Below are 128,962 nucleotides of genomic sequence, written 5' to 3' on the forward strand. Positions count from 1 at the left end.
ACGCAGCAACACAGCTCCAGAAGGTCAGAATAGATGTCTAGGCAGGAAGTTCTATCTCTGGCAACCAGAGAAGTGTGAGAGAGGAATATAAGGAGGTCTGGGAGTGCTGGACAAGGAACAGCTGAGGAGAAGGAGCTACAGATCCCTGAGTGAGCCAAAAGGGTTTGCAAAGCAAACCCAGAAAGCTACCATAAGGAAAACAGCCCTATCTTAAATAGAGCGTGCAGCCAACCGCTGCGACTTCCTGACCCCGGGTATAACGGAGTCAGGCGTGGTTCTTGATACCCTCGTGACAGATATTATGGATATTTGGTATTACGTCAGGGGGGGGCTAGCCCCCCCACATGCAATTTTCAGGTAAAATTTGATTCAGACTAATAGATCTGCATTAGATCCGCTAAGATCAATTACAGAGATATTTCACATGAAAACAGATATTAGGTAGTATTAAATAGGGGGGCTAGCCCCCCCACATGCAATTTTCTGGTAAAATTTCATTCAGGCTAATAGGACTTTGTTAGATCCGGTAAGATCAAGTGGTTTTAATGTTAGATCTCATATAATAACAGAGATATTATGGATATTTGGTATTACATAAGGGGGAGCTAGCCCCTCTATTTAATACTTTCTAATATCTGTGTTTTCATGTGAAAAATCTCTAATTATATGAGATCTAACGTTGAAACCACTTGATCTTACCGGATCTAACGAAAGCCTATTAGCCTGAATGAATTTTTTCCCGAGAATTATATGTGGGGGGCTAGCCCCCCTTATGTAATTCCAAATATCCATAATATCTCTGTAATTATATGAGATCTAATGTTGAAACCACTTCATCTTAGCGGATCTAATGCAGATCTATTAGCCTGAATGAAATTTTACCAGAAAATTGTATGTGGGGGGCTAGCTCCCCCTTATGTAATACCAAATATTTATAATATCTCTGGAATTATATGAGTTCTAATGTTGAAACCACTTCATCTTACCGGATCTAATGCAAATCTATTACTCTGAATCTAATTTTACCACAAAATTGCATGGGGGGGGGGGGGGGCTAGCCCAACCCTTATATAATACCAAATATCCATAATATCTCTGTAATTATATGAGATCTAATGTTAAAACCACTTGATCTTACCGGATCTAACGAAGGCCAATTAGTCTGAATCTAATTTTACCAGAAAATTGCATGTGGGGGGCTAGCCCCCCTTATGTACTACCAAAATCTATAATATCTCTGTAATTATATCAGATCTAACGTTGAAACCACTTGATCTTACCGGATGTAACGAAGGCCTATTAGTCTGAATCAAATTTTACCAGAAAATTGCATGTGGGCGGGGGGCTAGCCCCCCTATTTAATACTACCTAATATCTGTGTTTTCATGTGAAATATCTCTGTAATTATATGAGATCTAACATTGAAACCACTTGATCTTACCGGATCAAATGCAGATCTATTAGTCTGAATCAAATTTTACCTGAAAATTGCATGTGGGGGGCTAGCCCCCCCTTATGTAATACCAAATATTCATAATATCTCTGTAAATATATGAGATCTAACGTTGAAACCACTTGATCTTACCGGATCTAATGCAGATCTATTAGTCTGAATCAAATTTTACCAGAAAATTGCATGTGGGCGGGCTAGCACCTCTATTTAATACTACCTAATATCTGTGTTTTTATGTGAAATATCTCTGTAATTAAATTAGATCTAACGTTGAAACCACTTGATCTTACCGGATCTAACAAAGGCCTATTAGCCTGAATCAAATTTTACCTGAAAATTGCATTATGGGGGGCTAGCCCCCCTAACGTAATACCAAATATCCATAATATCTCTGTAATTATATGAGATCTAACGTTGAGACCACTTTATCTTACCGGATCTAACGAAGGCCTATTAGCCTGAATCAAATTTTACCAGAAAATTGCATGTGGGGGGGCTAGCACCCCTATTTAATACTACCTAATATCTGTGTTTTTATGTGAAATATCTCTGTAATTAAATGAGATCTAACGTTGAAACCACTTGATCTTACCGGATCTAACGAAGGCCTATTAGTCTGCATCAAAATTTACCTGAAAATTGCATGTGGGGGGGCTAGCCCGCCCTGACGTAACACCAAATATCCATAATATCTCTGTAATTATATGAGATCTAACGTTGAAACCACTTGATCTTACCGGATCTAACGAAGGCCTATTAGCCTGAATCAAATTTTACCAGAAAATTGCATGTGGGTCGGCTAGCCCCCCTATTTAATACTACCTCATATCTGTGTTTTTATGTGAAATATCTCTGTAATTAAATGAGATCTAACGTTGAAACCACTTGATCTTACCGGATCTAACGAAGGCCTATTAGTCTGCATCAAATTTTACCAGAAAATTGCATGTGGGGGGGCTAGCCCCCCTGACGTAATACCAAATATCCATAATATCTCTGTAATTAAATGAGATCTAACATTGAAACCACTTGATTTTACCGGATCTAACGAAGGCCTATTACTCTGCTTTAAATTTTACCTGAAAATTGCATGTGGGGGGGCTTAAGTCTGTAATTATGTGAGATCTAACAAAACAACTAGTTGATCATACCTGATCTAACAAATATCTTCCAAAATAGCTAATTGTTTGGTCAATTTTTTGATAAGGGGGGGCTGATGAAGGGTTAGCCCCCCTGCAAATAACAGTTAATATCTCTACTTCTGTGTGAGATCTAACGCAAACAACAATTGATCTAACCTGATCTAACAAAGATCTAACCAACTGCATATGTTTTGTTCAAAAATTTTGATATGGGGGGGCTAACACGGCTGAGGTTTTACAGGCTTGTAAACGACCTTTATCAGAGCAGGGAGAGAAGCTGACATCACAGGTCATGTGACCCTCAGTGAAATCTGAGAAACCAGGCACTGCAGATAAAGTGAGTTAATTGGAAAGCTGTTACATTTGCCCAGTTAGGAACATAGAAAGAACAAAAAAAAAAACTCGGACAACCCCTTTAATGACATATATTAGGAAATGTACTTTTTCCCTGCCTCCCACACAGTGGGACACAGAGAGTGGCCAACCGCTTTAAGGCCGGATGGTTGAATGGACTGTAGTTTATAAATCCAGAATGCCTTGCGCTTTCTAAGGGCCTCAAAACTATGATATGTGTCTATAGGTATGTAGTCGATGGACATAATCCTGAGACGATCAATCTTCCCATCATGCTGTAGGGTGCAGTGCTTGGATAGGCCCTGGTTGAGATATTTCTTTCTGATACTATATCTGTGTTGGTTCAGTCTCTCATGTAGGGCCTGTGTAGTGTCCCCTATATACTGTAGACCACATATACACTCTATTAAATAAACTATATTTTCTGACTCACAGGTTAGATGGTATTTAACTGGAAGGGTGTTTTTGTTGATATTGTATCTGGCAGCTCCACATCTATAGCTTCCTAGTATGATCTTTGCACATTTCTGACTATTGTGCCCATGCTGTTTCAGGTGACTTGGTGCCAGCCCGGCATATTTTTGATGCTTGGGGCACTGTGATATGTGATGGTGATGGTAGATATTGTGAGGAGATCCCTTTGTAAAAATGGATCACTCTTCAATAGCGGCCAATACTTACACAGGACCTTTCTGATTTCTGAGATAAGGATTAGGTGGTGAAGGTGATTAAACTGAATTTTATCACCTTCACCACCTAATCCTTATCTCAGAAATCAAAAAGATCCTGTGTAAGTATTGGCCGCTATTGAAGAGTGATCGTTTTTGTTTTGAATATCTTGGGCCTTAGGTACTCCTTTTGATTGAGAGCTTTCGCTCTCTGATAGGCGCTATCTATTAACTTGGGTTAATACCTCTTCTTCAGTGTTTGTGTCTGTTTACAAAACACAGCAATTCCAAGCAATTGTTCCTTAGGGTACTTTTACACTAGCATTAAATTTTTCCGGTATTGAGTTCCATCATAGGGGTTCAATACCGGATAAAAACGGTTCAGTTTTATCCTAATGCATTCTAAATGGAGAGCATTCCATTCAGTATGCATCAAGATGTCTTCAGTTCAGTCCCTCTTGCGGTATTTGGCCGGAAAAAATACTGCAGCATGCTGTGGTATTTTTTCCGGCCAAAATTCCGGAACACTTTCCGGAATGCCTGATCCGGCATTAATTTCCATTGAAATGTTTTAATGCCGGATCCGGTACCAAGTGTTCCGGAAAAACTGATCCTTCCCAATCTGCGCATGCACAGACCTTTAAAAATGTGGAAAAAAAAAATACCGGATCTGTTTTTCCGGATGACACCGGAGAGACGGATTCGGTATTTCAATGCATTTGTCAAATGGATCGGCAACAGAACTGCCTGCCGGATTCCTCTAATGCTAGTGTGAAAGTACCCTTAGGCCTCTTGGGGAATGTAAGCACGGATCGGAACCCCACGGAAGCACTACAGAGTGCTTCCGTGGTGTTTCTGTCTGTGCCTCCACACTGCAAAAAAAATAGAACTTGTTCTATTTTTTTGCGGTGCGGACGGATCACGCACCTATTCAAATTGAATGGGTCTCGATCCATCCCGGCCACCGCACGGACGTTGCCCATGCATTGGGGACCGCAAGTTGAGGTCCCCAATGCACGGAACGGATGCACAACGTTTGTGTGCAAGAGGCCTTATTCTCTGAAATTGGCTGTAGGGGAAATTTAATACCCATTACTTGTAATGAAGGCTAGAGAAATCGAAATCACTATTACTATCTACTGTTTTAAAGTAGGTAAAGGTGATGAACCGGTCAACTGATGATAGATCTTATTCCCATAAGAAAAAAGTTATGTGTCAGTAAGAACTCCAAGCCATTCAGTATGAAGGTCTTTTGTTCATGTGGCATATGGGAATCAGCTATGATAAAGTCATCCACACACTGAATACCCAACGTACAGTATATCTAATGTGATGTCACATCCATTGCTACTAACCTAAAGTCTCCTTCCCAGGTGATGTGGTGCAAATTGTGGATAAGCTGGCTGGAGTCTGGTATGTAACTAAGAAGGTTGTGTACATATTGTTGTAGTATTAGATCTACCTTGTTCATTGGAAAAGGTATGGTCCAGAGGAAAGGTGTTGGGTGTCTGCCAAAGACACCCTGTGTGATATGAGAAGGTCTTAACTCTAGGCATAAGGAAACAGACGCAGACATAACTTAAAGGCGTTGTGCAGTGAGTTATTAAAACAGAGTACTGAAAGTGTCCTCATAACACAAAGAATTACACATAACTTTCTATTTTGGCTGCGATCCACACTCTGCCCTGCGATCTCGCAACCTCAAGATTCCTGTGTTTGATGATGGGGCATGACATCCGGTCTGCCGATCATACAATGTTACCTAATCAGAAATCATGATTTTTTTTTATTTTTATATCCAATATAGTAAGCTCGCTTGGCTATTTCAATACCATAGCAGTGAATAGGAAGCAAGCTGCACATGGGTAGTGTGCTCTCCTTCACTTTGGGGGCCCTGTTCTGGGGAGATAGGATCAGGTTCCATTAATGGCATATCCTAGAGATGTTCCAGGTTTAACAAACCCCTTAAAAAACATGACATATCTGTATATGTTCTCATTGCCCTATTACTGTCACTCTCATATTGTTGTTTGACCGTGACGCGGGTGCCGGTGGCAACGTGTTGTTGTCGGTTTGCACGTGCATTTCCCCTTTAAGGTGTGTCTCCCTGCTGTTTGGTGAATGAGGGGTTAATCTTCTAGCTTGTGGGGATTTAGGTGTGTCCTGGGTGTGGCCACTATGTGGATATTACCTGTGACTTCCTGGCTGGAGTCATTGGTACTCCAGCCTTGTTTGGTGTTGGAGCTCTGCTCCTTTCCTGGGTGATTCTGCCCAGTCCTTGAGGGCCACCTTGTTGGACATAAATTGTCTTCCTTTTACCTTAACTCACTTGTATGTTAGGTGTGGGTTTATGTTCAGGGTGTGTTGTACGTCTTGATTGTTGTTACATGTCTGGGCTGTTGTTGGTGTTTGTCCCTACATGTATGTAAGACGTTTTCCCTGTGTGTTGTGTCCTTCGGAAGCGGGTTGGTTTCCTGGAGGGGTGAACCACTAGCCTTTATGCAGCGCTGCCATGCACCTTGCGGCATGGGGGTCCTGGCGGAGTCTGGTGTGCTGGATACCTGTGTGAGTTGCTGGTACAGCGTCCTGTTTGGTGTTAGGGCTCCTGTACGTATGCACAGGTTCCAGTCGTGGATACTTCGGCAGGTAAGTGTGTTGTCTTGTGTTCTTACCTGCCGATCCTCTTGCTGTGTATGGTCTCTCCTTTTCCCTGCTACTAGGTCTTTAGAGACTCCTGTCTTGGATGAACAGGACGTCTCTCCCCTGCTCCTATGTGAGGGATTATCAGGGCGACTAAGGGTCCCAGGTTTCCAGGGTATGAGCCATCCTACCATCAGGGTCTGCTCATACGGTGAGTAGTTAGGGAGAGGATTAGGGACGCTATAGGAGGTGACCTGCTTCCCCTTTCCTGGCTTCTTGGCCTAGCAGCTATCCTTTTACAATGTACGGTGGGGGGTTTCCCCCATTCCCCACCGTGACAATTACAATTAGTGCAAGCCAACAAGACACATATGTATATATGAGTATATGTGCACCTGGGATGTGCTGACTAACCCCACAATTTGTAGCTGACTCCATTGGTCGTGCACTCCTGATTAACCTGTCGTCCCATAGGGTGATTTTAATTAGTGCAAGTATAAAGCTGTAGCCTGCTCTCCCTGCATTTATTGGAGGCCATTTGGCACAAGGAGAGGTTGAATACAGAGTGGGCTCAGTATACATGTGGAACCTGTATTCCTTTAACATAATGGAGGCCAGTGTGGCACCAAAGAGGTATAATATAGTGTGGGGTCAGCATGCATGTGGAACCTGCATTCCCTGAATTCAAGGGAGGCTGGTATGGCACCAGTGGAGGCAGTATTTAGTGTAGGTTCCTGTCTTAAAGAGATTGCTTTGACGCTGGCCGACAGGCACAAATTATTTTGTACAGGTTGCATTATTAGGGAACGGCTGCTAGAAACTGGGGTACCTCAAATGGAGTGGCCTGCACTCTCTCCAGACCTTAATCCCATTGAAAAATGTGGGATCAGCTGAGGCGTCGTGTAGAGGCTCGTAACTCTGAACCCCAGAACCTCAATGACCTGAGGGCTGCTCTTCAAGAAGAGTGGGATGCCACGCCTCAGCAGACAATAAGTCGACTTGTGAACAGTATGCGACATCGTTGTCAAGCTGTAATTGATGCTCAAGGCCACATGACAAGTTATTGAGACACTGACATTTTTGTCGGGGTATACCCAGCACTGGTGTTGGCTTTGTTTGAGATGAGTAAATCACCATTGCATGCTTCTACTTAAATGCCCTTTTTTCATGATATAATATCACTAGAGCGTGAAATTTGTAAATTTTTCATAAATATATATATAGTCCAGACCTTAAGGCCTATTGCACACGACCGTATGGCTTTTTCAGTGTTTTGCGGTCCGTTTTTCACTGATTCGTTTTTTGTTTCCGTTGTGTTTCCGTTTCTGTTCTGTTTTTCCGTTCCATTTTTCCGTATGGCATATACAGTATACAGTAATTACATAGATAAAATTGGGCTGAGCATAACATTTTCAATAGATGGTTCAGCAAAGAACGGAAACGGAAGACATACGGATGCATTTCCGTATGTGTTCCGTTTTTTTTGCGGACCCATTGACTTGAACGGAGCCACGGAACGTGATTTGCGGGCAATAATAGAACATGTTCTATGTTATAACGGAAATACGGAAACGGAATGCAAAAGGAGTACATTCCGTTTTTTTCGCGGAACCATTGAAATGAATGGTACTGTATACAGAACGCAAAAAACGGCCAGTAAACGGGGAAAAAAAAACGGCCGTGTGCAAGAGGCCTAACCTTGCCAACCGCCCTAATGTAAATTTACATTGGCGGCTGGGCATTTAGAAATGCCGCCTGCTGGCGCGGACGCTATAGCTACTGGGTGTCTGCTGTTTTAAATAGTAGAGAACCGGCACTAATGTCCATGATCGGCAGTAATGCTGGTCACGGACATTTAACCCTTCAGATGCTGTGATCAAATGTGACGACCACGGCATCTGCATACCCTAAAACCTAGAAGCACGTGCACTCCAAAAAGTCGTACACGCCCTAAAATGGTATCATAGAAAAGTGCAAAATGAGCCCCCACACAGCTCTGTACGCAAAATTACAAAAAGATTTGAGAGGTCAGAATATGACAATACATTTTTTTTTTTTTTCAGTATTAAAACAAGAAAGAAAAACCATACATATGTGGCATTGCCATAATCGTACTGACCTGGAGAATAAAAGTAACAGGTCAGTTTTACCACATAGGAAATGGTTTTAAAAAAAAAACTATAAAACTGTGGCAGAATTGTGTTTTTTTTGTTTTTTTTTATAATTCCACCCCATTTGGAATTTCTTTCCCACTTCCCACCACATTTTATGCAACCATATATGGTGCATTTAGAAAGTGCATCTTGTCCCATAACAAGCCCTCATACGGCTATTTGAATGAAAAAAAAAAATGTTGGAAATAAATAACGAAAACAAAAAAATGAAAAAATTTCCCACTCGTTAAAGAGTTAAATAGCCTGTAACACCCAGTTCACACCTGAGCGTTTTACAGCGCGTTCGAACGCGCTGTAAAACGCATATCCGATGCAAACCAATGCTTCCCTATGGGACTGGTTCACATTTTTGCGTTTTACAGCGCGTTCGAATGCGCTGCAAAACGCCAGACGCATAAACAAGTTCTTGAGCGTTTTTTTGGGCGTTTGTCGCGCGTTTTGGCCCATAGACTTCAATGGGAACGCGCAACGCTTGATTTTTGCGCGTTTTTGACACAGAAAACGCGCGTTCGAACGCGCGTTTAGGATTTTGCAACATGCTGGAAAAGGCACAACACCAGGTGCAAAGCACAGTTTTGGAGAGAAGCCAGCATGGAGGAGTCTGTGTGTGACACCGAGACCCTGATCAGGCTGGTGCAAGCCAAACGCTGCCTGTATGACACGCAGGATGCCAACTATAAAAATAGGAAGAGCAGGCAGCAGGCCTGGGAGGATATTGCTAAAAGAATCTGGCCAGATTGGCCAACTTTCACAAAGACAGTGAAACAGGGAAAAGGTATTTCCATGTGTGTTCTAATGTGAAAAGTAAACTCCTTGTGTGCAGTGGTGTACCAACTATATGTAATAGCCCTGGCCAGCTCTACCTGCAGCCCTCCAGCTGTTGTCAAACGCCACCTCCACAAATGCTGGGCTGTATTTTACTTGCAGGCATGCATGTAGTTGGATTTTAGCAACAGCTAGAGGGATGCAGCATCACCATCCCTGTTCTTGTATATGGGCACTCAGTGGCCTTAGTTTACAAAGAATGATGTGCACATTACATGTTGTATAGTGTCCCCTCAGCCCTTTAGTTTTTATTACTGTCCTGGTTCACCCTCCCCCACATTCTGGTACAATGCAATGGCCCAGTATGTTCAATTTGCAGTGGTTCCACTGTCTTGTGCCCGACTGCGCTCTCTCAATCCGCAAATGTAGTGGCATTGTGAAATGTAGGCCTAATTTTGGGTTGAGGGATTTGAATCCTAAGTTGTTATTGATATTGTGTACTTTTTAAAATTACACTGCTTGTGGGCTATGGGTGGGCTGGCATATTTTAGGTGCTTCTGTTTCTAACGTGCCAGTATTGGGCACCTTGATGGGATCCGTTATTTCACCCACATTGGCTTATATTCTACTGGCCGAGTATGGGGCACTTAAATGGGACACATGATTTCGGCCACATTTTTTAACAGTGTTAACGGGCGACTATTGATGGCCACTATAGGGGCATCCACAAGGGGCACTATATAGGTGAAAAAACTGAAATGGCCAAAAGTTCTTTTCAAATTTTGTCATTTAGGCATAGTAATAAGCAACCAAAATGGAAAATTAAATAAAATTGAAACACTCTTTTCAGACGAAAAATATAAATTAACGTAAACTTAGATGGCTTCCAATTGCCAGGGTAACGCCCCATGTGGTGATAAAAAATATGCGGTGAAGTGGTCCCGGACAGCCGCACTGTGTCTGCTCCCACGCACACCGCTCGGATTAGGACTCTCCAAGGAATGGCTGAGGGAATCTTCAAAATTAAAGCCACCCCGTACACGTACAAAATTATGCAGAGCACACGCTGCCTTCACGGCCGAGATGGCGGTCTCCAACTTTAAATGAATCGGAGAATGGAGAAAGCGCCATTTGTTTACTAAAATGCCGAAGGCACACTCCACCACCCTGCGTGCCCTTGTCAGCCGGTAATTAAATACCCGCCTGGCAATGGAGAGTCCCCGGCTGGAGTACGGCCTCATCACATGCTCCCCCAGCGCAAAGGCCTCGTCCCCCACAAAAACAAAGGGCATAGCCGGATAAGTGGTCCCAGGCAGTGTGGTGTTCCCCGAGAGGTCAAGCTCATTATTATTGAGCATTTGGCCAAAGGCAGAATGCCCGAAAACAGCAGAGTCTGAGCTGCTGCCGTAGGACCCCACGTCAATGTACCTGAAGCAATAGTTTGCGTCACACACCGCAAAAAGAACAAACGAGAAATATTTTTTATAATTAAAAAATTGACTCCCGCTCCTGATGGGCTTCTGAACGCGGATGTGCTTGCCGTCTATTGCGCCGACACAGTTTGGGAAATTGCTGGATTCTAAAAAATGATCCGCAATTTGCAGCCAGTCCTCCTTCTGTGGTTGGCCCATCACAGCAGGATGAAGGACGTCCCAAATTGCCACGCAGGTTTCCCGGACGACCATACTGGCTGTGGACTTCCCGATGAGAAAGGCGAAGTGTAGACTGGTCAATGACTGTCCGGTAGCTAAATACCTTAAACAAATGTAAGAAAATAAAGAGACATTAACTTATGTTTTTTTTTTTTTTTCCGAAGTCAACACTATCAAAGGCAAATGGAAAAGCCTGAAAGACGCCTTTATCCGCCATAGGCGCAAACAAAGGGAGCAGAGGAGCGGATCGTCCCCAAGCGCACGCTCCAGTTACGTGCATGCCCAACAGATGTCTTTTTTGATTCCATGCACGGAAATGCGGAGGTGAGTCAAGGGCATACACATTGAGGAGAGGCTGTGGTATGACATGACATACATTCAATTTCATATGGGGAACATACTTACCTAGATTTTCCACTTCACAGCACCGATAGTAGCTGGGAACCCAGCCAGGCACGAGATGACGAAGAAGAGGACGAGGGCACAACCATGGACAGTGAGCCCGGACCATCTATGGGGCCAATGAGTCCTCCAGGCCCCCCACACACTCCGAGTTTGGTGAGCCCCATGCAGACTGTCCCAGCCGTACCAGAAGCAAGTCGGCAGCCCCGACATAAAAGGAGGAGAACAGAGAGGCATGAAGACAGGCTAATAGGCTGCCTGGATGCCCTAAGGAGGAGAACAGAGAGGCATGAAGACAGGCTAATAGGCTGCTTGGATGCCCTGGCACATCCTGTGCCAAAACTTTCTTCGGATGCCTATTTTCTCCTCAGTCTAGAGGAGAAAATGCTACGTGTGCCCAGAAATATGGTCACAAAAGTAAGGGAGGAGTTGACGAAAACCATTGATAAATATTGCATCCCGTATGAGATACCAACATCTATCAGTGCCCCACTGCAGGCCCCACTGCAGGCCCCACAGCAGGCCCCACAGCAGGCCCCACTGCAGGCCCCACAGCAGGCCAGCACAATATGGGCAACAATATGGCCCACAATATTGCCCCCAATATGGGCCACAATATGGGCCACAATATGGGCCACTACATCCCCAACATGCACAACAACACCCTCACACATACCCAGCACACACATACACACAAAGTAACATACAACACCCTCTTGACACATGGCAGACACAACACACATCATACCCATATCCCTCTCCAAGCACGGGCCCAAGCACCTCCACCACCACCACCACTGAAATGCCACCCGCCAATCAGTCTCGCGGAGCCAGAGAGACACGGCGGGATCCCGAGGCGGAGTTTTCAGGGCCGCAATATGAAACCCTTTGAGAATTTTAAGAGGGAAATTCTCTGGCTCAAGGCTTTTGGTGACAAAAAAGGTCACATATATCGAAAATGGTTTCTAATATTTTTATGTTGTTTCCAAAAAATTGCTCCTTTGTTTAATTTGGATAAAAATTTGAAGCAAATGTTTGGACTATTTTTTGAAAGTGAGGGGTAAAACATGGGAAAATGTGGATACATGATGCATGTATGGGATATCTATGCAACACATTGACAACATACACATCACATACCCCCCGCACAAACACTCATACGTCCCAAACAACAAGAGAAACACGGCAAAACTCTGATCCTGGCACAACACACTGCAAATGGTTAAAATGGCCACAATAATACGCTACTTACCGCAAAGTAATGACCAGTCTTTCCACTGGTGGGATGCAGTCCCGCATGAAGGTGTCCTGACGCTGCAAATGAGGGGACAACAGCACCAGGAGCTCGTCAAAGCTGGGAAACAATAAAATGTTCAGGGTTAACAATACCAAAAGCACAAAACACTTAGGGCTCTTTCACACTTGCGTTATTGTCTTCCGGCATAGAGTTCCGTTGTCGCGCCCCGGGAGCCGCACGGACTGTAAGTATACCGCTCCCCCGCTCCCCGCTCCTACTATGGCAACCAGGACTTTAATAGCGTCCTGGGTGCCATAGTAACACTGAAAGCATTTGGAAGACGGTTCCGTCTTCAAATGCTTTCAGTACACTTGCGTTTTTCCGGATCAGGCAGGCACCTCCGGCAACGGAAGTGCATGCCGGATCCCAACAACGCAAGTGTGAAAGAGGCCTTAGCTTAACCATTGAAAATACATTGCAACAACGTATACGTACTAACCTGTGGATGTACATCCTGGTGTAGTCAAAAAACTTGTCCTCATGGCCACGGAGTTTCGCATACAGTGCCCAGAACTGGCCCCTCTCCTGTCTATTGGCAATGACAGGATGGACCCAGAAACGTCGCCCGCTGTCCCGCCTTCTCCTCAAGCGTTCCAGGGCGATAGCTGCAACAAGTGCCGCAACACGTCGCCGTCTATAGCATTCCATGACTCCAAACCACACACTCTACCAACACACATGGAATTTCACACCTACAATGCCCTATAATTGGCCAAACTTCATATAGACAGGGATATTTGCTCATTGGACAACACTGCAGTCAATCACACAAATGCACGTCAAACACGCGTTTACTATTGCAAAAAACGCGCATAAAAATGCGCGTAAAACGCGCGACAAATATGAGCGTAAAACGCGTGTTTCAGAAACGCTCAAGTGTGAACCCAGCCTTAGGCTTAAGGCTTGTATCAAAGCTTTATAAATACCCAGACTCCTCTAACCTTGTCTGAAAAAACAGCAGCCATGGGTTTTTCTGTTTCATTAGTTCTTTATTGGTATTTTTATTAACAATAAAGTATGACATATCCACAAAAAATTGTTTGCATAGTTTTACACTTCATAAAAAAGAAAAAAGAAAACAGTGTTATAAACAGGTATTCAAGTGACCTTAGTCACAAATCGACAATCTTACAGTCTGTATTCTATGGATATAAAGAGACATATCCATTTACAGTATTGATTGAACCTTGTAATGTCTATGTGATAAAAAAATATTAAAAAGAAAACTATAAAGAGATTGGGACGAGGACAGAAATTCCACTGAGGTCATTGGTATGAAAGTATATGTGTGAGGCTAATGGCTCTTTCACTTGCGTTGTTTTGTTCCGGCATAGAGTTCCGTCGTCGGGGCTCTATGCCGGAAGAATCCTGATCAGGATTATCCCCATGCATTCTGAATGGAGAGAAATCCATTCAGGATGCATCAGGATGTCTTCAGTTCCGGACCGGAACTTTTTTTGGCCGGAGAAAATACCACAGCATGCTGCGCTTTTTGCTCCGGACAAAAATCCTGAACACTTGCCGCAAGGCCGGATCCAGAATTAATGCCCATTGAAAGGCATTAATCCGGATCCGGCCTTAAGCTAAACGTCGTTTCGGCGCATTACCGGATCCGACGTTTAGCTTTTTCTGAATGGTTACTATGGCTGCCAGGACGCTAAAGTCCTGTTTGCCATGGTAAAGTGTAGTGGGGAGCGGGGGAGCAGTATACTTACTGTCCGTGCGGCTCCCGGGGCGCTTCAGAGTGACGTCAGGGCGCCCCACGCGCATGGATGACGTGATCGCATGGATCACGTCATCCATGCGCATGGGGAGCTCTGACGTCATTCTGGAGCGCCCCGGGAGCCGCACGGACGGTAAGTATACTGCTCCCCTGCTCCCCACTACTACTATGGCAACCAGGACTTTAATAGCGTCCTGGCTGCCATAGTAACACTGAACGTATTTTGAAGACGGATCCGTCTTCAAATGCTTTCAGTTCACTTGCGGTGTTACGGATCCAGCGGGCACTTCCGGCAAATGGAGTACACGACGGATCCGGACAACGCAAGTGTGAAAGAGGCCTAAGTATCTAATAGTTTAGCGTAGGGTGAGGACCACCATAGCGCCCATGTTTTTTTGATGCTTAGGTGCTCTATTGTTACTATTTGCAATCATCCTTTCATACCTACAATTAATGTTAATTTTCCTGAATATTTGAGATAAATTATATGATGTTGTTTTCCTATTTTGTGCAATACCTTGGAGGGAAGCTTTAAGTATGTGGCAGATGATTGTTTTCTGGGGTAATGAGAGAAAGTCTATATTTAATCTTAAAAGAAATATCTCCGGTGTAAAAGGAAGTTTCGACCATGTTACAGAATGGACTAGGTTGTTGATTTCTAGGGCTGCAACGATTAATCGACAATATTCGACAACGGGATTCGTTGTCGACGATTCCCGTTATCGAATAATCGGCCGATTTGTTGCTATGCGGGTAGCAGCATGTAAAACTTACTAGTACACTTCGTAGCAGACAGGAGGCCGGGTAGGAGGCCGGGTAGGAGGCCGGGTGACGGCTGCGCAACTCACTACGTCACGCGCCTGCTCCTCCCACTTTATGAATGAAGGTGCAGGCGCATGACGTAGTGAGTTACGCTGCTGCCGCCGTCCGTCCAACTGCCGGGCCTCCTGCGATAGTTTAATACTAGTAAAGTTAGGGTCTGGAGTGATTTTGCACTATAAGTAGTTTAACATCCCCTACTTGATATGATTAGGTGAGTGGGGCCCGGTGTAATAAAATACAGTGACTGCATTGGGTCCCGCTGCTATTACAAAACTGAAATGCCAGCCCCCACCCCTGTATTGGGGGTCATTCACAATCACTACACAGGGACAGTCATCCACAGATCCCCCTCATAACAGTGCCATCCACAGATGCCCCCATAACAGTGCCTGCCATCCACAGATGCCCCATAACAGTGCCATGATTGCCATCCACAGATCCCCCCCATAACAGTGCCATCTACAGATGCCCTCATAACAGTGCTATCCACAGATGCCCCCATACCATTGCCATCTACAGATGCCCCCATAACAGTGCCTTCCATCCACAGATGCCCCCATAACAGTGCCATCCACAAATCCCCCCCCCCCCCCCATAACTCAGACAGGTAATCAGGATAATAGTAGTAGGGAGGAGTACGAGTCTTGGATATTGAATGTGCAATAAATTATAAGCTGTACATCCACACCGTCGGAACGTCTCTTCTCTGCAACAGGTAACATAGCGTGTAAGAAGAGAGCTAGCCTAAGCCCTGACCATGTGGACATGTTGTCTTTTTTTTACATTGTAATGCAAAATTTTTATAATTATGTAAGTCCTAAAATTGTTTTAATATGGCCTTTGAACATACTTTTTCAAGTAAAATCATATAAACCCCTTTTTTTGTCATTTTGGTGTTTTTTCCCGATTAATCGATGAAATTATCGACAACTAATCGATTATTCAAATAATCGTTAGCTGCAGCCCTATTGATTTCTTTCCATAGGTCAATTATATATGGGCATTCCCAAAATATATGGATAAGAGTGCCTATTTGGCCGCAACCTCTCCAACAATTGGACGCGTTTTCAAATATCTTAGATAATCTATATGGTGTGTAGTACCATCTATATATTAGTTTAGAAAACTCCTCATGATGTTCAGTACATGCTGAGCTGCTTATAGATGTTACATATGCTTTTTTCCATTTAAAGAGCGAAATGTCTAGATTTAGGTCTTTTTCCCATTTTTTTTTTTTTTTTGTGGGATATAGGGGAGTCCATATAGGGTTTGGAGAGCTGAAGATAAAACATTTGTATCCCTTTCCAGGTAGTACCAATTTGATTTGTCAGAATGGTATATGATTGGGGTGGGACAGTAGGTGAAGTAAAAGAATTGTTATTCAGAAAAGTGCTAACTTGTAGGTAATTATACAGGTATGATTTATCGAAGTGATATTTATTTTGTAAGAATAAAAAATTATGCATTGTTTCCCTGTTATATAGGTTTTGGATAGAGCATAGTCCTGCTTGGACCCAGATCGATAATGTTAAGTCTGGAATATGTAGTTCTAGAGTTGGAATTGGGATATCCAATGTTTTTTGGATTGGGAGGTGGGAACACATTATGATATAGGATTTCCAGGCTTGTATGGTGGCTTTCATTGTGGGGAAGATTATTGGGAGGTTTTTTATTTTGTCTATTAAAGAGGCCAGGAGTACAGAACATAAATCTTTAGGTTTAATTATGTTATTTTCTATATCTACCCATAATTTGTATTTTGTGGGATACCACCATGCCCTAGATTGGTCCAGTATGGTTGCCATGTGGTATAGTCTTATATCAGGTAGTCCCATTCCTCCATGTTTATTCTGTCTGGTTTGGATGCCTGTTGCTATTCTTGGATGTTTGTTAGACCATATGAATCTACTAAGTTGGGATTGGAGTTTTTGCAATAGGTATCTTGGAATGTTTAAAGGAATAGTACGAAAAAGATATAAAATCTTGGGCAGGATTATCACAAACATGGGTTTTTCTAAGCAGCTGCTTAATACTCTGAAAATTAAAATGGTTGAGGCCCACAAAGCAAGTGAAGGCTATAAGAAGAAAGCAAAGTATGTTTAGGTTGCCATTTCCTCAGTTCGAAATGTAATTGAGAAATGGCAGTTAATAGGAACAGGGTAGGTCAAAGGTAGGTCTGGAATACCAAGAGAAATTTCAAGACATCTGCTTGCAGACTTATTAGAAAGGCAATTCAGAACCTCTGCTTGACTGCAAAAGATCTTCAGGAAGATTTAGCTCTGGAGTTGCGGTACATTGTTCTACTGTTCAATGACACCTGCACAAATATGACCTTCAGGGAAGAGTCATCAGAAAAAAGCCTCTCCTGCATCCTCACCACAAAATTCAGCGTTCAAAACAGTAAATAAACATTAGTGATGTTAGACTGCTATTATTTTGCACATAACTGTATGTATTAGTCCATGCAGACAGAGAACATGGCACACAACCAACCCTCCTCCCCCAGACATTGGAGCACAGTGTGTGAGTGAGTGGTCACAGGACAAGCTGAGACAGGAGAAGCTGAGTCAGGTCAGCTGGTGTGCAAGCTGGAACCTCCATTGGAATTTGTGGAAAGGTTGCAGAACCTAGAAAAATGACTGCTGTCTGCCTTGACAGTCTAGGTAAATCCACCAGTGACCATGCCCCTCACTTATTTTGGCTAAAAAAATATTGTAGTGACCAGTTCAGAAGTCTCGTAGGTCTGCGCAGGCCAGGCCCCCCTACCACCTGAATTGGTCATTAAAGGGGTTGTGTGGTTTGATGATATTTATGACCTATGTTCAGAATAGGTCGTCAATATCAGATTCAGATCTGTGGTGGTCCAACACCCGGCACCCCTGCCAATCGCCTGTTTTCAGTGCTGTGTCCCCTTCATTATTTACCTTCCTGCATGCCATCAAGGTTGTAATGCCACTGCAGTGTCATTACAGCTGTTCGTCTCATTCAAGACACTGCGCAGGTAAACACAGCCCCCCAGCCCCTTAAAGGATATGTACACCTTTTGGAGGCAATTTTGGTGTATGCATTTTACAAATTTTTAGCTAAAAATCATATTTTCAATTGGCCTTTATTAAAAATATTGAACTGTTCTATCTCAAAGGGTTAACTGTTGGCAGGGGCAGATTAAGTGTATAATAGGCCCGGGGCTGTCTCCCCAGCTTGGGCCCCTCCTTCCATTTTAGTTAAAAATAATTTCTGTATGAAGAGGGTGTGGTGCTTCGTGAGTGCCACAGTCTCTTCCTAGGCCATATGACATCACATTCATCGTTCACATGGTCTAGGTGCAGATCTGTCCGATCTGAGTGATTGGGGCTGAGCTGCAATACCAAGCACAGTGCTATCAAATGGACAGAGCTGTGCTTGGTAAGGAGCAAAGAGGCTACAGTGCCCACTGGGACATTGCAGTCTCCTGAAACAGCGGATTGGAGGGGGTGTCAGGAGTTGGACCCACACCATCTCATAACTCTCTAAATACAGATGTCATAGATGTTACCTGCAGTCCTATGTAACACCCCACATAGCACAGTTAATTATTGTGTTATGTGGGGTGCTACATACCTGTAGGACTGCAGGGAACATCTACTACATTGTTTGTACACAGAAAGTTATCACTGTTATCTGGGCTGTTACAAATTTAAAAAATTTCAACTACATATGATTATAATAAAAAAGACTTGGAGGAGAATACACATACCTCTTACAATCAGGGACATCGCCTGTCATGTAGACCTTCTATTTCCTCTTCTCCTGCGTCTGACCCTGACCACCATGACAAATTCTTTCAGCCGCATCTCGTTTCTACAGAATTTGTTACACAGACATGTTAAATTTCAAAAATTTTTGATCAACCTCCGCATCCTGGTGTCCCAACAATGTCATCCTGATGCCACTCCCAATACTGTGCCCACTGTGCTCCCCAATGTCCCAGGTACTATACTGCTGAAAAAATAGTGACCCCTGTAGACATAATGGGGTCATTTATCAAACTGGTGTAAAGTAAAACTGGCTAAGTTACCCATAGCAGCCAATCAGATTCCACCTTTCATTTTCCAAAGGAGCTGTCAAAAATGAAAGGTGAGATCTAATTGGTTGCTAAGCGCAACTAAGCCAGTTCTTACACCAGTTTGATAAACTATCCCAAAGATCCCTATAGTGTCTACAGCAATTATAATGTCCCCTAGAGTGCCCCCCGTAATAATAACATCCCATATTGTGCTCCAGGTAACAATGCCTGAATAGTGTCCCCAAAAATAATGTCCCCTAATATGTCTTGTAATAGAAAGGCCCCTACAGTGCCTCCCCAATAGCAACGTCCCCCACACCACATAGCAATTTCCCCCAAGCTGCCCCGTATAGCAATTTCCCCCACGCTGCCCCGTATAGCAATTTCCCCCACGCTGCCCCGTATAGCAATTTCCCCCACGCTGCCCCGTATAGCAATTTCCCCCACGCTGCCCCATATAGCAATTTCCCCCACGCTGCCCCGTATAGCAATTTCCCCCACGCTGCCCCGTATATCAATTTCCTCCACGCTGCCCCCATGTATTAGTTTGCCACACAAAGTAATTTGCCTCCCAGAGTGCCCCATGAAGTAATTAGTCCCCATAAAGTAATTTGCCCCCACACTGTCCCCATAAAGTAATTTTCCCCAACACTGCCCCATTAAATTTGCCCCCACACTGATCCATTAAGTATTTTGCCCCCACACTGCCCCTCATTAAGTAATTTGTCCCCATGTAATCATTTTCCCCCACTGTCCCTGCAGTAATATGACCTCCTCTGCCTCCCAAAGTTGGCACACACCCAAAAAAAAAAAAGGCTAATTCTTACCTGTGTCCATGATGGTGAGGCAGGCGTGCGTAGATCAAAGCCCTGCGCCCCGACACAGGCGCGCAATAACGTCATTGCACGTAATGACGTCAACACGCGCGCCTGCGCTGGGCTTTTACTACCACATAGGCATCAGGCCTACTAGGCCTGAAGCCTATGGTGGTGATAGGCGGCGGGGCAGGGAACTATGTGCTCCTGCAGCGTCCCACCAGCTTATGTGGGCACTGCAAAAGCTTGTTTCTGTCATCTGTAAATATCATGCTGTATTGTATTATTATGTGAAATCCCTTTTACCAGGCTGTCAGGTGCACTACGTGCATTCCACCACTAGATGCGGGTAGCACCAAAGTATATATAGTGCAGTTCAGGCCTAGTTAAGTAGTTGGCAGTTGGAGAGAGAAGCAGAAGGAGATGGAGTGAGGAGCTAGGGGGAAGGAGAGGTTCCCTCTCCCCTCAGCTTTTTCTTGGGCTCCACAGCCCAGAGGAGCCATCGTGGATCTCAGTATCAAGCCAGGAAGATAGGCAGAGGGAAAGTCTGTATTCTACCATTCACTCTTCTGGAGTAGCAAGTGAATTTTGGTCAAGTTTATTGTTTGATAAAGACAAAGTAAGGACAAAGCCATTATTCTAGGCTCTAGGAGCCTTTGTATCTAGGTGAAGGACTTATTAGCTTCTGGCAGCCTCACCGTTATTCTAAGTACAGATAAGGGTTCTGTTGCATCACTTGTGTGTAGAAGAAAAAGACTGGAACTACCTCAACTGAGACTGAAGCAAGGCAAAGAGCTGAATATCAGTGAGTAGATAACTAACTACCCTAGCCTGACATATTACCACCAGCACAGCCTGTTACTGGGATTAATCTCATCCAACTTTCATGTGTATCAGAGACTGCTTTATTACTGGATGTAAACTGTTATCTAGAACCTGGTTATAGTAAAGTTCACAGTTGGATTTAAACCTGCCTCATTTTTCTAACTTCCTACTACTACCACTCAACATTTTGCACCATCAAGGTGCTGGCCTCACGACAATACTTAAATCAGGGGCCCAGCAGCACAAGGACTCAGAAACCCAATCACCATCAAGGGCACCTCAATCACCCCCTGGCCGGTGTCCCCTGGTACCGAGTGTGCCCCGGAGAATCCAGTGCTGTTCTCCCTTTCACTGCACTGCTGGCCCAGGGAGGCATCTGCTAAAACGTGAGTAACCGATGAACTGTATGTACATTCCGGCCCACAGTGAATCTCATGTGTTCTACCCCTGTGGACTGGCACGTTGCACTCTCGTGCCCCACCGCAGTATGTGGGTGTTCGGGTCGTCGTTGGGCCCCCAGCAATGCCGGCCCTGGGGCTGCCGACCCGAACGTCCATATTATAATCTACCACTGACTGTTGGTCTATCTTTGTAAGTGGTACTTTTTTCACTTTGTGGCAGTCATCTAATAACCCTTATCTCTAATTTTTTTAAGAGGTCATTAAGACTTATTTAAGCCACATTCCTATCAGTAGGATAAGCACTGAGCTATAATAGTAACATAGTAACATAGTACATAAGGCCGAAAAAAGACATTTGTCCATCCAGTTCAGCCTGTCATCCTGCAAGTTGATCCAGAGGAAGGCAAAAAAAAAAAAAAAACTGTGAGGTAGAAGCCAATTTTCCTCACTTTAGGGGAATAAAAAAACTCTTCCCGACTCCAATCAGGCAATCAGAATAACTCCCTGGATCAACGACCCCTCTCTAGTAGCTATAGCCTGTAATATTATTACACTCCAGAAATACATCCAGGCCCCTCTTGAGTTCTTTTATTGTACTCACCATCACCACCTCCTCAGGCAGAGAGTTCCATAGTCTCACTGCTCTTACCGTAAAGAATCCTCTTCTATGTTTGTGTACAAACCTTCTTTCCTCCAGACGCAGAGGATGTCCCCTCGTCACAGTCACAGTCCTGGGGATAAATAGATGATGGGATAGATCTCTGTACTGACCCCTGATATATTTATACATATTTATTAGATCTCCCCTCAGTCGTCTTTTTTCTAAAGGTAATACTGTAGTTGCCCCATGCCAGTTATTACTTTATTTGCCCTCCTCTGGACCCTCTCCAGCTATGTCTGCCTTGTTCACAGGAGCCCAGAACTGTACACAGTACTCCATGTGTGGTCTGACTAATGATTTGTAAAGTGGTAGGACTATGTTCTCATCACGGCATCTATGCCCCTTTTGATGCAACCCATTATCTTATTGGCCTTAGCAGCAGCTGCCTGACACTGGTTTTTGCAGCTTAGGCTACTTTCACACTTGCGTTCAGAGCGGATCCATCTGGTGTCTGCACAGACTGATCCGCTCCTATAATGCAAACGTTGGGATCCGTTCAGATCGGATCCGTCTGCATTATAGTTTAGAAAAAATTCTAAGTGTGAAAGTTAGTCAGACGGATCCGTCCAGACTTTACATTGAAAGTCAACGGGGGGCGGATCCGTTTGAAATTGCACCATATTGTGTCAACTTCAAACGGATCCGTCCCCATTGACTTACATTGTACGTCTGGACTGGTCCGTTTGGCTCCGCACGGCCAGGCGGACACCCGAACGCTGCAAGCTGCGTTCGGATGTCCGCCTGCTGAGCGGAACGGAGGCCAAGCGGAGCCATCCTGATGCATTCTGAGCGGATCCGCATCCACTCAGAATGCATTGGGGCTCTACGGCCGCTTGTGAGAGCCTTCAAACAGAGCTCACAAGCGGAACCCCGAACGCTAATGTGAAAGTAGCCTTAGTTTGCTGTTTATTAAAATTCCTAGATCCTTTTCCATGTCAGTGTTACCGAGTGTTTTACCATTTAGTATGTACGGATGACTTGCATTGATCCTTCCCATGTGCATAACCTTACATTTGTCAGTGTTAAACCTCATCTGTCACTTATCTGCCCAAGCCTCTAATCTATCCAGATCCCTCTGTAGTAGTATACTGTTATCTTCAGTGTTAATTACTTTACACAGTTTAGTGTCATCTGCGAAAATCGATATTTTACTATGCAAGCCTTCTACAAGATCATTAATAAATATATTGAAGAGAATAGGGCCCAATACTGACCCCTGAGGTACCCCACTAGTGACAGTGACCCAATCTGAGTGTGTACCGTTAATAACCACCCTCTGTTTTCTATCATTGAGCCAGTTACTTACCCACTTACAGACGTTTTCTCCCAGTCCGAGCATTCTCATTTTATATACTAACCTTGTATGTGGTACAGTGTCAAATGCTTTGGAGAAGTCCATATATACGACATCCATTGATTCGCCGCTGTCAAGTCTAGAACTTACCTCCTTATAGAAACTGATTACCGTATTTTTCGTTTTATAAGACGCACTTTTTTTCCCTCCAAAGTGGAGGGGAAAAGTCACTGCATCTTATAAAACGAATAAAACTAAAATTAGGTGGCTCAGGAGCTCTCACTAACAACTCCTGAGCCTGCCATTAAACTGTTGGGCGGGCTGGCGGCTTCACTAAAGGCTTCTGCCGCTAGCCCGCGCTTCCTTAACAAGACTGCACTAGGGATTGTCGCGCTGGCGGCTTCACTTATTGTGCTCCCCTGCTGCCAGCCCGCCCGCTATTATAGTAAACTGAACAGAATTTTCTCCTGGTACGGAGATTTCAGAGACTTCCACTTCTGTTTTACCTCTTTTACCTCTTGAATCAGTAACTCTGGGCTTGTCTCCTCCCTTTTGACAATGTCCGCTTCTTGTATGAATTCAGGAAAGAAGTGCAGAACTTGCAGCTGGCTGCACAGCATCTACCATAATGCATTCTGCGTCGCTCCATGGAATCATCCACCAGGACTGGCTGGGATCTCGCCATCACCTTCTTCTTTACGCCGCACGCCCAGACAAGGGCGGTTAGAGAGGGAATCCAAAAGCCCTCCGCCATCCTGTCACTGCTTCCTGCTCCCGAACTACTTGTCTGGACATGCGGTGTAAAGAAGAAGGTGATGGCAAGATCCCAGCCAAAGTCCTGGTGGATGATTCCATGGAGCGACGCAGAAAGCAGAAGATGCTGTGCAGCCAGCTGCAAGTCCTGAGCTTCCTTCCTGAATTCATACAAGAAGCGGACATTGTCAAAACGGAGGAGACAAGCCCAGAATTACTGATTCAAGAGGTAGAAGAGGTAAAACAGAAGTGGAAGTCTCTGAAATCTCCGTACCAGGAGAAGGTGAATGAAGTTAGAGATATTACAGTAAACCGTTGGGTGGGCTGGCAGCTTCAATGAATGTGCTCTGCTGCCGTCTTTAGTCCTGCTGATTAGTGGTGAGCGCAGTGGTGCTGCCCTCACCTCCATCAGCTTCCTTCCAATTTCCCGCTGTACCAGCTCTGCTCCTGCTGTGTACAGCGGTTTTGTGTACCCAGTCCCCGGGTGAGTGGAGCTCAGGGCAATATAAAAATGACTGCAAATGTGTCATCTATGACTACAACTTCCCCCCTCCCCCCTCATCCATAGGTATCCACCCAGATACTGCAGTATATGAGTGGATTCCTATGGATGAGGGGGGTTATAGTCATATTTATTATAAGCACTGTCCAGGGACTGTTCTGTAATTGTCATGTGTTTATATTAAATATGACTATAACCCCCCTCATCCATAGGAATCCACACATGTGCTGCAGTATGAGTGGATTTCTATGGATGAGGGGGGTCATAGTCATATTTAATATAAACACATGCCAATTACAGAACAGTCTCTGGATAGTGTTTCTATTTAATCTGACTTGAGAATACACCAATGTACAGTACCTACAGTACATCAGTGTATTCTCTAGGATGATGGGGGTATAATCACATAAGTGTCATCCATAGATCCCTCATAACAGTGCGTCATCCACAGATCCCCTCCATAGAAGTGTCATCCACAGATCACCCATAATAGTGTAATCCACAGACCACCATTAGTTCAAAACCCACCAAAAGCACACCTTTTGGTTAAAAATATTTATTTTCTCATTTTCCTCCTCAAAAACCTAGGTGCGTCTTATAAACAGGTGCGTCTTATAAAGCGAAAAATACGGTAAATTAGTTTGGCATGACTGATCCCTCATGAAGCCATGCTGATATGGCGTTATTTGCTTATTTCCGTTGAGATGCTCTAACATAGCATCTCTCAGAAAACCTTCAAACAGTTTACCCACAACAGATGTTAAACTTACCGGCCTATAGTTTCCAGGCTCTGTTTTTGGACCCTTTTTGAATATTGGCACCACATTTGCCATGCGCCAATCCTGTGGAACATTCCCTGTCAGTATAGAGTCCGCAAATATCAGAAATAAGGGTCTGGCTATGACATTACTTAATTTCCTTAGGATACGGGGGTGTATGCCATCCGATCCTGGCGATTTGTCTATTTTAATCTTTTTAAGTCGCTGTTATACTTCTTCTTGGGTCAGACAGGACACTTTTAATGGGGAATTTATTTTTACATTCAGCATTTCATCTGACAGTTTATTTTCCTCAGTGAATACAGTGGAGAAAAATATTTAACAGCTTTGCTTTCTCCTCGTCGCTCTCTGCGACTCCCCCCTCATTACAAAGGGCCGACACCTTCAGATTTATACTTTTTAACATTTATATAATTGAAGAACATTTTAGGGTTAGTTTTACTCTTTGGCAATTAATCTCTCGGTCTCTAGTTTGGCTTTTATTTGTTTTTTACATGTTCTATTTTTTTCCTTATTGTTTTTCAGTGCTTCCGTGCTACTCTCCTGTTTTAGTGTTTTATATGCTTTCTTTTTGTCATTTATTGCTTTCTTTACAGTTCTGTTTATCCACATTGGTTTCTTTTTCTTCCTTAACCTTTTATTCCCATACGGTATGTACCTCTCACAATGAGATTTAAGGATGCTTTTAAAGATATCCCATTTTGTGGCTGTATTTTTATTTTTGAGGACTTTGTCCAGTTAGTTAGGCCTATGGCCTCTCTTAGTTGGCTAAATTTAGCTTTTTTGAAGTTTGGTATTTTTGTTCCTCCCTGTAGAAATGCTCTTTTGAATGATAATTGGAAGGTTATTACTTTATGATCACTATTTCCCAGGTGTCCCCCAACCTGCACGTCTGTTGTTCTGTCAGGTGTTTATAATGTCAGAGAGAAGGAGCCCATCAGATTAACTGGCTGACGGAGCAGAGAAAATTCAGATCACTCCATTAGAGCATCTAAGCCCTGTACAGAAAAAAGGATTTCATATTTGTAATAAAGACCAATTTAAAAATGATTTCAGCTCAAAATGAGTACAATGCAATAATAAAAGCCTTTAAAACAGTACATATTGTATTTTGCTATTAACCCCTTCCCGACCTATGACGTACTACTACGTCATGGGAACCACTGCGTTCCCGCAATTTGACGTAATAGTACGTCATAGTGATCGTGCGGGCACCGGAGCAGTGCGCGCGCGATCACTGCAGGGGCCCGGCAGTCCGTGGTAGCCGGGCCCCTGATGTATTAGCTGGCATTGCTGTGACCGCGACATAGAAGGGGTTTGTGATGGGTCACAAGGCAGCCCGATGCCATGCAGAGGCTGCCCAATTCCTTGCACGGCATCGGGAACTGCCTTCTACGGGTGCCGAGGAGATCCAGCCTTAGGCTGGGTCTCCTAGGCAACTGTCATGCCCCGCCCTGACTATGTGCGGAGATCGGCCAGAATAGCAGCACGAGTTTAGTGTTTTGTTTTGGAGCTGTGCTGGATCCGACTCTTATCAGGTGCACTGGGTGGGGTCATTAGTTTAAATAGCACTCCATCCCAGTGCTCTGAGCGGATTATAGAAATCACTTTGGTCTTGGAAGCTAGGAAGGAAGGTTGTCTGTTCCAGCTCAGAAAGATAAGTGTGGTTTCATGTTTGGTTGTTTTGTGTCATCTCTCACATCCAGGTTCTGTGCGAGCAGGCTGCTCCTATTTCCCCTCTTAACCATCTCGGGGAATTTAGGGTGTTTCAGCCCAGGCACGGGGACACATCATACCTACCACCAAGGTCTGCATGTGGGCTGAGCAGTGCAGGGAGAGAGGTCAGGAATTAGTTAGGAGGTGACCCTTCCCCTGCCTCTCGCCTAGAGCCTGGTTGGTGGTTTATCTGTTAGTCTGAGTGCACATCCGCCGTGACATTATAATCCGCCCTAACTTTGACTGTCATTGCTCAGCGGTTTTGTGATGGCGTCAATTGAAGCATTAGTTGACCGCATGCAGGGGCTATCCCTAGAGGTTGCGGAGCTACGTGGTTCAGTCGCACAGTGTCAGAATGCTCTGGCATCAGGAGGAGGTCAAGTTTGTGTGGAGCCTAAAGTGGCTCTTCCTGATCGATTTTCAGGGGATGACTTTATCCGTTTTAGAGAGTCCTGCAAATTGTACTTTCGGCTGCGTCCATCGTCGTCAGGTGATGAGAGTCAAAGGATAGGTATAATTATTTCTCTGCTTAAAGGGGACGCGCAATCCTGGGCCTTTTCTCTGCCACCTGGTTCTCGGGCGCTCCGGTCGGTGGAGGAATTTTTTAAGGCTCTGGGATTAATCTACGATGACCCAGATCGGGTCTCGATGGCAGAGTCGAGATTACGTAATTTGTTTCAGGGGGAACATACTGCAGAGGCTTACTGTGTTGAGTTTAGGAGATGGGCTACTGAATCAGAGTGGAATGATCCCGCGTTACGTAGTCCGTTTTGTCAGGGGTTATCTGAAAGATTGAAGGATGCCCTTGCTTTTCATGAATACCCAGACTCTTTGGAGAACGCCATGTCTTTAGCAGTACGGCTAGATAGACGTATCAGAGAGAGGTATAGGGCTCCCCCTGCGCAAGATATCCCTTCTGTGAGTGGTTTCGTCTCTACTGCCTCCCCGGGTGATGTTACAGGTAACGCGGGGGTAATGGAGGAACCCATGCAATTGGGTCAGGTTTCTTGCCATTCTGATAGTAGAGACTTTAGGAAATTGCACAAACTATGTTACTATTGTGGAAAGAGTGATCATTTTGGTTTTGCTTGTCCTTATGTTAAACCGCAGGTGGTAGAGAAAAAAAAAAAAACTTCCCTGACACTTAGTAGCATGAATGGTGTGGTGGAGCAGGCAGGTATGCAAGCTCCCTGCAGTTCCCGTTTTCTCCTTCCAGCTATGGTGGCGCTGGAGTCAAGAAATGTTTTTTTAGAGGTGTTCCTTGATTGTGGTGCTGGGGTAAACCTAAATGACTTTCTTTTCCTTCAAAATCTAGGACTAAGTACTTGCACTTTAGAGAACGAGATTCGTGTTTTTTGCAATTGATTCTTCCCCTCTTTCTCAAAGGAGCCTTACTCACATTGTTCATGGTATTCACTTAAGGGTGGGTGATTCACATGTTGAAATTATTTCTTGTTTTGTCTTGAAGGATTTGCCAGCTCCTATAGTTTTGGGGTTGCCATGGTTGACTAAACATAACCCAATTATAGACTGGCAAGTGAGACAAATCATCGGTTGGAGTGAGTTTTGTTCGGATAATTGTTTTGGCACATCTATCTCTGGTGTGTCCATTACGGCTTTACCTCAGTATCTCTCAGATTTTGCGGATGTCTTTTCGGAGGGTGGGGCTCAGGAATTGCCCCCTCATCGTGACTATGATTGTCCAGTTAATCTCATCCCAGGGGCTAAGTTGCCAAAGTCTCGGCTTTACAACCTTTCTCAACCCGAAAGAGAGGTCATGTGAAAGTATATCGCCGAGAGTTTGGCAAAAGGTCATATTAGACCATCTAAGTCTCCAGTGGCAGTAGGTTTGTTCTTTGTGAAGAAAAAGGATGGATCACTGAGAGCGTGTTTGGATTTCCGGGAATTGAACCGTATTGCACTCCGGGATCCATATCCCCTGCCTTTGATCTCTGATCTTTTTGATCAGATTGTTGGAGCCAAGGTGTTCTCCAAGTTGGATTTGAGAGGGGCCTACAATCTGATCAGAATCAAGGAGGGGGATGAGTGGAAAACGGCCTTCAATACACACGAGGGTCATTTTGAGAACCTGGTTATGCCTTTTGGGTTGACGAACGCGCCAGCAGTAGTTCAGCGATTCGTCAATGACATTTTTCATCATTTGGTGGGGAGGTTCGTAGTAGTTTACCTGGATGACATTTTAATTTATTCTCCTGATCTGAAGACCCATCAGGATCATGTGAGACAGGTTTTGACGATCCTTCGGGAGAATAAATTATATGCCAAATTGGAGAAATGTTTGTTTGCGGTGCAAGAGCTTCCGTTCTTGGGATACCTGCTTTCTGATTCTGGTTTTCGTATGGACCCCAAGAAGGTCCGGGCGGTTCTGGAATGGGACCGACCAGAGAATCAGAAAGCCTTGATGCGGTTCTTGGGGTTTATGAATTATTATAGAAAATGTATTTCGAACTATTCTACCATAGTAAAACCTCTCACTGATATGACCAAGAAGGGCGCCGACGTCTCTGTCTCGTAGGGTGAGGCATTGCAGGCCTTTTCAGCTATTAAGGAGCGTTTTGCGCCTGCTCCCATTCTGGTGCAGCCGGATGTGTGTCAGACATTTGTAGTGGAGGTTGATGCATCAGAGGTGGGGGTTGGAGCGGTGCTGTCACAGGGTTCATCCCCTGGCAAGTGGGTCACATGTGCCTTTTTCTCCAAGAAGCTCTCGGTTGCCGAGAGGAATTATGATGTTGGAGATAGAGAGTTGTTGGCTATCAAGTTGGCCTTTGAGGAATGGCGTCACTGGTTGGAGGGGGCGTCACCCCGTTACGGTATATACAGACCCTAAGAATTTGGCTTACCTGCAATCTGCCAAGCGTCTGAACCCTAGGCAGGCCAGATGGTCACTGTTTTTTACCAGGTTCAATTTTGTGGTTACCTTTCGCCCAGGGGTCAAGAACGTCAAGGCAGATGCCTTGTCTCGCAGCTTTCCTGGGGGAGGTGATTCAGAGGATCCTGCAATGATTTTAGCAGATGGGGTGGTGGTCTCCGCTCTATACCCTGAATTGGAGATGGAGGTGTTGGGAGCCCAGGAGGGGGCTCCTGGTTCTTGTCCCCCAGGGAGGTTGTTTGTTCCTTAGGGCCTGCGATACAAGGTGTTCAAGGAACATCACGATACTGTCCTTGCTGGACATCCTGGTGGTAAGTCCACCTGTGATCTGGTGTCCCGGAGGTTCTGGTGGACAGGGTTACGTAAGTGCATTGAGAATTATGTGACAGCCTGTGAAACCTGCGCTCGGTCAAATGTTGCTCATACTCGATCAGCTGGTTCACTTCTTCCATTGTCTATTCTGTCACGTCCTTGGGCGCATTTGTCTATGGACTTTATTACGGATCTGCCGAGTTCCTCCGGGAGAACAGTGATTTTGGTGGTAGTTGACCGTTTCAGTAAAATGGCTCACTTTATATCACTAACTAATCTGCCTAACGCTAAGACTCTTGCGCAGATTTTTGTGGATAATATTGTGAAATTGCATGGTATTCCTTCTGACGTGGTCTCTGATAGGGGCACGCAGTTTGTCTCCAGGTTTTGGAGGGCGTTCTGCTCTCGGCTTGGCATTCAACTTTCATTCTCTTCGGCTTTTCATCCGCTGTCGAATGGTCAGATGGAGCGTACTAATCAAAACCTGGAGACCTACTTGAGGTGCTTTGTGGCTGAGAATCAGGAGGACTGGTCCTCATTCTTGTCCTTAGCAGAATTTGCGTTGAATAACCATAGGCAGGAGTCCACGGGTAAGTTGCCATTTTTTGGCGCATACGGTTTCCATCCTCAGTTTGGTACCTTTTCTGGGACTGGTTCCTCTGGGATGCCAGAGGAGGAGAGATTCACTTCTGCCTTATCCTCCATCTGGCGGAGGATTCAAGGGAATTTGGAGAAGATGGGTGAGAGGTATAAACGAATGGCTGACAAGAGACGTGTGACTGGTCTGGACCTGTGTGTGGGTGATCTGGTGTGGTTGTCCATTAAAAATATCAAATTGAGAGTGCCATCTTGGAAACTGGGTCCAAGATTTATTGGTCCGTATAAAATTTCTGCAGTGATCAATCCTGTAGCGTTTCAGCTGGATCTTCCGCAGACTTGGAGGATCCATGATGTGTTCCACAGGTCGTTACTAAAAAAATACGTGAAACCGGTGGAACCATCGCCATTGCCTCCTCCTCCTCTTCTAGTCGAGGGAAACTTGGAGTTTGAGATCTCCAGGATTCTCGACTCTAGAATTCTTCGGGGTTCCCTTCAGTACCTGGTGCACTGGAGGGGATACGGCCCTGAGGAGAGGACGTGGGTTCCGGCGCTGGATGTCAACGCCAGCCGACTGGTGAGGGCTTTTCATAGGTCCCTTCCGGATAAGGTTGGTCCAGGGTGTCCGGAGGTCACCCGTAAAAGGGGGGGTACTGTCATGCCCCGCCCTGACTATGTGCGGAGGTCGGCCAGAATAGCAGCACGAGTTTAGTGTTTTATTTTGGAGCCGTGCTGGATCCGCCTCTTATCGGGTGCACTGGGTGGGGTCATTAGTTTAAATAGCACTCCATCCCAGTGCTCTGAGCGGATTATAGAAATCACTTTGGTCTTGGAAGCTAGGAAGGAAGGTTGTCTGTTCCAGCTCAGAAAAATAAGTGTGGTTTCATGTTTGGTTGTTTAGTGTCATCTCTCCCATCCAGGTTCTGTGCGAGCAGGCTGCTCCTATTTCCCCTCTTCACCATCTCAGGGAATTTAGGGTGTTTCAGCCCAGGCACGGGGACACATTATACCTACCACCAAGGTCTGCATGTGGGCTGAGTAGTGCAGGGAGAGAGGTCAGGAATTAGCTAGGAGGTGACCCTTCCCCTTCCTCTCGCCTAGAGCCTGGTTGGTGGTTTATCTGTTAGTCTGAGTGCACTTCCGCCGTGACAGCAACCTGTTTGTGTACTATTTACTGTAGTACACGAATAGGCAATGCATTACAATGCAGATGTATTGTAATGCATTGCAGAGGGGATCAGACCACCAAAAGTGAACATCATAAATAAAGTAAAGAAAAAAAAAGTGTTTTTAATAAAATTAATAAAGTAATAAAATTAATAAAGTAAAAAAGAAAAAAAAAACACCCCTTTCCCCTTATTTTATAATAAAAAACAGAAAAACAAAACCCACACATATTAGGTATTGCCGTGTCCGTAATGACCGGCTCTATAAATATATCACATGAGCCACCCTGTCCGATAAACACCATAAAAAAAATAAAAATAAAAGCTGTGTAAAAAAAAGCCATTTTTGTCACCTTACATCACAAAAAGTGCAACACCAAGCGATCAAAAAGGCGTATGTCCCACAAAATGGTATCAATAAAACCGTCACCTCAGCCCACAAAAAATGAGCCCCTAGCTAAGACAATCGCTCAAAACTGCTATTATTGTGCTAAAGTGAAATACATAAAAAAATATACATATTAGGTATCGTCACATCCGTAACAACCAGCTCTTTAAAAATATCACATGACCTAACCCCTCAGATGAACACCGTAAAAAAATAAAAAATAAAACTGTGCAAAAAAAAAAGCCATTTTTGTCACATTGCATCACAAAAATTGCAACAGCAAGTGATCAAAAAGACGTATACCCCACAAAATAGTACCAATCAGACCGTCACCTCATCCCGCAAAAAAATGATACCCTACCTAAGAGAATCTGTAAAAAAATAAAAAAGCTATCACTCTCAGACTATAGAGACACTAAAATATTATAATTTTTTGCTTCAAAACTGCTATTGTGCTAAAGTGAATAAAATAAAAAAAGTATACATATTGGGCATCGCCACGTTTGTAACAACCAGCTCTATAAAAATATCACATGACCTAACCACTCAGGTGAATACTGTAAAAAAAAAAAGGGTAAAAAAAAAGCAATTTTTGTCACATTATATCACAAAAATTGTAACAGCAAGTGATCAAAAAGGAGTATGCCCCCCAAAATAGTACCAATCAGACCATCACCTCATCTCTCAAAAAATTAGTCCCTACCTAAGAGAATCGGTCAAAAAATAAAAAAGCTATGGCTTTCAGACTATGGAGACACTAAAATATGACTTTCGGTTTCAGAAATGCTATTATTGTGTAAAACTTAAATAAGAAAAAGTAGACATATTAGGTATTGCCATGTGCGTAACGATCTGCTCTATAAAAAAGTTTCATGACCTAATCCCTCAGGTAAACGCTGTAAAAATGAAAACTGTGCCAAAACATAAACGGTGCCTCACAAAAAACGTAATATAGAGCAGTTAAAAATAATATGTACCCCAAAATAGTAGCAATAAAACTGGCACCTTATCCCGTAGTTTCCAAAATGTGGTCACTTTTTTGAGTTTCTACTGTAGGGGTGCATCAGGGGGGCTTCAAATGGGACATGGCATCTAAAAACCAGTTCAGCTAAATTTGCCTTCCAAAAACCATATGGCGTTCCTTTCCTACTGCGCCCTGCCGTGTGCCCGTACAGCAGTTTACGATCACATGTGGGGTGTTTCTGTAAACCGTAGAATCAGGGTAATAAATATTGAGTTTTATTTGGCTGTTAACCCTTGCTTTGCTACTGGAAAAAATTGATTAAAATGTAAAATCTGCCAAAAAAGTGAAATTCTAAAATTTCATCTCCATTTTCCATTAATTCTTGTGGAACACCTAAAGGGTTAACAAAGTTTGTAAAATCAGTTGTGTATACCTTGAGGGGTGTAGTTTCTAAAATGGGGTCATTTTTGAGTGGTTTCTATTATGTAAGCCTCACAAAGTGACTTCAGACCTGAACTGGTCCTTAAAAAGAGGGTTTGGAAAATTTTCAGAAAAATTTCAAGATTTGCTTCCAAACTTCTAAGACTTCTAACGTCCCCAAAAAAATAAAATGTAATTTTCAAAATGATCCAAATATGAAGTAGACATATTATAAAAGTAGAGAAATTGAAATTTGGAAATTTTTTCACATTTTTTGTAAAAAAAAAATTTTTAATGAAATTTTTTTTTTTTTTTTACCACTGTCATGATGTACGATATAGGTCAAGAAAAATAAAAAAATGGAGACAGCACATCCAAAGGGTAGTTTTTTATTCCAGATGCAATGTTTCGGCTTAGTGATATCCTTTTTCGCAGCACTATTTTAAGGAAACACTAAGGAGGAAGCACAAGTGTGCATAGGCACTAAGGGGGGCACAAAGGGGGCAGCACTATTGTGAGTATGCACTAAGCGGCAACACTATTATAAGGGGGCACTAAGGGGACAGTACTATTGTGAGAGGGCACTAAGGGGGCAACACTATTGTAATGGGGTCATTAAGGGGGCAGCACTAAGAGGTCATTTTTAATGTGAGGGAGCACTAAGGGGGCAACACTATTATGTGGGGGCACTAAGGGGGCATAACTACTGTTTGGGAGCACTAAGAGTGCATGACTATGGGGCAGGGGCGTCGTTAGGTCAAAACATTCAGGGCTGGAGCCTTGAATGTTTTGTCCAGTGCCCTGAATGTTTATGCTGGCAGCTGGTGGTGGGCATAGACGTTGAGGTTCTGTCAGGGCCGGGAAGAGCTATACTCACGTTTTCCTTCCTGGTCCTCGGCGCTCCACTGTGAAGGCTGTTCAGTGTGAGGCCGCGCTGTGACCTCACACTGTGCGCGCCCACACAGCAGACTATACAAGAGGATTACCGAGTGGTGAAGAGTGGCAGCATCCTATTTGGGGGCTGAAGAGAGGCACTGGGGGGCTAAAGAGAGGCACTGGTGGGCAGATATGAGGCACTGGGAGCTGGAGAGAGGCTGCTGGGGGGCTGAAGAGGGGCACTGGGGGCTGATATGAGGCTTTGGGACCTGATATGAGGCACTGGGGGGCTGAAGAGGGGCACTGGGGGGGCTGATATGGGGCACTGGGGCTCTTATCTGAGGTCTGATTGGGGGTCATTCACATTGGGGTCTGATCTGAGGTCTTATTAACATTGGGGGTCTTATTGGGGCTGTCAGCTGAGGTCTGATTAACATTGGGGGTCTGATTGGTGGTCTGACTTCGGGTGTAATGAAAAATATTTTTTTCTTATTGTCCCTCTCTAAAACCTAGGTGCGTCTTATGGGCCGGAGCGTCTTATAGGGCGAAATATACGGGTAAGTTTAAAAATGATTTCTTCTCCCTTCATTATATTGAGTGCGGGTCTGTATGCATGTACTGTATGCAGAGTGTATTTGTGTGTGTGTGTATATATATATATATATATATATATATAATACATACATACATACACACGCGACGTGTGTGTGTTTGTGCTTTAGGGTGCACACCCTGATGCAATAGGCTGTGCACGCCTATGCTGGTGGGATTTTTTTATTTATTAGGCTATTCCTAGCCGACTGGGCAATCCCACAGATCATCCCGCAACCCACCTTGTACTTGTTCCGCTACTTGCAGGTTGCACGGGCATGAGATCAGAACTTCAGTCACTTCGGTCCGAAGTTCTGAACTCATGCCCACGCAGCCTGCAAGTAGCGGAACAAGTACAAGGGGGGTTGAGGGGTTCCAACTTCTGTGATTAGTTTATAGTTGGGGGGGGTTTGCTTAATTTTAAATTAGGCTGACCATAGGTTAAGATTATCTGTGCGGTTGACCAGACGGCTAGACCCTTCACTGTAGCTATTAACCCCTTTCAGCAGTCCCCCATTCACTGAAGGGGTGACTGCTGAAAGGGGTTAATAACTACTGTGAAGGCCCCCGATGGCAATGAGGGCGTGGCTTCATGGAGTGGGGGTGTGGCTTCACGTGGGCTCGTGCCCCGGATTTCTTCAGACCCTAGCAACGCCCCTGCTTTGGGGGCACTACTGTGAAGGGAGCACTAATTGGGCATTCATAATAAGAGGGGCACCAAGGCATAACCACTGTGTTGGAGCACTAAGGTATACCTCCCAACCATCCAGGATCCAGTGGGACAGTCCCGGATTGCAGTGGCTGCCCTGCAGTCCCGGTATGGGGAGGTATGTCCCGCTTTCATGACCAGCGTCGTGTGTGTGTTTGTGCTTTAGGGTGCACACCCTGATGCAATAGGCTGTGCACGCCTATGCTGGTGGGATTTTTTTATTTATTAGGCTATTCCTAGCCGACTGGGCAATCCCACAGATCATCCCGCAACCCACCTTGTACTTGTTCCGCTACTTGCAGGTTGCACGGGCATGAGATCAGAACTTCAGTCACTTCGGTCCGAAGTTCTGAACTCATGCCCACGCAGCCTGCAAGTAGCGGAACAAGTACAAGGGGGGTTGAGGGGTTCCAACTTCTGTGATTAGTTTATAGTTGGGGGGGGTTTGCTTAATTTTAAATTAGGCTGACCATAGGTTAAGATTATCTGTGCGGTTGACCAGACGGCTAGACCCTTCACTGTAGTTATTAACCCCTTTCAGCAGTCCCCCATTCACTGAAGGGGTGACTGCTGAAAGGGGTTAATAACTACTGTGAAGGCCCCCGATGGCAATGAGGGCGTGGCTTCATGGGGTGGGGGTGTGGCTTCACGTGGGCTCGTGCCCCGGATTTCTTCAGACCCTAGCAACGCCCCTGCTTTGGGGGCACTACTGTGAAGGGAGCACTAATTGGGCATTCATAATAAGAGGGGCACCAAGGCATAACCACTGTGTTGGAGCACTAAGGTATACCTCCCAACCGTCCAGGATCCAGTGGGACAGTCCCGGATTGCAGTGGCTGCCCTGCAGTCCCGGTATGGGGAGGTATGTCCCGCTTTCAGGCAGCTGTCCCTGCTTCCATAGGAGCGGTCAGCTCCTTGATCCATCATTGCTCCCCCCTGCCGGCGCTCCACACTGCAGGTCTGTGCGGGGGGCGGGGCCGGCAGTGAGTCTTGGCTCCTCCACAGACCAGAGCAGCCGATGTATCCTGCTGCTAGGAACAAGGTGAGTGTGTTGAGTTTTTGTTTTTTTATATACCTTCTTGTGAAGGGGTCACAATGCTGGGCATAAGGCTACATTTACACGACAGTATGTGTTTTGCGGTCCGCAAATTGCGGAGCTACGGAAAGTACATACTGATGCGGACAGCACACGGTGTGGTGTCTGCATTTTTTGCTGACCCATTGAAATGAATGGGTCCGCATCCAATCCGCAAAAGAAAACGTAACGGACACGGAAACAAACAACGTTCGTGTACATGTAGCCTAATTCTAGGGGGGGGGCGCAGCTGGGTGTAACCTGTGAAGGGGGCACAATTTTGGGCATAATCCTGTGAAGGGGGCACAGCTGGGCATAATTCTGTGAGGGGGCACAGCTGGGCATAACCTATGAAGGGGGCACAATGCTGGGTATAATCCTTTGAAGGGGCGCAATCTTGGGCATATTACTGTCAGGGGGCACATATCTGGACATAACTATGCGAGGGGGCACATATATTTGGGCATATCTACTGTGAGGGGGCACATATCTGGACATAACTATGCGAGGGGGCACATATTTGGGCATATATCTGTCACGAGGGTGTCAAGAGCCACGTCTAACTCCGTTATACCCGGGGTCAGGAAGTCGCAGCGGGTGGCTGCGCGTTCGATGTACAAAGACAGTGCTGTTTCGTAATGGTAGCTTTTTTGGGTTTGCCTTGCAATCCTTTTTGGCTCACTCAGGGATCCGTTGCTTCTCCCCCTCAGCTGTTTCTTGTCCAGCAATCCCAACCTCCTTATATTCCCATCTCCCACTTCTCTGGTTGCCAGATATAGAGCTTCCTGCCTGGACTTCCATACTGACCCACTGGAGCTGAGTAGCTGAGATCCCTGGTTGTTGTTCCAGAGTGTTACCCTCCGGATCCCTGTTGGGCCTTGGTGGTCTTCTGTTGTCGCCCACCTGGGATTATATGTTTGTCTGTATTGTCTGTCCTCTCCTTGGTGTTTTCCTCTTAGTGTCAGTGGTGCGGACTAGTGATCCCACCGCCCTGTTCACTACACAGGGCTCATCTTAGGGAAAGCCAGGGTTTAGGCACGTGATCGGCGTACGGGTGAGGAACCCGTCTAGGGACGTCAGGGCAGTCAGGTGCCAGCCGCAAGGTGAGTCAGGGGTCACCACCTTTCCCTCTCCCTTGGACAGGGCCTTCCCATTTCCCTCCCTTTGCGTGACGCTGGTCATGACATTATATCTGGCCCTTATTTTGTGTAGGTAAAAAAAAAAATAATAATAATAATAATTTCTTTCTACCTACTTAGAATCCAGTATGGATCCAATTGCTGCTTTGTCAAAGCAACTTCAAGGCCTGTCTTTGGAGGTGGCAGGATTGAAGGCGTCGGTCCTCCAGCAACAGCAGCAATTGCAACAGACCGCAAGCCCAGCGGTTGCTACAGGTAACCAGGTTGTTGCGGAACCCAAGGTTGTTCTTCCTGACAGATTTTCTGGGGGAAGGGACAAATTTGTGACGTTCCGTGAGGCCTGTAAATTATATTTTAAACTGCGCCCTTACTCCTCTGGTAATGAAGAACAGCGGGTGCGGGTTGTGATTTCCCTGCTGCAGGGGGACTCGCAATCCTGGGCGTTCTCTTTACCCACTGATTCCCAGGCTCTCCGGTCAGTGGATGAATTTTTTGGGGCCTTGGGTCTCATATATGACGACCCTGACCGAGTCGCACTGGCTGAATCAAAATTACGGAGACTCCTACAGGGAGAGCGGCCAGTAGAGGAGTATTGCGCAGAGTTCCGTAGGTGGGCTACGGATACCCAGTGGAACGACCCGGCTCTCAGGAGTCAGTTCTGCTCTGGGTTATCCGAAAGGATTAAGGATGCGCTTGCGCTGTATGAGACTCCCTTTTCCCTTGATGCGGTGATGTCCCTTTCTATCAGAATAGATAGACGTCTTAGGGACAGATTGAAAAATCCGGAGCAATTGGTAACCCCTCTCAAGCAGCAGTTAGTCTGTACGGACTTAGACGAGCCTATGCAGCTAGGAGGAACTACTCGTCAGGTCCATCCTCCTGAGGCTCGCCATAGGCGTGGGGTTTGTTTTTTCTGTGGGGAGAGGGGTCATTTTATTAATGTCTGTCCTTCCTTCCTCAAAAACAAAAGACCGTCGGAAAACTACTAACCCCAGGCTGTGTGGAGGATGTCAGCCGGGGGGTATACGTTTCCTCCATACGAACATCGCAATTTGTGTTGCCAGCGGTTGTTGTTTTTGGCGTTAAGATGGAGACTATTTCTTTTTTTCTAGACAGTGGAGCAGGGGTAAATTTGATAGATGCCCATTTTGCCCACACTATGGGTTTGTCTCTCTGTACGCTACAGAGACCTATTCCCATATTCGCTATTGATTCTGCTCCTCTGTCTCAGAGAAACCTCACTCACATTGTCCATAACTTACACCTTCGGGTAGGGGACCACCATAACGAGTTGCTTTCATGTTATGTTCTGGAGGGGCTTCCCACTCCGGTGGTGTTGGGTCTTCCCTGGTTGGTAGCGCACAATCCAGTGGTGGATTGGCAGGCCAGGGAGATATTGGAGTGGAGTGAGCAGTGCAGAGAAAATTGCTTAAATAGCAATTGCTTAGTCGCCTCCATAGCTACCCTGCCCACATTTGTTTCGGACTTTGAGGACGTTTTTTCTGAAAAGGGTTGTCAGAAGTTACCACCTCACCGTCCTTATGATTGCCCGGTTAACCTGATTCCCGGTGCAAAATTACCCAAGACCAGGTTATATAATCTTTCGGGTCCAGAGAGACAAGCCATGAAAGATTATATCTCCGAGAGCTTGGCTAAGGGACACATCAGACCCTCTTCTTCACCCGTGGCTGCAGGGTTTTTCTTCGTTAAAAAGAAAGATGGGGGCCTGCGTCCTTGCCTAGATTTTCGCGAATTAAACCAGATAACCATCCGAGACCCATAACCTCTTCCTCTCATTCCTGACCTGTTTAATCAGATTGCGGGTGCTAGGTGGTTCTCAAAACTTGATCTTAGGGGGGCCTACAATCTGATTCGTATCAAGGAAGGGGATGAGTGGAAGACAGCCTTTAACACCCCTGAGGGGCATTATGAAAATCTAGTCATGCCTTTCTGTCTGACCAATGCTCCTGCTGTCTTCCAACATTTCGTTAATGACATTTTTAGTCATCTTATCGGCAGGTTTGTGGTGATATACCTAGATGATATTTTAATTTATTCGTCGGATCTGAAAACACATGAGGTGCATGTCAGACAGGTACTGCAGGTCCTACGGACGAATAAATTATATGCTAAAATTGAAAAGTGTGTTTTCGCCGTTCAGGAAATACAATTCCTAGGGTATTTATTATCTGCTTCAGGTTTCCGTATGGATCCTAGGAAGGTCCAGGCAATTTTAGATTGGGATCTTCCTGAGAACCTCAAAGCACTGCAACGGTTCTTGGGCTTCGCAAATTTCTATAGAAAATTCATTAAAAATTATTCAGTGATTGTAAAACCCCTTACTGACATGACTAGGAAGGGGACTGATTTTTCTAAATGGTCTGACGCCGCTAAAATAGCTTTTTCCTCTCTAAAAGAGAGGTTTACCTCTGCACCTGTACTAATCCAACCTGATGTCTCCCAGCCTTTTATTGTTGAAGTAGATGCGCCAGAGGTGGGAGTGGGGGCTGTGCTGTCTCAGGGTCCGTCTGTAACGGTCACGTCCACACACACACAGGGGGAAGGGTAGTGACCACTGCGCTCCACCCTCACCCCTGGCCCTGCCTACTTGCCTCACGAGTCCTGATGACAGGGGACAACTGGACGGCAGTCCCTAACTTAGGATATGTGCAGGGAAGACAGACAAGACAAAATACGGAACATGAACGGACCGGGTCAGAACCAAGAGAGCTACGCAGTACAACAGATTAAGCAAAGAATGGTCAGGAGAAGCCGGGGTCAAATACCAGGAGAGTAGCGAAGTACAAGAGGTGTCCTAAGAGAGTAGTCAGGTGGGAGCCGAGGTCACAATACCAGGATGTATGCGCAGTACAGGAGGAGCAGGCAGAGGATCGTCAGGGAACAGGATCAGGTAAATATTCAGTAGTCCAACAAATAGCCAGGAACCTAGAAATTAACAGGCAACCTGTAGCCAGCAGGCTGCCTGTATTTATAGTGGGGAGTGAGGGTCATGTGACGTGGCCAGCATCACATGACCGACAGACCAACCAGTCGAGCACCGAGTGATCAGCTCGGCGCTCAAGGCAGACTAGGAGCAGGGAGCCACCCAGCTAGTAAAGCCGCCCTGGGAATGAGGTCAAACACAGAACCTCATTCCAAAAGCTAAGCAACAGTTCTGCGGGCAATGGGGGACAGAGTGCACCTTCGGAACCCCGTGACACCGTCTCCTGGCAAATGGCGTCCTTGTGCTTTCTTTTCTAAAAAACTATCTGCAGCAGAGAAGAACTATGATATTGGCAATAGGGAACTATTAGCTATTAAACTAGCGTTTGAAGAATGGCGTCACTTTTTAGAGGGGGCAATCCACCCCGTCACTCTTGATTACGGACCACAAAAACCCTCTGTACCTCGAATCAGCTAAGCGTCTCACCCCTAGACAGGCTAGGTGGTCGCTATTTTTTACCAGGTTTAACTTTGTTATTACCTATCGTCCTAGGGCAAAAAATACCAAGGCAGATGCATTATCGCGTTGTTTCCCTGGAGGGGGTAATGTGAGTGATCCGGTACCCATTCTACAAAGAGGAGTGGTTGTCTCTGTGGTACACTCTGTTCTGGAGGGGAAGGTGTTAAGGCCCAGGGGGACGCCCCGGTCTCTTGCCCCTCAGAGAAATTGTTTGTACCGTTGAACCTGCGTCTCGAATTATTAAAGGAACATCATAATTCGGCACTTGCTGGGCACCCGGGTAGTAAAGCAACCTTGGAGCTATTGTCTCGTCGTTTTTGGTGGCCAAGGTTGCATCAGGATGTATTGGATTTTGTGTCTTCTTGTTCTACTTGTGCGCGCGCGAAAGTCTCTCATACACGTCCTGCAGGGTCTTTATTGCCACTTGTCATTCCCAATAGGCCATGGACACATCTGTCAATGGATTTTATCACTGACTTACCTTTGTCTGCGGGTAAAACAGTTATCTTGGTAGTAGTGGACAGGTTTAGCAAAATGGTACACTTCATTGCGTTACCCGCACTACCTAATGCTAAGACTCTTGCTCAGGTATTCATCAGTTAAATCGTGAAGCTTCACGGGGTCCCTTCCGATGTTGTTTCGGATCGGGGAACCCAGTTTATTTCTAAGTTTTGGAAAGCTTTTTGTTTCCGTTTGGGGGTACACTTGTCCTTTTCCTCAGCTTTCCATCCTCAGTCGAATGGACAGACTGAGCGTACCAACCAAAACCTTGAGACATATCTAAGATGTTTTGTGTCTGAAAACCAAGAGGTGTGGTCATCATATTTACCGTTAGCCGAGTTTGCCATAAATAATCGCCGTCAGTAATCTACTGGCAAGTCACCATTTCTTGGTGCATATGGTTTTCATCCCCAATTCTGTACTTTCAAAGAGGGGGGGTCTTCTGGGGTTCCCGAAGAGGAACGGTTTTCGTTGTCTCTTTCATCTGTATGGCAGAAAGTGCAAACTAACTTGAAAAATATGGTAGGTAAATATAAATGCATGGGTGATAAGAAACGGTCGCCAGGTCCGGACCTAGGAGTGAATGACTATGTGTGGTTATCTACTAGGAATATTAAATTAAAGGTTCCCTCTTGGAAACTGGGTCCTAGGTTTATTGGTCCTTACAAAATAGTAGCCATCATTAACCCCGTGGCTTTTCGCCTGGAGCTACCTGTCACGGATGGTGTACAGGAAACAAGACAATACCATATAAACAATGTCTCTCTGGATCCACAACTAAGGAACAAAGGGAGACCCCTGCAATAGACCTGCCGCTCTCCCTCACTGCTCAGCCTATGCGAACACCCCAAAGGTGGATGGCCGCATATCCACGTTCCTCGGCTATCTATTACCTGAAGACCCTACAATAGTGAAGGGACACAACCACCGGCTCCCTACACTGACACGGAGGGAGTCAGGGTCACCTGGATCCAGAAAAGACAAAATCATAAATACATAAACAGCACTTATCTTGCAGACGACTGACGACAGAGGACTGGGAACTGGGAACTGGGAACAGCATGCACACACACTCCAGGAAGTTGTATCAGCCGCACACTACTGCATTATGGGGAGGAACTTAAAGGGTAGCAATCAGTCCAACTGCATGACAGCTGAGATAGACTAACGAGATGAGAAACTAAACCAAAACAAAGAAATTCAAGGAGGAGGATCTGAGAAGCTCCTGTGAGTGCTTCTCAGCTGTCTGGCTGTGACAGTACCCCTCCCTCTAGGAGTGGACTCCGGACACTCAGAGCCCACCTTCTCAGGATGGGACCTATGGAAAGCCCTGATGAGACGAGAGGCCTTCATGTCCGTCACTGGGACCCACATCCTCTCCTCAGGACCATAACCCTCCCAATGAACGAGGTACTGGAGGGAACCACGGACAAGACGAGAATCCACAATCCTAGAGACCTGAAATTCAAGATTTCCATCAACCATAATCGGAGGAGGAGGCAAAGGTGAGGGTACAATAGGTTGAACATAAGGTTTCAATAAGGACTTATGAAAAACATTATGGATCTTCCAAGTCTGAGGAAGATCAAGACGGTAGGCAAAAGTATTGATGACAGACAGGATCTTGTAAGGCCCAATAAACCTAGGACCCAACTTCCAGGAGGGAACCTTCAATTTGATATTCTTGGTAGACAACCACACCAGATCACCAACATTCAGGTCCGGACCAGGCACACGTCTCTTATCCGCCACACGCTTATATCTCTCACTCATGCTCTTTAGATTATCCTGAATCTTTTGCCAAATAGATGACAAAGACGAGGAGAATCTGTCCTCATCAGGCAAACCAGAAGAGCCCTCTCCCGAGAAAGTCCCAAACTGCGGATGGAACCCATATGCACCAAAAAATGGTGACTTATCAGAGGACTCCTGACGACGGTTATTTAAAGCAAACTCAGCAAGGGACAAAAAAGAACACCAATCCTCCTGATTCTCCGCCACAAAACAGCGCAGATATGTCTCCAGATTCTGATTGACGCGCTCTGTCTGGCCATTCGACTGCGGATGGAAAGCAGAAGAGAATGACAACCGAACCCCCAAGCGAGAACAGAAAGCCTTCCAGAATCTGGAAACAAACTGCGTGCCCCTATCAGAGACTATGTCTGAAGGAATCCCATGCAATTTAACAATGTGGTCAATAAATGCCTGCGCCAGCGTCTTAGCATTGGGCAAACCAGGAAAAGGGATAAAATGCACCATTTTGCTAAAACGGTCCACCACCACCAGAATCACAGACTTCCCCGAGGAACGAGGCAAGTCCGTTATGAAGTCCATGGACAGATGTGTCCAAGGACGGGAAGGAATGGGCAAAGGAAGGAGAGGACCTGATGGCCGTGAATTAGGGACCTAGGCACGAGCGCAAGTCTCGCAAGCTGCCACAAAACCCTCAACCGACTTACGAAGCGCAGGCCACCAGAATCTCCGAGCGATGAGATCCAGTGTGGCTCTTGCCCCCGGGTGCCCAGCAAGGACCGTGTCGTGGTGTTCTTTAAAAATCTTGTGTCTCAAAGCGAGAGGCACAAACAACCTCCCAGGAGGACAAAGATCAGGAGCTTCTGACTGGGCTGCCTGCACCTCTGCCTCCAATTCAGGAAAAAGAGCAGAGACCACCACAGCTTCAGCCAAAATGGGACCCGGGTCTTCAAAATTCCCACCTCCCGGAAAACAACGTGACAGGGCATCTGCCTTCACATTCTTAACCCCAGGGCGGAACGTAACAACAAAATTAAACCTTGAAAAGAACAAAGACCATCTGGCCTGTTTCGGGTTCAGACGCTTGGCTGACTCCAAGTAGGCCAGATTTTTATGGTCAGTAAACACGGTAATAGGGTGTCTGGCTCCCTCTAGCCAATGGCGCCATTCCTCAAAAGCCAACTTGATGGCCAACAATTCCCTATCTCCCACATCATAATTTCTCTCTGCGGAGGAGAGTTTCTTTGAGAAAAAGGCACACGGTTGCCATTTGGCAGGAGAGGAACCCTGAGACAAGACCGCACCCACCCCTACCTCAGAAGCATCAACCTCAACTATGAAGGGTAACGAAATATCAGGTTGTACTAGGATGGGAGCGGAAGCAAAACTCTCCTTGATATTAGAAAAGGCCTTACGCGCCTCTACCAACCAGGAAGAAAAATCTGCCCCCTTTCTGGTCATATCAGTGAGTGGTTTAACAACAGAGGAATAATTCAAAATAAATTTCCTGTAATAATTGGCAAAGCCCGAAAAACGCATCAGCGCCTTCTGATTCTCAGGAAGCTCCCACTCAAGCACAGCGCGGACCTTCTCGGGGTCCATGCGAAAACCAGAAGCGGAGACAAGAGACCCCAGAAATTGGATTTCTGGAACCGCAAACACACATTTTTCCAGTTTCGCATATAATTTATGCTCCCGCAGGATGAGCAAGACCTGACGTAAGTGTTCCTTATGAGTCTTGAAATCAGGAGAAAAAATCAAAATGTCATCCAAATACACTAATACAAATTTTCCCATTAAATGATAAAAAATGCTGTTGACGAAATGCTGAAAAACGGCTGGGGCATTCATCAAACCAAAAGGCATAACCAAATTCTCAAAATGGCCCTCAGGGGTATTGAAAGCCGTCTTCCATTCGTCTCCTTCTCTGACCCTAACCAGGTTGTATGCCCCTCTTAGGTCTAATTTGGAAAAGACTTTAGCCCCAACAACCTGGTTAAACAGGTCCGGGATCAGAGGAAGCGGATAAGAATCACGAATAGTGATACTGTTCAGCTCCCTGAAATCCAGACAAGGTCTTAAAGAACCATCTTTTTTCTTAACAAAGAAAAAACCAGCGGCAACAGGTGACTTCGAGGGTTGGGAGAGATTGTATAAACGAGATTTAGGCAGCTTGGCGCCTGGGATGAGATTAATAGGGCAATCATACTCCCTGTGCGGAGGTAAACCCTGAACTCCACTCTCAGAGAAGACATCCAAAAATTCAGAGAGGAAAGGTGGTACAGTCTTAGTAGAAACCTCAGAAACAGATGTTATGAGGCAATTCTCTCTGCAAAAGTTACTCCAACCATTTATTTGCCTCGCTTGCCAATCAATGGTGGGGTTATGTTTAGTGAGCCAGGGTAGCCCCAACACTAGAGGAGTAGGCAAACCGCTAAGGACGAAACATGACACATCCTCAACATGAGCATCACTCACAATTAAACGGATATTGTTAACTATGCCCTTTAATGATTTCTGAGAAAGTGGAGCTGAATCAATAGCAAAAACAGGAATATCCTTTCCCAAAGTGCATACCTGGAAACCATGAGTTATTGCAAATTGATTATCAATGAGGTTGACAGCTGCTCCACTATCCACAAAAATCTCACAAAAAATGCTCTTGCTCTCTAGCACCACCCTAGCAGGCAGGACAAAACGGGAACTACAAGCAAACGGAAAACCTTCAATTTCCGCCTCAACCCTGCCAATAGTAACAGACGGAACATTTTTAAAAGATTTTTTCCTTTTTGTCTCTTTATTACTCCCAGAAAACTGCCTGAATCTCCTAGAGGGACAAACATTTGCCAGATGATTTATACCTCCACAACAAAAACAAACCCTCCCCTGCGGGCTGAATCTTCTATTGTCAGAGGCAATCAACCCCAGCTGCATGGACTCCTGCTCAGAAGGGGCTGACAGCGACTGAGACCCCAGTGCACAGAATGAGACCGCTGAACTGTCCCGGGACTGAGTATGACAGGAAGGAGAGATCTCTCCTCTCTCTCTAAGACGCCTGTCAATACGAACAGCCTGAGACATAGCAGAATCCAAGGAGGTAGGTCTTTCATGAAAGGCAAATGCATCTTTCAATCCCTCTGAAAGACCATAGCAAAATTGACTTCGGAGTGCAGCATCATTCCAACCCGTATCTGCTGCCCATCTCCGAAATTCTGAACAGTATATCTCTGCGGATTGTTTACCCTGGCATAACAGACGTAGTCTAGACTCAGCCAGAGCAATACGATCCGGATCATCATATATCTGAGCCAGGGCTAAAAAGAATTCATCCACTGAACGAAGGGGCCGTGCCCCCTCCGGCAGCGAAAAGGCCCAGGACTGAGCGTTACCCCTGAGCAGCGATATAATGATCCCCACCCTCCGTTCTTCATCACCAGAAGAATGGGGAAGAAGGCGAAAATGGAGTTTGCAAGCCTCTCTAAAACGCACAAAATTCTCACTACCCCCGGAAAACGTATCCGGGAGCGAGATCTTAGGCTCAGCACAAACTCCATGAACGCAAGCTGTACCGGTCACTTGAAACTGAGAAAAAGTCTTACGGAGATCAGCTACCTCCAAAGAAAGACCCTGAAAGCGTTCAGCCAAAAGTGAAACCGGATCCATGCTTGAGACGGTTTTGGCGGCTGATAATGTCACGGATGGTGTACAGGAAACAAGACAATACCATATAAACAATGTCTCTCTGGATCCACAACTAAGGAACAAAGGGAGACCCCTGCAATAGACCTGCCGCTCTCCCTCACTGCTCAGCCTATGCGAACACCCCAAAGGTGGATGGCCGCATATCCACGTTCCTCGGCTATCTATTACCTGAAGACCCTACAATAGTGAAGGGACACGACCACCGGCTCCCTACACTGACACGGAGGGAGTCAGGGTCACCTGGATCCAGAAAAGACAAAATCATAAATACATAAACAGCACTTATCTTGCAAACGGCAGACGACAGAGGACTGGGGACTGGGGACTGGGAACTGGGAACAGCATGCACACACACTCCAGGAAGTTGTATCAGCCGCACACTACTGCATTATGGGGAGGAACTTAAAGGGTAGCGATCAGTCTAACTGCATGACAGCTGAGATAGACTAACGAGATGAGAAACTAGACCAAAACAAAGAAATTCAAGGAGGAGGATCTGAGAAGCTCCTGTTAGCGCTTCTCAGCTGTCTGGCTGTGACACTACCTCAGACTTTTAAAATTCATAACGTCTTCCATAAATCGTTACTCAAAAAATATGTTCCACCTCTAGAACCATCACCGCTGCCACCCCCTCCTGTTATTGTGGATGGTAATCTAGAGTTTCAAATATCCAAAATTGTTGATTCTCGTCGGGTCCGCCGTTCTCTTCAATATCTGGTGCATTGGAGAGGTTACGGTCCCGAGGAAAGAATGTGGGTTCCAGCGTCTGAGGTAAACGCCGACAGGTTAGTTCAGGTTTTTCATGCCTCTCATCCTGAGAGACCTAGTCCTGAGTGTCCGGAGGCCCCTCGTGGAAGGGGGGGTACTGTCACGAGGGTGTCAAGAGCCACGCCTGACTCCATTATACCCGGGGTCAGGAAGTCGCAGCGGGTGGCTGCGCGTTCGATGTACAAAGACAGTGCTGTTTCGTAATGGTAGCTTTCTGGGTTTGCCTTGCAATCCTTTTTGGCTCACTCAGGGATCCGTAGCTTCTCCTCAGCTGTTTCTTGTCCAGCCATCCCAACCTCCTAATATTCCCCTCTCCCACTTCTCTGGTTGCCAGATATAGAGCTTCCTGCCTGGACTTCTATACTGACCCACTGGAGCTGAGTAGCTGTGATACCTGGTTGTTGTTCCAGAGTGTTACCCTCCGGATCCCTGTTGGGCCTTGGTGGTCTTCTGTTGTCGCCCACCTGGGATTATATGTTTGTCTGTATTGTCTGTCCTCTCCTTGGTGTTTTCCTCTTAGTGTCAGTGGTGCGGACTAGTGATCCCACCGCCCTGTTTACTACACAGGGCTCATCTTAGGGAAAGCCAGGGTTTAGGCATGTGATCGGCATACGGGTGAGGAACCCGTCTAGGGACGTCAGGGCAGTCAGGTGCCAGCCGCAAGGTGAGTCAGGGGTCACCACCTTTCCCTCTCCCTTGGACAGGGCCTTCCCATTTCCCTCCCTTTGCGTGACGCCGGTCATTACAATATCTGGACATAACTACTATGAGGGTGCACATCTCTGGGCATCGCTACCGTTAAGGAGCACATATCTGTCATAACTACTGTGCATGAAGCAATAAATAGTAGAGCCACAGCACTCCAATGGATATTTTCCAATATCTTTATTACAGGCCTTGGGGAGGTATTTAAATGTTTACTCTGTCATTGTTATAATGTGAGCTTGATAAAGACCGTAAGGTCGAAACGTCGCTGCTGATTTAGGTGTAATAAAGGTATTGGAAAATCTCCATTGGAGTGCCGTGGCTCTATTGCTGGCAACTACGGGAACCTTAGGACCGGGATCCAACGCTGCAGGCACCACCACAAACTGGAACTACTGGAAAAAAAGTGAGTAGTGCTGTCTTACTGTAGTGTACGGGGACTGTAATGCCCATCACTACAGAAGGGTCACTTGTGTGCTGTCGTCCCCCTTATCTTTGGGGAAGTTGGTATCAGTCATCTTTATAAAATGTAATGTAATGTAATGCTATGTATTTCCCTGTTACTGTGAAACTTGCATGTACAGGCCTGCTAGGGGTGTCATTTCAGCTCTTAGTCACTAGAGGGAGCTAGGGAGCCCTAGTTTATATAAGGCCCAGTCAGGGAAAGGAAAGTCAGTCTAGAGTTGTAGTTGGAGACTAGACAATGTCAGAGTCAAGTCCAGGCCTGAAGCCTGCAGACCAGGAGTGGGTATTGCAGTCCCTGTAACCGGGTTCCAGATCCAAGGAGAAGGTTCCCCTCCTAAATATATATATGCAGAAGCAGGAACACCACAGCTGATCAGCCTGAGGACACTAGGAGAGTTCAGAAGTTTCTAGAGCCTGAGGAAGCTGAGAGAGAGACAGAGGCAAAGCTCATAAAAGCAAGAGGTACTCAAGACAACAGAGGAGGTACTTGATAAAGATAAAACCAAGGATATACGCCAGAGCTAGGGTATTGGGCCTTGGAGAAGATTTTCTATGTTACAGGATCAGTCAGGAATAGAGTGCAAGCTGCCTGTACTGCAAGTCCTGTGTTTAACACTCTGAAGTCACCTTGCTATACATATATTGCCTGCATCAACTGTATTGAAAATCAACTGTCTGCAAAGGAACTGCGTTTCCGTTAATGTCCCTATATGATGACTACTAAAGTTTGAGTTCTGCTTTAACATCACGTGGTTCCTCAGTTATTCCTGCTCACAGCAAACGGCGTGCCACCGTTTAATTGGCACTGGCGTCACGAACATTTTTCATCATCACCTGCCCTTGCAGAGAGTCAGCCGTCTCAGGTTAGTGTCTATTGCACTACAACACCCAGGAACATTTCTAAACCTAACTTGAGTACGCTGCACCTCTCTTTTGGCGTCCACGAACAGGATACGCACGCTTTCTAGTGCAAGAAGCGTGAACTTTGTGCCTTATACAGTTGCCCTGTGACCAAAGTGACATATTGCCTGTTTTATTAAAGTGAATTTTGTGGACTGAAAAACATACTAAAAGGGTGCCAAAAACCTCCAAAAAGCACTGTACAGTGTTGCGCTATCAAGAGGAAGAAAATCGCCACACCGGAGTGTGGTTTTATGGACTTTTTAACAACCCTGCTTGCTGTCAGGGAATGGTGACCAAGATGGCCACCGGCTGCCTGGAGTAAAGTTTCCCGCGCTGCTGAGGACCTTCGTGGGCGGATCCCTGCAAAGACACAGAGAATCCCGCCCCTCGTCATCATCGCACCGCCGCGGCCCTGTTTCGTCTACGTCACCGCGTACTCAGGACGTCCGGGATCTCTCGAGACTTGGCCTGCGCAAGCCCGGCGATACCGGTAAGAACTTGTAACCGGAGGGAAGGGGATTGTTCCGGCCCCTTTAATCACCAGCGGCCACATCTCAATAAACTAACATGTCAGAACCGGGAGTGCCTGAGCAGCCGGCCCCGGGAGAGCTTGCGGCTCCGAATCATCCTATAGCCCCCAGCATGATGCCCTTTACCATGCCTTACTATTTTGGGTCCCCATGGTTTCCCCGCTACAAAGGAGAGACCCATACCCTAAGAGACTTTAAAGAAAAGTTGCTGGCATTATTCAAACTGTACCCCATAAATGCCGATCAGCAAATGGAAATCCTGCTAGCGCAGCTGGAGGGAGCTGCCCGCAGGGAGGTATTATCCTGGCCTGCTACTGAACGGAGCACTCTAGAGCAGATATTCACCCGCCTCAGGGCCACTTTTGAAACCAGGACTGCCTCAGAGATAAAGATGCACTTCTTTGGCAAGAAACAGAAGCCCGGTGAGTCCCTCCGTGAATATGCCCTATCACTTCAGGAGGCTTTAGGGGCTGTAATTCAGATAGATCCCAAAGAGGCTGATAACCAGGACCAGACCCTGAGGGAACAATTTATCACCGGGGTGTCTAGTGAGCAAATAAGGACCCAATTAGGCTACTTTCACACTAGCGTTCGGAGCGGATCCGTCTGATGTTTCATCAGATGGATCCGCTCCGATAATGCAGACGTTCGCATCCGTTCAGAACGGATGCGTCTGCATTAAAACTTAGAAAATTTTCTAAGTGTGAAAGTAGTCTGAGCGGATCCGTTCAGACTTTACATTGTAAGTCAATGGGGAACGGATCCGCTTGAAGATTGAGCCATATGGTGTCATCTTCAAGCGGATCCGTCCCCATTGACTTACATTGTAAGTCTGGACGGATCCGCTCGCCTCCGCACGGCCAGCAGCGTTCAGGTGTCCGCTCACTGAGCGGAGCGGAGGCTGAGCGCTGGCAGGCGGATGCATTCTCAGTGGATCCGCCTCCATTGAGAATGCATCAGGGCCAGACGGATGCGTTCGGGGCCGCTCGTGAGCCCCTTCAAACGGAGCTCACGAGCGGAGCCCCGAACGCTAGTGTGAAAGTAGCCTTAAAGATGCTGTCCGCCCAGCACCCTAACAGTACCTTTCTGGACTTTAAAGAACTGGCTATAAAAATTCTGGGGTCAGCAGTATCTACGGAGTTGAGCACCCCACCTGAGTCATCAGCCTGCAGGGTGAAACCGCTTATCTCTAACCAAGCTCAGGCCGGTCAAGCTGTTCAAGTGTCAGCTACCGATACTATTGCCATGCTGACAGAGCAAGTAAATCACCTCACTAAAAGTCTAGAGAAAGTGTGCAGAAAAATAGAGGAATGGGAAAAACCCATAATGACAGAAGAAGAATTCCTGTCACCTCCTAGGCCGTTCCCACCTCCATACCAAGAGACTCACCCCAGGGATCCTGGGAGGCGTAATAGAGATCGCATGAGGCCCGTGTGTACATACTGCAAAAAGCTGGGACACACAGAATCCACGTGCTGGCAGTTAAACGGGCAACCCCTGAGGCTGAGGACCACCCCTCGGGAGGTAGAACACTAGGTCCAGAGGATCCAAATTGGATGCCACGTTATGTAGGATCCCATCCTAAAATCAATATAGAAATCAACGGGGTCCCCTTTGAAGCCCTATTAGATACTGGGTCTCAGGTCACTACTATTCAGCTGCCCGCCTTTGAAAGATTCTGGGACATCAACCAATTGACCCAGCCGCCTGAATCCTGGGTGGAAATTATCGCCAGCAATGGCAAACCAGTAAAGATTCATGGATACTGGGAACCCACCCTGCAGGTGGGAGAAGTAACCTTACCACAACAGGGGGTGATAGTAGTACAGGCCGGCGACAGAGGAGGACATCCTGTCATTCTAGGCACCAATGTCTTCAAAAACTGTTATTCAGAAGTACTTGCCGTATTACACCAGACTTTGCCCACTGCTTCCTCTGCATCCAAGAGGGTGATTCAAAAGACTATTACGGTGTTAAGTGCCCAGCAGAGGTTTGCTAATGGGAAAGGAGAAATTTGTACTGCCAGGATTAGTGATATTAAGCCTGTGACTTTGCCTCCTAATTCTCAAACTCTTTTATGGTGTCGTGCTGTCCTGGGAGTCCAAGGCCGAGATTATCCAGCCCTGATGGAACCAATCCAGATGGAGGATTACCCTTATGTGAGAGCTGCCAAGTGCCTGGTGAACGTCTCCCAAGGTAAAGTACCTGTCCGTCTGATTAACCTGAGTGATCATCCTGTTGCGCTTACTAAGCATTGCCGTGTTGCCCAGCTGTCCCAGGTGTCCTTCCAAGACATCATTCGTCTTCCAGTGACAGAAAAGCCGCCAGCTGCAGTCAGCGGATGTCCGTCGGTGACCCAGCCACAAGTGCCCTGGTGGGAAGAGCTCCATGTGGGGGACGAGACTACCCCCCAACAACAACAAGAAGGGATTATACAGCTTGTCAAAGAGTACCACCAGGCCTTCAGTAAGCATGCTACTGATTATGGAGAGGTGAGTGCCATACAACACACAATACCTACTGGCTCTCATCCTCCTATCAAGGAGAGATACAGACCCTTACCGCCTACTTCATATCAGACTGTAAAAGAAATGATCCAAGAGATGAAAGACTCTAATGTAATCCGGGACAGCCGTAGTCCGTGGGCTGCACCCCTGGTCCTTGTAAAGAAGAAGGACGGGGGTATCCGTTTCTGTGTGGATTATAGGAAAATTAATCAAATAACCCACAAAGATGCATACCCACTGCCCCGCATTGAGGAGTCACTAACTGCTCTGGGCTCCTCTGCCTATTTCTCCACCTTGGACTTGACCAGTGGCTACTGGCAAGTACCCATGGCCCCTGCAGATAGGGAAAAGACTGCTTTCACCATTCCCATGGGCCTATTCGAATTCAATTGTATGCCGTTCGGGTTATGTAATGCCCCAGGAACTTTCCAGAGATTAATGGAGCGGTGTTTGGGTCACAAAAACTTCGAAACAGTGCTGCTGTATCTAGATGACGTCATTGTGTACTCAAAAACATATGAAGACCATCTGAAACATTTGGCAGAAGTATTTGAAATCCTTATCAAATATGGCTTGAAGGTAAAGCCATCCAAGTGTCACCTGCTCAAACCTGCAGTAAGATACCTGGGGCATGTGGTCAGCGGAGAGGGCGTGCAACCTGACCCTGAGAAGCTAGCGGCTGTCCGTAATTGGCCGGTTCCTACTACCGTCAAGGAAGTGAGGGGTTTCCTTGGTTTTGCCGGCTACTATAGACGTTTTATCCCCCATTTTGCTCAAATAGCTGATCCTATCCAGGAGCTCTTGAGGGGGCAACCCAAGAAAAGCCCTAGAACTCCGGTGCCCATTGAGTGGAATGAGGAAAGAGAGATAGCGTTCCAATTGCTAAAAAATAAACTGACCGAGCCTCCTGTGTTAGGTTATCCAGACTACAGCAAGCCCTTCCATCTGTATACTGATGCTAGCAAGCGAGGCCTGGGAGCTGTGTTAGCCCAGATCCAAGAGGGAAAAGAAAGAGTGATAGCTTATGCGAGCCGCTCCCTGAAAGGAGCTGAGAAAAATGACCAGAATTATAGTTCCTTCAAACTAGAGTTCCTGGCATTAGTGTGGGCAGTGACAGAAAAATTCAAGGATTATCTAGCCGCCACCCCGTTCATTGCATTCACTGACAATAACCCTCTGGCACATCTAAATACAGCTAAATTAGGGGCCTTGGAGCAGAGATGGGCCTCTCGCCTCGCCAACTATGATTTCTCTGTAAAATATCGTGCTGGACGTACTAATGATAATGCTGATGCTTTATCCAGGCTTCCCACAGAGACAGCTCCTGATGATGTGCGAGATGCTTGGGAAGATGTAGAGATGCCGGCTTTCTATAACAAATTTGCTCAACAGGATCAGGCTCGAGCTACCAATGACAGAGCTGCAGTTCCTTCACCCTCCAGTAGGCCTGATCCTAAGGAAGAAAGGTGGGTGAAACTACAGTCTGAAAGTAGAGTGCTGGGTGAGTTGTTGGACTTCATTACTAGTGGCAGAGCCCCTGAGAGGATTCGGCGTAAGAGTGCAGATCCTGAGCTCATCAAACTGTGGAGACAGCGCCATCAACTCTTCATACAAAAGGGCCTATTGCTACGGAGAAGCGTAGATCCAGTGTCCAACGAAAGAGTACACCAGATTCTCATACCCCGACGAGATGCAGGTATGGTGTTGGAGATGTACCACAATCAATCCGGTCACTTTGGGGTCCAAAAGACTGAGGCTACTATCCGCCAGCGGTTTTACTGGGTGGGCATGAGAGAAGACATGGAGAAGTGGTGTCGGGAGTGTGTAGCCTGTGCCTTAAAACGAAGTGAGCACCATGATCAGAGGGCACCACTGAGACCCATTGTAAGTACTCGTCCTCTTGAACTGGTCGCCATCGACCATGTGAAACTGGAGCCTAGTCGCTCAGGGTATACTTATGCCATGACTATTATTGACCATTTCACTAAGTTTGTTGTAGCGGTGCCTGTGAGAGACCAGACAGCCAAGACTACAGCCGAACTGTTCTGGGAGCACTTCCTCCTGCCCTACGGATGTCCAGAAAAGATCCTCACCGATCAAGGACCTGCTTTTGAGTCCCATCTGTTCCATGAACTGTGCCGCTTACACAACTGTAAGAAGATCCGGACAACGGCCTACCATCCTCAAGGTAATGGATTATGTGAAAAAATGAATCAGACCTTGATAGAGATGCTGAGGGCCGTACCTCCTGAAAACAGAGGAGATTGGCCTAATCTGTTGCCACAGCTCATGTTCACATACAATCATACCATACATTGTTCCACCGGGTATACCCCTTTTTACTTGATGTTTGGGCGCCAAGGGACATTGCCTGCTGATCATTCATTGAACATACACGTACCTGATTGCATTAACCCATTACCTAACACCGACTGGGTTGCTGAACATCAAAGGCGATTGAATACAGCCAAAGCCATTGTTCAGGAACGTATGGACTATGCTAGGGACCGACAGCAGAGAGACTATGATCAAGCAGCCCATGCAGAACCCTTGACAATAGGGGCTGTGGTATGGTTAAAAAATAACCGCCTTACCAGTAAACTGGACAGTAAATGGGAGCGAAGTCCCTATGTTGTCACTGCAGTCCCAAATGTTGGAACTCACACTTATGAAATCACCCGGGAAGGCAAGGGATCCCAAATTGTACACCGAAACCGGTTAAAGCTCTGCCTGACACCAGAACCCAGTGCCGAGAGTTCTGGATCTGAATATCCTGTGTCAGAGTCAGCAATACAGCCCGAGGATCCTATGCAGGCTGTCAGTAATCTAAGATATGACGCTGATCCCATGCATTGGCTTCTGACACCGTGGCTGAACTTGTTGGTGCCCGCTCCAGCACCTACTGTATCTTCACCTCCAGAAGAGCCGGTTCAAGATGCCCCGGATCCAGTTCCCCCTCTAGTGGATCTAGTTGTTCCTGTTGTTCCTGTTGTTCCTGACCAAGGTCTCACTGATGGAGACCCTCCTGTTGCTCCTCTCTCTTCTACCTCGTTGCTAAGGGAAGAGGAGACCCCTGTATTGAGAAGGTCTACCCGATGACCAGGGGACGCCCGCCAGTCCGTTTAGGAGACTTTGACTATTCTGGTGGTGTCTCCTCCCAAACAGTCGCTACTGGTAATACTTTACTTGACATTTGTGCCCAGAGATGGACTCCACCGCACGAGAGCCTCTGTGATTTAATAGGAAAATAACCTGGGTACGGACTCATGTTTGTTCTTTGAGCCTCCAAGAACTTTTATACTGTTTTATCTACTTTGCTGTTCTAATATGGACCTATTCATTGTCATGGACTTATCCTGGTTATAATGTTACGCTGTGCCAGGTCAGCGCCCCAGTTCCATTCACTATCCTGAGAAGAAGAGAACGACGCCCCTTGTCACCAACCTTCACCTTTGCCAATTGGACCTGATATGAATGTAAATGCAGATGAATTACATATATGTATGCCTGCATGTCTCTTTTTCTGTTTCAGGTAGAGATTCCAGTTGGGCGAGCGCTGATGGAGTACGAGGTCGTACTCAGCTTAAAGCAGTGGGGTATGTAGTGTACGGGGACTGTAATGCCCGTCACTACAGAAGGGTCACTTGTGTGCTGTCGTCCCCCTTATCTTTGGGGAAGTTGGTATCAGTCATCTTTATAAAATGTAATGTAATGTAATGCTATGTATTTCCCTGTTACTGTAAAACTTGCATGTACAGGCCTGCTAGGGGTGTCATTTCAGCTCTTAGTCACTAGAGGGAGCTAGGGAGCCCTAGTTTATATAAGGCCCAGTCAGGGAAAGGAAAGTCAGTCTAGAGTTGTAGTTGGAGACTAGACAATGTCAGAGTCAAGTCCAGGCCTGAAGCCTGCAGACCAGGAGAGGGTATTGCAGTCCCTGTAACCGGGTTCCAGATCCAAGGAGAAGGTTCCCCTCCTAAATATATATATGCAGAAGCAGGAACACCACAGCTGATCAGCCTGAGGACACTGGGAGAGTTCAGAAGTTTCTAGAGCCTGAGGAAGCTGAGAGAGAGACAGAGGCAAAGCTCAGAAAAGCAAGAGGTACTCAAGACAACAGAGGAGGTACTTGATAAAGATAAAACCAAGGATATACGCCAGAGCTAGGGTATTGGGCCTTGGAGAAGATTTTCTATGTTCCAGGATCAGTCAGGAATAGAGTGCAAGCTGCCTGTACTGCAAGTCCTGTGTTTAACACTCTGAAGTCACCTTGCTATACATATATTGCCTGCATCAACTGTATTGAAAATCAACTGTCTGCAAAGGAACTGCGTTTCCGTTAATGTCCCTATATGATGACTACTAAAGTTTGAGTTCTGCTTTAACATCACGTGGTTCCTCAATTATTCCTGCTATCCGCAAACGGCGTGCCACCGTTTAATTGGCACTGGCGTCACGAACATTTTTCATCATCACCTGCCCTTGCAGAGAGTCAGCCGTCTCAGGTTAGTGTCTATTGCACTACAACACCCAGGAACATTTCTAAACCTAACTTGAGTACGCTGCATTACTGCTACATCGTGTACTGTGCATGAAGGGGGAATGATTACTATGTGAGGGCATTTAGAGGACTGGGTGGGATTAGGTATTTAGTTATGTTTTGGGTGGGCTTAGAGGCATGGCCTAGTGCTGAGAAAATCTATGTCGCTTTTCATTCTTTTCAAAAGTTGGGAGGTATGCTAAGGGAGCATTCTATCGCGTGGTGGGAGAAAGGGGACTGGGATATAAAATATAGTTATATTATTGGTAAAGCACCATTCATTCCATGGAGCTGTACATGTGAAAAGGGATATACATACATATGCAATACATGCAATCTGCATGAACAAGACAAATTACAAACTGGCACAGAAGGAGAGAGGACCCTGCCCGCAACAGCTTACAGTATGCAAGGAATGGGGAAATATCTATCTAAATGTATATCTACCTAATCTACTCTCATCTCCATATATTTATTTACAGTTTACATACATGCACAGAATACATGCAACCACTAGGTGGCGCGAACAGCGCGTTCAGATAACGACGCATGTGCCTTGCATTAATCGAATGTCGATAAGTCTTGCTGTTAGGAGCGCCGATTGCATGGAGCAGGATGCAGACTAGCTGCAGGATGGCCCTGTCCAGAGGGCTGAGGTGCTGCCAGCGGGTGCTGTCATGGGTGCCGGTGGTCATTATCTCCTCCGTGGTGCTGTGGTCCTATTACGCCTACGTGTGGGAGCTGTGCCTGGGTGAGTAGCGGCTGAGGACAGGGCTGTGTCCGGGAATGTCCCTGCGCTGCCGGGTGGAAGGAGGAAGTGTCGCCGGCACTGGGAGCTTCTGGCGGGCGGCCATAGAGGAGACCCTCCGTGCTCACCTCTGTGTTATCTGTGGGTCGGAATGGAGGCGGCACACAGTCTATATGTCCAAGGCTGGCATCAGTCAGCCCTTGCCAGTTTCAAGATCTTTGCTTGCCTTCTTTGAATGGGAACTTTATTTACATTCGGAATCTGCACTGCTCAGATACCCAGCTGGACATGACATCAGGGCAGGCTGTCAGCCTCTGAATGGGGACATGCCATGCAATTATTAAGAGGTGCTCACCTAGGCCTCATGCCCACGACCGTGTCCCTATTGTGGTCCGCAGACCACGCATCTGCAAAATACTCCCATTACTAGAAATGACTATTCTTTTCCACAACGAATAGGACATGTTTTTTTCTAATTTGCAAAACGAACTCACGGATGCAGACCGCGCGCTGACATTTTTATTTTGCAGACCTATAGAAGTGAATGGGTCCGTTTGCAATCTGCACACGGATACAAAATACAGTCGTGTGCATGAGGCCTAATTTGCACCATTTTCTGAGGTCTGTGCGCCAAAAGTGAAATGAACAGAGAATTAGGGATGAGCGAATCAATGAAGCTTCCAAAGTCGATTTGCATAAAACTTTGTTCTAATACTGTACGGAGCGAGCAAAGTTATTGCTTCGCAAAGTCTCGCGAGACTTCGTGTAATAACTTCAGAAATTAATTTGTACTGTAAAAAAAAAAAAAAATTCCCGAACTCTGGTTCAGTTCCACTTGGAACTGAACCCGAGTTCGTGAAATGTTTTTTTTACAGTACAAATTAATTTCTGAAGTTATTACCCGAAATCTCGCGAGACTTTGCGAAGCAATAACTTTGCTCGCTCCGTACAGTATTAGAACAAAGTTTTATGCAAATCGACTTCGGAAGCTTCATCCGAAGTCGATTCGCTCGTCCCTATAAAGATTGTTTCCATTCACTGATGGAAGTAGATGTCAAGAAATTTAAACACAAAGGGGAGATTTTTCAATGTACGGGCGCATTCACATGAACGCGGCCTGCAAATTGCGGATCTGCAAAACACGGATGCCACCCGTGTGCGTTCCACAATTTTCGGAACGGAACAGCCGGCCCATTATAGAAATGCCTATTCTTGTCCACAAAACGGACATGGGTAGGACATGATCTATAATTTTTGTGGGGCAACGGATGGAGTGCTGTCCGCATCTTTTGTGGCCCCATTGAAGTGAATGAGTCCTCATCTGAGCAAAAAAATGCGGCTCGGATGTGGAACCAAACCATGTTTGTGTGAATGTGCCCATAGGGTGATTCCACCATTCATAATGCAAAATACACTCCCTGACAAAAAATAAATAAATGATAGGCCCTGGTAGAAATGTCAGACTGCTGCAAAACCGGGCGTGCCCCCATATCTCGGCTAAATGATTACAGGTCTGGTCTGGTTAGACACTGGGTCTTGCCCCAAGAGGGTGTAAAAGTGAGTCCCCCACTGCCCTATAAAAAGACTCTCAGGGGCTACTTTCGGGTAGTGTACCTTTTGGTCAGAGATCTTTGTCTGCTAGACATGTTTCTAGTTCACGCTCAAAAGCATTTTGCCCTATTGACCATGAGAGGGGGCACATTACTGGACTGAGAGAAACGGGATGGTCCTTTCAAAGAGTTGGTGCAGCCCAGATCTCTCCAAATCCCTTGGGTGGGAGCCACCCCACCACTCGGGTTAGACAGTGGGAACAAGAAGAAAGGACACTTGACTGTTTCGGTCGAACGTATGGACAGTAGGAGGCGCACTATCGCAACTGGATGATTTGTATTTTTCAGGTTTATTGGTAGACAACGCGTTTCGGGGTACTTCTGACCCCTTTATCAAGTCAGAGGTTTTTAGGTTGTTGGTCAAAAACCTTATGTCAGCACGGCTGGTGTATTGGCAGCACGAGGTGAACGCTGACACACACCAGCCGTTCACCTCGTGTCAGCGCTCACCTCGTGCTGCCAATACACCAGCCGTGCTGACATAAGGTTTTTGACCAACAACCTAAAAACCTCAGACTTGATAAAGGGGTCAGAAGTACCCCGAAATGCGTTGTCTACCAATAAACCTGAAAAATACAAATCATCCAGTTGTGATAGTGCGCCTCCTACTGTCCATACGTTCGACCGAAACAGTCAAGCGTCCTTTCTTCTTGTTCCCACTTTCAAAGAATTGGCTGCCATCTGGGCTGTTCTGACCTAGGTGTTGGGAGAAATGGTTACGTGAGGGCACACACAGTGACCAAGCTCTGGAGGTCCACCGACAAGCACGGGCAGCTCCCACAGTTTCATTGTTCACCATCCAGACACAGGTGGCACCTTCATTACACTCCCCTGTCTCTGCCCAAACCATCTTCAGGTTCTTAGCAGCAGGAAATTTAGTGTCCTGCCATTGACCACCAGCCACTGTCACCTTCATTTGCAGTAGTGTTGAGAACGAGAAACCTGGACTGCTAAGGACTGGAACCGTATCGTCTTTAGCAATGAATCCAGGTTCTGCTTGCGATCAGACAATGGTCAGGTTTTAAGTATGGAGGCCTGGTGCTGTGGAGTGACACTGCCCTATCTGCTGGTTCGATGATCTGGGGAGCCATTTTATGTGACACTCAGTCACCCCTAGTAGTGATAAGAGGGACACTGATTTGTGCAGGACATCCTGCAGCCACATGTGTTTCTGCCAACTGGGCTTCTTCAGCAGGATAACGCTCACCACACAGCAAGTGTTTCCCAGGAATGTCTCCACCAGATTCTAACACTTCCTCGGCCTCTCCGGTCATCAGATTTGTATTTATGGCAACCTACGAGTATGCAGGATCTACAGGCCCAACAGCAACCTCTGTGGGTAAATGTGCCGCAGGATAATATTCAGAACCTGTATGCCTCCATGCCAAACCATGTCTCATCTTGTATCCGGGATAGAGGAGGCACAACAGGGTCCTAGAGCCTCCTTTCAGTGCTACAGTTTTCCCCAATACACCTATACTTTCTCTCCAATATTGTCGTCACTCACACACAGAAAGTTTCATTCCATTCTGACATCTCATAGATTTAAAATCCTGTGAATAATTTTCTGCAGTTTGTGGATGGGAATTGCTGAAGTGAAAACTCATTCACTTTGCTGGTACCGTACTTTTCCACACGAAAATCCATGATGGCAAACCTGCAGCATTTCATTCATGTATGGACCCATGAAAATGCAATGTAAGCTACAACACCATGTTATAGAGCAGGAGGAGCTGAGCAGATGGATATGTAGTTTTGTGGGAAAAGATTCAATAAAACTTGTATTTTACACATTTAAATCTCCGCTTTTTCTGACTTTGTTGTACACGGGGGGTGGGGTTATCAGTGACTGACAGTTATCCGTATACACACTTAGGCCTCACGCACACGCCCATATGTATTTTGTGGTCTGCAAAAAACGGATCCGCAAAAAATACGGATGACATCTGTGTACGTTCCGTATTTTTCAGAACGGAACAGCTGGCCCCTAATAGAACAGTCCTATCCTTGTCCGTAATACGGACAATAATAGGACATGTTCTATTTTTTTGCAGAACGGAAATACGGACATAGGGAAACAGAATGTACACGAAGTACCTTACTTTTTTTTGCGGACCCATTGAAATGAATGATTCCGCATATTGTCCACACAAAAAATGGAACGGACACGGTAAGAAAATAAGTTCGTGTGCATGAGGCCTTACTCAGGGAACCCTAGCAATCGCTAATAATAGAGATTTAAATGTATAATCTTTTGCTGAATCTTTTCCCATAAAACTATATATCAATCTGCTCAGCTCCTCCTGCTCTATAACATGGTGACAGGTTCTATTTAATGATGGGCATTATTTAGACGTCACTGCAGTTTTCTGTCAGGAAATGGAGAAATGTTCCGGGTTATCAGATACAAGGGTGTGGAGGGTTAAGAATAGCAGCTAACAAAGCCATAATATTACTTCATTGTTTTTTTCCATGTGGTATTGCATGATGGCCGCTTCTGTAAAAGAAGCAAAATGCAACCAGAACAGCAGCGAAACGAATGGAAAATAACCTTGTGTTACATCTAGAATTGCTGTGGTTTCAGAATACGACTTTGTGCCGCTCACCTAACACCCCAGGGGCGTTGCTAGGTTAAAACATTCGGGGCCTGGGCCCCTGATGTTTTGTCCCAGGTCCCGAATGTACTGCCTGCCAGCTAGATACAACTGTATTGCTATCCTCAGGACGGCAATACAATTGCATCTAATGCACTAGAAAATGCTGAAGGACCTGTGGCGACATCACAGGTCATGTGATCAGTGCAGAAGGCAGTGGTTGAGAAGGACCTGCCATGATGTCACCATCATGTGACCAGTGCAGGAGAGGATGGCAGTGAAGCCCAGAAGTCCTGGGGGAAGAAGCTGTGGTGATGTTTGCTACATGAGGAGAGTTAAGTGAAGGGAGAGGCAGAGCAATGCTGGGACTGTATGTTAGGGCTGAAGGGAGGGATGTTATTTACATGGAACTCTGTGTTGGAGGTGGCTGGGGAGGGGGTCATGTTATTTACGTGGGACTGTATGTTGATGGTGGCTATTGGAAGGAGTGATGTTACTTACATGGGACTGAATGTTGGAGGGGGCTGGGGGAGGGTGATGTTTTTTACATGAGACTGTATGTTGAAGGTGGCCGGTGGGGGGAATGATGTTATATACATGGGACTGAATGTTGAGGGGGTGATGTTTACATGGAACTGTATGTTGAAGGCGGCTGGGGAGGAGGTGATATTATTTACATTGGACTGTATATTGCAAGGGGCTGGAGAGATGTTGTGATGTTCTTTACATGGGGCTTTATGGCAGAGGGAGGGAAATTGTGTTATTTACATGGGACTGTATGTTGGAGGGGCTGAAGGTAGTGGAGTGATGTTATTTACATAGGACTGTATTTTGGAGGGGGCAGGAGAGATGGTGTGATGTGATTTACATGGGACTGTATGGTGGATGAGGAATATAAATACTGGGGGCACGTCAGGGTGAGCATTATAACAGTAGGGGGCAATATAAATACTGGGGGCACTGTAGGGGTATTATAAAACTGTAGGTATTACTACTGAGGGGTCTGTAGAGAGCTTGATTACCACTGGGGGAACAATAGGGACTCATTGGGGGATGATGATAGACTGAAAGAAGGTTGGTGGAGGCGCGGATGAAATAAGTTGCAGGGACTAAATGTAGAAGATGATGACAGAGAAGATCTACATCAGAGGCGACGTCAGCTGGGAGGCCTTGGATGTGACAGGTATGTGCTGCTGTATGGCAAGTACAGCAAAATGCGGTGTGTGGGGGGAGGGGGGATCGACTTAGAGAACTGGGCCATATTTATTGGGGCTTGGGCTTTGGATCTTTTGAGACCCTAGCAACGCCCCTGCACCACCCTGTAGAAATAAATCAGACAAAAGGCTCAAATACACTAGAAGGGGCACTTGCACTTCATACACCTACACTCGTTTACGCATCTTCAGCCTCAGCTCTCCGTACTGACAAATAGAGGGGGGGGAGGGTCCCATGCGAAGGACTTCACTACATGACATACATATGTCCTAATAGGCCTTATGGACAGGGGTTGTCTTGATGAAAAAAGGCCTGTAATGTTGGTTGGATTTTTTAACTAGTCCATACAACGTTGAAGTTTATTATTTTAACTGCAAATTAATAATAATTTTTTTGTGTGTTTTTTTTTATTTTTTATATAGTGACTGTAGAAAATACATTGGAAAAAGGTAAGAAAATCCACGTTTGTCCCATCACATAGTAATTGGTGGTAGTCAGTCATATAGCAGTATTGCAGTATTATGTTACCTCTAATAATACCGCATGACCTGATGTGCCCTGTAAGAAGCAGATTTTACACTCCCACCCATAAAATCTGGTTATACAGTGTGTGACGACCCCCGTTTTGTATATTTTATTCCCCCATTTTATGTATACATCTCCTATGCAGGACAGCGCGTCTCCAGTGGAAGGAAGGCCCGGTGTAGTCTGGTCCTACAGACACAAGGGTGCAAGAAATGATCCTTTTTGCTAGGATGCTATCATTTGCTGATGCCACTGGAAACCCTGTGATACACATCAGACAGGCTGTATTATAAGAGGAGGTTGTAAGATGTCGTACACTAGAAACCATTCTGGTCAGGAAGTGTCCTAATGCCTGGAGTGTGACCATTACTGGTTCCCCTACCGCTCCCTCTCTGCTCTTGTTTTATCATTGCTGTTGTGAAGCACATGAAAAACGGACTTGTGATGTACATTTTTTCAACGGTCATCGCACTTCTGTTTTTAAGACTAATGGTAGTCTATGGGGTTATTCACACGGCAGTCATTGAAAAACGGATGTCAAAGAATAGAACATGTTCTATCTTGTCCGTTTTTTACTGACAGACTGCCCCCATACAATTGAACGGGTCCATATTTAACGTCCGATTCTCAGAAAGGCATCAGTGAAATAAACGTCTGTTAAAAATGTCAGTTTTTAACGGCCTTTTTTTTCACTGTTGTGTGCATGTAGCCTAAAGCTGCTACTTCTGCTTTCTACTCCTTTACTCCTTACTGGAGTCACAGCATGACTTCTTACCAAAGTCTTTGCACAGGGCGACACGTGTACATCCTTGTGCTGCCTGAAGTCCACCCGACCCTATTCACCATAATGGGGACTGACGGAGATCCGGCCGCCTCTCATCATATTTACCGTGCTGCGGCCGGACCTCCGCCGATCCCCGTTATAGTGAATGGGGCTTGGCTGACTTCAGGTAGCGCACGGCTGTGCATGGTAGTTACGGATCTGGCAGGCTGTTCCCCTGGCGGAACGAGTAACGCCAGGTGAGACAGGCCTTATAGTGATGATGGCCCCATAGTATAATGTGTATGGTCAGCATAAGTTCTAATGTCTGTAACCCAAATCTGCTTTAATATGGCAATGCTCTCTGTCCTTGTCATTGGCAGCTGTCTACCTGCTCATCTTTCACATAGTTTTCTTGCTGTTTGCTTGGACGTATTGGAAAGCAATTTTCACCCCTCCAACGCAGCCAACAAAAAAGGTATGTTGCCCGTTCTGTGAACTGCATCTTGTAAATTCACTGAAGGAATCTGGTTAAGGGCTCATGCACACGACCGTATGTATTTTACGGTCTGCAAAAAATGGATCCGCAAAAAATACGTCCGTGTGCATTCCGTATTTTGTGGAACAGAACAGCTTGCCCCTAATAGAACAGTACTATCTTTCTCCGTAATGCGTACAATATTAGGACATGTTCTATTTTTTTGCGGAATGGAAATACGGACATACGGAAACGGAATGTAACTTCTTGCGGACCCATTGAAATGAATGGTTCTGCATAAGGTCCGCCCAAAAAATGGAACGGACGCGGAAAGAAAATACGTTCGAGTGCATGAGGCCTAAGTTGCATTTCTATATTGGTGAACTGCATTTATAGAAATTCAGTATACAGGGAGTGCAGAATTATTAGGCAAGTTGTATTTTTGAGGATTAATTTTATTATTGAACAACAACCATGTTCTCAATGAACCCAAAAAACTCATTAATATCAAAGCTGAATATTTTTGGAAGTAGTTTTTAGTTTGTTTTTAGTTTTAGCTATTTTAGGGGGATATCTGTGTGTGCAGGTGACTATTACTGTGCATAATTATTAGGCAACTTAACAAAAAACGAATATATACCCATTTCAATTATTTATTTTTACCAGTGAAACCAATATAACATCTCAACATTCACAAATATACATTTCTGACATTCAAAAACAAAACAAAAACAAATCAGTGACCAATATAGCCACCTTTCTTTGCAAGAACACTCAAAAGCCTGCCATCCATGGATTCTGTCAGTGTTTTGATCTGTTCACCATCAACATTGCGTGCAGCAGCAACCACAGCCTCCCAGACACTGTTCAGAGAGGTGTACTGTTTTCCCTCCTTGTAAATCTCACATTTGATGATGGACCACAGGTTCTCATTGGGGTTCATATCAGGTGAACAAGGAGGCCATGTCATTAGATTTTCTTCTTTTATACCCTTTCTTGCCAGCCACGCTGTGGAGTACTTGGACGCGTGTGATGGAGCATTGTCCTGCATGAAAATCATGTTTTTCTTGAAGGATGCAGACTTCTTCCTGTACCACTGCTTGAAGAAGGTGTCTTCCAGAAACTGGCAGTAGGACTGGGAGTTGAGCTTGACTCCATCCTCAACGCGAAAAGGCCCCACAAGCTCATCTTTGATGATACCAGCCCAAACCAGTACTCCACCTCCACCTTGCTGGCGTCTGAGTCGGACTGGAGCTCTCTGCCCTTTACCAATCCAGCCACGGGCCCATCCATCTGGCCCATCAAGACTCACTCTCATTTCATCAGTCCATAAAACCTTAGAAAAATCAGTCTTGACGTTTCAGCTTGTGTGTCTTGTTCAGTGGTGGTCGTCTTTCAGCCTTTCTTACCTTGGCCATGTCTCTGAGTATTGCACACCTTGTGCTTTTGGGCACTCCAGTGATGTTGCAGCTCTGAAATATGGCCAAACTGGTGGCAAGTGGCATCTTGGCAGCTGCACGCTTGACTTTTCTCAGTTCATGGGCAGTTATTTTGCGCCTTGGTTTTTCCACACGCTTCTTGCGACCCTGTTGACTATCTTGAATGAAACGCTTGATTGTTCGATGATCACGCTTCAGAAGCTTTGCAATTTTAAGAGTGCTGCATCCCTCTGCAAGATATCTCACTATTTTTGACTTTTCTGAGCCTGTCAAGTCCTTCTTTTGACCCATTTTGCCAAAGGAAAGGAAGTTGCCTAATAATTATGCACACCTAATATAGGGTGTTGATGTCATTAGACCACACCCCTTCTCATTACAGAGATGCACATCACCTAATATGCTTAATTGGTAGTAGGCTTTCGAGCCTATACAGCTTGGAGTAAGACAACATGCATAAAGAGGATGATGTGGTCAAAATACTCATTTGCCTAATAATTCTGCACGCAGTGTACTAATTGGTTAAATTAGTATTGGCCTCATGCACACGACCATATGTGGTGTGCGGTCCACAAACCAAGGCTTCGTAAAACACTGATACCGTTCCGCATTCTCCCATTGTGCATATCCAGCTATTTTTCAGTCCTATAGACATGAATGGGCAAAAAATGCGGATCGGACATGAACTGAAATTACGGTTGCATGCGTGAGACGTCATAACAAGTAAAGGGATGTCATGTTCTCGGGTTTTGCTCCCCCTGTGCAGTCGATAGAATACAGGTGGCTTTTATAGGTCTGCCCCTCTCATTGACTTCTACATGACATTGCCTCTGTCCCCTGTTTTGCTTTTCTTGGCTGCATCAACCGGTTAAAGCATCCATAGACAGCACTTTAGTTTTCTTGCCCCTTCCCCCATAATGAGGGTATTCTTGGTTGTGCCAGCGGTGCCACACGGAGCCACAACAACAAAGGTGGTTCCAGGAAATGTTCCAAGGTCTCTATGATTGAAAGGTGTGGCTTTCTGTACTGTGGATTTAGGGTACTTTCACACTAGCATCGCTGGATTCCGGCAGGCAGTTCAGTCGCCAGAACTGGCTGCCGAATCAGCAATCTGTATGCAAACGGATACCATTTGTAGACGGATCCAGATGCACAAATGTATTGCAATACCGGATCCGTCTCTATGGTTGTCATCCGGAAAAACGGATCCGGTATTTATCTTTTTCACATTTTTAAAGGTCTGCGCATGCGCAGACCGCAAAACCAGTTCAGTTTTTCCAGAACACTTAAGGCCGGATCCAGCATTAATGTAAAATAATGATGGATCCGGCATTCCGGCAAGTGTTCCGGAATTTTGGACAGAGAAAATACTGTAGCATGCTGCAGTATTTTCTCCGTCCAAAAACCGTACAGTGACTGAACTGAAGACATCCTGATGCATCCTGAACGGATTGCTCTCCATTCAGAAAGCATTAGGATAAAACTGATCGTTTTTTTTCCCGGTATTGAGCCCCTAGGACGGAACTCAATACCGGAAAAGAAAAACACTAGTGTGAAAGTATCCTTATTGAGATCAGTTTGGAGAAAACACAACAGAAAACATATAGGGCATCCTGAAGTGGCCAGAGAAGCTGTGATGAGATAACTCCTTTAAACGCAGGACATGTTCTCACGGCAGAAATACACGTCCTAAAAATCCGGCAAGCATTTTTGCCATGGAACTCGTGACCGAAATTCGAGGCTGACCCTTTTTGTTGTGGTTTGCTTCACAAATTTGCACTTGCAGCACATTTGAAAGCTTTTATATTGTAAGCGTTTCTTACTCTGATTTTGGTGCTGAAAAGGCACCATATCCAGGTAAGGAAAAACAGTGTGAATATGCCCTTTTTTTTTTTTTAAATCACAACCATTTCTATGTAATGTTGAAAGAGATAGTGACACCCGTGCTAAGGTCGGTGACGTCGTCCTTCTCCCTGTCGGGAGCCGCTGCTGGGTATCTCCGAGGAGTCCGCTGCTCTGACTCACTGCCCGCGCTAGTGGGAGAACTAACTAAGAAATGTAACCCTCAATGGAGCATGTAATATGCTTTACCTTCAAAAACAGTGGAGTCTCTTTTACCTGTCCGCAAATGGGGGGAGTGGTGATAGTGTCTTCGTGCCTTCAGTATCCAGCTGAGTGGCTTTTGAAGATTCTTGCTCAACCTTCCAGCATGGCCTCGCTCCGGCCGGCAGCAGACGCTCGTGTGAGGGAGCCTGCAGATCTGATACCTGGGACCTTCGGCGTGTGACGTCACCACACTTGCTACTGGTGCCTCCAATAGACAAAAAACCTCCAACGCGTTTCGGATCCTACCAGGCTCCTTCATCAGGTATTGGATCTGCAGGCTCCCTCGCACGAGCGTCTGCTGCCGGCCGGAGCGAGGCCGTGCTGGAAGGTTGAGCAAGAATCCTCAAAAGCTACTCAGCTGGATACTGAAGGTACGAAGACCCTATCATCACTCCCCCGATTGGCGGACAGGTAAAAGAGACTCCACTCTATTTGAAGGTAAAGCATATTACATTCTCCATTGAAGGTTAAATTTCTCAGTCAGTTCTCTCACCAGCGCAGGCATCTCACTCCGGTCTTTCTGATCGGAAGTTTCTTCCTTGTTGTGTACATTTCTATGTAATGTCCACTGCGATTTCTGTACAAGAAAAATTGCGGACCTATTCATTTCTATGGGGCAGCACGATGTGCTGCCCGGATCCGGAATTGCGGATCCGTACTTTCGGGTCCACAATACCGTTCCCGAAAAAAATTGAACATGTCCTATTCTTGTCCGCAATTGCGGACAAGAATAGGCATTTTCTATTAAGTGCCGGCGATGTGCGGTCCGCAAAATGCGGGACGCACATCGCCGATGTCCGTGTTTTGCGGATCCGCAAAACACACAGGACGTGTAAATGGACCCTAAAAATTACAAGACTGGTTCCACACATGAACCTGTCCTAATGTAATCGTATGGATGTAAGAATGAAACTTGTGTAACATAATTGCTGTAGTAAAATGCAGTAAACCCTGATCCGGCCATCAAAGACTAATCGCAGGATTAGATGGAGCAGCTATTAGTTACTCGTAAACCGCAGGTACATTATCCTACTGCCCTGGGTGTTACCGACGTAAGATATGTCTGTGTATATATTAATGCACGCCATTATAATCAATCAGGTCAGTGCATTCACAGTGCAGCAGGTCCTAAAAACTGCTGGCTTCTTACCATGTGTGAATGGGATTCTGCCATCATGAAAACCACAACTGGGACTTAAGCACTAAGGGCAACACTGTCATTTTCTGGGCACAGACTTTCAGTATAATGCATATCTGTCTTTAACTATATATCATTGTGTTTTAAGTTTCTGCTGCCGTATGCGGAGAAGGAGCGTTACGACAGCGAGGAGCGTCCAGAGGTTCAGCGACAGATCCTAGCTGAGTTTGCAAAGAAGTTGCCGGTGTATACCTGCACAGGGAGCAGAGGTCAGTGTTTCTTGCATGCTGTACCGGCCCTATGAATTATTGTATCATGGTTGCTCTTTATTCTCTTCCTGTAAATTGAAGATCCTCTTTTCAGAACGCTCAGGTTTAGGATGATATTGAACGGCTTGACTTCCAACGGAAAATCATTTAAAGTCATTCACTATCATTGTTCTGAGATGAAAAGAAATCAATAGTTATGATGCATCTGAATCATGGGCCAGTGGGGTTAAGGGGGCCTATTCTTAGCATTCAGCCTTCGTGTAGACATTTACTTCTTTATATATTTAAAAATCAAATGCATCTTTTCTGGGCGTCTGCATCAGTTTCTGTGGAGACATTTTACATATTGACTTTGATCTAAGTAAACCATAGAGAAACTTATGACTCCATAAGGAATCGGTTACACACATATATCTGTATTGATGTCATTAATGAAGTCTTCTAAGTAAGAGATTTTTTTTTTTTATGTTTCCGCTGGGGTGGCCATATTGGAGGCACAGCCTTCCTATGTTGTTTATATAGACAGTACAGCAGGGTGTGTGTGTTTTATGGAATCTGAAATTCATGGGGATTTAAGGCTACTTTCACACTTGCGTTCGGTGCGGATCTGTCTGGTATCTGCACAGACGGATCCGCACCTATAATGCAAACGCTTGCATCCGTTCAGAACAGATCCGTCTGCATAACAGCTTTTTTCAGATCTGAGTTTTCACATCGTGAAAACTCAGATCCGACAGTATATTCTAACACAGAGGCGTTCCCATGGTGATGGGGACGCTTCAAGTTAGAATATACTAAGAACTGTATACATAACTGCTGCCTGGCAGCACCCGATCTCTTACAGGGGGCTGTGATCCGCACAATTAGCCCCTCAGTGCGGCCCCCTTCCCCAGTATTAAATTCATTGGTGGCTAGTGCGGCCTCCCCTCTCCCCCCCCTCCCCCAATTAAAATCACCCCCCCATCATTGGTGGCAGCGGAGAGTTCCGATCGGAGTCCCAGTTTAATCGCTGGGGCTCCGATCGGTTACCATGGCAGCCAAGACGCTACTGCAGTCCTGGCTGCCATGGTTACTTAGCAATTTTAGAAGCATTGTACTTACCTGCGCTGTCTGTGGCCGGCCGGTCGCTCCTCTTACTGGTAAGTGAAAGGTCTGTGTGGCACATTGCTTCTAGCACAGACTTTTCACTTACCAGTAAGAGGAGCGACCGGACGGCCACAGACAGCGCAGGTAAGTATAATGCTTCTTAAACTGGGACTCCGATCGGAACTCTCCGCTGCCACCAATGATGGTGGGGGGGCAGGCCACCAATGAATTTAATACTGGGGAGGGAGGGAGGGGGGGCTGCACTGGCCACCAATGAATTTAATACTGGGGAGGGGGGCCGCACTGGCCACCAATGAATTTAAAACTGGGGAGGGAGGGGGGTCTGGCCCCTGCTGCCTGCTAGCACCTGATCTCTTACAGGGGGCTATGATACGCACAATTAACCCCTCAGGTGCAGCACCTGAGGGGTTAATTGTGCGGATCACAGCCCCCTGTAAGAGATCGGGTGCTGCCAGGCAGCAGGGGGCAGTCATGTACACAGTTCTCAGTATATTCTAACTTGAAGCGTCCCCATCACTATGGGAACGTCTCTGTGTTAGAATATACTGTCGGATCTGAGTTTTCACGATCTAACTCAAATCCGTTTGTTTATACTTACATAGAGACATTCCCATGGTGATGGGGACGCTTCAAGTTAAAATATACCATCGGATTGGAGAAAACTCAGATCCGATAGAATATTAATAGGGACTCCTGACTTTACATTGAAAGTCAATGGGGGACGGATCAGTTTGCAATTGCACCATATCGTGTCAACGTCAAACGGATCCGTCCCCATTGACTTGCATTGTAAGTCAGGACGGATCAGTTCGGCTCCGCGCGGCCAGGTGGACACAAACGCTGCAAGCTGCGTTTTGGTGTCCGCCTCCAGAGCGGAATGGAGGCGGAACGAAGCCAAACTGATGCATTCTGAACGGATCCTTATCCATTCAGAATGCATTGGGGATGAACGGATCAGTTCGGGGCCGCTTGTGAGAGCCCTCAAACGGATCTCACAAGCGGAACCCCAAACGCAAGTGTGAAAGTAGCCTTACCCATAGGATACCAGCGCCGTACATGTACAGCACTGGTATCGGGGTCACAAATCCCAGCGCCATACAGCTACGGTGCTCTGATCGGGCGGGCGCAGGGGCCCGGCAGTCACAGATAGCCGGACCCCTGCTGTATGCGCTGGCATCGGTGAAAACCTTCCTTAGGCGTCGTGGCTGCCTTCTGGGAGAGCCTGTGAGATCCAGCCCCATGGATCTCACAGGCATGCAGGCTGAAGTGTATTACACGGTGTAATACACTTACAGCCAATGCATTACAATACAGAAGTATTGTAATGCATTGTAAAGGGCATCAGACCCCCAAAAGTTGAAGTCCCAGAGTGGGACGTAAAAAAATAGACATATTAGGTATCGCCGTGTCCGTATCGACCGGCTCTATAAAAATATCACATGATCCTCCTCGTCAGGTGAACCCGTGGAAAAAAAAAAAAAAAAGTCAAAAAAGCAATTTTCTGGTCACCTTGCCTCACAAAAAGTGCTATACTAAGTGTTTAAAAAGTTTTATGTCCCCTAAAATGGTACCAATCAAACAGTCATCTCATCCTGCTAAAATGAGCCCCTACCTAAGACAATCGCCCAAAAAATAAAAAAATAGGTCTCTCAGAAAATGGCAACACAAAAACAAGATTTAATTCTGTTTAAAAATGCTTGCACTGTGTAAAACTGCTGTGCATGCGCACAGGACTCCTCTCCATTATGTTAGAACATCACAGCATTCTGGACTGTGTATTTCAGTGCAGCTTTGATTGCTGACGGTGGGGGAACCAGGGGCAGTAGGAAAATACAAAATAGTGACCTGGACTCCTTACCTGCAGATAATAGTCCAGAATTGTGCCACACTGAACATGGTGTCTGGTCTGCAGGCAGGAGGAGCTGGGCAGATTGATACATAGTTTGGTGAGAAAATATTCAGTATAACTTGTAATTTATTCATTAAAATCCCTGCTCTTTTTAAGCTTAGGAGTCCAGTGGGCGGTCTTATCACTGATTGACAGCTATCTCTCTACGCTCAGTCACACAGGGTTATAATGAATCTTTTCCCACAAGACTATATATCAATCTGCTCAGCATCTCCTCGGCAGATCAGACACCATGTTCAGTGTGGCAGGTTCCCTTTAAATCATCTACCTGAGATGACTTGTCCACCCCATTCGAAAGCTGAAAAGTGAGGTGCAGAAAAGAGTAGGAAAGTAGTGACTTTTTTGTTTGCTACTATGTTGGATCTGTGCAGGTAGCGCTGTCATTTACATGGCCTCTACATCATAGAATCATGGCAGATCAAATCAATTCACTATAAAAATGAACACATATCACAACCTATGCCGGTTCTATATGACATATTATTGGTGGTTAGATGGAGGCCCAGGATATTTAAGCTATGGTCCGGACAATACAAAGGATGGAAAAATTCTCAGAGGTGCAATGACAAGATACTGACAGTAGAATAGGGTACAGGCAGGGGCGTAGCTATAGGGGAAGCAGGGGAAGCGGCTGCTTTGGGGCCCTGACCCAAAAGGGGCCCATCCAGGAGGAGGAGAACAACTAAAAGATTTTGTCAGGGCCCCCTCAACAGTATTACACAATGAAATTATATACAGTGACCGTATAGACAGTGTAGAAAACAGATGGAACAGCTGCCAGCCCTGGTCTGAGAGAGCGATCTATACTAGCCACGGGAATGGGGGTGGCATGAAAGGAAAGGGTTGCGAAAAAATTACTGGGGGAGGAGGGCCCCATTCAAAAATTTGCTGTGTGGCCCAGTCATTTCTAGCTATGCCACGAGGTACAGTATTATGTGAGAGGAGAGGAAACACTTGTAGGTGGTAAGATGGAGATGTGCCATGAATGAGGCAAATCATGTCTGTCACTTGGTGACTTGTCTTCCTGTCTACTTTAGCAATCCGTTTTTGTGACCGATGCCAGGTGGTAAAGCCTGATCGCTGCCACCATTGTTCCGTATGTGGGATGTAAGTAAAACAAATAATAATCTACATTTTTATTCATTTCCCTCAATTTGCTATTTATAGTAATTTATATGGGACTAGAAAGATTTAAAGGGGTTTTTCAGAATTTTAGCTTTGATGACCTATACATCATATCAGCGAGGGTCCAACACCTGGCACCCCAGCTTGGAGAGAAGGCAATGCTCTGTGCAAGTGCAGTCTTCCCTTTATTGTATACCTGCTCGCCATCGACATCACAGCGTAATGTATCCTGAGGATAGGTCATCAATATTAAAATCCCAGAAAACCCCTTTTAAGAGTTTTAGATTTTATTACTTATCGCACCTAAGTATAAAAACCTCCCAAACTATTATATTTTACAGCTATAGTTTTCTGTTCATGGGTTCATAAACTTAAAGGGGTTGTCTGGCCTTGTAGCCAACAACTCCATTGATCCGGATCTGTGCCCCTAAACATAAAGAGAGAAGACAAAAGGTAAAGTCAAGGTAATTTGCTGTAAAATCAGTGTCTGGGAACTGTCAGAGGTGGGACCACAGACAGGTGAGTCCTTTTTTTTTTTTTTTTATGTTCAGGGGCACAAGTCCAGGCCAAGGGGGCTATTGGCTCCAACTTAGGCTTCTTCTGGCCTTATAGTTATCCTAGTACAGGATGCCCTAATTCCTAATCATTTTTTGGAGGGGGATAATTCCTTCCAGTGCCTAGATAGTAATATGGCTGGGACTACTCAGTGCATTTCTGTAAGTCGCCTATTTCAAAAATGTCTACAAGATTTTACAGCAATTTACCTGTTCTGTTCTCTACTAGAGTGAACCTAGATATGAACACAAAATGATACCGTAACTCATACTACCTCTGATAGGACCGCTAGTACAGTGTCAGCATGAGATGATGACAAACTGCCTTGTCTGGCACTCACATTTGCTACTTTTGGCACATGTGCAAGCCCTTTCCTAGGATTAGTGTTATACATAGGAAGACAATGGGCCAGATTTATCATTACACTTACATCTTACTCCACTTTTACATATGTCCAAAGTCGCTTTTGGCTAAGTCCGATTTATTAATGGTCTAATATGCTGTGATAAATGTGGTTTGACGGTAGCAGTTTATCCTTCAGTAAGCGGCTTTAGAAAAGTTGCACGTCTTTACGAAAAAGTTGCATGTTCTATTAGAAAGATAAGCATGGTCCTCACTGGAGTAAAATTGCGTAAATTTTTGCGACTTTTTACATTGTAAATCTGTCTAGAGATTAATTTACATAAGAAAACACGCCCACTATTAGAAAACTGGCGAGCATAGTGCAGAGCCACTAAAAGTCGCATATTTTTGCGCAGTTTTAGCGATTGCACAAAAAAAGTTTCACTCCATTATTGTGACTTGAGCTAATGATATATCTGGCCCAATGTGTTCTTGCATGATTTGTGTGGCATATACTAGCTAGTATAAGTAGGTAGTTTGCCTATAGCCACCGAGGTGTACCTTACCGTATACAATCTCTTTTGTCCGGTTGTGAGTCGTCTTAACCCAGGCTGAGCCAAGTACTTTGATTCTGTGCTATGTGTTATGTTTATTCCTTACCCTTATGTTCTGCTTTTGACAGCAGGTTTGACTTTTTGTCTTCCCTCTTCTCACAGGTGTATCCTGAAGATGGATCATCATTGCCCTTGGTATGTAGTGTATATCATTCCTTCCCTAATGTCCATAATAAATAAGACCTTGTTCGCATTGTGCAGTTTTAGTGCAAATTTTTTTTTTTCAGTCATAAAGAGGGGGGAAAAATAAAGGAAAAAACCTTTCCCATTTTTAGGTTCCAGAACCTGGTATTGAGTGGATAAATGTGTCAAAATCTGCAACAAAACTTCATGGTGTGAAGAATGGTGTGAACAAGGCTTTATGATGTCTGTTCTGATGATTGTACATTACCTTTTATTATAAAAACTTGCTAGCTATAGCTCTTGCCAGCCTAATATGCTTGTATGTTTGACTAATGCATCAAGGCCAGAATTTATTTGGGCAATAGAAATGACTGCCATGAGAATTTCAGAGCAGGTTATTTGGAAATGTTAGTTATGGGTGTATTTATAGAGGCTAGTAGTCTGGCACATGGACAAGAATCACTAATTGGCGGTGTTTTTTGACGACACAGCACACTATTAGCAGCCAGTTTGTATCTAAATAACTTTAATCAGCAGTGTCCTATTCTTACTGTGGGTATGTTCACATAGTGGAAATCACTCTTGGATTTTTGCATGTATTTTATGCCAAAATCCATTTGAAAAGCATGCAAAATCTATGCCCCATTGTTTCCAATGAAAATCTGTATTGCTATTCATATGATCCTGGATTTTTTCCTGCATGGGTACCAGATTCTCATCTAGAAGGGACCTTTTTTTTTTTTTCTCTTTGACATGGGTCTTGCGCATAATCTCCACGAAGGGACCATCAATGGCCTCTGCAGTCATGTGTTGTTCCTGACACATCACCACTGAGGCCATTGATTGTACTACACTGGTGACGTGCATGTGGATAGGACGCCGCACTTCCAGTTGAATGGGGACCATGAGCAGCAGGAGTCTAGTGCTGAACCTGGAACAGTTTACAGAGGTGTTTTTTTTTTTAACATTGTGCCCATCCCAAAAGAAATTATAGTTATATAATAATTTATTATAATACTTATTTTCCACTCTCGGGCAACCCCTTGAAGCAGACGGCTCCGCTTTAAATCCTATTCACATTGCACTTCTTGACAATGTGTAGTTTCAGCTATCAGCTCCGACAATGAGATGGGAATCTTTAGTTCAGTAAAAGGTTTCTAGAAGATTATGATTTTATCATTCTGTGTACATATAGAATGTCAAACAAGCATCGGTTGATATATACCACTTTATTATTTGGTGCTGCTTTGTCATTTATGTCACCACTAGGGTTGAGCGAACCTGAACTGTAAAGTTCGGGTTCGTACCGAACTTTAGGATTTTTTGACTCTGGACCCAAACATTTCAGTAAAAGTTCAAGTTTGGTGTTCGGCGATTTAATGGTGCTTTTTGAAAGGCTGCAGGGCAGCCAATCAACAAGCGTTTAACTCGTGTGCCCTTAGAAGCCATCACAGCCATGCTTACTAATGGCATGGCTGTGATTGGCCAGTGCAGAATGTGACCCAGCCTCTATATAAGCTGCAGTAACGTAGCGCCGCACGTCACTCTGCTGTTACTAGTGTAGGGAGAGGATGCTGCTGCTGTGAGGGAGAGCATAGGAAAGAATCTATCTGATATCCGAACTTGTTAACTCTGCGATCTACAGCGATTTTTATTTTTTTATTTTTTTGTACCCTGCCCTGAGCCCAGTGACATAGAAAAATAAGTTTTATCCGTCTGTTAGTTAGGTGGGCATCGGCGGCCATTTTGTGCAAGTTCAGTGCACCAGCACTGCATACGTGCCAGGGACAATAATTTAATCCTGTTCTTTTAGTTCAGTGGGCAACATATACCCATTTTCTAAGTGCACCTGCACTGCTTATGTGCCAGGGGAAGGCAAAATAATATAGGTAATCCATCTGTGAGTTCAGGGATCCAGGGAGTGACATATTCACATTTTGTTCTGTAAAGCAGTGTTTCCCAACCAGCGTGCCTCCAGCTGTTGCAAAACTACAACTCCCAGCATGCCCAGACAGCCTTTGGCTGTGCAGGCATGCTGGGAGATGTAGTTTTGCAACAGCTGGAGGCACGCTGGTTGGGAAACACTGCTGTAAAGTACCCCTGTGCTGCATATGTGCGTATGTGAGTGCTAAAAAGTATATTTGCGCCCTGCACTGCATTTGTGATAGTGAAAGAAAATCGTCTGTTCCATTGGTGGTTGACATTAACCCACTTTTGCTGATGAAAAACCCCTGCTCTGCATAGGTGACAGGAACTTAAATTTCAAAAATTCGTCTTTAATTGAAGTGCGCCCCCTCCTTTCATTCGATTCTTCCGCTTTAATAACTTGTCCCACATTTCCGCCCGATCACATTTCAGCCATTGACCTCCCTTAAATGTGGTATTCTTTTCTCACGCTCCCTCTCCGGAGTGGAACCCTGATTCCCCGTTACCCGTGATCAACATGGTAGGCTCAGAAAAGAGCATCGAAAGTTGATAGAGAAGATATCCAAATGGATGGTGGACGTCACAGGGACGTGCGATCAGGCAGAAGTTATCTAGAGTCAACAAAGCGGCAGCAGGGCCTCTCCTGTCTAACGTTTATTAATCCAAAATACCCCAGTGACATTCCCTATAATTTTTTATTAATCTTTACAATAACAGGGCATCTTAAGAGTCCTGTATTGTTATTTGTCGTCACTACCTTCCCGAGTCGGGAGTGGGTAATTGCCGCGTGCCCCCTCCTTTACTTGGATGCTTCTGCTTCAATAACTTGTCCCACATTTCCACCCGATCACATTTCAGCCATTGACCTCCCTTGGATGTGGTATCCCTTTCTCATGCTCCCTCTCCGGCATGGAACCCTGGTTCCCAGTTACTCGTGATCACCATGGTAGGCGCATAAAAGAACATCGAAAGTTGATAGAGAAGATATCTGTCACTGTAGGTAGATAAGCAGGGAAATAACCAAACACAGGGAAAACAGACAGAACAATTGACTAGGCCCAAAAGCTAGGGAGAAAAGGGTCACCTCCTAGCGATCCCTAAGGCTTTCCCTATACTGCTGTGCACATGTGCATACCCTTATGGTGGATATGCACATGCCCTCGTGCCTAAGTCTATATACCCTGGAAAAACCCTGAGCAGTAGGGAAAGGGGAAGAGGCGACCTGCTTCTTCAAACAGAAGGAAGCAAGCGTCTCCCTAGAGGCCTAGATAAAAGACACCAAGGGAAGAAACAGAGAGGACTTATCTTGAGCTGAGCTGGAGCAGACGATCCACAACACATCCAAAGCCCACTGGAATGAACTATAACCCGCACAGGCCACTGGGAGAAGGAGGAATAAATAGCCTCGCTAACAATCAACCCAGTACACCTGAGGAAAGGTGGATCCAGCTCAAACCAAAACAAAGAGAAGAGTCAGACATGTGCAGCCAGCCTGGCAGATCTCCGCACATTCACAGGGCAAGGCGTGACAATATCCAATTGGATCGTGGACGTGCGACATGGTGGAGCAGTATGTGTGCACACACCTACACGTACTGACTGATGGGTCTGCCCCCTTCAACTTCTGGGTCTCCAAATTGGGCACATGGCCTGAGCTTTCCCTTTACGCCTTGAAGGGGCTGGCCTGCCCTGTAGCCTGTGTATTGTCTGAACGTGTGTTCAGCGCGGCAGGAGGGGGTTATCACAGACAAGAGCAGCCGCCTGTACACAGCCAATGTGGACAAGCTCACGTTCATTAAAATGAACCAGGCAGGGATCCCTCAGGACTTGTCCGTACCTTGTGCAGAATAGACATGTATACCGGCCTCACCCAGCCATTGTTGTACTCGAGCGCACATTCTCAATGTTTTGGGGTCTACCCAAATTTAAACAAAAAAAATAATAAAGAAACAAAAAACAGTGTAAGCTACCTCCTCCTCCTCCACCGCCGCTTCCACCTACACCGACACATCCACCGCCTCCTCAACCTCCTACTCAATATGGACCTGGTTCTCCTAGATCAAGATTATTACTTTTTATTTTTACGTATTTTATGTTATTTGAAGTCCTTTCCCTATCTACATTTGTTTGCAGAGCACTTGCCATGCTCTTAACCACATTTTGTTGCTATTTGCAGCCCTCTAGCCCTTTCCATGACTTTTTTAGAGCCATTTTAGTTCTCCAAAGTTCGGGTCCCCATTGACTTCAATGGGGTTCGGGGTCAAATTCGGGTCCCCAACTCGAACTTTTTTGTAAAGTTCGGCCGAACCCATCGAACCCGAACATCCAGGTGTCCTCTCAACTCTAGTCACCACTTATATAGCACTGTTAAACCAACTAGTTATACCAGTCTGCACTAATGTTACACATGTTTGTGATGTGACCTAGATACCCCCTCTATAGATTAATACTTTATGTATGTTCCATGCTTAGGATAGTAATGCGAGTGTCAGTAGGCTCCCCCACAAGAACATTGTTTAAACTGGATTTCTGGGAATATTTTGGAAACTTTTAAGAAATTCTACATGAGCATTTCTGTACTTAGCAAGCATATAAAAATGTTGTACTTCACGAAGTTAGTCTTCACTATTGGAAATTGTCATTTTGTGAACCCTCTTGTGCCTGATAGTTAGAGGGGGTTTAAAAGGGTTTCCAGTATTTTAAGAATATTTCCTACCAGCAAGAAATGGTGGTGCCAGGCATACGTGCCTGATGCTGCTAACATTTAATTAATAAGAGCATCAGACATGAGGAGGGCATTGGCGGCCCCCTGGGCATCTGTCCACTGGGAAATTTCTCTGCAGGGTCTATGGCCAGTCCACCCCTGTATCATGTGGATAGGTTACCAATATTACAAAAGCGCACAACCCCTTTAAACAGTGGAAGCAGCTGTCTAGTATAATCACCCCTGTCAGCCTCCTGAACCTTTGTATGTTGGAAGCTGTATATTGGAGTAACCCCTGTGGTATGCTGATTCCCTCCTCATATAATAATAAGAGCGGGTTAAAAAAAAAAAAAAAAATTTGCTCTTCATGTCCTGCGACTCCCATTTCTTTCTGATGCTGTGGAATGGAGAGGGTGGACAGAACCTGGTGAGAGATGTTGCCAGTTTCTTCCCCTTTGCTTCCTAGAAATTACTTTGCTGATGTCTACTATTAAAAGTACACACATACGTCTCAGACCATTTATGAGCAACGTCATTTTACGGAAAAAACAGCAGAGCTAAATGTGACTTTTATCGCTTACATTATTTCAAGTGACAGCATATTATAGGGACAGATCTGCTGCACATTTCTTAGAAACTAAATGGCCCAGTATTATGTTTGCATCCTTAGGGCTAATAGGACATCTGACATGCCTTGCAGACGAGCGTGTCCGGATGCGTCCCAGTGCATTGCGGCAAACCCGCGCGAGTAGGAACGCAATTGCAGTCAGTTTTAACTGCGATTGCGTTCCGATGTTCAGTTTTTATCGTGCGGGTGCAATGTGTTTTGCACGCGCGTGATAAAAAAACGATTGTGGTACCCAGACCCGAACTTCTTCAAAGAAGTTCAGGTTTGGGTTAGTTGTAGTGTAGATTGTATTATTTCCCCTTATAACATGGTTATAAGGGAAAATAATAGGATTCTGAATACAGAATGCATAATAAAATAGGGCTGGAGGGGTTAAAAAAAAAATTATAATAATTTAACTCTCCTTAATCCACTTGTTCGCGCAGCCGGCATCTCTTCTATCTTCATCTGTGAGCAATAGGACCTTTGATGACGTCACTACGCTCATCACATGATCCATCACCATGGTGATGGATCATGTGATAAGCGTAGTGACGTCATCAAAGGTCCTATTGCTCACAGATGAAGATAGAAGAGATGCCGGCTGCTCGAACAAGTGGATTAAGGTGAGTTAAATTTTTTTTAATTTTTTTTTAACCCCTCCAACCCTATTTTACTATGCATTCTGTATTCAGAATGCTATTATTTTCCCTTATAACCATGTTATAAGGGGAAATAATGATCGGGTCCCCATCCCGATCGTCACCTAGCAACCGTGCGTGAAAATCGCACCGCATCCGCACTTGCTTGCGATTTTCACGCAACCCCATTAATTTCTATGGGGCCTGCGTTACGTGAAAAACGCACAAAGAAGAGCATGCTGCGATTTTCACTCAACGCACAAGTGATGCGTGAAAATCACCGCTCGTATGCAGAGCCCCATAGAAATGAATGGGTCAGGATTCAGTGCGGGTGCAATGCGTTCAACTCGGTCATTGCACCCGCGCGGAATACTCGCCCGTTTGAAAGGGGCCTAACACTTTCCCGACCAGCGAGGGTGGCCTGCTGTTTCTTATAGCAGACACCTGCGGCTAATGCCCTCAACCGGCAGTAATACCGATCGCGGACATTTAACCCCTCAGATGCCGTGGTCAATCCTGACCACGGGATCTGAGCGCATGAAACACCGGAAGCACGCGCTTCCGGTGATGCTCCGGCTCCCCTGTGCGGCGATCGGAGGAGCCGGAGCGTGTGTACAGCAGCCTCTGTCTTTGTGAATGACAGGAGGCTGCTGCATAGTATTTCTTATGGAGCCCTTGCCTGTAATAGGGCTCCATAGGAAACTAGCAATTTTCTCATAGACTCCAATGCTTGTGCTAGATTCTATGAGAATAGCAATCTAATGATTGCTCATTATAGTCCCCTATGGGAGCTATAAAAAAGTATTATTTAAAAATAAAAAAGTTTTTAAAAATAAAAAAAAACTTCCCCAAAAAATAAAAGAACAAAAAAAAAAAAAATACACATCATGAGTGTTGCCATGTGCGAAAACACCCATAGTATAAAAATATATTCCTCATACGGCAAACAGCAAAACGGAAAAAAGCGTCAAAATGAGTGATTCGCCGTTTTTGATCGCTTCATTTTCTACAATTATTTTTTTTTTTATAAAAAGTGATGCAAAAGTCATACACGAATGGTGTCAATGAAAAGTTCAGATCGCCCGGCAAAAAATAAGCCCCCACACAGCTCCGTACACATAATTAAGAAAAAGTTATAGGGGTCAAAATATGGTGGCGAAAAAATAAAACAGATAATTTTGTTTCCACACTTTTATTATTTTATCACTATCAAAACACAAGAAAAACCATACATATAAGGTATCGCTGGATTCGTACCGACCTGTAGAATAAAAGTAACTGGTCAGTTTTATCTCACATCGAACATCATAAATAAATTAAAAATAAGACCATAAAACAGTGGTGGAATTGCTTCTTTTTTTTTTTTTTTGCAATTTCACCCCATTTGGAATTTTTTTTCCCCACTACATCATATGCAATATTAAATGGTGGTGTTGAAAAGCACAACTTGTCCTGCAGAAAACAAGTGAACAGACAAATAAAAGTTATGGCTCTGGGAAAACAAAAACGCAAAAACAAACCAACCTCCGGGGTAGAAAGGCTTAAATAAGAAAGCACAACAAGGATGGTGCCCTGTGCAATGCCCCGGCTTTTACAATGCCAGAATCGTCCTTCTGTTATACTAGATACAATGCAGTGTGGATGGCGCTTTGTCTGCGAAGCACTGAAGGAGTTGTCACTCCCCCTCCATTCTCTTAGTAGTCAGGCCTGCACAGACTACATATTGCTAGCATCCTAGTTATAAGAGCTCCTTCGGTGGAGGTGAATGTCTGTCTTCTTGTGTTACACAGATTACTTTGTATTTCAGGGTGAACAACTGCATTGGATTCTCAAACTACAAGTTCTTTCTCCTGTTCCTGGCGTATGCGATGTTGTACTGTTCGTACATTGCTTCTACTGTTTTGAAATACTTCCTTTTATACTGGACTGTGAGTATTACATATTGATGACATATATTTAGGGGAGTAGTAGATATTATTGAAGGGCTATTCTCATCAAGTGATGGTCTATTCCTGTGATGGCTAACCTCTTGCACTCCAGCTGTGGTAGAACTCTTGCTTGGCTGCTCTCAGAACTCCATAGAAATGAATTGAGCATGCTGGGAGTCATAGATTCACCACAGCTGGAGTGCCGGAGGTTAGCCATCACTGGTCTATCCCCTTGAATGAGATTGCAGTCATTTCCTGCACAGCAGATGGCTGGAGCGCTGATGTGCAGGGAAAATAAGATAAGGGGAAGAAGCGCTAATCCAGGACTGTGTCACTTACCTTCTCCCAGAAGTTGAACCTCCTCCAGTCATGAAGTGAATAGCCTATCCTTCCAATTTATGCCCGAAAACTAATTTCTCGCCCAATTCCTTGGGGGACACAGGAAACCTTGGGTATAGCTCATCTCCATAGGAGGCGTGACACTAAGTGAAAGACTGTTAAGCCCCTCCTCCAGCAGCTATACCCTCAGCCTGGAGAGAGAGACTTCCAGTTTTTTGCTTAGTGTCAAGGAGGCAAGACACTCTCTGCACTGCAGAGCTGTCTTTGCTAAAGATTTTATTTTTTATTTTCAATTTTTTTGCTTTTTTTCAACAGGGACAACAGAGTCGCAATAGACCTCTCTGTTTTCCCGGGGTTGAGCTGCGCCAGTGCCGGCTATCCGCACTGCTGCCTCCCCCACAGAAGAAAAGGAGGACCAGGGCAGCCCAGCTCCCCTGCATCCCGCCAGCACAAGGGTCGCCCACCTGCAAGCCCCTCTCCAGCTCCCTGCCACTTCGGTGCCAGTGGCTGAAGGGGCGTCCCTGCTGGATGGACAGAGGGTGAAAACGTCGAATGGTGAGGTGGCTGTGCAGCCGTTCCTACCCCCCCTCCCCCCCCCGTTAGGGCCCTGATCCTGCTGTCCCCTCTGCCTGACCTTCATTGTCGATTACAATATACAGCTCTCATAGCTGTGAGTCCTGCGGCTCCTTTGTGTGTGGGGCAGAGCTGAGCGGTGCTCGAGGGGGAGGGTTACAGTGCAGTTTACCTCAGGTGCGGCGGCCGTGGGGCCGCCTTTCGTTATTTCGGCTAGTACTGCGGCTGTGTTCAACTGCCGGCTGACATTCTGACAAGCGCACGCTCTTGTCCGGCCACCGGTGTGCGTTCGCCTCCGCTTATATGGAGGTGGACGGGGGACAATATTCTGTGGGGTTTTCGGCGGCATGTATTTTTTTGAATCGCGCGCGCGAAGAGTTTCATCGGTGGGCGGAGCTTCGTTCCGCTTCCCCTGTGCATGTTAGGCTTCAGTCAAGGGGCGGACGTCTCTTCTTCCCGCTCCTCACTAGCCCCGCCTCCTCTTCGTGCCTGCCTGCTCTCAGGACGGATCATTTTTACCTCAGGTGTAGCCGCTGCTGTTGCCGCTGCTGTTGCCGCTGCTGTGCCGTCTGCTCCCACTGTGACCTGGTAGGACTGTTGACCCCTTCAAGCTCTGCAGCCCTCTGGCCTGGACGTTTTGTATATTACTTCCAGCCAACATGTCTGACCCCTCAGTGCCTGCTGGTCCTTGGTATCATACCTGCACCGCATGTAAGGCGCCCCTTCCTCAAGGGAAGCCTGACCCGCATTGCTCGGCTTGCAAAGCCCCATTACAGGGTCCGCCATCTGCTGTGTCACCCCCTGGCCTCTTGGATCCCCCTGACTGGGCTAGATCCCTTTCCCAGGCTGTGGTCAGTCTCACTAACGTTGTGGGCCGCCTTGCAGATGCATTGCCCTTACCGCAGCCGGATAATTCCCCTGCTGGGCCCTCCGGGTCCGCTACCTTAGCTGACCCGTCTGAGTCTCTCTCTCCAGGCGACACCTCCAGAGCCCGTCAACCCCAGAAGCGGTCCAGGGCGGAGCACCTATCATCCTCGGATGCTTCGGTATCACCCCCAAGGGTGCGCCCTCAGTCGGGCCCTTCCTCATTACAGGATATGCCCTCTGAAGGGGAACTAGCCGATTCTGATTGGGATATGGACTCGGCCTTGCCTTCAAAGCTGGCTTCTGCCGTGGGCCATCTTATTAACAATATCCGTGATACCTTTAAGATTCACGATGACCCTCCTAATTCAGAAAAAAACAGTGTTTCCTTTTTTCGCCAAAAACAGGCGTCTGCGGTTTTTCCCCTCCACGCTGACTTCTCGTCGGTGGTTTCTAAGGCCTGGGCCCGTCCTAATGCCTGTTTACCCCGCCTAAGAAGTTGGATATCTGTTATCCATTCCCGGCGGATTGCATTACAAACTGGGCGTCACCACCTAAAGTCGACCCCCCTGTGGCCCGTTTGTCCAAAAGCACGGCTATTCCCGTTGCAGATGGTTCTTCCTTACAATCCACTGAAGATCGCCGGATAGAGGCCATTACAAAGGGTATCTTTGCAGCCTCCGGTTCCGCCCTCAGGCCGGTCTTTGCCTCCGATTGGGCTGGAAAAGCGGTTTCAGAGTGGGCGTCTCAGCTGGATCAGGAGCTTGAATCCGACGTCCCTATTCAGGACCTCCGTGCTCTAGCCCAACTTATCGTTCAAGCCGGCAAATTTGTCTGTGAGGCATCCCTGGATGCGGGGGCTCTCATAGCCCGTTCGTCTGCCCTGGCCGTTTCGGCTAGGAGGGAGCTTTGGTTAAAGGTTTGGACGGCGGACGCCACGTCAAAGCGGTCTCTTACTGGCCTTCCCTTCACTGGTTCTCGATTGTTCGGGACCCGCTTGGATGAAATCATCTCCGAAGCCACGGGAGGGAAGAGTACACATCTTCCCCAATCCAGGACTAGGAGCACCACTCGAGGCCGTCCCACCTTTTATCGCTTCAGGTCTTCCCGCAGGGTTCCCACACCTCGCACCACTTCAGGTCCATCCTCTAACCCTGTCCAAGACAGACGTAAGAAACCCTTTTTTCGGACCCAGCCCTCCTGGCGCAAGTCACAGCCTGCTCGCCCTCCCGCGACCAAGCAGAACCCTACCTGAAGGTGCGCCCCCACCCACCCGGGTGGGGGGACTTCTCCTCCTGTTCAGGGACTTCTGGCAGGCGCACGTCTCCGACGCCTGGGCTCTCGAGGTGGTGTCTTCCGGGTACAAACTCGAGTTTGCGTCCCTCCCCCCAGTTCGGTTCTTTCGCTCCCGGGTTCCCCGGGATCCCCAAGGGGCGGCCGATTTCTTTACTGCCACTCGTACCCTTCTGGACAAAGGGGTCATCGCTCCGGTTCCTATGGAAGAAAGATTCAAGGGGTTCTATTCGAACCTTTTTGTGGTCCCCAAAAAAGAAGGCTCGGTTCGTCCCATTCTGGATCTAAAACGGTTAAACCGTTTCCTTCGTCTTCAGCGTTTCCGGATGGAGTCTCTCAGGTCGGTGGTGGCCTCTCTGCAAAAAGGGGAGTTCCTGGCCTCTATCGACATCCAGGACTCCTACCTTCATATTCCAATCGCTCGGTGTCATCAGTGCTTTCTGCGCTTTGCAGTGGGGTCCGACCACTACCAGTTCATTGCCCTCCCCTTCGGGCTGGCGACGGCCCCTCGCGTTTTCACAAAGGTCCTAGCCCCTGTCCTCGCCTTACTTCGTTCCAGGGGAGTTTTTCTTCTTCCATATTTGGACGATCTCCTTATCAAGGCATCCTCTCTGTCACTGACATCTGCCAGTGTGGACCTCTCGCTACAAACCTTACGCCGGTTCGGTTGGATTATCAATCTTCCCAAATCCTCTCTTGTTCCATCCAAGCAACTAATCTTTCTGGGGATGCTGCTGGATACAGAGGCAGCGGAGGTTCGGCTTCCGTCAGAAAAGCGCCAGCTCCTTCATCGGTCGGTTCGGAGCCTTCTGACCCACCGCCTTCCTTCTTTCCGGTTCAGCATGCGGGTCTTGGGACAGATGGTGTCCTGTTTCGAAGCAATCCCCTACGCGCAGTATCACTCCCGCACCTTTCAGACTGCCATTCTGTCCGCCTGGGCAAGTCCCAGGAGAGTCTGGATCGGCATTTTCCCCTTCCCCCCCAGGTTCGCTCCTCTCTCCTCTGGTGGTTGCGGACCCCTCTCCAGGGGAAGTCCTTCTTGCCGATAACTTGGTTGGTGATTACCACCGATGCCAGTCTGCGGGGTTGGGGGGGGGGTGTTTCCTTCTCGGTCCGTACAAGGCACTTGGTCTCCATCGGAGTCCAAACTGCCGATCAACGTTCTGGAGCTGAGGGCGGTTCTCCTCTCACTCCGGCATTGGACTTCGCTGCTTCAAGGTCACCCTGTTCGTGTCCAATCGGACAATGCCACGGCTGTGGCATACATAAATCATCAGGGGGGCACTCGCAGCGCGGCGGCGATGAGGGAGGTGTCTCTAATCCTTCGCTGGGCGGAAGTTCATGTTCCAGCCCTTTCGGCCATTTACATCCCGGGGGTGGACAATTGGGCGGCGGATTTCCTCAGCCGGACGACGATCGACCCGGGCGAGTGGTCTCTGCACCCCGACGTCTTCGAGTCTCTTTGCCTTCGTTGGGGTCGTCCGGACGTGGATCTCATGGCCTCCAGATTCAACCACAAGCTTCCCACCTTCATGGCCAGAGCCAAGGATCCGGACGCTTACGGCGCGGACGCGCTCGTCCTTCCCTGGACAGGGTTCTCTCTCCTCTACGTTTTTCCGCCCCTGCCTCTTCTTCCACGAGTCCTTCGGAAGATCGCGGCGGAAGGCACGCCTGCGATCCTAATAGCCCCGGATTGGCCTCGTCGTCCTTGGTACGCCGACCTTATGCTGCTCCTGGCAGACGCTCCCTTGCCTCTGCCTCTAAGAGAAGATCTCCTCTCTCAAGGGCCGATCTTCCACCAGCATTTAGGGTCGCTACGTTTAGCGGCGTGGCTATTGAAACCGCAGTCCTAACGCGGCGGGGGTTTTCTGCTGACGTGGTCCGTACCATGATTCGTGCGCGAAAACCGGCATCGTCCAGGATTTATTACCGAACCTGGCGGGCCTATTTGAACTTCTGTGAGACCTTGGATGTTCATCCCCTTCGGTTTTCTCTCCCCACGATTTTATCCTTCTTGCAGTCTGGTCTGGACTTGGGTTTGGGTCTCAGTACCCTAAAGGGTCAGATCTCAGCGCTTTCGATCCTCTTCCAGCGCCCTCTGGCTCCGCTCGGTCCAGTTAAGACCTTTCTTCAGGGGGTTGCTCACTATGCTCCCCCGTATCGCGCTTCCGTTCCATCTTGGGATCTTAATGTTGTGCTAACGGCTCTCCAATCTTCTCCTTTCGAGCCTCTGCGTAGGGTTTCCCTTCGCTTGTTGTCTTGCAAAGTTTTTTTCCTCGTTGCCATCACGTCTCTTCGGCGTGTATCTGAATTGGCGGCACTTTCTTGCGTAGAACCCCTCTTGGTTTTTCACCAGGACAAGGTGGTTCTCCGCCCGGTTCCGGATTTCCTTCCGAAGGTGGTGTCCGCTTTTCACCTAAATGAAGATATTGTCCTTCCTTCTCTGTGCCCGTCCCCGTCTCATCCTCGGGAACGGGATCTTCACCGTCTGGATGTTGTTAGGGCTCTGAGGATCTACTTGGATGTAACTAGACCCTTTCGGCGCTCGGATTCTCTATTTGTGGTTCCGGAGGGTCCGCGCAGGGGGCTGGCGGCATCTAAAGTGGTTATTGCCCGCTTCATTAAGATGGCTATTGCTGAGGCTTACCGTGCTAAGGGCAGGGAGCCGCCCTTTGGTGTTACCGCTCATTCTACCAGAGCGGTCGGGGCTTCCTGGGCTCAGCGAAATCGAGCTTCGGCTGAACAATTGTGTAAGGCGGCCACCTGGTCTTCTTTGCACACTTTCACCAAGTTCTACAGGGTGAACACTTATGCATCGGCGGATGCTGCTTTGGGCCGCCTGGTCTTGCAGGCGGCGGTGCCTTAATGCCTATGGTGTTTTAATGCATCTTGGGTTTGTGGTCCCTCCCTATTTTTGGACTGCTTTTGAACGTCCCAAGGTTTCCTGTGTCCCCCAAGGAATTCGGCGAGAAAACTAGATTTTTGTATAACTTACCAGTAAAATCTCTTTCTCGCTCTTCCTTGGGGGACACAGCACCCACCCATTGTTTTGGTTGCCCTGACGGGTGTTTTGACTTGTTGGTGTTATTTTGGTTGATCCTTGCCTTTGTTTTAACTACTTGGGCACATAACTGGAAGTCTCTCTCTCCAGGCTGAGGGTATAGCTGCTGGAGGAGGGGCTTAACAGTCTTTCACTTAGTGTCACGCCTCCTATGGAGATGAGCTATACCCAAGGTTTCCTGTGTCCCCCAAGGAAGAGCGAGAAAGAGATTTTACTGGTAAGTTATACAAAAATCTCGTTTTTGGACAAAGCATAAAATGCAAAAACATTATTCTGAGGGCTCATTCAGACGACTGTGTCCGTTTTTGTGGTCCGAAAATTGTGGAACCACAAAACACGGATACCGGCCGTGTGCATCCCGCATTTTGCGGAACGAATCGGCCAACCCTATGATAGAAAGCCTATTCTTGTCTGCAGTTGCGGACAAGAATAGGACATGTTCTATCTTTTTTGCGGTGCTGCGGAACGGAAGTACAGATGCGGACAGCACACAGTATGCTGACCGCATCTTTTGCGCCCCATTGAAATAAATGGGCCCGCATCCATTCCGCAAAATTGCAGAACGGATGCAGACAAACCTACGGTCATGTGAATGAGTCTTAAGAATCTGGATTTCCTTAAGGTGAAAACTTACGGGGGACATTCAGGCATTGACATTGTTAATGTGCTAAAACAGTCCTTGGGTAAATATTCCTCTTCAATATTATCTCTGGGCTCTGTTCACATTTTTCTACATTATTCTGCTCAGTCATTTTTATGGAAAAACATAGAGCAGCATATGCAGTAATGTCCTCTTTGATTTCCATATAATTTTTGGTCTCCGTTAGCCTCAGTTTTACCTGGTTTTAGGTTTTAGAAAAAAAATTGAAACTTCCCATTCATTTCTGTATTGTTTGCGTGTGTTTTTAAAATTTATATCCTTAAGGGTCCATTCACATGTCCGTAAGTGTTTTGCGGATCCGCAAAACACTGACACCGGCTATGTGCACATGGCCGGCACTATAATAGAAAATGCCTATTCTTATTTTTTTGTGGCGCCTCGGAACGGAAGTGCGGATGCGGTCAGCACACTGTGTGCTGTCCGCATCTTTTCCGGCCCTATTGAAAATGAATAGAGTCTGAATGGAGCCTTAGGATCTATTATACCTTTTGCTTCAGTCGGATAGTAACTGATCCATTACAAATGGAAGTCTTGATGTTTGTAACGGTAAACAGCGCCATCTAGTGGCATTTTTTGAGGGCTAATGTCTGTTTGTGCAGGTGTAGTTTCCTTTAGTTTATATTTGTAAGTACAAATGTCCATCAGATACCTGTGTACTAACAACTAATTTTATGTCATTCATTGTCTCCACAGGCAGAACTAACAAATAATCGTGCAAAATTCCATGTGCTTTTCCTACTCTTCGTCTCATTAATGTTCTTCATCAGCCTCATGTTTCTCTTTGGATACCATTGCTGGCTTGTGGCAGTAAACAGAACCACCCTTGGTAAGTTACATATGTGATGTGGTCAGGTTTTGTCCCATTAACAACTTACCCCTATTCACAGCATTCAGTTAATAGGACTGGTTCAAGGTGAGAAGAGTCTCTTTAAGAGCGGTTACCTGGTTTGCAAAATGCAGCCAAATTAAAGGGGCTGTCCCTTTATAACAACGTACCCCTATCCACAGGATGGCGGATGTGTCCGATTGCGGCGCTGCGACAGCTGGGGCCCCCATTGATCACTGTAACAGGGGCCTGTGTGCCGCCGTTTGACTAGAGCAGCGGACAAACTTTATGGGGCTGCCAGAGATATTAAAGTCCAAGCACTCTGCTGTCTGCAGCAGAAAACGTGCATGTCCGCTGCTCCAGTTAAATGGGAACATAGGACCCCAATCCAGTGATCGGCGGGGGTTCAGTGGTCAGATCTCTGCCGATCTGACACTTATCCCCCATCCTGTGGATAGGGTGAGTTGTAATGGGACAACCCCTTTAATTGGGCTGTAAACCAGGTAACTGACTCTTAGCAGGTCGAACCTGCCCTATCCGCTCCAGGAATACATGAATAGTACATCTGCTGTGGACTTCACATGAGTAAATCTTACGGTATGTCATTACTCCAGTTCTCCCACAAACTGGGGCGTGTGCTGCATAGAGCAGCCATTGTTTTGTATTTTAAGAACTAGAATAACACAGCAGAATGTTATTCATGAGCATTGGGAATAGAAGCAGCAGTATAGTGTAAATTCACTATCACTAAAACAATTAAAAGTAAACTTATTAACCATGTTATAGATTCCTCAGTTTTTTAGTGTTTTTATCTAATTTTCACCCTTACTTGTCATGAAGACACAGAGGGAATACAGTATTTATCTCCTGAAGATATTTAGTGTCTAATAACCAAAATAAAGGGGTTGGTAATTTCCAATGTAATTTGTCAAAATGCCATGTACAGTCTTGTGTGCTCCGTATTATCATGCATGACTTTATACTGTCCCTCGTCTGTCCTAATGAAGGTTCCCTGGTGTCAGTAAAGTGAACATTTTTCCCTGTCAGCTTTTACCTCCATGGGCTGCAAGATGGCGGTGACTGATTCCTCACAGGCCCTGAACGTGTCGGGCATTATGCACTGGATGCGTACACTTGCCTTCACTGCCTGCACAGAAGAGATGGTACCCAGAAACCGCTAAAGGGAGCGGTCATATATTTATCACTTATCCTGTGGATAGATAAAGTTGTTTAGGGGAACCCGATTTAAATGCTTCGGACACCTTTAGGTGACATTTTAATTTAAATACTTAGTGGCATGCAAGCATTTGGGCACCTCTGGTCAAAATTACTGTTACTGTAAACAGTTAAGCAAGTTAAAGATGAAATGATGTCCAAAAAGCATAAAGTAAGGCTACATTCACACTAGTGTTTTTACTGGATCCGGCAGGGTTCAGCAAAAACCCTTCCGTTACTGATAATACAACCATCTGCATCTGTTATGAACGGATCCGGTTGTATTATCTTTAACATATTTTTAACATTGCCAAGATTGATTTCACATGCACCAGCACAAGGTCTGCTGCCCCGCCCCCACATCCTGTTGCACAGCACAGCTCAGCTCTGCTGCCCCGCCCCCACATCCTGTTGCACAGCACAGCTCAGCTCTGCTGCCCCACCCCCACATCCTGTTGCACAGCACAGCTCAGCTCTGCTGCCCCGCCCCCACATCCTGTTGCACAGCACAGCTCAGCTCTGCTGCCCCGCCCCCACATCCTGTTGCACAGCACAGCTCAGCTCTGCTGCCCCGCCCTCACATCCTGTTGCACAGCACAGCTAGCAGCCACTTACATACAGACTGCTTGTAATCAGCAGATCTATTTCTTACTGGTAGAACTAGCTTAGTTGCCCATAGCAACCAATCAGATTCCTCCTTTCATAGTTAAAAATGAAAGGTGGAATCTGATTGGTTGCTATGGGCAACTAAGCCAGTTCTACTTTACTCCAGTTTGATAAATGATATATATATATATATATGTATATGTCTGCACTCTCAAACACTTTATTCACCCCTGTGGTCGCAATGTTTTCGGCTCATTCACAGAGTCTCTTTTCAAGCTATCAGCTAAAACGTTGCGACTAGTGTTGAGTGAACTTGTGTTTCAAATTCGGCGTACAAGGTTCAGGTTATCTATGAATTCCGTTATGGATTGCGCTATCACGGACCATATGGGTCCATTCACATGTCTGCAACTGTTTTGCAGTCCGCAAATTGCGTATAGAAATGCCTATTCTTCTCCGTGGCTGCAGACAAGAGTAGGACATGCTCTATTTTTTTTGTGGGGCCGCGGAACGGAAGTGCGGATGCGGATAGCTCATGATGGTGCTGTCCGCATCATTTGCGGCCCCATTGAAAATGAATGGGTTCGCACCCCTTCCGCAAAATTGCGGAACGGATGCGGAACCATTATGAGGGCGTGTGAGAGGACCCTTAGTTATGGTCCGTGGCAGTAGAATCCATAACGGAATTCTTACATAACTCGAACCTTGTAAGCCAAACTTGAAACACAAGTTTGCTCATCCCGAATTGCGACCACAGGAGTGAATAAAGTGTTTTTTCTTTTCACTCATTTTTTGTGAGAGTGCTGCCAGTTTTTAAAATTCTTATATTGTCCTGGATTTATTGCTGGATCTATTGGCCTGCACCTCCATATTGATATTTGGCCTGATGTGCTGCCATTGTTATATATTAGAAAAGCAAACTTCGGGGCACTCTATTGTGGATATGCTACTGGAAGTCAGGTTCCCATCCCGTTGTATCAAGAACGGGATGTTATATATTAGGTTTATCCCTGCAGTATATAAATCTTTTGCTAGAGGTAGTTGTGCATTTTGTGTGTGTGTGTGTATGTGTATATATATATATATATAATTATTCTTTTTGTGAGGCAAGGTAACCAAAAAATGGCTTCTTCTGGCACAGTTTTTATTTTTTGTTTTTTACAATGCTTACCTGACAGAGTAGATAATGTTATATCTTTATAGAGCAGGTCATAACGACGCGGCTATACCGAATGTCTTTTTTTAATTTATTTTGGATTCACACAATAAAAAAAAATTGAAAAAAAATCATGTTTTTGTGTTTCCATTTTCTGAAAGGCCTATTTATTTTTTGGGCGATTGTCTTGGGTAGGGTCTTATTTTTTGCTGGAAGAGATGATGGTTTGATTGGTACCATTTTGGGGCACATATGAGTTTTTGATAGCTTGGTATTACACTTTTTGTAATGTAAGGTAATATAAAATGGCTTTTTTGGCACAATTTTTATTAAAAATTTTTACGGCGTTCACTAGACTGGTTGGATCACATGATATTTTTATAGATCAGGTTGTTACGGACACAGTGATGCCTAATATGTGCATTTTTGTAATTTTATTTTCCACAATAAAAGCATTTTTGAAAAAAAAATCATGTTTTTGTGTTTCCATTTTCTGAAAGCCATTTATTTTATTTTTTTTACTTTTTGGGGCAATTGTCTTAGGTAGGGTCTCATTTTTCTGCCGGATGAGATGACTCTTCAAGTGGTACCATTTTGGGGCACAGATGACTTTTTGATTGCTTGGTATTACACTTTTTGTCAATAAGTTTGAGGTGATAAAAAAAATTGCTTTTCTCGTACATTCCATTGGGGGACACAGACCATGGGTATAGCTTAGAGATATTACTAGGAGGGACACTATGCAAATACAAAAGAGAGATCTCCTCCTCCTCGGGCTATACCCCCAGGCTCCACCAGGAGGAAGTCAGTCTGCTTAGTGTCAGGTGAAGGAGGATGACACTTTATTGATTCTACTCCATTTTGTTATTTTCTTTCTAGATGGGGACACAGGTCAGCATTGCGCTTTCCTGGTCCCCCGTGGAGTGCCTGCCGCTGTCTTTTGGACGTTGCCTGGCTGCCTCTATTTTCCCCCAAGGAGACAAGCTGATCCGGGCTCGACCTGTTAGCTCCGGCATCCCATCAGCTCCTGGGTCACCTGCTGCTGCCCTCCATCCAGAGCACTGTACTCCGGTGAGTCAGATATCTGAAGAGGTGAGCCCTGCTAGTAATGAACAGAGGGAGAAGACTGCAGGAGCAGATAAGTATGGCTTCCCCTCTGCACCCCCCCCCCCCCCCTCCCTATGGGCCGCCAGAGTGAGCTGGGGAATGGGTGTTCGTTTCTGGAGGTACTGGGGCATCTGGAGGCACTATACCATTACGGTATCTTCCCTGCTGGGGCTCTCATCTCCCATCGAGGTCTGTTCTATGGGCACGGCTGTTCTCTGTACGGCGCCGGTGTCGGCACCGCTACTACCTTCTCCCCGGCAGCACCCGCCAGCGGCAGGCCCCCTGCTTTTTTCTGGGGCCTCCGACATTAGGGGACAACCACCAGCCCTTCATTAACCCCCGCACGCTGCGTTCGGCGCCGGGGGACATTTTTTCAAAAGCGTGCGCGCTCCTTTCGCGCTTCTATGACGCGTCCTGTGGTGGAGCCACAGCGCTTCGCTCTGGCGTCTTCCTCCGCTTGCTGCAAAGCTCTCCACACTCGTGGCTGCTCCTCTGGTGGACTTCTGTGCTGTTGCCTGGGTGGTAGGATTTTTAGCCTTCTTGCTGCAGCTGGTTGTGGTTGCCATCATGCCTAAGCCTGGGGCCCCCTTTAAGTCTGCCAAGACCTCTTCTCTGACTGCCAAGACCTCTTCTCAGATCCCAATGGGGTCCTGTATGAAGTGTCTTCTGCCACTTTCTGTCACTGGTATCTGTGCCAAGGCAGCCATGTCCTTTATGGAACGTGTGGCAGTTTCCAATACTGTGGCGCCAACCACTCCATCTCCTCTCAGTGGTTCCCACAGAGGACGCTTGACCGCTAAGAGGCAGCGTGAGCGGCAGCATCCCTCCTCGGATGGCTCAGTTCCCCCCCCCCCCCCTCGTCTAGAGGCTCGTTCGGGAGCGCAAGTCTGAAGGGGAATTGTCCGGCTCGGACGAGGTCATGGAGCGGGACCCCTCGCCTAAGCTCTCCACCTTGGTGGCTGACTTAGTGGCAGCTGTCCGTGACACCTTTTAATCTCCAATGGGATTCTCCTCCTTCTACTAGTCGGGAGTTCACCCTTTTCCCGCCCAAGAAGCCGGAGGCTGCCGTGTTTCCTGTCCATGAGGAATTTTCCGTGGTCATATCCAGGGCCTGGGGCCGTCCTAATCAAAAGTTCTCTGCCACCAAACGCATGGATACGCTTTATCCTTTTCCGGCTGACGGTGTGGAGAAGTGGTCTTCTCCCCCCAAGGTGGATCCCCCGGTGGCCAGGTTAGCCAAGAACACGGCCCTCCCTGTCTTAGACGGCTCCTCTCTGCAGGACGCTGTGGACAGGCGCCTAGATTCTCTTTCCAGAGCCATTTTCACGCTGGCGGGCACGTCCCTGCGGCCTGCTTTTGCCTCGGCATGGGTGGCCAGAGCCCTCTCGGTGTGGCTGCAGCGTCACCACCAAGACCTGGCGGAACAAGATGCGTCTGCTGACACACTGGATTTGGTTCTCCAGATGTCTCAGGCTTCCAAGTTCCTTTGCGAGGCTTCCATGGACATTGCTTCCCTCTTTGCCCGCATTTCAGCCCTCTCGGTCATTCAGCGCAGAGAGGCCTGGTTAAAGGTGTGGGACGCCGACGCCTCTTCCAAATGTTCCCTTGCTAACCTCCCCTTTGGGGGTTCCAGACTTTTTGGGGCTCAGCTGGATGAGTTTATCTCTGCCGCTACAGGGGGCAAGAGCACTCATCTTCCCCAACCCAGGTCCAAGCGCCCCTTTTGGACCAGGTCTTCCGGTTCACGATACTAGTTCTTTCGCCGCTTCTCTTCTAACAGGACGTTGTCTGCCTCCTCCGCTGGGGGGTCTCAGGACTCCCGCAAAAAGCCCTCCTTCAAGCCCCAGCCTTCCTGGCGCCCGAGGTCACAGTCCGCCCGCCCTGCTGCTCGTGGTGGGGGGCCGCCTGCTCTCTTATCAGCAGGTTTGGAGGGCTCATGTTCAGGACGCATGGGCTCTAGAAATTGTAACGTCAGGTTACAAGATAGAATTCGCGTCCAAACCGCCGGAACGTTTTTTCCCTTCTCGCGTTCCGGGGGATCCGGCCCGAGCCTCGGACCTCTTGATGGCAGTTTCTTCCCTTCTGGACCGGGGTGTTATTACCCCAGTTCCCCCAGAGGAACAGGGCATCGGTTTTTATTCAAACCTGTTTGTGGTCCCAAAGAAGGAGGGGTCGGTGCGTCCGATCCTGGATCTGAAGCTGCTCAACAAGTTTCTACGGGTTCAGAGGTTTCGAATGGAATCCCTCCGCTCCGTTATTGTTTCTCTTCTTCCAGGGGAGTTCCTCGCGTCCGTAGACATCCAGGACGCCTATCTGCATGTCCCTATCGCAGAATCTCACCAACGATTCCTGCGCTTCGCCATTGGTGGCCACCACGATCAGTTTGTCGCCCTTCCTTTCGGGTTAGCAACCGCCCCTCGGGTCTTTACCAAGATCCTGGTGCCGCTCATGGCGCTTCTTCGCACCAGGGGCATTCCTTTGCTACCCTACCTGGACGACATCCTGATAAAGACCTCCTCGCTTCCGCAGGCCGAGGAAAGCCGGTGGGGCTGCCGCCGGTGGGGCCGTCCGGATGTGGACTTGATGGCGTCAAGGCTCAACAACAAGCTCCCGGTGTTCCTGGTTCGCTCCCGGATCCGAAGGCGTACCGTTGAGCCTTGACGCCGCGTACGGGGTGGACGCGCTGGTGTCTCCGTGGCCGGACTTCAGCCTCCTCTATGTCTTCCCTCCACTTCCTCTGCTGCCGAAGGTTCTACGCAAGATCGAGGCGGAAGGGATTCCGACCGCTCTCATCGCCCCGGATTGGCCTCGCCGCGCATGGTTCTCGGATGCTGGCGGACGCCCCATGGCCTCTTCCCGACAGAGAAGATCTACTGTCTCAGGGCCCGCTCTTCCACTGGAATTCCCCAAGGAACGCGCTCTCCATTCCCTAGATGTCGTCCGGACCCTGAAGGTGTATCTGACGGCTACCACCTCTGTTCGCCGTTCAGACTCCCTCTTTGTGATTCCCGAGGGACCTCGTAAGGGTCTGGCGGCTTCCAAGGTCACTGTGGCGCGATGGATCCGCTCGACTATCTCCGCGGCTTATCGCGCTCGTGGCAAGGTTCCCCCGGCTCGGATTACCGCTCACTCCACTAGGGCTGTGAGAGCTTCCTGGGCTAGGCGCAATCGTGCCTCTGCGTCTCAGCTGTGTAAGGCGGCCACCTGGTCATCCTTACATACCTTTACGAAGTTTTATCAGTTGCATTCGTTGGCTTCTGCTGATGCTGTCTTTGGCCGCAGGGTTTTGCAGGCTGTGGTTCCTGTTTGACAGTTGGACGTTCCTCCTGGCGGTGCTGATGTTTTTTCACACCTCATGGACTGCTTTGGGACGTCCCATGGTCTGTGTCCCCCAATGGAATGTACGAGAAAAGGAGATTTTTTGTGAAACTCACCTGTAAAATCTTTTTCTCGTCTTTTCCATTGGGGGACACAGCTCCCACCCATTCTGCCTGTTGCAAGAGGGGTTTAGTTCAGTTTTATTGGTTTTTGGTCCGATGGCTTCCATTGTTTTGGCTTTTCTCCTTCTCCTACTGCTTTTGCAACGCCTGACTTCCTCCTGCTGGAGCCTGGGGGTATAGCCCGAGGAGGCGCAGCTCTCTTTTGTATTTGCATAGTGTCCCTCTTAGTAATACCTCTAAGCTATACCCATGGTCTGTGTCCCCCAATGGAAAAGACGAGAAAAAGATTTTACAGGTGAGTTTCACCAAAAATCTCCTTTTTTTACGGCGTTCACCAGATGGGTTACCGCGTGTGATATTTTTATACAGCAGGTTGTTAGGGACGCGGCGATACCTAATATGTCTATTTTTTTTATATATTTTGGTTTTACACAAGAGCATTTTTAAAAAAAAAGCCATATCTTTTTTTATTTTTATTTTTTGGGCGATTGACTTAGGTAGGGGCTCATTTTTTGCGAAATGAGATGACTGTTTAGTACTATTTTGGGGTACATATGACTCTTTTGATCACTTTTTATACTATTTTGTGGGAAGTGTGGTGGGCAAAATTGCAATTCCATCATAGTTTTTATTTTTGTTTTTTATGGTGTTCACCCTGCGGTAAAAGTACATGATCCTTTTTATAGATCAGGTTGTTTACGAACGTGGCGATACCAAACATGTTTAGTGTAAAAGGACTCCTGTACTCCACTTTGAATTTCACTTTCACTACAGGCCTCAGCCTCCCGGACCACGTGCCTTAGGGACATAGAGCCCAACCAAGAGCAGCGTTTTCTGCCACCCACTGAGGGAATCCACCCCCACTCAGCTTTACACACCTTGCGGCAACAATCCGGTTACACTGAAGAAGGCTATTAAGCCGAAAACGTTTTTTTGACTGGAACCGCACTAAATAAGGCTTCATACTGAAATTCAAAGTGGAGTACAGGAGTCCTTTTACACTATATATCTGGTTTGGGAACCATCTCCTAATACCCACGCTATCCAATTGGAGAGCTATCCAACCTTATAACGGACCAAACATGTTTATTTTTTTTTTTTTTTTTACTCAGACCCACTTGTTTCTTGAAGATCCAGTGCCATGCACTGCGCCCACCTGACGCTACTATATACATATTACATACACCGCTCTACCACATGCCCATTACACAGATAGTTTACTATATACACATTGCACACACAGCTCTGCTACATGTCCATTACACAGATACAACTACTGTGTGCACATTACACACAGAAAACTGTACAATAAACTGGTTACACTGTCATAGCCCTGCTTTATACACACTTTCCATGCATAAAGTACCTCTGCATTCTGCACCAGCACAGTCCTGTGTTCCCCTAACTCCTTCCACACACATGGCTGATCACATGACTGTGACATCACCACAGGTCCTGTAACCACAATGTAGTCTGGAGTAGGGCTGAAATGATTACTTGATTGAATCAAATAATTTGACAAAAAAAAATTTGCTTTGAGGATTCGACTACGGAGCGGGAGTGAAACGCTTGCTATTACTTAATGATCCGTGGTCACCCGCCGGCCCGTACCGCGCTGCCTTTTCAGCCCTGACACATCGACAGGACATAGTGCATGCATACGTGCACTATGACCCGATGCTGAGTGACGTCAGGACGACAGTGCAGCGCGCGGAGAAGAAGACGGAGGAGCTGTGGAGCGGGGCCCTACGGAAAGGTAAGTATTGGCACCTAGGGGGGCAAGCTGATGGCTCTTAGGGGGGAAAGCTGACGGCACTGGGGGGAACTGATGCACTTGAGCTGATTGCACAGGGGGTGTTGGGGAATGATGGCAGGGGGTCTGATGAGTTTTTATAAAAACAGTCTATAAATTTTCTTTCTTATTAGAGTACTCGATTAATCGTAACAATAATCGGTAGAATACTCTATTGCTAAAATAATTGTTTACTGCAGCCCTAGTCTGGAGCTGCTCCTGGTGAGAGAGATGTACGTGAGGGGCGGGGCTTTATGTGTGCCGAACCTGGCCGCTTCTGATACAGCGCTCCTGACTAGGGATGGGGGAGGGAGAGGGAGACAGTGTGCGCTTCTGTGTGCACACAGGAGGAGTTACAGAAAATCTGTCAGATGACGGATTCATGTAAACTCACTGAGAGCAGCCTTCTGTGCATAGGAAGCACAGCAGGCTGTAGAACAAAAACAAAAAAAGATAGATAAATAGAACCAAATAATTTGTTTCTCATGCATGGCAGAGGGGGACACGGCACCATGGGTATATATGTCCAACTACCACTAGGAGGTGACACTAGACCTAAAAAGTGTTGGCTCCTCCCCGTTGGGCTATACCCTCTCCACAGGCACTAGGCTGATCAGTCTTGTTCTAGTGTCCGTAGGAGGCAGACCTGACCTGCTTTTTGCGCAGGTCATCCTGCTACTTTTTTATTTTATTTTTTCTTTATTCTTCTCTGCAGGTTCCGGCCTGCTGCAGGGGTGGCTCCATCGTGTTCCATTTTAGTTGCCCCCCTGCGGGCGCGTACTCAGGTACCTGGCAGCCTCCCAGTCCCCAAATCTGCTTCAGCAGTGGAATTCCGGCAGTCCCACGGTTCCCGTGTTGAGTCCTCCGAGGGGGTGGTTATTGCTGCGCCTGAAGACGTCTGAGGGTGAGTATGTTCCCTTAGATTAGGGTCTCCCACCCTCCTTGCCGGGCCTGGGCGCGTTCCCCCCTCTCCTCCCTTCCCGGATACCTGCATCTCTTAGCCTGTATCCTGGCCGCACTCCACTAATTGATTCCCCGGCTTTTCGGGCCTACTAGGCCGCAACTCCCCGCCCACTCCTGAGCTTCCCGGGCTTGCTCTGTCACCTCCCCTCCGTGGGGGGAGCCTGGGAGGGGCCTCTCCTGCCTGTCCAATCCAGCTCCAGCGCGGGTTCCCTGCTCTGTCTCAAAGGGGTGGTTCTTCCTCTTGCTGCCGGCTCCTTCTCTCACCGGGTCACCATCTTGCTGCTCTCCTACATGGGGCGCGCTGGGATACAGATCCTGGGGTCTGATAGGCAGCCTCTGGCTGATTTGCTGATGCAGGCTCCCCCCCCCCCCCCCTCTCAATTGCCTCATTCTCCTGCAGCCCTGACCACTTGATCTATAAGCTGCTGCAGCACCTCTTGGGAACGTGGCATCCGGGGCCAGATAGGACAGCCCTGCTGCTCTATGAGGGCCTCCTCTCCCAGCCTCCCTATCGGATCGCCACGTATTTCAAGTGCGCCCGTTGTCTACGGAGGTTTCCATGTGGTCAGCTTGTCCCCCCCCTCCCACCCTTTTGTGTAGGTCCCCCCTGAATGGGCTCCCTCCCTGTCGAACCATGGGAACTTTGCCTGACTCTCCCAATCCCTGACAGAGTCGCTGGACCGCTACCTACCCAAATTGCGGTCTCCCCCCCCTCCCCCCCTCCCCCAGGGTCCTCCCTGCAGATGGGGCACACTCACGCTCAGATACAGGGTCACGCAAGGAGTAGCCCACAGACCAACCTCGGGTGGTTTCAACTAGCTTCCACCCCTCCTCGGCATCCTCGGGTCGCCCCCAGGACAGGCCTGAGGCTGGTGACGAAGCCTTCTCTGTCAGTTGCCTCTGGGGACACCTCTGCACCGATTCCCTCGTAACAGAGCATCAGGCGGTATTCCACCATACAGAATCCCTCTGTGAGGTCAAGACAAACGTGCACGGAGGAACCTACCCTACCCAGGTTTGGTGCCCCTCTAGTGGACTTTCGGATGGCGCTCTCCTGCCTGCACAGGTAATTACCGCACAGGTAAGGCAGCCGTCACCGTGCTTAGCAACTGGGACACCTACGTGTTGTCTCTGGTACGTATGCCCTCGTAGGCTGTACACGACAGACCTTCCTGGTTCCCCTATACCAGGAGCTATGTTCTAGGCAAGCTGATAATTCAGGCAAACGCCTCTTGTAGGGTTGGTAACCCTTCTCAGCCTCTAAAGGTTCTTTTGTAGTGCCTGTACCAGAGATATACAGGCTGACTTCTATTGCCGTGGCGATTACATCTGTCTGTTTCCAGCCGCCTTCTTACTTTCATAGGTAGAGATCCTACACCTACTCCAGATGCTGTAGCCATTACTCCTGGCTGGCTCTATGGTGTTCCATGCGGCACTATTTCCCCCTACCGGGCGAGATATACAGGCCGCCTTCAATTGCCATAGCAATTGCACCTGTCTTTTTCCAGCCACCTTGCTCCCTTCATAGGTAGAGTACCTACACCATCTCCTGATGCTGTATCCAATATCCCTGGTGGGCTCTATTGTGTTCCGTGCGGCACTATTTCTCCCTTCCGGACGTGATATAGAGGCCACTCTCAATTGCTGTAGCAATTGCCTCTGTTTGGTTCTAGTGGGCACCAAGCTGCCACCTTGCTCCCTTCATAGGTAGAGTACCTACACTATCTCCAGAGGCTGTAGCCGTTGCTCCTATCTGGCCTTATGGTGTAACTTGCGGCACTATTTCTCCCTTACCGGACAAGATATTGAGGCCACCTTGTATTACCGTGGCCACTGCACCTACTTCATCATAGTGTGCACCAAACAGCCATCTTACTTCCTTCATAGCTGAAGTTCCTGCACCATCTCCAGATACTGTTGATGCGGCCCGGTTTCCCTCTTTTCAGGTGAAATAGAGGGCCTCCTGTCGTTCTTTGTGGTACTGTGCGGCCCTATTTTCCCCTTCCCGAGCGGAATATAGGTACCATTGCTAACGCGGTAGCCGTTGCACTTCTCTGGTCCTAGGGTGCACCATGCGGTCACATTGCTCTAATCTTAAATCTAGTACCTCTTCCATCTCCAGCTGCTGTACCCATTGCACCTGTCTGGTCGTATCTCTACACTACACAGCCGTATTTCTACCTTACAGGTTGAGGACCTGTACCCTCCAAATGCGGTCGCATTCCCGGATGCTGTGGCTTTGTTTCCACTTTCCTTAGAGTGCAACATGCAGCCACTTTACCTCGGTTTTAGGCGTGTATTTTTAGTATCCAATGTGCTGGGCCCTATGGTGCAATCTGTGGCCCATACAGTTTCTGTATTACTGGGTGCTTCCTTCCCCGGGCTCTAATCTGTGCTGCAGATGTTGGTTACTTCCCTTTTTGGTTCTTCCATACATCTGCCACTCCGCTACTGTCATGCTCTATGGTCTCCTTGTACTTTCTCAAGGCACTGTCCACAACAGGCCATCCTGGTTCAGCATGTACATGGTAACCATATCTGGCAGGGGTGGGCCAGCCCAACCCCCACCTCCACCTTGTCGGTCTAGTGCTACTTCTGGTGTACCCAGTATATGGCTGATCTGTTCTGATCTGGTGGGTGGTCCACATACAACCACGCTCCCTACACCATGGCCAGGTGGTTGTTGGCTTTTTGTGCTAGGGTTGCTCTTGCCATCCCTATAAAAATACTACTGTCTGCTGCACTCCGCGTTACCCCATATTATAAAGGAGTACTCGCGTTGTTTTCAATTACAGGGTGGACCATTCCTGGTGGAGTACAGTGATCTCCACTGGATCTTCTCCTTGTTGGGGTACGTAGCTTGGTGAGCAGCGGCCGCTGCAGCAGTTTTCGGTCATCACTGGATGTCCTCCGCCACACGGAATCCTTCTGGGGTCAGCGACATTATCCTCGTTGGACGTTCTTCCTGATGAGTCAGGGACAGAGCCACTGAGCGCCACACACCTGCCTGGTAGGCGTATTTTCTGCTGATTGCTCTGACATCGGACAGGGTTCCGTAGTTCCTTCTGGGTCCGGGTGTTCCCTTATATTCTCTGCTTAGTTGTACTATATGACAGAGGGCAGTCCCCTTGGACCTTGCTATTGTCTGCGCCTGTCAGGTACTTTATCCCCCTGGGAGTCTTCTGTATGTCGGTCGCAGCTGGTTTCTACATTTCGTGTAGTCACACCCAGTTTCTTTCATAGCGACTTCGCCATTCCTTATGCATATGGGTGTCTGTCGATTTAGTGGTACAACCCAAGCCGCTGTACTTGCCCTCTCCGGGACAATGTATGCAGATTGCTAGCCACTATTCTTGGAATGGCTAGTTGTCCATGGCCAATTCCTTCCCCTATGGTGGTTCTTTTCACTTTTTCTTGGATATTCTGGCTTTTGTTGTCCTCTGGTGGTTCAGTTCCTGGTTCCTTGTGAGCCCATACCGGGTACTCCTTTCTGGAGTCCCTGTCCCCGTTTATTTGACCACACAGATTCTGTATGATCGTTGTTTGGAGGGGGCCTGGGTTAATTGTTCCCCTTGTGGGTTCCAATAGCCTTGTGGACCTCTTGGGATTTGACAGTTCTCCTTACTGCAGCAGGAAATTGCATTTTTGAAAGCTGAAATATTTAAATTATCTGTTAAACAAACTCCAGCTAGGACTGCTGCAATGCAGCTGCCACAGAGGACCCCCAGAAATGGCAGATGGGTTACTGTAGGTTCTGGAAGTCTTAGAGTGGTGGATAGAAGACATGTCCCACAGTCGGTGGTTCTCCATAATTCATTTGCAGCACTCTCAGAATGTAAGGACAACATGGATATGGACTCAAGCACAGAGGGTGTGAAACCATCGACTCCTATGTCTAATGTATGCAACAAAAAAGATAAAGTGAAGTCTCAAAGGAAGCAGCTGTTGCTGGGTGATTCAATCATAAGAAGTGTGGAGCTTAAAGAAAATGGTTTTGTGAGATGTCTCCCTGGGGCTACTGCTAGAAGAGATAGAAGACGTATTATTAATATTGTTAAGCAAGCAAAGCAGGAAGGGGACGTGGATGTTCTTGTCCATCTAGGGACAAATGACCTGGCTTGCAATGAAGTGTCAGAGGTGAAAAAAACTTTTATCACACTTGGTAATGACGTACAGGATTTTGCATCCAGCATTTCATTTTCTGAAGTTCTGCCTGTGCATAATGTTCAGAATAATAGGCAGAGGCGCATAAAGGAGTTCAACATATGGCTTGGTAAATGGTGTCAAGAGCAAGGATTTGGCTTTGTTTCTCATGATAGCTCTACTTGGAATAGAAAGGAACTGTACAAAAAAGATGGTTTGCATCTTTCTCTCAAAGGAACAAATGTACTTAGTGAACAACTCCAAGAATTTGCGGAAGAGTATTTAAACTAGGAAGGGGGGGCAAAAGAGTTAAAATAAAAGAGTCCAATTGCCCCCCGAAACAATGCCAGAACAGGTCAGAAGCTCAGAGGTTAAGAAATGATAAGCTCAGAGTCCTGTCTACCAATGCTCGCAGTTTAGGTAAAAAAATCAATGAACTTGGGTCAATAATGGCATCTGAGAATGTAGATTTAGTGGCTGTTACGGAGACATGGTTTAATGAAAGAAATGACTGGGACATAACCATACCAGGGTACTCTTTATACAGAAGAGACAGAGAAGGCAAGAAAGGAGGAGGAGTGGCCCTGTATGTGAAAGATAGCATTAAATCTAACCTAATACAAGTTGGTGAGGCCAACATAGAGTCAGTTTGGGTTACGTTGCAGTTTGCTAACCATGCAGTAACTCGTGTAGGTGTGATATATAGACTACCTGGTCAAGTTAAAGAACTAGATGATCTACTAGTTGAAGAAATAGCTAAAATGACAATGAAAGGAGAAGTTATCATTATGGGAGATTTCAATCTTCCAGATATAAACTGGAAAACCAAAATAGCAAGTTCTACCAGGAGTACAGATATTCTAAATTCCCTACTGGGGTTATCTCTACAACAAGTGGTTGAGGAGCCAACCCGGAGGGAGGCCATTTTGGATTTGGTATTCACAAACGGGGATTCGGTATATGATGTCATTGTAGGCGAAACCTTGGGATCTAGTGATCACCAGTCAGTGTGGTTTAATATAAGAACTGTGAAAGAGTCCCACCACACAAAAACAAAAGTTTTAGATTTTAGAAAAACAGACTTTTCAAAAATGAAATTAGTCATAAATGAGTCCTTATCAGACTGGAACGGATTACATGGAGTCCAGGAGAAATGGGACTACTTAAAAGGTGCATTATTGAAGGCAACAGAAAATTGCATTAGACTTGTCAGTAAAAACAAAAAAAGGAGGAGACCACTGTGGTACTCAGCAGAAGTGGCCCAAATCATTAAAAATAAAAAGCTAGCATTTTGTAATTATAAAAAAACCCAGAGCAATGAAGATAAGGAAATCTACAAGATTAGGCAGAGAGAGGCCAAGCAAGTTATAAGAACTTCTAAAGCGCAGGCAGAAGAAAAACTAGCTCAGTCTATGAAAAAAGGGGATAAGACATTCTTCAGATATATAAATGAAAAAAGGAAATTAAAACAAGGAATAACTAAATTAAAAACAAAGGACGGAAGGTATGTAGAAGAGAATAAAGGGCTAGCCGACTGCCTTAATGAATACTTCTGTTCAGTTTTTACAAAAGAAAAAGGAGAAGGACCTCCACTAGAAAGAATGACTAATAAATCGTTTGATGCATGTATCTTTACAGAGGAAGATGTTCTAAGTTTGCTGTCTAAGGTGAAGACAAATAAGTCACAGGGGCCTGATGAGATACACCCAAAATTATTAAAAGAGCTTAGTGGTGAGCTGGCAAAACCGTTAACAGATTTATCTAACCAATCATTAGTAACAGGAGTCGTCCCGGAAGATTGGAAATTGGCTAATGTCGTGCCCATTCACAAGAAAGGTAGTAGGGAGGAATCGAGCAACTATAGACCAGTGAGTCTGACATCAATAGTAGGCAAATTAATGGAAACCCTATTAAATGATAGGATTGTGGAACATCTAAAATCCCATGGATTGCAAGATGAAAAACAACATGGGTTTACTTCAGGGAGATCATGTCAAACAAATCTTATAGATTTTTTTGACTGGGTGAATAAAATAATAGACGGTGGAGGTGCAGTAGACATCGCATATCTAGATTTTAGTAAGGCTTTTGACACTGTCCCACATAGAAGACTTATCAATAAACTGCAGTCATTGAGCATGGACTCCCATATTGTTGAGTGGATTAGGCAGTGGCTGAGTGACAGACAACAGAGGGTGGTAGTCAATGGAGAACATTCAAAACAAGGTCATGTTACCAGTGGGGTTCCACAGGGATCTGTACTGGGACCGATTTTGTTTAATATCTTCATAAGTGATATTGCAAAAGGCCTCGCTGGTAAGGTTTGTCTTTTTGCTGATGACACAAAGATAGGTAACAGGGTTGATGTTCCTGGAGGGAAACGCCAAATGGAAAAGGATTTAGGAAAACTAGAAGAATGGTCAGAACTCTGGCAACTGAAATTTAATGTGGATAAGTGCAAGATAATGCACCTGGGGCGTAAAAACCCAAGGGCAGAATATAGAATATTTGACACAGTCCTGACCTCAGTATCTGAGGAAAGGGATTTAGGAGTAATTATTTCAGAAGACTTAAAGGTGGGAAGACAATGTAATAGAGCAGCACGAAATGCCAGCAGAATGCTTGGATGTATAGGGAGAGGTATAAGCAGTAGAAAGAGTGAAGTGCTTATGCCGCTGTACAGAACACTGGTGAGACCTCACTTGGAGTATTGTGCGCAGTACTGGAGGCCATATCTCCAGAAGGATATAGATACTCTAGAGAGAGTTCAGAGAGGAGCTACTAAACTAGTACATGGATTGCAGGATAAAACTTACCAGGAAAGGTTAAAGGACCTTAATATGTATAGCTTGGAAGAAAGAAGAGACAGAGGGGATATGATAGAAACTTTTAAATACATAAAGGGAATCAACTCGGTAAAGGAAGAGAGCATATTTAAAAGAAGAAAAACTACCACAAGAGGACACAGTTTTAAATTAGAGGGGCAAAGGTTTAAAAGTAATATAAGGAAGTATTACTTTACTGAGAGAGTAGTGGATGCATGGAATAGCCTTCCTGCAGAAGTGGTAGCTGCAAATACAGTGAAGGGGTTTAAGCATGCATGGGATAGGCATAAGGCCATCCTTCATATAAGATAGGGCCGGGGGCTATCCATTGTATTCAGTATATTGGGCAGACTAGATGGGCCAAATGGTTCTTATCTGCCGACACATTCTATGTTTCTATGTCTATCTTCCCATCCTCCCACTTCAAGTACCTGGTATTGAGTGGTTTAGTGCTACGGTTTGCATTTCCACCTTATGGTCTCCTTCGGAAGGGACTTCCTCCTGTTTGTAGAACCTTCCTCCTTAGACTGTTCGGAGTACTCTCCTTCTCCTCCCATGTCTCTCAGTCCAGTGTGTCCCTGCTGAGATTTCCTGGGCCTGCATCTGGTTCCCTTTTTTCCCTGATACTTCATTTGGCCAGAGTTCCTCCGGTCTTGCGCTTCTCAGCGATATTTTGTTTTCAGAGGCTCGTTCCTCGTCTCCTGGTTTTGGGATGCAGGTCTTATCTTTTCTCTTTTCCTGGCCTTTACTTACAACCCCCTCCCTTTCCAAGGGTTGGTGGTTTCCCTTAGCGCCTTTGGGGTTCTCACCTTTCAATAGGGCGCTTAACTTCATCACCTGCTTTGCGGTGAGGGGAGACCTGCTCCCTTCACATGTGAGCCTTACTATGGCTTCCCTCACTCGATTGGCCTTCAGTGATTCCATGTTTCCTTGCTCCCCTGGCCTGTCAAGGGTTGGCCACAGGGTGTTTGTGCTTTGGCCTGAGACAATTAAAATGTTAGGTAGCTCCAATACGCGGTGCTGTCCTACTTTCTCTCCAGCCTTTGGCTGAGCTGGGTGTTCCCCTTTGCCTTCTTCTTGCATTGGGGACTTTCTCCCAGGCATTTGTCCTGGGGTGCTGGCAGTCTTCACTGTTGCTTCCTTGGGGTTTCTCCCTTGTTATGAGGCTTCTTGCCTATTCCGTGCTTTTCTCCTGTTGGGTCACATGGTTCTCCTGCACCGGCCGGTCTGCCCAACCGGTGGCATGGCTATTCATTTCCCACCCTCGGGGACTGCTTTGGGACGTCCCATGGTGCTGTGTCCCCCAATGCCATGCACGAGAAAATTTGATTTTTTGTACTCGCCGTAAAATCCTTTTCTCGTAGTAGGCATTGGGGGACACAGATCCCACCTTATGTTTTTTACGTCCGCTTCTCCGGGCTGGTCTCTTGATCTTTCCCAATACGGGAGTTGTTGGTTCCTTGCCTTTCTTCTCTCTCCTACTGCTTTTGGTACAAACTGATCAGCCTAGTGCCTGTGGAGAGGGTATAGCCCAATGGGGAGGAGCCAACACTTTTTATGTCTAGTGTCGCCTCCTAGTGGTAGTTGGACATATACCCATGGTGCTGTGTCCCCCAATGCCTACTACGAGAAAAGGGTTTTACGGTGAGTACAAAAGATCCAATTTTTACAAAGGTGTTCATATACTTTAAAGAGGTTCTGTCACCGAGATCAACCCTATTAAACCAGACAAAGTGCTTGGTGGGGCTCATTATGCTGATTTTAAAGTGATACCTTGTTTTTTCTGTACAATAAACAGCTGCAGAGATATCTGTGTTTTTATTCATATGCAAATAAGAAGTTCGAGCACCAGGAGGCAGGGCTGAATAGTTTGAGCACTGCCTTGTTATACCCCCTGAGCTCTGCACACTCCCCCTCCTCTTGCTAGATATTCTGAGGGTACAGCTGTGTGCTAGCATGTAAATATCATACACTCTATGTACTATAGCTTCACCACATTGAGATCTGTTCAGAAAGCTAATATTACATATTACTGCTTTATTTACAGGCACAATATATGATAAGAAAGATACCAGTAATATGTGTTGGCTTATAAGCATAGAAAAAACATGTTTTTCAGTAGTGGTCTGCCATGCATATAGAGATCCCAGGTTTAAGTCCTAGGAGAGATGTAAGTTTTCTTTCAGTTATTTTTTTATTTTTTCTCTCTTTTATTTAAAATCCATATTAAAAGGCTATGCTATAACATATAATCCAATAATATTAATAATTAATAAAAAAAAAAAAGACTTACTGTATTGAGAATAGTGTTTTTTTTTTGTTTTTTGTTTTTTTTTGCTAAAACCTATTACTGGTTTATTCATAGACACGATATATGATTATAAAGAAACCAGTAATATTTATTAACTTTCAAAAAAAAAAAAAAAAAAAACATTATTCGTAACATAAGGAATAAGACTTTTGAAGTCTCTCCCAATATTCAAACCTGGGATCTCTACATGCAAAACCACTTAACCACTGAGCTGTAACATTACCACACAAAGCAGTATGTTTTTTCTATGCTTATAAGCGAACACATTACCAGTGTCTGTATATTCCTATATTGTGCCTGTGAATAAGGCCTCATGCACACGAACGCATTTTGTTCCACTTTTTTTGTTTTAGTTTCTTTGTGGATAGGATACGAAGCCATTTATTTCAATAGGTCCGCAAAAAATGTCCGCATCAGTATGTCCGTTCTGTAGCCCCGCAAAAAAAAAATAGAACATGTCCTATTCTTGTCCGTTTTAGGCATTGTTACAATGGATCCACAAAAAAAAAAACGGATGGCTTATGGATGTCATAAGTTTTTTTTTGCGGACCGCAAAACACATACGGTCGTGTGCATGTAGCCTAAAGCAGTAATATGTATATTAGCTTTCTAAACAGACCTCAGTGTGGTGAAGCTATAGTACATAGAGTATATGATATTGCTAGCACACAGCTCTTGGACACCACCACTGATCAGTTGTTCCCTGCAGCCTCCAGTAGTTGCCGTGCTGGGGTACTGCAACTCGGTTACCATTGAGGAGAATGAGAGCTGAACTGCAGTAACTCGGGTGCAGGGAACAGCTGATGAAGGGGTGTGGGGTGTCGAGCCACCAATGATCAGATATCAATGACCTGTCCTGAGGGCAGGTTATCACTACCAGGAGCCTTGAAAACCCCTTTAAGCATTACTGCAGGCCCTTAGGCCTCTTTCACACCACCGTCTGCTGGCCGTGGCTGCATACGGCGGGTCCGCAATATACGGGGCACCAGCCGTGTGCATTCCACATTACTTGAATAGGTCCGCAAATTTGGATGTGCGGAATGGAACGGAAGCACGGAACGGAACCCCACGGAAGCACTACCGAGTGCTTCTGTGGGGTTTCGTTACGTGCTTCTGTTCTGCAAAAAGATATCTTTTTGTGGAACGGACGGATTGCGGACCCCATTCAAGTGAATGGGACCGCGATCTACATGCGGCTTCCCCACGGTCGGTGCCCGTGCGTTGCAGACCGCCAGTCGTGTGCTAGAGGCCTTATGCAGAAGGATTAGCCCTTCTTGTCATCTCTCTCCAGAGAGCAGCTAGAAAAAAATCACCATTCGTAGTCTTTGTGCAGCTGGTATGATACAAATTTCATTTCTTTGCTTGAAAACTGCAGCAATACGGCTAATATTATAATGGTGTGTTGCTGTGGCAACCCTCGCACAGACTTCTCTAACTCCCAAGTAATTATGAAGCTTTATTGCAGGGGATTATTGCTTAATTAGGAGCATTTTGTGTGCAAAGTAGAGGTTGCCTTGCACTATATATTCCACTAGTACATATCCTCCTAAAAAAATACAGAATAAAAGGCCTCCCTTGTACTCGTGCCCTGTGCTGCAGGTTTTATAACAATATATTCTGTAATACAATATGTTGCCAGTCCTCAAGAGCACTGGTAAATGTGTGGTAAATGAGGCAGTAAGAGCAGAAATATAAAGTGGCTCTATCAGGATTCTCACGCAGAAAGATGAAGGACTGTTACTGTACGGCAAACCTAATTATTTTTAATGAAATGGCATGTAGACAATTTCATATGTCCATTCCTCATTCATTGATTATTATTACCTGTGATAATATTGCAGTATCTTCCAATGATCTACTATGATCAGGCAGTTCCATATTAACAGTGCACTTGGAGCCTAGGCCAGATTCACACATGCGTATTCTGGATGTGGGAATCCCAGCTTGATAATGAATTTAATGACCTGAACACACAACATCATGGGGATATATTAAACCTGTGGTCAGACCAGGAAACACATCTGGAATATGGATGTATGAATCCGGCCTTAAAGGGGTTGTCCACTCTTTTACAGGTGATGGCCTATCCTCAGTCCCTTCAGTGGGAGCAGAGCTGCATTAACCAGTTCTGTCCACTGCACAATGCAGAGAGCTGTTTAGTTGCAGTGCCGATGTTACTGCAGAAAAGGTGGGGGGGGGGGTGGAGTTGGTCTCCCACTGATCATATACTGATGGCCATCACTTGTAATGGGGTGGACAACCCTTTTAAGAACATCCATACCCAGTAGAACTAATTAGGAGCATCTGTATGTCTGTTCTGCAAAAAGATAGAAAATGTCCTATAATTGTCTGCAAAATGCGGACCCCTTGAAGTCAATGGATGCGCAAAAAATGCAAACTGCAGAATGGATATGGCCCGTGTGCATGTGGCCTTATTCTCAGTTGTCCATAGAGTGCACATGGAGACAGGAGTTTCTGCTCAGTCAAGTACTGGGCAGTATAGACGTAAATAAAGCACTTTAGTGAGATATAATACTTTCTATTAACTGAGATAGTCTCTTTGTCTGTGTTTGTGTCTCTCTCTCTCACCGCTGCTCCTTCTCCTATCTTTGTCTCTCAAAATGGATTTAGCATAGAATTCAGAGAGAATGTTAGTTTAGGAAAGTGGGGAGCAGGGATAAGAGGAGAAATGTATTTCTCTATAAAGTTTCTATTTGCTTGTATTATTGATTTATAGAAAACTGCATGTCCATTTAAATCTGCTTTATGACAACACTGCCCCTGATAGAAGTCGCAACGGGTAACATTGTCATTTCCTCAGTAGTACAGCCTCAATATTTGGGCCTAGCTTTTAGCAATCATATCTTAATAATTGAAGTGAAGAAATGATAAAAGGTAGAGATGAGAGAGTCAATTCAGACTAATCTAATTCATTCATTATTGGTCCTCTGGAGCACTGAATGGCTGGCCCCTCTTCTCAAGAGACTCCCCACCCCATTGATTGACTGGCCAGACATCTTGTCTGGCACTGTTGTTCCAAGTATCAGCGCAAGTGTACAAGATCTGCTGCTGCTACCTGAGGAGTGTAGATACTGTGCATGTGCCGCTGATGTCTGGGTACACTTATAAGTGGAGCCAATGGCTTTGTGTAGAGACGTGCCACTTCCAGGTGTACCCAGACCTCAGAGGCTGTATCTGTGCTCCTCAGGTAGCTGGAGCAGATTTTCTACATTTGTGCAGATATTCAGAGAAACTGTGCTGGCATGAGATTGACAGGGTCAGACGAGATGTCTGGCTCTATCAATTAAGGGTAGGGGGAGTCTCTTGAGCAGAAGGGGCTAGCCGATTGGTGCTTCAGAAGGCTAATTTTGAACGAATTTGATTAGTTAGAATCGATTTGTTAATCTCTAATAAAATACACATGAAACAGCACTATTCCCCCGTCATTGCCTTATCACACCAATAACATGTTCATTTACTTTTGCAATTTTAGAGGCCTTTTCAGCCCCGGTGTTTCCCACTGGTTCTGATAAGAATGGCTTCCACTTGGGCATCCGAAAAAACTTGGAGCAAGTGTTTGGGAAGAGGAAAAGACTTTGGTTAATTCCTGTTTTCACAAGGTACATTATATGGTTTTGGGTTTCTAATTAACCCTAATTAATCCATCATATCTTTCACAGTACTGCTTATTCGGTGCCCCTCATCATTCATAGCCTCTTCTCTTTTCTTAGCATTGGGGATGGACTTTCATTTCCATTGAGGATGGTTTCTGAATCTCAAAACCCGCTCCTAGGCAGAGACCATCAATGGGATGATGAAGGCACAGATGACGAGAACCCAGGTATTTTACTGGTCACTGGAAGGAATTGTAATTCTCTTGATCTGGTCATCTTACCTGACTGCTATTTATTATGCCTGGTTTCTTCTATAGCTTGTATGTAATTCTCCAGCTAGTTACGTATTATCTTGTAGTCTTTTTGTTGAGTCTGTATATATTTACTAACTACTGGGCTTACAGGAGAGAAGAACTGTGACAGTGAGAATAGTGCAGAATAGTGCAGTAGTACGTACCGAAGATAGACATGTAGCGATGGTTATGCTCTCTTGGGCTACAACGGTTATCAAAGCTGTTGTTCAGTTTGGAAAACCCATAAGGTAAGTTGGGACCTGAATGGTGAAGAATTACATAATGCCCTTTGAAATCCGTTTGGCATGCTGTATAGGGGGACACCCTCTGTTATCTCTTCGATATGTCATTTCTACTGTCCTTGCTCCAATGATGTGTTAAGACTAATTGGCCAATACTTTCTCTTCAGTTTCTCATGAATCATCACACATAGTCCTGGAAATGGACACATAGTCATCTGCAGATCATTAGCTGGGAGTTGTTAAGATTGGTAAGTCTGACATGCATGTGACTTGTCTTAAATTTTTATGATTATCTTCCCGCATTCTGTTCAAGACATCATGCACATGGCCTCGTTACAGATCGGTAACATGACACATAATAGACTATGAGCCCATACTGTTCCTCTAATTTTATACGTATATGAATCCGTGAAGAGAAAAAAGTAGCATGCCCCATCACATGCTATATTATACAGGTAGTATTCTCCCATAGAAGCATTGCTTCTAGAGGAGAATATGGTGCCTTATAGAGGCCTTATCTGGTGCCACTTGGAGTGCCTACAGGCTTATCGTTGGCTGTAGGGCTGCAGTAAATGATTATTTGAGTAATCGAGTATTCTATTGATTTATTTTTTACGATTGAGTAATCTAATAAAAAAAATGAATTAAGACAGTGCCATCAGCTCCACTCCCCCAGTGCCATCAGCCCCGTTCCCCCAGTGCCTTCAGCTCCACAGTGCCATCAGCCCTTCCATGCCATCCATTGCCATGTCCCCCGGTGCCATCAGATCAGTCCCTCCATGTCCCCCGGTGCCATCAGATCAGTCCCTCCATGTCCCCCACTCCCATCAGATCAGCCCCTCCATGTCCCCCACTCCCATCAGATCAGCCCCTCCATGTCCCCCACTCCCATCAGATCAGCCCCTCCATGTCCCCCACTCCCATCAGATCAGCCCCTCCATGTCTCCCACTCCCATCAGTCAGCCCCTCCATGTCATCCATTTCCGGCTGTCCCCCTTCAGTGCCATGTCCCCAGCACCAGTGAAATAAAATACTTACCTTTCCTGTAGGGGCGCCGCTCCACAGCTCCTTTTTCTTCTTCTCCGCGCGCTGCACTGGATCCTGACATCACACAGCGTCGGGTCATAGTGTGCGCTTACGCACACTATGACCTGACGATGTGTCAGATCCAGTGTAGTGCAGTATCGGACGGAGCTGACCACCGAGCGGTAAGTAATAGCAAGCGCTTCACTCCCGCTCCGTGGTCACATGACACATTGATGATTTTGATGATTTTTTTGTGTAGAGTTACTCGATTCAATTGAGTAATCGTTTCAGCCCTAATTGTCTGTATGCTAGTTTTCTGGCTCCACCACACTTTTTATTAAGACTGGTGCATGAAACAAATCTTAATAAATTACCACCTCCGTGTGCTGCTGATCTAAGAGTCCTTGCAAATTTTATTGAGCAAGAGGCGATGGCCATTGTAAGACACCTCCTTATCATTGGGGAAACAGTAGAGTCAGGCAAGAAGAATCTAGCCTGTTCGACATTTCCAACCTTATGTTAATTAGACGTAACTATATAATTAGGGTAGATTTTATCAGTTCTGATCATTTCTGTATTGCAGGGGCCAGAACACTGGGAATATTGCATATAACATCCCCAAGCTAGAAGATCGTCCCATCCAGACATGGCACAGCTGCAGGACGTCATCCTCAGGAACGGTTCCGTCTGTGTTCTGCCCTTCATTTTAGGAGATTGTATGTATTTGGTGGGTGGGGAAAGAGGCACAGGACCATATTTATTAAAACTCTGTGCATTCTTTCTATGCAAGAGAATTTTTCAGTTGCACAGTGATAATGTGCTTTAAACTTTTGATATTATTTATTGATTTTAGACTGGTTTTGGTTTTTTCATATTTACTTGTAAATTGATGCTGGAAGGGCATTTCCTTGTAAGATCTCTAAGCAATGAAGTTATGTTATTCTGTGCATACATACACTGGAGACTGTTGGGATCTGTACACAATTTCCAGTATAGATTGAGGAGTATTTCATGTCTTGGTAGGTGGGATTTTTTGCACTGTAGAGCAATGCTGGGCAGATTCAAAACCAACTTGGTATCTCATGTGCCCGCTTTGTTCTTTATCTCAGCCTAAATCCATTGTCATTTCTGTACCAAAGCATTACTTCTGATATATCAGGGGCCAGAGTACTAATTCCGGCATCAAATAGTCCAAAAGGTCTGACAGACAGCTTGTTTCCAGTGCAAAATTGCATAATTGCCCTGGTTGTCTACAAATAATCTGTATATACCTTTTCTATGATTGTCTGATACTCCAGAATACTTGATACTGTACCACGTCAGATCACATTAACGCCGGAATAAAGGAAGTTACGGTCTGGTAAATTCCTGATTGCACCACAGTTGCCTGGAAGTAAATGGTGTGATTTGTACATAACTCTGTATGACACAACAGCAGCACCATCCCTAGAATTACATCCATTATAACAAGGCGCTTGTGTGCCCTATTCCTTACTGCTGCAGTTGGACTCCTGTTCTCTTAATGCCCCATGCACACGACCATATCCGGATGTGGTCCGTGTACTGTCCTTATTGTATTTGAAAACGACAGTATGTGGTCTTCGTTTGGTGGACATGTTCTATCTTTTTGCAGAACAGACATACAGACGCGGAAAGCACACGAATAATCCGCCTGCTTTCGGCACCTTTATGTCCGTTCCACAGAAAGATCGAACATGTCCTATGTTTGTCCGCAAAACGTGGACAGCGACCCTTGAAGTCAGTGGCTAGGCAGAAATGCGCAAAGGATGCAACACGGACCACATCTGTATTTTGCGGATCCGCGAATTGCAGACTGCAGAACTGATATGGTTGTGTGCATGGCGTTTTAATCAGAGAATATAATTATGTGGGTATATGATTTCCATGATCCCTACTTGTTATGTGTATTATTTGTAATGTATGCTCGTTCATTTGCAGATATGTGATGATGGGTTAACTTTTTTCAGTATTGCGTCCATAACAGGAGAACTGGGAAAATATTCTCTTGATGCTTGACCATAGTTAATAGTGAAAAGTGTAACTCCACTTAATCATAACTACTGACGCGGTCACCAGTTTTATAAGTGAAGCAAACACTGGGTTACTTACTTGGACTGACCTACTTGTGTTCTTAAGTAGCTCCAGCAGGAGCCGAGTGCTGGCGTCGGCACAATACTGTGCATGCGCCAGGGAGTCTTTATAGTCATAAGCTCTCAGATGCCTCGTGAATGGCTGACAGCCCTCATCACTGATATGGGGGTGGTAGGAGCCGGAGCTGATGCATATGAGGACTCCCTTGCGCGTGCACTGGATTGTGTTGACAACGCACTTATTTCGCACTGGAGCTGCTCAGTACTGATCTTTAAGAAAACCACCAGGTTAATCCCAGTAAGTAACCAAGTGTTTATTTTAGGGTCTGTCACCAGTTTATTCTGCCCTCAGATCAGACAGCATAAAACTGGTGACAAGTTCCCGAATAGGGCAGCAAAAATGGTGACAGATTTCCTTTAAGGCTGTGAATACACAGCAACACAAATTGCATGAAAATGGTGGTGACAATGCAACTATAATTACGTCTTACAAAGAAAAACAGTTGGTAGAGATCTAGCCTTAAAGGGGTATAACCATCTCCGTACAGACCAGAACAAACTCCATTGGCCTCACTATCAAAACTATCTGAGCCACTGCTTACAAAAACATACAGTGGTATGGTATACAGTTGCTTGAAGGGGTTGTTCAGAATTTTTGTTTTCCAAATGTCCTAGCCAGTGCGACCTGTGGAGAGAGCTATACTTAACTTCCCCCTGAGACTTTGTTCGGGCCCTGTGACTCTTGGGCTGTTTTCACAAGACTTCCGTACCCGACATGGACTCGATCACGTGTGCCTCTGCAGCCAATGACTGGACTCAGTGCTGACATGTCCCCAAGTAGCAAATCACTGCTGGGTCGTGTGCCACGTCACCATTGAGGCCAGTTGTTGGCTGCAATGGCGCAAGTCACCTCTTCTGTTCGGGAAGTTTACATGTGGGGATCGGACGCCACAGAGCCCGAATGGAGCAGTGCGTGTAGTGTAGTGTAAGTGTAGATCTCTTCACAGGTCCCACTGGAGGACGAGGAGCGCATTAAAAAAAATCAAAAAATCCTGGACAACCCCTTTAAAAGGGTTATCCAGCAATTACCTATCCTCAGGATGGGTCATCAATATCGGATCAGCGAAGGTCTGACACCCAGGACCCCCGCTGATCATCTCTCAGACGAGGCCGGTGCTCCGTGAGCGCTGTAGCCTTTTCCTAGACCACGTGACGTCAGCGTACATCGGTCACATGGCCTAGTTGCCATGAAGTGAATGGGGCTGCACTGCAATACCAAGCACAGCCGCTATATTATGTATGGCACTGTGCTTGGAAGGCCCCTAGAGCCCCAGGGATCGCAGCGGCAGCTTCTTTAATCAGCTGATCAGTGGGGGGTGCTAAGACTCTGCCCCGCCACCAAACTGATGATGATGACCTATCCTTTGATCATTATCCATCACTGGATAACTGCTTTGAGTCGCCTATACTGTGTGGACTGGGCCCAGAGAGGTCCATAGACAATATATATTCATGGTGGTAGAAGTTTCTGCTAGGGACTTTTAATAAATGAGGCCTTATATACAGTACGTATACTGTTCTGGCCACCATGTATTTCAATAAACTATTCTGATCCCAGATAAGAGATGTTCCAAAGCCTTCTAAATTAATATAGATAACACTTTAGGCCTCATGCACACGACCGTATTTTGTTTCCGTGTCCGATCCGTTTTTTTTTGCGGATAGGATGCGGACCCATTCATTTCAATGGGTCCGCAAAAAACGCTGACAGCACACCGTGTGCTGTCCGCATCAGTATGTTCGTTCCGTTGCTCCGCAAAAAAAATAGTGCATGTCCTATTTTTTTCTAGTTTGCGGACAAGGATAGGCATTATTACAAAAAAAAAAACAGATCCGCAAAAAAAAAGGATGCCATACGGAACGTCATCCGTTTTTTTTCCCGGATCCGCAATTTGCGGACCGCAAAACACATACGGTCGTGTGCATGTAGCCTTAGGCTACTTTCACGATCCGTTCAGGTAATACAACCGTCTGCATCCATTCAGAACGGATCCGTTTGTATTATCTTTAACATAGCCAAGACGGATTCGTCTTGAACACCATTGAAAGTCAATAGAGGACGGATCCGTTTTTGATTGTGTCAGTGAAAACGGATCGGTCCCCATTGACTTACATTGTGTGCCAGCACAGATGCGTTTGGCTCAGTTTTATCAGACGGACACCAAAATGCTGCAAGCAGCCTTTTTTGTGTCCGTCTCCAAAGCGGAATGGAGACTGATCGGAGGCAAACTGATGCATTCTGAGCGGATCCTTTTGCATTCAGAATGCATTCGGGCAAAACTGATCCGTTTTGGACCGCTTGTGAGAGCCCTGAACGGATCTCAGAAACGGAAAGCCAAAACGCCAGTGTGAAAGTAGCCTAATCTCAGGCAAATAGTTCTGCAGGTCTCACATTACCGTAATGTGCTGCACTTTACTAGGGGCAGCAACACACACGCATGACTGTTTGAAAGCGAGTGATGACAGAACAATTCCTCCATCATGCACCACAGCCATCCTGAGAAGTAATATTCCTGATTGCTGTCATTTGTCTGAATCAATAGACTTTATTTGTATGAATGTTGGATCCTACCAGAAAACGGCTGCTGCTGTTCTCTGCAGGTTGCAGCTGCACGCCATACAGATAATGGAAATGGGCTGTTTGAGAGTCATTTTTCTTATTGTGCGCTATGTTCCTAAGCAGGACTGGAACTACTCTAGGCCTTTTTTATGTTTTATACAGTGATTATTTTTATGCTCTTGCAGGGATTTTTTTAAGGGACAATAACCTTAATTTCCTCAGTGTTTTTTTATTTTATTTGCTGCCTGTCAAATAAATCAATGTGTGTAATTTAACTACCATTGTGTGCAGTGTTGTCTTGTAATGTCCAGGATTATCCCACACAGTGCAGATTGTAAAGCTTAATGATGATTTTTTTTCAATTACTTTGACTTTAAGGCCCCTTCCACGCGGGTGCAATGCGTGAAGTGAACGCATAGCACCCGCACTGAATCCTGATCCATTCATTTCAATGGGTCTGTGTACATGAGCGTTTTTTTTTTTTCACGCATCAGTTCTGCGTTGCGTGAAAAACGCAGCATGTTCTATATTCTGCATTTTTCACACAGCCCTGGCCCCATAGAAGTGAGTGGGGCTTCAGTGAAAAACGCATTGCATCCGCAAGCACGTACAGGTGCGATGCATTTTTCACTGATGGTTGCTAAGAGATTTTGTTTGTAAACCTTCAGTTTTCTATCATGCACGTGAAAAAACGCATCAAAACGCATTGCACCCGCACGGAAAAAACTGACTGAATTTGCACGCAAAATGGTGCGAGTTTCACTGAACGCATCCGGAGTCAATCCTCCACGCTCGTATGAAAGGGGCCTAAAGGGAACCTCTAAGTAGATTCATACTGCCCTAACCACAGGCAGCATTAAATCCTGGCAGGCTCCCACATTACAATGAACTGTGTCTTGTTCTAAAAAACTGCAGCGTGCTGGCACAAGAAGTGTCTGCTGGGTGGGTCATGCAACCCCCTTCCCCAGCTTGATATTTATTTGTATATATCTGTATAGGGAGAAACCGGTCAGCGAAAATGTAAGTAAAGAGTAAATATGTCGGGGCCAAGGGTGCAGTGCCAGCCTACATCCCCCTCTCCTTCAAGTGGCGAGGACAGAGTAAAAACACCTGTGTGGCAAAATATTGTCGCACAGGCGTTGATGTCACAAAAAAAGGGTCTTACGACTTCACTTACACCAAAAAGTGGGGAGGTGCGCTACATGACCCCCCCCATAGTTCCTTGTAAACACAAAAAAGATGTAGCGTAAAACCAGTAAGGAGGGTATAAAGTTACATCTTCAACAGAATATAGGGATATACCAGAGGAGTGCTGGGAGGGGCTTGAGAACTACCAGGGGGGATGTGATTGGTGATGATGTCATCCTGTAGTTCACAGGAGAAGAGACGAGTTCCTGTTAACACATTAGAGCAAGGAGTCAAATTTCAGATTACATGACTGATAGTTTTTTTTTCCACACATCTTTCTTAACTTACCGAGTGCTTCTTTAAGCAGATGAAACCGTCTTCAGAGCGTCTTGGTGCATGGTAAATATGAAAAGCCAGGGTGTACTTGGCTGCATCGTCTTGACCAACAATTTGATCAGAAGTATGGAAACTGGCTGCAGTTTGTTGTACAGGTTCTTAAATCCCACACATGGCAAGTCACCATCTGCACCCACTTGCAAAATACCTCCTGCCTGTGAAAGTCTGTAACTACCTTGGGAAGAAAGTATTGCTGAAAGCGTAAAACAATTCTGTCTTCTAAAACTTTGAAGAAGGGTTCTTCTATCTTCAAAGCTTGAATTTCCCCCACTCTCCTTGCCAATACAATAGCCACTAAAACACTTTCTTGCTCGTATCATTGGGGGACACAGAAGACCATGGGTATAGCTGCTGCCACTAGGAGGCGACACTAAGCAAAAAAGTGTTAGCGCCTCCACTCAGCTATACCCTTCCTGCAGAGCCAATTAGTTTTAGCTTAGTGTCCGTAGGAGGCAGACATGTTTTCCTGCAGGTTTGCCAAAGATCTTTTTCATATTTTTTTTTCAGCTCCGGGCTACAGGTGGGCTCTAACCACCTGTTCCCACACTTGAGGGGGAAGACCAGTGGGTCCCCAAGCCCGCTGCTCGTTCCCCACCTCTGGAAGACGAGGAGGAACAGTGGATCTCAAATCCTCTGTTACCTGCCAGCTACAATGTCACTTTAGGCTACTATCACACTCGCGTTTGGTGCGGATCCGTTTGTATTATCTTTAACATAGCCAAGACGGATCCGTCAAGAACTCCATTGAAAGTCAATGGAAGATGGATTTGTTTTCTATTGTGTCAGTGAAAACGGATCTGTTCCCATTGACTTACATTGTGTGTCAGAACGGATCCGTTTGGCTCAGTTTCGTCAGACAGACACCAAAACGCTGCAAGCAGTGTTTTGGTGTCCATCTCCAAAGCGGAATGGAGACGGAACGGAGGCAAACTGATGCATTCTGAGCGGATCCTTTTCTATTCAGAATGCATTAGGGCAAAACTGATCCGTTTTGGACCGCTTGTGAGAGCCCTGAAAGGATCTCACAAACGGAAAGCCAAACGCCAGTGTGAAAGTAGCCTTATCTGTTACTTCCAGAAGAGCTCCCCAAGGGGCAGCACACTGAGGAAGGTGACACTGCTGGAAACGGGATGGGCAGACCCACCAGGTAAGTCTTACCTACCTTTCCCCCCCCCCCCCAGGGGTTAACCTTCCTCCCCTACTCCGTGTACAGGGTTCTAGGGGTTAACCTTCGGCTGGGTGACCTTCTCCTGTGTTCTCTAAAGTGAACACAGTAAAATGTTTTTTTTCCTCAAAACCTTGGCCTCTCACGGGCCCTCGGTCCAGCTTCGGTCCCCAGCCCCCTCACCTTCCTCCAGGCCCGGCGGTACTCCAGTGCTCGCAGGTCTCCTTGGGCAGCCGCTACTTTCTCTCACTGGACCGGGCGCCAGGGACTGTACCCTCAGAGCGCAAAACTTTCGCGCCCATATCTTTGGCCCACTGAGCTCCGCCCCCAACCTACTTAACCCCTTCCTTGCCTTAGTGCTTCTGTGGCTGGGGAAAAATAATTACCTATCACTTTTAAAAGGGTTGATATGGTTGGGGCTGCATGTAATTCCCACAGCTATTATTATTATTAATAACCCTTGGAACTCCGCTCCTATTTTGGGCTTAGTTCCCATCGCCCTATAGCAGTGTGTGACCAGCTTGTTGTCTTAGTGCTTGTAGTTCCCCACGTTCAGGCTTACACTGTGTCCTCTCTACAGCTTGCCCTACCGCTAGCTACTTACCACTAGGATACTGTACATCCCGTAGCATTACCCCCTTCCATAGGCGGAGTACTTGCACTTCCACTGGATACTGTACAGCCTGTAGCATTACCCCCTTCCATAGGCAGAGTACTTGCACTACCACGTTATACTGTACGGCCTGTAGTAATCTCCTTTATAGGCTGAGTACTTGCACTACCTCTGGATGCTGTCCGACCTGTTGCATTACTTAGGCGGAGTACTGTACTTCCACTTCTACTGCATTCTGTAGAGCTTGTGGTATTACCCTCCTTTCTTGGACGGAGTACTTGCACTACCCCTGGATACTGTACAGCCTGTAGCATTACTCTCCTTTCTTAGGCGGAGTATTTGCGCTACCACTGGACTATTCATTCTGTATCATTGCTCTTTTTTCATAGGCAGGGTATTTGCACATGGGACCCTATACATCCGGTAGCAAGGCCTCTTTCCAAAGGCGGAGTATTTACTTCACCACTGAATACTGCAGCCTGTCACATTACTCTACTTTTATAGGTGGAGTACTAGCAATACCACTGGATACTGTACATCCTGTAGCATTACCCCCCTTCCATAGGCAGAGTAATTGCACTTCCACTGGATACTGTACAGCCTGTCACATTACTCTACTTTTATAGGCGGAGTACTAGCAATACCACTGGATACTGTACAGCCTGTAGCATTACCCCCCCCCCCCCTTCCATAAGCGGAGTAATTGCACTTCCATTGGATACTGTACAGCCTGTAGCATTACCCTCCTTCATAGGCGGAGTACTTGCACTACCACTGGATGCTGTACAGCCTGTAGCATTGCCTGCCTTCCTTAGGCGGAGTAATTCCACTTCCACTGGATACTGTACAGCTTGTAGCATTATCATCCTTTCTTAGATGGAATACTTGCACTACCACTGGATACTGTACAGCCTGTAGTATTATCCTCCTTCCTTAGGCGAAGTACTGTACTTCCACTTCTACTGCAGTCTGTACAGCTTGTAGCATTACCCTCCTTTCTTGGATGGAGTACTTGCACTAAAACTGGATACTGTACAGACTGTTGCATTACTCTCCTTTCTTAGGTAGAGTATTTGCGCTACCACTGGATCCTATTCATTCTGTATCATTGCTCTTTTTTCATAGGCAGGGTATTTGCACATGGGACCATATACATCTGGTAGCAAGGCCTCTTTCTATAGGCGGAGTATTTACTTCACCACTGAATACTGTACAGACTGTTACATTACTCTCCTTTTATAGGCTGAGTACTAGCAATACCATTGAATACTGTACATCCTGTACCATTACCCTCCTTTCATAGGCGGAGTATTGGCACTGCCACTGAATCATATATTCCCGGTAGCATTGCCCTCCTTCAATAGTGGGTGTATTTACACTTCCACTAGGTACTGTACATTCTGTGACATTATCCTCATTCCATGGAGTAATTGCGTTACCACTGGATCCTATACAGACTGTAGCCTTACTGTCCTTCCTTAGGCAGAGTAATTGCACTTCCATCAGAGACCATATGTTCTGTGGCATTACCCCTTATGCAGGCGGAGTAATTGCACTAATCCTTGTTATCTTCTGTTCGGTTGGATTTCCACCTTCTTTAGGTGGACTAGTTGAACCACAATCGCATACTGTAGGTCCTGTTGCATTATCCTCCTTCTATTGACGGAGTAGTTGTACAACCAGTAGTGCCTGCACACTGTACATCTTTTGGGTTTCCCTTTTTCTGTCAGCGGAGTAACTCCTCTACCACTGGAAACTGTTTATACTGTTACAGTTTCCGTCTTTTTTAGGAGGAGATGGGTACCACACCTGCATACTGTAAGATCCTGTAGCATTACCCTCCTTCCATCGGCGGGGTAGTTCCACAGCCAGTGGTACTTGTTTTACCAGTGGATACTGTACATCTTGTCGGGGTCCCCTCTTTCCATAGGCAGAGTATTCCCACTATCTCTGGAATCTTCCTCCCTATTGCATTATCTCCTTGTCGCATTCCATCCCGTTCCAAGGGTGGTCTCCTTGCTAGAGACAATCGCCTTACCCCCGTCATAGGCGGTATTTTGGCACTACCACGGGATACTGTGAATACTTTCACACTATCCTTTTCCTCAGGTAGTCATTGTACGGATTGGGGTCGGGCGCCTACGTGGCCGCCTATGTCTTTCCAGGGTGTTGACCCACGACATGCCTCTCCTCGTGCCTTGAGTCCCCATGCGGAGCATTTTAATTTTGTTGCTTTTCCTTGGCACGATTGGCATCCACACTCCTTCAGTAGGTGGAACGTCTGCACGGGTTGCCAGTTTTCTTCCTTCCCCGGTGGAGTATTGCGCTACCAACAGTTCATGTTGGCTACTGCTGTTTGACCTCATTTTCAGGTGGAGTCTCCCCTCTGGAGAGGCCATGGGTGCTGGTATGGCCTCCCCCTATGAGGCAGTCTTTGCGCTGGCCGTAGATTTTTGGGCTACTCCTGTTCCGTGGCTACTAGTGTGTGACCCCCTTCCCAGGGGGAGTTTTTGCTTTCTTACTTCAAATGCCAGTCACTGGTTCGGGCTTACAGGACGCATTGTCAGTGGGTGCGGCACCCGAGGTTCTTGCCCATCCCCTTCCTTCATGTGCTGTATCGACCCTCGCATTTCATACGGTTTTCTGCAACACATTTACCAGGCATGGTATGTACGGTGTTCCTGAGATGGTGGCTGATAGGTTCACTTATTCCTTATGGCGCTGGTCAAATGCCCATACCAAGCCATGCTACTGGTGATGGATTTGCTCACTTCTGGTAGGCACTAGTGCGGTTTTCTGTACCTGGTATAACCTACCGATTTTCTGTGGCGCTGGTTTACCACCTTTGTTCCCTTCACATGTCGTGCATTGCCTCTACCATCTGCTACGGTGACAGCATCAGTGTCTCCTCCTTATGGAAGTTTGGGTATGCACTTATGCAGTTTACCTCTGTGAGTTTTCTTCACTGCTTCCCCCAACGGGTACAGCGGTCATACTGTCCTTGTTGTCACCACTTACACTAGTTCTCTACTAAACCGTATCAGCCTCTTCTACTTCTCCCCTTCCGCAAGGCGAGTAGTTGCACTTCTCCAGATACTGTTTCTGCTTGCTTGGCCAGTTTCCATAGCCATTGGGTTCTTGTAGGCCCCCTTTCTGCTGTGGAGTATCTGCGCGGGTAGTATGGTTCCATTACCGTTTTTTTTCTGGGACTTTGTGGCGTTTGACGTCCGCACTCCCTTCTTGGTGCAGTATTTATCACATATCTGGTTCCGGTTTGGCAGTTTCGTACATTCCTCTGACAGCCTCCTTTTCTTCTTCTTTAGGCGGGGTTGGTCCGTAGTGGCGGTCGATAGTGTCTGATGGGTTTACGGAACTTTTATGCTTTCAGACATGTACGTTGCTTCTACCTGTTCCCTAGGCCTCGGTACTTTTTCTTTAGCTTCCGGTTACCTTCCATAGGTATCAAACGGCTTCTCTCTTCTCTTTTTATGGAGCTTAAGGTCCTTCTCTCCATGTCTCTGCTTACCACATTGCATTCTCCTTGAACATTCTTGAGACAAATCCCTTGGCCGTAAGTCTAAAGGGGACTTTTTTTGATCCCGGAGGACACTCTTTACCTACCAGGTTACTCCCCATTTTTTTGTGTTTTTTTTTTTGGGGTCGGTTCCACTGCCTTGTTCCCATTGTGTCTCTTCTTTACCTAAATATTCTTTTCTTGTGGGCCATGGTCATGCCTACCATTCAAGTTCTCTAGCCCTGATTTGTTACTGGTTCTGCTGGAGTGGAGTTGTCCATCTAGTGGATATTGTGTGTGCTCTCCACTTCTTTCAGAGTCTCCTGGCTCTCCTCGATGGGTCACTCCAGTTCTTGACTCTGACCCATCTTCGTCTTTCTTGCTTTTTATTGTTTTCTGTTGGCTTCTCCTGGCTGTTCCTACTGCTTTCGTACAAACGGATTAGCTCAGTGTCTGCAGGAGGGGTATAGCTAAGAGGAGGAGCTAACACTTTTTTGCTTACTGTTGCCTCCTAGTGGCAGCTGCTATACCCATGGTCTTCTGTGTCCCCCAATGAACTCAACGAGAAAAGGATTTTACTGGTAAGACAAAAATCCTACTTTTAACAGTAAGAAGTCTAATGGACATATTAGACAGTGGTTCAAAGCCCTGACAGAACCACATTCAGATTCCAGGGAAGGACAACTGGTTTAATAGTAGGGTGTTCTGCTATTCTTCATTTCCCCAGTTGTCTCCGTGACAGCACACACTGAGACTGACTTC

General features: G+C 46.2%; 1 protein-coding gene and 1 long non-coding RNA gene across 2 annotated transcripts; both read left to right on the forward strand.

The window, feature by feature from the left end:
* Positions 1–9,157: 9,157 nt before the first annotated feature.
* On the forward strand, positions 9,158–11,299 carry LOC120977590. Its single transcript, XR_005773927.1, has 3 exons — positions 9,158–9,206; positions 11,013–11,172; positions 11,274–11,299. It is a non-coding gene; the product is annotated as an uncharacterized LOC120977590 (long non-coding RNA).
* Positions 11,300–58,444: 47,145 nt separating this feature from the next.
* Positions 58,445–119,881, forward strand: ZDHHC15 (zinc finger DHHC-type palmitoyltransferase 15). Its single transcript, XM_040404852.1, has 12 exons — positions 58,445–58,594; positions 64,433–64,459; positions 65,679–65,773; positions 70,602–70,722; positions 74,776–74,845; positions 76,477–76,509; positions 84,183–84,303; positions 91,788–91,920; positions 114,972–115,098; positions 115,210–115,319; positions 115,795–115,875; positions 117,237–119,881. Exons 1-11 carry the CDS (start codon positions 58,459–58,461, stop codon positions 115,836–115,838), a joined length of 1,017 nt encoding a protein of 338 aa, XP_040260786.1. The 5' UTR covers positions 58,445–58,458; the 3' UTR covers positions 115,839–115,875; positions 117,237–119,881.
* Positions 119,882–128,962: the final 9,081 nt, after the last annotated feature.

Source organism: Bufo bufo, chromosome 8 (genome assembly GCF_905171765.1).
Source record: "Bufo bufo chromosome 8, aBufBuf1.1, whole genome shotgun sequence".
Taxonomy (NCBI): Eukaryota; Metazoa; Chordata; class Amphibia; order Anura; family Bufonidae; genus Bufo; species Bufo bufo.

Coding starts and splice junctions, on each gene's coding strand:
- ZDHHC15 (XM_040404852.1), top strand. CDS start 58,459: ATGCAGACTAGCTGCAGGATGGCCCTGTCCAGAGGGCTGAGGTGCTGC. Junction 64,460..65,678: donor AGAAAATACATTGGAAAAAG/GTAAGAAAATCC, acceptor TGTCATTGGCAG/CTGTCTACCTGCTCATCTTT. Junction 91,921..114,971: donor AGTAAACAGAACCACCCTTG/GTAAGTTACATA, acceptor TTGCAATTTTAG/AGGCCTTTTCAGCCCCGGTG.